Source organism: Macaca fascicularis, chromosome 5 (genome assembly GCF_037993035.2).
Source record: "Macaca fascicularis isolate 582-1 chromosome 5, T2T-MFA8v1.1".
NCBI classification, from domain to species: Eukaryota; Metazoa; Chordata; class Mammalia; order Primates; family Cercopithecidae; genus Macaca; species Macaca fascicularis.
This window is the reverse complement of record NC_088379.1, coordinates 107,922,969-108,067,147: the sequence shown is the minus strand read 5'-3', so window position 1 is coordinate 108,067,147 and position 144,179 is coordinate 107,922,969. Positions and strand designations below refer to the sequence as shown.

The 144,179-nt window shown below is 38.4% G+C and overlaps 1 protein-coding gene across 9 annotated transcripts; it reads left to right on the top strand.

The window, feature by feature from the left end:
- The first annotated feature begins 37,168 nt into the window (after window positions 1–37,168).
- Window positions 37,169–122,870, top strand: SLC39A8 (solute carrier family 39 member 8). 9 transcript variants are annotated; one of them, XR_012434976.1, is made up of 10 exons: window positions 37,169–37,307; window positions 37,730–38,201; window positions 67,366–67,528; window positions 75,878–76,047; window positions 78,361–78,483; window positions 78,970–79,134; window positions 98,606–98,630; window positions 116,150–116,357; window positions 116,574–116,758; window positions 121,347–122,870. XR_012434976.1 is itself a non-coding variant. In XM_005555550.3 (9 exons), the coding sequence occupies exons 2-9, from the start codon at window positions 37,983–37,985 to the stop codon at window positions 121,494–121,496; spliced, it is 1,383 nt and encodes a 460-aa protein (XP_005555607.1). In that variant the 5' UTR covers window positions 37,169–37,307; window positions 37,730–37,982; the 3' UTR covers window positions 121,497–122,870. The 9 variants fall into 9 exon arrangements, 8 of the variants coding, with proteins under 8 accessions (XP_005555607.1, XP_073896316.1, XP_073896320.1 ...); XM_005555550.3 differs by lacking the exon at window positions 98,606–98,630; XM_074040215.1 differs by lacking the exon at window positions 98,606–98,630 and having other exon boundaries at window positions 37,169–37,489.
- The last annotated feature ends 21,309 nt before the right edge of the window (window positions 122,871–144,179 follow it).

Here is a 144,179-nt window from a genome sequence, read left to right as displayed (position 1 = left end):
ATACCTGCTCCAGTGCCTGAGGAGATGCCCAAGGCACAGCTCAAAGTCTCTATTTCTAGTCTCTAGTGAGAGTTTGATAGGAAGAATTTGGACTTATCCTTCCTTGGCCTGAAACTGATAGGAAGAGAGGGATGTGTGTGACTCCCCTCCCCATGTTCAGGGACTTTGCCATCAAAGCCTTGCATTATTCCAGGAGTCCCCACTTGCCTTAGTCTGATGGAAAGAGAATTTAGCTAGATGGAGGAATCAGGAATTCCTCCTGAATACTGTGTGCCAAGGAAACCTTTTTGGTTTCCAGTAATCATAAAATAACCCACAACTGCCAGATGGGTCTGACTCCTGGCCCTTAACATAAATGTCCCCTCATTCTTTACTCTCTTTCAGATATAAAGGTAAATGCTGTCTAAGCTGCAGTAACCTTGGGATACTGTGGGCCTGGGGCAGAGATGAGCATCTGTAGAAGAGGCAGTGGACCACAGTACTGAATCTGGAAGTCCTGAGCCTTTTCTTGTTGAGGAGTAGTGAGTACCTAGTTGGGATTTCTGGTGAGTAACACCACTTGGCTCCTCTGACAGAACTCCATCATCATGTCATTGATTTCTCAGTGAACCATACTCTAAAGGTATTGAGGGAATCTGGTCTGTGAACATACACTCATAGTTCTGTCTTGTAGGAACAGGTATAAGAATTTCAAGGAAATAAACATATCAAATGATCACTGTGGAAGACTAATTCGCTGTCTACATTGAGTTAGCATTTGCACATTTCACATGACTCCACACCCATGATAAATGATGAAGAACAACAATAGGAAGCATGCAACCAGCCAACTGCTCTGAGGGCCCCAGAAGGGCTGATTTTGGGAAACTGACTCTCCATCCTTCGGAAAACAAGGCTGAAGTGTCCTCACTTTTTCAGCACAGTCCTTTCCATGCAAACTGTCATTAGGCAGAACACTGGGTCATAGACCTGTGATTCCCAGCCAGTGTGGTATAGGTGTCAGATGATGTGTTCATAAGAACATGGTAAAATGAGAAAAATCACAAAATGGAGTGAATTTGTAAATAGGGCCAAGATTATTACATTTAAAGAAATTTTCCTTATTTTAAGATTATACTCGGGGATGTGGCAAGATGACCAAATAGGAACAGCGCTAGTCTGCAACTCCTAGCGAGACCAACACAGAAGGTGGGTGATTTCTTCATTTCCAGCTGAGGTACCCAGTTCATCTCATTGGGACTGGCTAGGCAGTGGGTGCAGCCCAAGGAGGGCAAGCAGAAGCAGGGTGTGGCATCACCTCACCCAAGAAGTGCAAGGAGCTGGGGACCTTCCTCCCACAGCCAAGGGAGGCCATGAGGGACTGTACTATCCAGCCTGGATACTAAGCTTTTCCCATGGTTTTTGCAATCCGCAGATCAGGAGATTCCTTGTGTGCCTACACCACCTGGGTTTCTTCTTTCTTTCTTTTTTCTTTCTTTCTTTTTCTTTCTTTCTTTCTTTCTTTCTTTCTTTCTTTCTTTCTTTCTTTCTTTCTTTCTTTCTTTCTTTCTTTCTTCATTTCTTTCTTTCTTTCTTTCTTATTATTATTATACTTTAAGTTCTAGGGTACATGTGCATAACGTGCAGGTTTGTTACATATGTATACTTGTGCCATGTTGCTGTGCTGCACCCATCAACTCGTCAGCACCCATCAACTCGTCATTTACATCAGGTATAACTCCCAATGCAATCCCTCCCCTCTCCCCCTCCCCCCTCCCCATGATAGGCCCTGGTGTGTGATGTCCCTCTTCCCGAGTCCAAGTGATCTCATTGTTCAGTTCCCACCTATGAGTGAGAACATGTGGTGTTTGGTTTTCTGTTCTTGTGATAGTTTGCTGAGAATGATGGTTTCCAGCTGCATCCATGTCCCTACAAAGGACACAAACTCATCCTTTTTTATGGCTGCATAGTATTCCATGGTGTATATGTGCCACATTTTCTTAATCCAGTCTGTCGCTGATGGACATTTGGGTTGATTCCAAGTCTTTGCTATTGTGAATAGTGCCGCAATAAACATACGTGTGCATGTGTCTTTATAGCAGCATGATTTATAATCCTTTGGGTATATACCCAGTAATGGGATGGCTGGGTCATATGGTACATCTAGTTCTAGATCCTTGAGGAATCGCCATACTGTTTTCCATTAATGGTTGAACTAGTTTACAATCCCACCAACAGTGTAAAAGTGTTCCTATTTCTCCACATCCTCTCCAGCACCTGTTGTTTCCTGACTTTTTAATGATCGCCATTCTAACTGGTGTGAGATGGTATCTCATTGTGGTTTTGATTTGCATTTCTCTGATGGCCAGTGATGCTGAGCATTTTTTCATGTGTCTGTTGGCTGTATGAATGTCTTCTTTTGAGAAGTGTCTGTTCATATCCTTTGCCCACTTTTTGATGGGGTTGTTTGTTTTTTTCTTGTAAATTTGTTTGAGTTCTTTGTAGGTTCTGGATATTAGCCCTTTGTCAGATGAGTAGATTGCAAAACTTTTCTCCCATTCTGTAGGTTGCCTGTTCACTCTGTTGGTAGTTTCTTTTGCTGTGCAGAAGCTTTTTAGTTTAATGAGATCCCATTTGTCAATTTTGGCTTTTGCTGCCGTTGCTTTTGGTGTTTTAGACATGAAGTCTTTGCCCATGCCTATGTCCTGAATGGTACTATCTAAGTTTTCCTCTAGGGTTTTTATGGTATTAGGTCTAACATTTAAGTCTCTAATCCATCTTGAATTAATTTTCGTATAAGGAGTAAGGAAAGGATCCAGTTTCAGCTTTCTACTTATGGCTAGCCAATTTTCCCAGCACCATTTATTAAATAGGGAATCCTTTCCCCATTTCTTGTTTCTCTCAGGTTTGTCAAAGATCAGATGGCTGTAGATGTGTGGTATTATTTCTGAGGACTCTGTTCTGTTCCATTGGTCTATATCTCTGTTTTGGTACCAGTACCATGCTGTTTTGGTACTATACTACAAGGCTGAAGTATAGTATAGTTTGAAGTCAGGTAGCGTGATGCCTCCAGCTTTGTTCTTTTGACTTAGGATTGTCTTGGAGATGCGGGCTCTTTTTTGGTTCCATATGAACTTTAAAGCAGTTTTTTCCAATTCTGTGAAGAAACTCATTGGTAGCTTGATGGGGATGGCATTGAATCTATAAATTACCTTGGGCAGTATGGCCATTTTCACGATATTGATTCTTCCTATCCATGAGCATGGTATGTTCTTCCATTTGTTTGTGTCCTCTTTTATTTCACTGAGCAGTGGTTTGTAGTTCTCCTTGAAGAGGTCCTTTACATCCCTTGTAAGTTGGATTCCTAGGTATTTTATTCTCTTTGAAGCAATTGTGAATGGAAGTTCATTCATGATTTGGCTCTCTGTTTGTCTGTTACTGGTGTATAAGAATGCTTGTGATTTTTGCACATTAATTTTGTATCCTGAGACTTTGCTGAAGTTGCTTATCAGCTTAAGGAGATTTTGGGCTGAGACAATGGGGTTTTCTAAATATACAATCATGTCATCTGCAAAGAGGGACAATTTGACTTCTTCTTTTCCTAACTGAATACCCTTGATTTCTTTCTCTTGCCTGATTGCCCTAGCCAGAACTTCCAACACTATGTTGAATAGGAGTGGTGAGAGAGGGCATCCCTGTCTTGTGCCAGTTTTCAAAGGGAATTTTTCCAGTTTTTGCCCATTCAGTATGATATTGGCTGTGGGTTTGTCATAAATAGCTCTTATTATTTTGAGGTACGTTCCATCAATACCAAATTTATTGAGCGTTTTTAGCATGAAGGGTTGTTGAATTTTGTCAAAAGCCTTTTCTGCATCTATTGAGATAATCCTGTGGTTCTTGTCTTTGGTTCTGTTTATATGCTGGATTATGTTTATTGATTTGCGAATGTTGAACCAGCCTTGCATCAGGGCCCTGGATTTCAATTACAAAACTGGGCGACTGTTTGGGCAGACACTGATCTAACTGCAGGAGTTTTTTTCACGCCCAAGTGGTGCCTGGAACCCCAGCAAGACAGAACTGTTCACTCTCCTGGAAAGGAAGCTGAAGCCAGGGAGCCAAGTGGTCTAGCTTAGTGGGTCCCACTCTCACAGAGCCCAGAAAGCTAAGAAGCACTGGCTTGAAATTCTCACTGCAAGCACAGCAGTCTGAAGTCGATCTAGGACAATCAAGCTTGGTGGGGGGAGGGTTGTCTCCCATTACTGAAGCTTAAGTAGGCAGTTTTTCCCTGACAGTGCTAAGGAGGCCAGGAGGTTTGGACTGGGCGGAATTCACCACAACACGGCAAAGCGACTACGGCCAGACTCCCTCTCTAGATTCTTCCTCACAGGGCAGAGCATCTCTGAAAGAAAGGCAGCAGCCCCAGTCAGGGGCTTATAGATAAAACTCCCATTTCCTTGGGACAGAGCACCTTGGGGAAGGGGTGGCTGTGGACACAGCTTCAGCGTACTTAAAGGTTCTTGCTTGCCAGCTCCGAAGAGAGCAGTGGATCCTGATAAGGAAAGGTCTCCTAGCACAGTGCTCGAGCTCTGCTGAGGGACAGAGTGCTTCCTTAAGTGGGTCCCTGATCCCCTGTGCCTCCTGACTGGGAGATACCTCCCAACAGGGGTTGACAGACACCTCATACAGGAGAGCTCTGACTGGCATTAGGCCAGTGACCCTCTGGGATAAACTTTCTAAAGGGAGGAGCAGGCAGCAATCTTTGCTATTCTGTAGCCTCCGCTGGTGATACCCAGCAAACGGGGTCTGGAGTGGACTGCCAACAAACTGCAGCAGACCTGCAGAAGAGGGGCCTGACTGTTAGAAGAAAAACTAACAAACAGAAAGCAACAACATTAACATCAACAAAAAGGACCCCCACACAAAACCACATCCAAAAATCATCAGCCTCAAAGATCAAAGGTAGATAAATACAAGAAGATGAGGAAAAGCTAATGCAAAAATGCTGAAAATTCCCAAAATCAAAATGCCTCTTCTCCATCAAATGATTGCAACTCCTCTCCAGCAAGAGCACAAAACTGGACGGAGAAGGTGATTGATGAATTGACAGAAGTAGGCTTCAGAAGGTGGGTAAAAGCAAACTCCTCTGAGCTAAAGGAGCATGTTCTAACCCAATGCAAGGAAGCTAAGAGCCTGGATAATAGGTTACAGGAAAACCAGTTTAGAGAAGAACATAAATGACCTGATGGAGCTGAAAAACACAGCAAGAACACTTCAAGAACTTCATGAAGCATACACAAGTATCACTAGCCAAATTGATCAAGTGGAAGAAAGGATATCAGAGATCGTAGATCAACTTAGTGAAATGAGGGGTAAAGACAAGATTAGAGAAAAAAGAATGAAAAGGAACAAACAAAGTCTCCAAGAAATATGGGACTACTGAAAAGACGAAACCTATGTTTGCTAGGTGTACCTGAAAGTGACGGGGAGAATGGAACCAATTTGGAAAACACACTTCAGGATATTATCCGGAAGTTCCCCCACCTAGCAAGGCAGGCCAACATTCAAATTCAAGAAATACAGGGAACACCACAAAGATACTCCTCGGAAGAGCAACCCCAAGACACATAATCTTCAGATTCTCTAGGTTGAAATGAAAGAAAAGATGTTAAAGGCAGTCAGAGATAAAGGTCAGGTTACCTAAAAAGGGAAGCCCATCAGACTAACAGTGGATCTCTCTGCAGAAAGCCTACAAGCCAGAAGAGAGTGGGGGCCAATATTCAACATTCTTAAAGAAAAGAATTTTCAACCCAGAATTTCATATCCAGCCAAACAAAGCTTCATAAGCAAAGGAAAAATAAAATATTTTATAGACAAGCAAATGCTGAGGGATTTTGTCACCACCAGGCCTGCATTACAAGAGCTCCTGAAGGAAGCAGTAAATATGGAAAGGAAAAACAGGTACCAGCCACTTCAAAAACACACCAAAATATAAAGACCAATGACACTATGAAGAAACTACTTCAACTAATGTGAAAAATAATCAGCTAGTATCATGATGACAGGATCAAATTCACACATAACAACATTAACCATAAATGTAAAGGGCCCGCCCCCAATTAGAAGATACAGACTGGAAATTGGATAAAGAGTCAATACCCATCATTTTGCTATATTCAGGAGACCCATCTCACATGCAAAGACACACATAGGCTCAAAATAAAGGGATGGAGAAATATATACCAAGCAAATGGAAAGAAAAAAATAAAAAAGCAGGGGTTGCAATCCTAGTCTCTGATAAAACAATCTTTAAAGTAACAAAAAAGACAAAGAAGGGCATTAAATAATGGTAAAGGGATCAATGCAACAAGAAGAGCTAACTATCCTAAATATATATGCACCCAATACAGGAGTGCCCAGATTCATTATACAAGTTCTTAAAGACCTACAAAGAGACTTGGGCTCCCACACAATAATAGTAGGAGACATTAACATCACATTATCAATATTAGACAGATCAATGAGACAGAAAATTAACAAGGATATTGAACTCAGCTCTGGACCAAGCAGACATCTACAGAACTCTCCACCTCAGATCAACAGAATATACATTTTTCTCGGCATCACATAGCACTTATTCTAAAATCGACCACATAATTGGAAGTAAAATACTCCTCAGCAAATGCAAAAGAAAGCAAACTGGCCAGGCACAGTGGCTCACACCTGTAATCCCAGCACTTGGGGAGGCTGAGGAGGGCAGATCATGAGGTCAGGAGTTTCAGACGAGCCTGGCCAACATGGTGAAACCCCACCTCTACTAAAAACACAAAAATTAGCCAGGCATGGTGATGCATGCCTGTAATCCCAGCTACTCGGGAGGCTGAGGCAGAAGAATTGTTTGGACTCAGGAGGCAGGGTTTGCAGTGAGCCCAGATCTCACTATTGCACTCCAGCCTGAGCAAAGCAGCAAGACTCCATCTAAAAAAAAAAGGGCCGGGTGCCCTGGCTCAAGTCTGTAATCCCAGCACTTTGGGAGGCCGAGACGGGCAGATCACGAGGTCACAAGATCAAGACCATCCTGGCTAACATGGTGAAACCCCGTCTCTACTAAAAAATACAAAAAAAAAAAAAAAAAACTAGCCGGGCGACGTGGTGGGCGCCTGTAGTCCCAGCTACTCGGGAGGCTGAGGCAGGAGAATGGCGTGAACCCGGGAGGCGGAGCTTGCAGTGAGCTGAGATCCAGCCACTGCACTCCAGCCTGGGCGACACAGCGAGACTCCGTCTCAAAAAAAAAAAAAAAGAAGAAAAGAAAAGAAACGAAAGAATGGAAATCATACCAAACAGTCTATCAGAGCACAGTGCAATCAAATTAGAACTCAGGATTATGAAAGTCACTCAAAATCACGCAACTACACGGAAACTGAACAACCTGCTCCTGAATGAGTACTGGATAAATAATGAAATTAAGGCAGAAATAAAGAAGTTATTTGAAACCGATGAAAACAAAGAGACAATGTGCCAGAATCTCTGGGACACAGCTAAAGCAGTGTTAAGAGGGAAATTTAGAGCACTAAATGCCCACATCCAAAAGCTAGAAAGATCTGAAATCGACACCCGAACATCAAAATGAAAAGAACTAGAGAAGCAAGAGCAAACAAATTAAAAACTAGCAGAAGACAAGAAATAACTAAGATCAGAGCAGAACTGAAGGAGATAGAGACATGAAAAACCCTTCAAAAAATCAATGAACTGTTTTTTTTTGAAAGATTTACAAAATAGACCGTTAGATAGACTAATAAAGAGAAAAATCAAATAGACACAATAAAAAAATGATGAAGAAGATATCACCACTAATCCCATAGAAGTACAAACTACATCAGAGAATACTATAAACACCTCTATGTAAATAACCTAGAAAATCTAGAAGAAATGAATGAATTCCTGGACACATATATCCCCTCAAGACCAAACCAGGAAGAAGTTAAATCCCTGAATAGACCAATAACAATTGAGGCAGTAATTGAGGCAGTTACTCAATTACTGAAATTGAGGCAGTAATTAATAGCCTGCCAACCAAACACAGCCCATGACCAGATGGATTTAAAGCCCAATGCTACCAGAGGTACAAAGAGGAGCTGGTGCCATTACTTCTGAAACTATTCCAAATAATAGAGAAAGAGGGACTCCTCCGAGTCATCCTGATACCAAAACCTGGCAGGGACACAACAAAAAAAGAAAAATTCAAGTCAACATCCCTGATGAACATTGATGCAAAAATCCTCAATAAAATACTGGCAAACTGAATCCAGCAGCACATCAAAAAGCTTGTCCACCATGATCAAGTGGGCTTCATCCCCGGGATGCAATGCTGGGTCAACATACACAAATCAATAAACGTAATCCATTATATAAACAGAACCAATGACAAAAACCGCATGATTACCTTAATAGATGCAGAAAAGGCCTTTGATAAAATTCATCATCCCTTCATGCTAAAAACTCTCAATAAACTGAGTATTGATGGAACATATCTAAAAATAATAAGAGCTATCTATGACAAACCCATAGCCCATATTATACTGAATTGGCAAAAGCTGGAAGCATTCCCTTTGAAAACTGGCACAAGACAAGGATGGCCTCTCTCACCACTCCTATTTAACATAGTATTGGAAGTTCTGGCCAGTGCAATCAGGCAAGAGAAAGAAATAAAGGTATTCAAATAAGAAGAGAGGAAGTCAAACCATCTCTGTTTGCAGATGACATGACTGTATATTTTAGAAAACCCCATTGTTGGCTGGGCATGGTGGTTCAAACCTGTAATCCTAGCACTTTGGGAGGCCGAGGCAGGTGGTTCACCTGAGGTCGGGAGTTCAAGACCACCCTGAACAACATGGAGAAACCCCATCTCTACTAAAAGTACAAAATTAGCCAGGCATCGTGGCGCTTGCCTGTAATCCCAGCTACTTGGGGGGCTGAGGCAGAAGAATTGCTTGAACCCAGGAGACAGAGGTTGCGGTAAGCCAAGATTGCACCATTGCACTCCAGCCTGGGCAATAAGAGCAAAACTCTGTCTCAAAAACAAACAAACAAACAAACAAACAAACAAACAAAAAAACCTATTGTCTCAACCCCAAAGCTCCTTGTCTCAGCCCCAAAACTCCTAAACTGATAAGCAACTTCAGCAAAGTCTCAGGATATAAAATCAATGTGCAAAAATCACAAGCATTCCTATACACCAATAATAGACAAACAGACAGCCAAATCATGAGTGGACTCCCATTCACAATCACTATAACGAGAATAAAATACCTAGGAATACAAATTACAAGGGATTTGAAGGACCTCTTCAAGGAGAATGACAAACCACTGCTCAAGGGAATAAGAGAGGACACAAACAAATGGAAAAAAATTTCATGCTCTTGGAAAGGAAAAATCAATATAGTGAAAATGGCCATACCGCTCAAAGTAATTTATAGATTCACTGCTATTCCCATCAAGCTACCATTGACTTTCTTTGCAGAATTTGAAAAACTACTTTAAATTTCATATGGAACCAAAGGAGCCTATATAACCAAGACAATCCTAAGCAAAAATAGCAAAGCTGGAGGCGTCATGCTACCTGACTTCAAACTATACTACAAGACTACAGTAACCAAAAAAATATGGTATGGGAACAAAAACAGACATATAGACCAATGGAACAGAACAGATACCTCAGAAATAACAGCACATGTTTACAATCATCTGATCTTCAACAAACTTGACAAAAACAAGCAATGGAGAAATGATTCCCTATTTAATAAATGGTGCTGGGAAAACTGGCTAGCCATATGCAGAAAACTAAGACTGGATCCCTTCCTTACACCTTATACAAAAATTAACTCAAGATGGATTAAATACTTAAACCTAAAACCACAAAAACCCTAGAAGAAAACCTAGGTAATACCATTCAAAACATAGGCATGGGCAAAGACTTCATGACTAAAACACCAAAAACAATGGCAACAAAAGCCAAAATTGACAAATGGGGTCTAATTAAACTAAAGAGCTTCTGCACAGCAAAAGAAGCTATCATCAGAGTGAACAGGCAACCCACAGAATGGGAGAAAATTTTTGCAATCTATTCATCTGACAAAGGGTTAATGTCCAGAATCTACAAGGAACTTAAACAAATTTACAAGAAAAATCAAACAACCCCATCAAAAAGTGTTTGAAGGATATGAACAGACCCTTCTCAGAAGACATTTATGTAGCCAACAAATATATGAAAAAAGCTCATCATCACTGGTCATTAGAGAAATGCAAATCAAAACCACAATGAGATACCATCTTATACCAGTTAGAATGGCAATCACTAAAAAGTCGGGAAACAACAGATGCTGGCAAGGCTCTGGAGACATAGGGACAATTTTACACTGTTGGTGGGAGTGTGAACTAGTTCAGCCATTGTGGAAGACAGTGTGGGGATTCCTCAAAGATCTAGAACCAGAAATACCATTTGATTTAGCAATTCCATTACTGCGTCTATACCCAAAGGATTATAAATCATTCTGCTTTGAAGGCACATGCACACATATGTTTATTGCAGCACTATTTACAATAGCAAAGACTTGGAACCAACCCCAATGCCCATCAATGATAGACTGGATAAGGAAAATGTGGCACACATACACCATGGAATATTATGCAGCTATAAAAAATGATGAGTTCCTGTCTTTGCAGGAACATGGATGTAGCTGGAAACCATCAGTCTCAACAAACTAATACAGGAACAGAAAACCAAACACAGCATATTCTCACTCATAAGTAAGAGTTGAACAATGAGAACACATCGACACAGGGAGGGGAACATCACACAGTGGGGCCTGTCAGGGGGTGGGGTGCAAGGGGAGGGAGACAAATACCTAATGCATGCAGGGCTTAAAACCTAAATGATGGATTAATAGGTGAAGCAAACCACCATGGCACATGTATACCTATGTAACAAACCTGCATATTCTGCACATGCATCCCAGAACTTAAAGTAAAATAATAAAATAAAATAAAATAAAATGCACCTACTATAGAATTGAGCTATTCCACTCCTAGGTAATTATCCAAAAAAACCAAAACCAAAACCAAAAAACAAGAAAACAAAAAAGAAAGCATGCATCCATACAAAGACTTGTATATGAATGTTAATAACCATTTCATTTATAACAATCAAAAATAGAAAACAACCTAAATGGTCTCTTTTGCTGATGCCCAGATAAACAAATTGTTGGATATCCAAACAATGGGATACTATTAAACAATAAAAACAGTGAACTTCTGATACATATGACAAAAATGAATTGTATAATAATTACGATAAATTTAAAAATACATAAAGAATTAAAAAAATCATACTCTTAATTTTTATGTGATAAGATGTCCTTCCCCTTTATGGAATACTGTGAAGAGAGATGATTTTTTATGGAATATTGTCTGGTTATCTGTGTGTGTGTGTGTGTGTGTGTGTGCAGATACACATGTGTATGTTTAGTGTGCTTACTTGGCAAAGAAAGAGTGGAAAACTCTTTGTGTTCTCCCCTTAACCTTTTTAGGAAAATTTTATTGTCTCTAAAGTTCCAAGATCTGGGAATCTCTGTTTCATTCACTATCACTCATAATCCTAAAAGACGTAGTCCCAAATGTTGAAATCCTGAAAGCTCAAAATCCCTAAAAATCACCAATATCTAAATTGCTAATAACTAAAATCCTGAAAATTACAGCCCTGAAAGATTAAATTCCAAATGTTTAAATTCTGAAAGCTGAATTCTAAGGAAGGAATTAGTGTGTTTTTGATTTTATGCAAGATAGATGCATTATGCTCGTTGCATCATGTTAGGTAGAACTAATACCTCATTACTGTCGTTATTTGGAAATTAAGTATGGTTTAAGGAGATGCATATCGGTGCCGTGTTTTGTGGATTTAATTTTAGGAGTTAACTTGAATGGATTAAGGGATACCTAGAAACCTGATAGGGCATTATTTTGGGTGTGTGTGTGAACGTGCTTCTGGAGAAGATGAGTGTTTGAGTCTGAGTGGACTAGGTGGGGAAATCCTTCCCTCTGTGCTAGTGGACAGCCTCTAATCGGCAGGGAGCACAGAGTGAACAAATATAGAAGGGGAATTGGTCTCTCTCTGAGAGCTGAGACACTTTTCTTTTTGTTTTTTTGAGACAGAGTCTCACTCTGTCCCTCAGGGTGGAGTGGAGTGGTGCAATCTTGGCTCACTGCAACCTCCGCCTCCCAGGTTCAAGCGACTCTCTGTGCCTCAGCCTCCTAAGTAGCTGGAATTACAGGCATGAGCCACCACGCCGGCTAATTTTTGTATTTTTTAGTAGAGTCAGGGTTTCACCATGTTGGCCAGGCTGGTCTTGAACTCCTGACCTCAAGTGATCCTTCTGTCTTGGCCTCTCAAAGTGCTGGGATTACAGCTGTGAGCCACCGTGCCTGACCTGGGACAGTCTTTTCTTCTGCCTTGAACATCAGAACTCCAGGCTTGCTGACCTTTGGACTCCAGAGCTTACATCAGTGGTCCCCCAGTTTCTGAGACTTTTAGCTTCAGACAAAGTTATAACATTGGCTTTCCTGGTTCTGAGGCCTTCTGAGTTGGACTAAGCCACATTACTCACATTCCATCGTCTCCAGCTTACAGACTGTTGGACTTCTCAGCCACCATAATTGCATGAGCCAGTTCCACTATTAGATTCCCTGTCATGTATCTATACACATATCTTATTGGTTCTGTTTCTCTGGCGAACCCTAACACAGATGTGATACTGGGAAAGCCAAATATTATTCCTTCTTACTGTATTTCTTGAAACACAAAGGAAGAGATCTGTGAAAGTATCCCCACGCAAAAAGGCTGTGATAAATTAAGTGTACAAAGCTACTTAACTATGAAAGATATAAGTTTGAAAACTAATTATTATTGGTGCTGTGAAAGTAGAAAACTGTTTAATTGCAATGGCCAAGCAATAACCAGATTTTCAAATGGACAGCATATACTTACAAAATTTACAGGTTACAACCACTCTCTAAATACAAGTGCAGCAAGTATTTCGATCCTAGAAGAGAAAACACAGAAGAAATCTCTTCTGCCAAATTATTCAATCACATATGACTTCTGCCACTTCCACATGGTGTCAATTTACTATGCTACGTATCTTATCTTTGCATCATTTCCAATACTGGAGGTATAAGTTGTGTAAAAACGTTTAGAGAGTGCTAATTTATTTTATGCATTTTTTTTTTTTTTTTTGCAAATTTGACTCCACAAAAGTGCTTTGGCACAAGGTTCTTTCCGTGTAAGCATTGTGTATGTACATAAAAACGTTGAAACTTCCTCAGTAAATGAAGAGATGTCCCTTTTGTACATCTGCATTTGTGAAAGATAAAATTCTCAAACTCTCAACTCTTTGGGTGACTGCATATGTGGTGGTGACCCATCGTGGTCTTTGCTTGATCTTATTAAAATAATTAGGTTAGGTGGTGGCTCACGCCTGTAATCCCAGCACTTTAGGAGGCTGAGGCGAGTGGATCACCTGATGTCAGGAATTTGAGACCAACCTGATCAACATGGTGAAACCCCATCTCTACTAAAAATACAAAAATTAGCTGGGTGTGGGTGGCGTGCGCCTATAATCCCAGCTATTCAGGAGGCTGAGGCACGAGAATTGCTTGAACCCAGGAAACAGAGGTTGCAGTGAGCCGAGATCATGCCGCTCACTGCACTCCAGCTTGGGCAACAGAGTGAGACTCTGTCTCAAAAAAAAAAAAAAAAAAAAAAAAGAATTAGGTTGTCTGACATGGTATTTCAGATGACCGCAGTTATAAAGCTGGGAGCTCACAACTACCAACCATAGTTACCTGGGTTTATACATTTTGCTTTTGACATATTTGTTTTTTAAAAAATGAACTTTTATTTTATGTTCAGAGGTACATGTGCAGATTTGTTATATAGACAAACATATGTCATGGGGGTTTATTTTACAGATTATTTTGTCACCCAGGTACTAAGCCTAGTACCCAATAGTTATTTTTTCTGATCCTGTCCCTCCTCCCACCCTGGCCCCACTCTCAACTAGGCCCAGTGTCTGTTGTTCCCCTTTTTGTGTCTATGTGTTCTTATCATTTAGCTCCCACTTATAAGTGAGAACATGTGGCATTTGTTTCTGTTTCTGCATTGGTTTGCTAAGAATAATGGTCTCCAGCTCCATCTACGTTCTGGCAAAAATAAGAGCTTGTTCTTTTAATGGCTGCATAGTATTCTATGGTATATTTTATATTTTTTATATTTTTATAATATACCATAGTATTCTATGTATTATTCATAGTATTCTATGGTATATTATATATTTATATATTATATGGTATATGGTATATTACCATATTTTCTTTATCCAGTCTACCATTGATGGGCATTTAGGTTGATTCTATATCTTCACGATTGTGAATAGTGTGGCAATGAACATTCGAGTGCATGTGTCTTTATGGCAGAATGATTTATATTCCTTTGGATATATACCCAGTAATGGGATTGTTGGGTTGAATGGTAGTTCTGTTTTTAGGTCTTTGAGGAATCACCACACTGCTTTCTACGATGGTTGAACTAATTTACACTCTCATTAACAGTGTATAAGCATTCCCTTTTCTCTGCAACCTTGCCAGCATCTTTTATTTTTTGACTGTTTAATAATAATCATTCTGACTGGTATGAGATGGTATCTCATTGTGGTTTTGGTTTGCATTTCTTTAATGATCATGATATTGAGCATTTTTTATTTTTTATGCTTGTTGGCCTCATGTATGCCTTCTTTTGAAAAGTATCTATTCATGTCCTTTGCCCACTTTTTTATAGGGATGTTTGTTTTCTTTCTTGAAAATCTATTTAAGTTTCTTTAGATGCTGGATATTAGGCCTTTGTCAGATGCATAATTTGCAAATATTTTCTCCCACTTTGTATGTTTTGTTTCTGTATGTTTGCTTACTCTGTCGATACTTTATTTTGCTGTACAGAAGCTCTTAAGTTTGATTAGATCCCATTTCTCAATTTTTGCTTTTGTTGCGATTGCTTTTGGCATCTTTGTCATGAAATCTTTGCAGTTCCTATGTCCAGAATGGTATCGCCTAGGTTGTCTTCCAGGGTTTTTATAGCTTTGGGTTTTACATTCAAGTCTTTAATGCATCTTGAGTTGATTTTTGTATATGATGTAAAAAAGGGGTGCAATTTCATTCTTCTGCATATGGCTAGCCAGCTATTCCAGCACCATTTATTGAATAGGGAGTCTTTTCCCCATTGCTTGTTTTTGTCAGCTTTGTCAAAGATCAGATGGCTGTAGGTGTGCAGGTTTATTTCTGTGTTCTCTATTCTGTTTCATTGGTTTGCGTGTCTGTTTTTGTACCAGTACCTTGCTGTTTTGGTTACTGTGGCCCTGTAGTATAGTTTGAATTTGGGAAATGTGATGCTTGCTGGTTTGTTCTTTTTGCTTGGGATTGCCTTGGCTATTAGGGCTCTTTTTCGGTTCCATATGAATTTTAAAATAGTGTTTTTCTAGTTCTGTGAAGAATGTCGTTGGTAGTTTGATAGGTATTGCACTGAATCCGTAAATTGCTTTTGGCAGTATGGTCATTTTAATGATATTGATTCTTCCTATCTATGAGAATGGAATGTTTTTCCATTTGTTTGTGTCATCTCTGATTTCTTTGAGTAGTGTTTGTAATTCTCATTGTAGAGATCTTTCACCTCCCTAGTTAATGATATTCCTAGGTATTTTGTTCTTTTTGTGGCAATTGTGAATGGAATTACATTCCTGATTTGGTTCTTGACTTGGCTGTTGTTAATGTATAGGAATGCTAGTGATTTTTGTATGTTCATTTTGTATCCTGAAACTTTGCTGAAATTGTGAATCAATTAAAGGGCTTTTGGGCGGAGACTATGGGGTTTCTAGATATAGAAACATGTCATCTGCAAACAGGGATAGTTTGACTTCCTTTCTTTCTATTTGGATGCCTTTTATTTCTTTCTCTTGCTTGGGCTTCCAATACTATGTTGAATAGAAGTGGTGAGAGGGCATCCTTATCTTGTGCTGGATTTCAAAGGGGAATGCTTTCAACTTTTCCCCAAGACATATTTCTTTATGAATACAGTCTGTCTGTTTTATTTATTTATTTATTTATTTTTTGAGATGGAATCTCGCTGTGTCGCCCAGGCTGGAGTGTAGGGGTGCCATCTCCGCTCACTGCAACCTCTGCCTCCTGGCTTCAAGCGATTCTCCTACCTCAGCCTCCTGAGTAGCTGGGATTACAGGCGCCCAGCACCACGCCCAGCTAATTTTTGTATTTTTGGTAGAGACAGAGTTTCACCATGTTGATCAGGCTGGTCTCGAACCCTAACCTCAGGTGATCCACCTGCCTCGGCCTCCCAAAGTGTTGGGATTACAGGCGTGAGCCACTGCGCCTGGCCAGTTTGTCTGCTTATAACTGCCACACTTGTGCAACTATTGTTAGTATACCTGAGTTTTATTTTTGCAAAAATATGTCATTATCATTGCCTATTTTATTGCAAAAGTGGCCTATGAAGTGTTCAGCCATGTTTTTATGTTTCTCAAGTAAGTTTCCTTTTAAAAATGTAGGCTGGGTGCGGTGACTCATGCCTGTAATCACAACACTTTGGGAGGCCAAGGCAAGTGGATCACTTGAGGTCAGGAGTTTCAGACCTGTCTGGCCAACATAGCGAAACTACGTATCTACTAAAAATACAAAAAATTAGCCGGGCATGGTAGTGTGCGCCTGTAATTCTGGGAGTTTGATGCACAAGAATCACTTGTACCAGGAGGCAGAAGTTTCAGTGAACCAAGATTGAGCCACTGCACTCCAGCCTGAGTGACAAAGTGACTCTATCTCAAATAATAGAAAATAATAAAAATAAAAAATAAAAATGTAAACAAATGTCTTTTAAATAATTTTTTAAATTTCTTTTTTTCCAGAGTTTTATTTTTGGAATTTTGACTTTTCAGGATTGTGATTTTTGAGATTTTAAGGATTTTGATCTTTTGGGATTTCAACATTTGGGATTACGGCCTTCAGGATTGTGTCTTTTGGGATTATGGTCCAAACCTGTATTATCCGTGGGTTGAATTGTATAACACTGGAAGGTCAAAGAGAGAGAGAGTTCATCTTAGCCTATTGCTTAAGAAAATAATAAATTCTATTTTAGAGCAGTTTTAGGTTGACAGAAAAATGAGCAGAGAGATGCCATAAACCTCCTTGTATCCCTCTACAAGTTCCTCTTAATAACATTTTGCATTAGTGTGATATATTTGTGGCAATCGATGAACCAACATTGATACATTATTATTAACTAAAGTCCACTGTTTACATTAAGCTTCACTCTTGGTGCTGTATATCAGGGTTTGATAATATATAATATACATCCATCACTACGGTGTATACTGAATAGTATTACTGTCCTAAAATGCTCTGTGTTTTACCTATTAAGCCTTTTGGCAACCGCTGATCGTTTGATTGTTGCCATAGTTTTGCTTTCCCTGGAAGGTCACATGGTTGGAATCATACAGTATGTAGCCCTTGCAGATCGACTTCTTTCATTTATCAATATGCACTTAAATTCCTCCATGTCTTTTTGTGACTCAATAGTTTATTTCTTTTTATCTCTGAATAATATTCCATTGTATTGCTATACCACCATTTATTTTTATTTTCACCTACTGAAGGAGATCTTGGTTGCCTCCATGTTTTGCCAATGATGAATAAAGTGGCATCTTACCCTGTGTTTTTGCATTTAAAGATACATGATGTAGTATTAATTTGCTACCTATAATGTATTCATTATGAAATTTTAGAAAGCACAGGAAATATTTTTAAAAATACTATTGGTAATCTCATCCCAAAGATAACACTAGTAGCTGTTATGTATATCTATGTTTTCTTTTCTCTTTTTAAATCAATATTTATGCCTGAAAGTTTATTTATGTCTCTATATGCCTCCATTAATTGTTCTTATAAGCTCGAGGATTATACTCTATAGTTTTGTATCCTTGCTTTTTTTTCCCACTTAATATTATGTGTACATCATGGAAGATGGGGTATTCACTCCCTCAAGCATTTATCCTTTGTGTTGCAAATAATCTAATTACACTCTTCTAGTTATTTTTAAATGTACAACTAAATTGTTATTGACGGTAGTCACCCTGTTGTGCTGTCAGATACTAGGACTTATTCATTCATTTTAACTACTTTTTGTACCCATTAACGATCCCCTCCCCGTCTCCTCTTCCCCCCTTGGCAACCTGTTTTGTTCATCGATAATCCCTCAGTACACAGAAGAGTGTCTAGAGGGCACCCCAAAAATATTTGTTGAATAAGTGAAGGAATTGTATTTTTGAAATTTGCATGATCTCATTAGCTATTCCTTAGAATCAAACCAGAACTTACTTGTAGTAAAAGTTATTGCCTGTTAAATTGAGGATCAAAATAATCATGCTGTCTCACAGTGTTTTAAAGGAACTGATTTCTATAGTGGCTTTCTCATATAGTTAGTGATGACAATGTTTTTACCAGCTCATCTTTAGCAGGTTGTGCAACTTGAGGTTTTTCATTGATGGGGTAATATTGTTCCTGCCCTTCCCCTTCTCTTGAGAATAAGAACACACTGTTGCTAAGAGGCTGGTAAGGATTAAGCATTCTCTTGAGCAAAATAACACTGGTTTATGCTGGAAATAACTTTAACTTGGTAGTAACAATGCGCTGCTGACAGGGTCCCAGCTAGAACATGCATTCCTCACCATCTTGAGGCTTCCTGGATGAGAACCACTCACTGAGAGCAGTTTGTAAGATTCATCAAGGCTGTGCCTTGTCCTCCATATATTTCCTGTAGATTTACCTGGGAAACCAACCTCTTCACTTCAGCTGACCTGAAATCCCCACAGGTCCGCTCAAATGCTGGTATTTGTTTGCGTCCAAAGCGGAAGTACAGGGAGTATCAGTGATAACATACTGTTTACATGAGTGATAGCTGGGAAGAGAAGTTCACCAGGAAATCCTGGTGAGACTCCTACATTCACCAAGGGGTGTGGCAATGGGCAGACTCAGGAGTCTTCAGATTTCAGAGCAAGGACCTGCAATATAGGCAGGAAGAGGACAAAGGGTGCTGTCAGGGTGAGCAATTATGGAGTCAAAGCCTGGAACAGATGTTATGTACTTCTCAGTCTCAGTGAAGGCTAGCCCTGTTCAACATCTTACAGTTCTATTGGGTGAGTTGATAAATTAAAGCCATCTCCATAAAATGCCATTCCAGACTAACATATGGGATTGACTTAATTTTTCCATTTAAAAATGCCTGCTTTATATTATAAGCTTTAAAATTGCTTTCTAAGTAATGGATTTAAAAAAATCTGAGTAGGCATGTATCCATGGTTATAGCAATGATGATAGCAAAGATTTCTGAAGATAGAGTTTTTGTCCTAGATTTTTATAGGGTTTCTATTTATCAACCTTGCTTCTGCTTTCCTTCAGCTCTTTCTATATGATTTGAAAATTTGTTTACCAGTTTTTTGTTGTTAAAAAATTTAACATTATTTAACATTTTTATTTTACTCATCAATTCATTTATTTTATCAGTTATTTATTGAATACCTAAAATATGTGGAGTATTTTAGACACAATGGGAAATAGAAAACTTCAAAAACTCTAATTGAATAGATGACATAAACAAATCTAAACAGGTAATTAAAATACAGTGTAATGTTTTAAGAACACATAGGAGGGGCACCTAACCAAAAATTAACATTAGAAGATTTTCAAGAGTAAATGCAGTCTAAACTAGAAGCACTAAAAAGCTGGAAGTGTAGATGAGGAGTGAAGAAGAGCATTTCAAGAGAAGGAGGCAGCATGTGCAAAGTTCCTGAGGTGACAGACCACATGGCTGGTCAGAGACCTGAGAATAGCTCATTGTGACTAGTGTATCAGGTGAGAAGTAGGAATGGTGAGAGATGTGACTGTGGAGGAAAACTAGGTCTTTATTAGGACATAACTCAAAAATCATATTACAGAACTCAAAGACAATGGGAAATAATTGAAGGCTATTATGACTGAGTTGGATTAGACAGTCCATTTAGAAAGCACACATTGACTTCCCCATGGAGAATAACTTGGGAAGGGACAATTTGCAAGTCAGGGAGACAGAAGATGACAAATTATCCAGGTAAGAGTTGATGGCAGCCTATCCTAGGATAAAGGCAGTGGGCTTAAAGAGAGTAGATCAATTTGAAAGCCATAGTAGAATTACCATGATTTGATAATTGATGGCCAGAGAGGGTATACAAAGGAGAAAGATAAGGGAATGACATTGACTGTCTTAGTGTGGTTTCTCCTAAAAGCAAGTCTGTGTCAATAACTGGGATGCAGGAGGTTTATTTTAGAGATTATCCCAAGAAATAAGAGTGAGAGAATGAGGAGGGAGTGTTAGAGAAGGAGAAAAGGAAGAAAGCCAGTAAAGGGTGCACTATTGAACTATTTATTGCTGTAAAACCCTGGGGCACATATCGTAGGAATTCCCTGAGAAACCATGTTGAAAGCTTTTCAGAAGTGACCCTTTGAGAGACTGGAGACTGAGCCTTTCTTCTCTGACTCTCATTTCTCTTTGGTTTAAGGTTGCCTCCAGGGATGTTAACTCCTCTATGCTTGAAAGCTGCTGAGCAGGTTATTAGAATTCTAAAGAAAACCTGAGGTAAAAAATATGAGAGAATGACTTGAAGTGAAACTACAATTAGAGGTGGGCTAAGAGGATATGATGTTGGGCACAAGTAGGGTCTACTACAGTGACCATGTTTCTGGCACAGGTAACTGGATGAGCCAGCATATGTTGAATTCCTGAAATATTTTTGAGACATCCATGTGGTAAGAACCAGTAGGTAGAGGGATACAGTCTGGCATTCAGAGCTGGCACCACAGTAATGAATTTAGAAGCCACAGTCTAACCGGAGGGAGTGTATTAGTTTTCTAGGGCAGCCCTAACAAAATACCACAGGCTGGATGGCTTAAAAAACAGAAACATATTGCCTTCCAGTTCTGGAGCCTGCTGACAGGATTGATTTCTTCTCAGGTCTCTCTCCCTGGCTTGTGGATGGCCGTGTTCTCCCTGTGTCTTTACATAGTCTTTCCTCTGTGTCTGTGTCTTAATTTCCCCTTTTCACAAGAATGCCAATCATACTGTATTAGGGCCCACCCATGTGACTTCATTTTACCTTAATTACCTCTTCAAAGGCCTTATCTCCAAATAGAGTCACATTCTGAGGTACTGGGGGTTAGGAATTCAGCATATCAATTTTTTTTTTGTGGGGCAGGGCGGGGGGGGGGGGGGGTGGGACACAACCAAGCCCATAACAGGTAGTAATCGGCACAAAGGGAGTAGATAAGGTGTTCAAGAAGCATGTGTAGAATGAGGGAAAGAACAAGGTTTGAAGGGATACCAACATTTAAAATGACTAGCATTTAACACTAACAAAACAATACAAAAAATGGAAGGAAAACTGGAAAGTATGGCTTCCTGGAAGCCAAGGGCAGGACTGTTTGAAGAAGGATGGAGTAGTCAGCCAATGTCCAGTGCTCCTGAGAGGCCCAGTAGAGGAAGACATATGAGATTGCTGAGCTTATGGGTTGGTGTTTGAAAAGAAGGTGAAAACTTGGGCTGGGAGAAGGAGCATCCTCAGGACACCACCAAGTAGGTGTACAGGTTTGGGTGCTGCTGAGAAGAAGACAGAGGTGGGTAAGGAAAGGTCTAAAGAGGCAGGAAAGAGAGCAGCTGACTGGCGGAGCAGCTGACTGGCTTGTGGCAGTCGAAGAGAAAACTGTCCACAGCTCAGACACAGAATTCATCTTAGATGAGTGTAGAGACACCACTTCCATGTAACTAGGGTGGAAGGAGGAGATGATGTGAAAAATGATTGGAGAGTAATAGGGGATGGTTATACGAGCAGAGCTTTGAGGGAGAGAGAAGTTCTTTTGAATTAAACTAAAGTTTGAAGTAAGATGTGATACAAGAGCATACAAATGTACATTTAAATGATTTCTATGCTGTGAAGTCCAATATCACTTCATCATTGAAATTTCTCAAATCTTTCTTCATGAAAGCGGTATTGTTAAGGCATCCTCTTAAAAAAGATGAGTTCAGTGGAAATATGAACATAAAGTATTAATAAAATTATTGTTATTATGTACACACATAGATTACAAAAATGCTGTTGTTATATTAACTCATGTCCAAAAGGTAGCTTGAATAAAACATATAGTGCTCTTCTTCTATGGAGGCCTTGATAGAAAGTATAGTAATTTAAGAAACTGTAACATTTCATCCCTGATATCTTCAGTTAGCACAGTATCTTTAATATGCTGCTCTATCTTGCTATTAAACTACTGTTTACTACTGATAAACAAGGCAATGAGAAAATGGAAAAGGCAAATTTATGTGGATATAAGTGGTGATTACTGTAAATTATCACATCATAGACTAATGTGATCATAGCCCCCTTCAAATTAGATATTGCGTTTTATGAATACATTTAACAGTGCTCCTTAATTTTCTCTTTTTACTCAGTTCATTGTGCTAAATTTCTGCTGGCCCACAGAATAAGAACTGAGCAAGAAATCTTCATTTATTGCATATATTTGCATAATATCTGATTTCATATTCCTTATCTGTAAATTGCCCTAATATCCAGGAGGAAGTTATTTTTTCTCATTTGATATAACTAAGATAATAATTGTACATGTCAATGAAATTATAAGGTGGTGTTGTTGCTGGGGGATTTTAGTGAAAATTAAACTGATTTGATAGTTCAAAGTTCTTATCCCAGTTTGCATTTTATCATTTATCCACTTAGATATCACAGAAAGGCCCTTTGGTCTTAAGTCTCTTCATTTCCAAATCTGTCAGATAAACGTTAAACATCTCTTTTTCCTAATACATAGGATGAATGTGAAGATTAGTGTCTGCTAATAGCTGTAGAAGGTGTAATATAAAGACATCATAATTTACCTTGGGATAAAATATAAGTGATAATGTATGCTTGCACAGCATATAAACTTTATATTAGTAGTAACTTCCAAATTCTTGAAAAATTATAACAAAATCCTTGCAAAATTTTACCGTCCATAAACAAAGAGTGTTTATATCCAAATGGAAATTTTCTGTACTTAATGTAATTAAAAATCTGAAAGCAAATGTATTGCATCAATTTTCTTTGAAGATATATGAAGTACCAGGGCCTGGAGTGTGGTTAAAAAATACATCTATCCCCTGTCTTTTTGGAACTTACAGAGTCTAGTAAGTGAAACAGAAAATAGCTACATTAAAAATAAACATATAATATTACATGTTATAAAGAAAAATAAAGTACAATAAATTACTTTGACAAAACTATCTTCTGGGGAGTGGAGAGTGGGATGAGGGATCGTGACCAGAATAAGTGCATTTGAGAATGGGAGGAGAAGTAAAGACAGCAATTGTAGGTAACTCAAGAAATTTGGCATCAAAAGCAAGCAAAACAATAAGGCAATAGCTTAAGAGAGATATAGGGTCAAGGAAACTTTTAAGAGATAAGAGATAATGTTTTCTGCTCATGGGAATGATTTAGTACAGAGTGGGAAACTGATGACCTTTTCGTCTCCTAGGGCTGCCATAACAAAGTGCCACAAACTGGATGGCTTTACTGTCTCGCACACAGTTTTGGAGGTTAAAAGTCTGAAATACAGTTGTTGGCAAGGGCCATGCTCCCCTGAAACCTCTAGGGTAATCTTTACACGCCTTTTGCTAGCTTCTGGTCGTTGCTGGCAATCTTTGGCATTTCTTGGCTTGCAGTTGCATAATCCAATCTCTGTCTTTGTCATCACATGACATTCTCCCTGTGTGTCCCTCTGTCTTCACAGGGCTACATTCTTAAAAGGACATCAGTCATATCAGATTAAGGGCCCACCCTGTTGATTAAGATGATCTCATCTTAACTAATTCCATCTGCAACAACCCTATTTTCAAACAAGGTTACATTCTGAGTTACTGAAGGTTAGGACTTCAGCATATCTTCCTTTTGGGGACACAATTCAACCCATAACAAATAGAGTGGTAGCTTGACAGAGATGTAGGGTGGGAGGAACTTTTAAGAGAAAAGAGACAATATTTTCTGTTCATGGGAATGATCTAGTCCAGAGCCGATGATATAGTAGGAGAAAGAAGGTTAGAATTGTGGAGACAAATAACTTGAGTAGGAAAAAGGATGAGATCCATCGGAAGGCTGGTCTTGTAAGAAAGCGTGGAAAAATCATTTGCTGTAACAGAAAAGAAGGCAGAGTTTAAGAATTCAGATAAGGTTGGGTTGTAGATATTGTGATGGCAAAAGTTTCTCTTTTCAGTGCTTATATATTTTTTACTAAAGAAGAAATAAATATCCTCCCTTCCCTCCCTCCCTTCTTTCCTTCTTTCCTTCCTTCCTTCCTTCCTCCCTCCCTCCCTTTCTTTTTTCTTTCTTTCTTTCTTTCTTTCTTTCTTTCTTTCTTTCTTTCTTTCTTTCTTTCTTTCTTTCTTTCTTTCTTTCTTTCTTCTCTTCCTTCTCTTCCTTCCTTCCTTCTCTTCCTTCTCTTCCTTCCCTTCCTTCCTTCCTTCCTTCCTTCCTTCCTTCCTTCCTTCCTTCCTTCCTTTCTTTCTTTCTTTCTTTCTTTCTTTCTTTCTTTCTTTCTTTCTTTCTTTCTTTCTTTCTTTCTTTCTTTCTTTCTTTCTTTCTTTCCTCCCTCCCTCCCTCCCTTTCTTTTCTTTTCTTTTCTTTTCTCTTTTCTTCTTTCTTTCTTTCTTTCTTTCTTTCTTTCTTTCTTTCTTTCTTTCTTCCTTCCTTCCTTCCTTCCTTCCTTCCTTCCTTACTTCCTTCCTTCCTTCCTTCCCTCCCTCCCTCCCTCCCTCCCTCCCTCCCTCCCTCCCTTCCTTCCTTCTCTTTCATCTCTCTCCTTTATCTTTTTTTCTTTTTTTGTGATAAAATCTCTCTATTGCTGAAGTTGCAGTGTAGTGATACAATCTCAGCTCACTGCAGCCTTAACTTCTTGGGTTCAAGCCATCCTCCCCACTCAGCCTCCTCAGTAACTGGGATTACAGACATGTGCTACCATGCCTTGCTAATTTTTTAAAAACACTTTTTGTGGAGATGATGTCTCACTATGTTGTTCATGCTAGTCTAGAACTCCTGGCTCAAGCAATCCTCCAGCCTTGTTCTCTCAAAGTGTTGGGATTATAGGCGTGAGCCACTGTATCTGGCCACAAATGTTTTTGATATGAAATTCAGACCAATGTCATAATCATCATTAGTATTCTTTTAGGGCATTGTGGTATATACTGGAAAAGGAAAGAAGTATATGAAAGCACAGCACCATGCTTGAGATACACATACACATACTTTTATACATTTTGCATTTACTGAGCCTCTGCTATGTGGCTTTATGCTAGACACTTTATATATACTATCTACTTTAATCCTCACAACATTTCCGAATGGCATTCCCAGGCAAAAAAGTCCCTCTTTTTCCATATATACTTATACTATCTAAATATTAAAGAAGTTCATGTCATAGGCCAGAGGCTAATAGCACACAGTCACGTGAACAGGTCCTTTGAAGGTTGTTATGTAGTCAGTACAAAGTTGAGAATCATAGAGTTTTATAACTTTTTAAAAAGAAATATTTAGGATACAGATTAAAGACCAATTAAAAAATAAAAAAGCCAGTATTTTAACAATTTTAAAATAATTGAAGGTAAAAATACACTGTGACCAAGCACACGTAGGTTCTTCATAACAAACTTCACGGGCTGATCAAACACTGCAGTCTCTTTGTACTTTAACCTGGGCTCTTGGCAAGAAGCCCGGTCAGTAGGCATTTTTTTTGTTTGTTTGTTTCTCAAATGTAGATCAGCTTATTAATAGATAATGGTCTTGATCATCTCTATCAATATTTATATCAAAAGAAGATTATAAATTTGAAATACGTATTGCTTATGATTTTTAATTCTGATCTTTGTTTTAAATGAATTGACATTTAAAAACAAATTTGTTTGTCTGTATTTTGTCTATCTTTGATTTAAATTCACTCTTAATATTTAAGAATATATAGAATATATATATTCTTTGCGTATGCAAAGTGTTCTTGTCTGGTTAAGGCAATAAATTAATTTTCCACATATTCACATACCAGAATTGAAACATCAGATAACAAGTCAGGCAAAGGTTATACAAGGAAATGAATATCTGTAAGAAAATGATGGCCTTTAGCTGATGACATGTTAATCTGAATGGCATAGTGAAAATACTGTTATCTTCAAAATAGGCTTCAATCAGATCTGCCCCACAGACCTAATTGCTCCAGAGTGATTATGTCATCATAATAACTGTGGATTAGAGAGGGTAATTATAGATATTATTTTTGTTGATGGTATTGTTTTTATAGTCATAAACATTGAATTCTACAGCGTCAACAGGGACATAGATGAGTAAAAAAAAAAAATACCAGTGATAAACATTCTCTATTTATCTTAAAACCCAGGCATCTCTGAACTAACTCTGCAAACAGGTTTGATATGCTTTGGTCTGTGATGACGTCCATTCTTCAGTTCTATACCTATCACACAGGCCAGGTGTAGTGTTTGCAGACAGTAATGCTAAACATCCTGCTTCCTTTTCTAGTCCCATTTTTCTAATCTTACTTTCCAGCATTGGCTAAGATGGAGGACTTACAGGCTTCTCTTAAGATAAAAGAGCAGAAAGGACATTTGAGCTTATCGGCTTTGACTTTCTGTCCTACTCTCTGAATGGCAAATTTATTTCGGTTCCATGTTTGTTCCAAGATTTTTCTGAGTATTTTTAAAACATTCAAATCCCAGAATCAGAAAATGATGAACAGAACAGGCAGCGACCTAAAAGACATAATTTTGCATTTTAAAGATTGAAAACTTTGACATAACATTGGTAAAAGTTTTCTTTGTATTAAATCTCAGTAGTCTAAGTAGGAAGAAACAACTTGGAGAAGTTGCATTTTATTCCTATTTTAGATACTCATATGAAATATTTTTGGTGATTTTATCTTAGATTAAATATTTAAAGTTTATTTAGACACTTAGTAATATTTTAGATTAAAACTCTCTAACTTATTTACTATCCCTATGAAATATTTTAGACGAAAATTCTGTAATGTGGTAGCTATTTATTAGGTCACCTATTATATCTTACTCATTTGGATTTTAAGGTTTTAGTCTAAATTTTCCCTTTACATGTGGGAGGGTGCAGTTGCAGTTGGCAAGTTTTATGGAGCATAATAATTCTGGCCTTGGGGAATTTCTTTTCCTGCTAAATATAGGGTTTGCTTACTTAGTTCTTGTTTCTACAGCAGTAGGATTACAGTTTAAATATATAATAAGTCCTCAAGGTAGTTTGAAAATAAAAGTTTGAAAATTACAGTTTGAACATGTGATTACACCTTTAATAATAAAACAAATTGGGAAATGTCAAAGGAAAGAAGAACTTAATATGTGAAACATATTGTCAAACTCATCCTGTTATAGAATATCTCTTCTACCCTCCTTATTTCTTTCTTTCCCCCTCAGATTCACAAATGATAAATAATAAAATATTGAAAACGAATCCATATGAACTCCCTATTTTGCTGGAATTAACTCCATCATAGCAATTTATTCTTCTTTTAGATAAGAGAAATGTAGGCGATTAGGCAAAAGGGACTTCGGAACAAAGCAAAGCACCTACTTATTCCTGTTTGTTGTTAACCTTAAAAAGACTCATGTGCTTTTGTCTAAGTAAAGTTTTACACTTCTTTGAACATAAAAAAATTGTTTCAAATCTAAATTAGTTCCAAAACTGCAGTGGAAAGTATATTTTTTCATTTTTAGAAAGATAATAAGCATGTTTTGGTTAACTTGAATTAATGACTGGATTGTAGGGTTCACAGAAGACATACAAGGTCCATATGTTGCCCACAGACTTTGAGAAATACACATTTACCAAAGAAGGCAAAGTGTAGTGTTTGCAGACTTTATAAGCCAGCAACAATTAGGGCCTGGAACATAAAAATCATTGGACATTAGTAAATCTGTCATTTTTTCCATGGCCCTAGACTTTGTGTCTTGTGAATGTTTCTTCTATCTCAAATACAAATTAAACATTTCTTTATGGTTCTTAGGATATTGGAACATACTATTTTTGGACTGTAAGTTTCCTGTGTATTTAAACCATTATCTTTTCCTGTAACATCTGTCCTTAGTTTTAGTTTATTTTTGTGTAAATCATACTTTATTTCAAGTGCATTGATCCTCATTAAGTCTTTACTACAAGAATGGCTTATATATAAATGTAAAACCACAGGTACCAAATATTGGTTTGTCATTTGTTTGTGCCCCCCCAAATTTTTTCTCTTCCTGAAGTGTACCAACCAAAAGTATTAGAACAGGAAATAGAACCGGAAAACATTAAAACAGTTCATGGTAAAATGAAAATTTCCACCCAGGTTAAAAAAAAAAAAAAAAAAAAAGAGAGCAGTGTTGTCTGCAGTGGGTTCCCTGGAGCTGCAGAGAACTAATTTTCCATTCTAGAGAAGATGTGCTACCTAGCTTGTTTGATGTTGTTATGTGTGTACAGACAAACAAGTAGTGTCACAATGCTGTAAATCATGCTCAAAATGACTTCTCAACCTGGTTTGGCCAGTTTGAAATTTTAGGTTTCCTTGAATATATAACTTATAAAATGCTTTAATTTATGTCATCTTAACTAATTCTTGTAATAACCTCCTGAGATACACAGAATTGTTAAGGGACTCAAACTATGAATACTACAAAACTGTTCACATTGTTTCAGTTAGAATCAGAACTCAAATCTTCATTCTTATTTCATTGCTCTTTCCACAATACTGTGCTGCCATGAAACCTTGGGTTGGGATAGTTGATGCTCATTCCTTAGGGAACATAAACCTCTTTCAAACAGGGCTTTTTGATTTAACCACAAGTTACAGATGAGTACCTAATAATAGAGAGAGTAAACACATCATTTCACAAAGGTGTTCTGCAGCAAGAATGTGATGTGAATAAATATCTGGAAAAGACGGAAACTAATCAAGAAAATTCTTGTATAGATTTAAGCTCCTAGTAGTGCATATACTGAAGAGAGGACACTTTCTCTGTTTGTTTTTTAAATTTCCAGTAGTCTCACTTAAATTCTTAAGTTAAAGGTACTTTGCAAATTACATAAACCAGGGATATCATTAACAAAAATAAAAAATAAAAAATGCAAATAGAGCTTGATCAGTTATCATTTTTTGTTCTTAATTTTTAATATTTTAGCATGCATAAAGTTACTGGGGTTAGGAGATTTGAAGGAAAAGAAGGCAAGAGAAGAAAGGGAAGAGAAGAGGCTGTAGGTTCCTGGTACTAAGGGGTTGAGAACCCAGGGGAGAAGAGTTCCTTGTCATAATTTCATTTCATAAGTTTGTCTAAGGCTAGGCTTTGTACTAAGCTCTTATCTTGAAAGGAAAGTTTTTAATTGTTCTCACATGATTACATTTCCCAGCAGCTCAATTTCAGTCAGGCTTTTGGACTCTGATCCTTAAGAGTTGGGAGAGTGGAGATATGGGAAGTACTCTCATGGAGAATTATTCATGCCTGCTGTTCAGCTTACCCCATGCTGCATCAAAGACGTGGCATTATTGAGAATTCAGAGTGAAAGGAGTTGGATGCTTTTCAGGGCTTTGTAAAACATTTATTTTAAATAAATCTCTGCTTTTTGGTTAGCTTTCAGTAGTAAAGAAGCATGCCAGCCACACAGCATGGGGTCTTCCTGTCTGCTGCTCAGGACTCTCTTCTCACCAGGTATAGGGAGACAATCTACTGAGCCTTACTCTCCCTGTCCCCATTTAGAGTTTACTCAAACTTCTTCCATCATCTACATTTTGATAACTTTTTACTCCTTTAAGTAAAACATGCCTTTTGAAAAAATGTTAAGTACTGGCCAGGTGTGGTGGCTCACACCTGTAATCCTAACACTTTGGGAGGCTGAGGCGGGTGGATCACCTGAGGTCAGGAGTTCAAGACCAGCCTGGCCAACATGATGAAACCCCATCTCTACTAAAACCACAAAAATTAGCTGGGCATGGTGGCACATGCCTGTAGTCCAAGCTACTTGGGAGGCTGAGGCAGGAGGATTGCTTGAACCTGGGAGGCGGAGGTTGCAGTGAGCCAAGATCGTGCCCACTGCACTCCAATCTGGGTGGCAGAATGAGACTCTGTCTCAAAAAAAAAAAAAAAAAAAAAAAAAAGAGGATATAAAGGAAAACAACACATTTTTCCCCACAGAGAAACGTATTGTTCTTCCCCCTTTGAATCACCTGTCCTCAGACCTACTTCTTAAAAGGAAAACATCGTAAACAGCTTGGCACATATTCCTCAGACCTTTGTTAATGTACACACAAACACGCATGCGCACAGTTGTTTACATTGTTTTAAAACGTGTTCTGCCTCAAATTTTTTTCATTAATTTACTCAGTATATTTCCATGTTAGTATATGTAAATTTTCCCAACACTCCAATAATAATTTTAAAATTTACAGAATTATAAAGCACAGAAACCATGCTGAGCTAATGCTGGATGAGCTCAAGTGAAACAGCAGCGTAAATGGTGGGGACACTGGTTCAGGAGAAAAGAATGAAAGGAAAGGGATAAAGAAGAAGAGCTAGGAAGAACATAGGTTAGTATAATTTCCAATTTCACTTACTCAATGACATTAAAGTCGTAAGGGTGTTATTCTTGAAACATTGACTGGTGTTTATTTTGTGGTGGTGAAATGGAAAAGGACAAGTTTGGGCTTTTGTTTCAGTCTAAATGTGTTACTTGGCCATACTGCTTAACTCTCCTGAGCATTCCTTTCCTGATCCCCTAAATGACAAGATTAGACTTGGTGTAATTTATGGATCTTTCCATTTCTGATTAACGCTTTAATTTCCTGGAAAAAAAACTAAGAGTTTTGTAAGGTATAAAGTAGTCTTTGTTCTGAGATATTCTTAGTTGTTCTTGTCCATTTCCCATTGGCCTTTTGCTGGGCTTATTACATGGGTCATGTTACCTACCATTCCAGCATATATGAACACCTGCATTCAGCTTTACAGTTGATAAAGGGATTTCACACACTTTATCACATCTGATTTTCACAATTATTCAGTGTGGTAAATTTAGCAGGTGTTATTTTAATCCCCATTTTAGAGATGAGGAATTAAGAGGGGCCTTGGAGAAATCTAATTCCTACCTATACTGTCTCTGGTATGGATGGCTGAATAGACATAGATGGTCCAGATATAATAATTATCTAGCTCTTATTTGAGCATTTTAGGTATGGCTTATTGGTAATAATGAGAAATAAATATTGATACTGATAATACAGGATAAAGGAGGTTTAAATTCACTGAAGAGATTTTGTTGTTGTTGTTGCCTCAGATGATCATAAGGAATCTTTGAGGATATCATTAGACAAAGACTTGGAACTTTGAGACTTTTCCTGATTCTGCCAGATGCTGCCTTTATATTCCAGATTCTCCAATTCCAAGAACCCCCTTGCAGTTCTCTTTATTCTCTCAGGTCTCTCAGGGCATTTTATTTTGCATTTTCTCATCTTGGAATGTTCTTCCTTATTTTTTATTTTTTATTTTTTGTCTTTCTGTTAAACTTCTACTTATTCTTAAAGCTCAGGGTTTACCCACTCTGGAAACTATTTGCTCACTTCATCTGCAGACACTGGTGCTCCTATCTCTCTCCACCGCAACATTTAAAGTCTTCATTACAGCAACCATCTTTCACCTTCCTCCAACCTGTACCTACAAGCTACTTAAGAGTAAAATAAGGAGTATCTTTTCATTCTTATATTCCAGACACAATGGACTGTGATGCAAATGCTAAAAATATGTATTAGTGAGTAAATTAATTTCACTGAAAATTACACTTTTTGTAAAATTTTAGATTTAATTTTAACGTAATTTGTTGCAGGAACTTTCTCCTTTCCTCATCAGTATTCAATGTTTAAATTTTAAAATTAGGAGGTACATATAGGGAAGTGGTCAGCACGGTAAAAATACTTGTATTCATTCTGATCCATTTTAGAGTAAGCTGCTAATCTCATGTTATCCTGGAATAATTTAACATGCATTTTTGGACCATTCCCTTGCTTTCAGGCACAAGGTGATATTCCAGGTTCATCCTGTTCTTTGTCTGCTTCTGGAATCAGCCCTTTTTCTAAGGGGCTCTGGTTCCGTTTAGTAGAGAATAGTAATATTTAGAAGCCAAGCTCAGTGCCCTAGTTATGCTCTTTGCTATTAGTGGCATTGTTCTCAGACCCGGTCAGTGGACAGAGCTGGTAATTATTTACATATATATATATATATATATATATATAGTGTGGAAACACATGCAACACGTAGCAAACCATGAATTGATACTGATCTCTCCAATTCCTACATAAGACCAGAGGGTTCGTTCATTCTAGTTTTCTCCCTCTCCATATTTGCAACTCCCTACTGTGATAACGAGAAAACTGGCTATTATAATCTAATATATTTACTTATTTAATGAATCCCCTTATGTATAACTAATGTATTTCTGCTGCATCCTCTTCCCCACTGATTCCTTCCTTATCCTCTTTCGGTTCTGACACACCATGCCAGGCTGCCATCCTCACTGCACAGACTCTGACACCTCATGCTACTGCTCTTCAGGGTCACCTTCCTCCCCCTTGCCCATCTCTGACATTCTCTTATGACCACTGTCAGGCCTGGCTGCCTTCGTCACCTTCTCAGGCTCTGACTCTCCACACTGGCTGACTCTTTCTCTCTCCCCTAGATCCATGGATGCTTCCTAGCTGTGCTCAGTCTTTGGCACCCAACACCTGGCCACTACTTTGGTGGACACCCTGCTCTTCCAGCTTGGGCTCTGACAGATCATGCTTGGAAGGATACTCTGCTGATCATACTTGGTCTGACAGTCAGTGCTTGTGCGCACGCATACACCCTTATCCCATTAGTGATGCAGCTCTGATTTCCCATGTCTCTTCCCAAATCTGGACACCTTCAGGACCCTACTTGGGCTCTTACTGTCTACGCTACATTCTCTCCTACTTAGATATACTTTTTTTCTTGTTCAAGCTCCAACACCCCTCTTTGGGTCCCTATGGCTCCCCTTCACACAGACACTATTGTGCTACACTCCACCTAATGACTTCCAGGCTGGATGGTAAGTAAGAGAAGGGAAGAAGAAGAAGAGAAAGGGGTGAGCCATCTTTTAGATTCCCTCATTAGTCCTTCCACAGAGAAAATGCATGCACGAAAATGTTTAGAAGAGGCCAGTTTACTTCATATTTGCAATAGTCACAAAAGATCTGAACTGAGAAAAAACTGAAACCATTAGAGAAAGTTAGATTTGAAGTTAACTGTCCTTTCACTTGGGGAAGTGAAGTCTTATTTCTTTTTTAGGTATTTCATGTTTTGTTCTGACAAGCGACTTCCAAATTAGACACTTAGAAATAATAAGGCTAGTATGGAGACTTGATATTCTTCTGTCCCAAGTATCTTGTTTTACAGACGAGGGAATTCATCCTGGTGAGGTCAAATGACTTTCCCAGGTTTCCCAAGTGCCTGAGTCAGAAACGTGACGTTTTTCAACACGCTGGCCAGTGTTCTTGGCATGCTACCCTCATTATCATTTAAAAGTATTCGATCTTTAAGGCAAATTTCTAAGTAAAATATATTTTATATATTATACATTATATTTTAAATTGTAAGTATTTTTCTTTTGTAATAATAGTACTTATAGAATGCCATATTTTGGGCCCTAAAATTTATCTGGCTGGGTGCAGTGGCACAGGCCTATAATCCCAGCTATTGAGGAGGCTGAGGTGGGAGGATCACTCGAGGCCAGGAATTCTGGGATGTAGTGGGCTGTGCCAATCACTAAGTTTGGCATCAATATGATGCCCTTCAGGAGTAGGGTGGTGGTGAGTGGGGACCACCAGGTTGCTTGAGGAGGTGTGAACTGGCTCAGGTCTGAATGGAGTAGGTCAAAACTCTGTGGTAATTAGTAGTTGGATTGTGCCTGTGAATAGCCACTGCATCGCAGCTTGCGCAACATAGTGAGATCCTGCCTCTTAAAAAATAAATAAATAAATAAATAAATAAATAAATAAGTAAATGAAACATTATCTGGTTATTAGTTGATTTGAAATGCTTGGGACCAGAAATGTTTCAAATTTGGATTATTTAAGATTTTTGAATATTTGCATATATATAATGAAATATTTTGGGGATGGGACCCAAGTCTAAACACAAAATTCATTTATGTTTCATATACACCCTATAAACATAGGCTGAAGGCAATTCTACATAATATTTCCAATAATTTTGTGCACCTGTCAAATGAGGTCAGGTGTAGAATTTTCCACTGGTGTTATTTCAGCACTCAAAAAGTTTCATATTTTGCAGTATTTTGGATTTGGAATTTTTGAATTAGAGATGCCTAACCTGTAGTTTTTTTGGTGATTATAGTTTATTAGTCTGGATGATCTAGAAATTAGCCTTACCTATTTGGTAGTTAGTAACTTGAAATTTTCTGAATACTTTCTCTTAATTGCATTATGTTAACTGGGCTTAGTAAAGTTGGCATGCAGGTTGGTCATTTATTTTACTGTTTCTTATTTTGTGGAGTTGATGGGCTGCCATAATGTATGTGCATAGACATGAATGACTGATAAATAGATAAATTATATATTCTAAAAATCCACAATGTAAGATTTGTATTTGTATTTTTATTATTTTCTTTTTTGAGGCAGAGTCTCACTCTGTCACCCAAGCTGGAGTGCAGTGTCCTGATCTTGGCTCACTGCAACCTCTGCCTCCTAGATTCAAGCCATTTTCATGCCTCAGCCTCCTGAGTAGCAGGGATTACATGTGCGCACCACCATGCCTGGCTAATTTTTGTACTTTTAGTAGACACAGAGTTTTTCCATGTTGGCCAGGTTGGTCTGAACTCCTGATCTCAAGTGATCCACCCACCTTATTCTCCCAAAGTGCTGAGATTACAGGCCACAGTGCCCAGCCAAGATTTGTGTTTTTAAAAACCTTTTATATTTGTTAAAATCCAACACTTTATGAACAAATTTAGTTTTAGAAAAGCTGGAAATAAACAACTTGCTGGGTATAGATTAGCCATTTAGAGTATTCATTAATTTCCAAAAATCATTTTGCATCATGGAGGTCCAAAGGAAAAATAGGTAACAAACTATATTTTAAAATCCAATAAAAGGCTTGAAGAGTCCCATGAGCTGAGTGATTTAAGAGCACAACTTACTCTTAATATCAACAAGTGATATTAACTTACTTCTGGCCCTTAGGTGAAATATTTGCCCTTTGAGCATCAACATAATTCTGTATATTATTATTAACAAATGCATAGATTTTATAATTGGAAAGAGCAGAGTGTTAAGATCATTTAGTTAATCTTCCTTCAGGCATGCATCCTTCTAGCACATATTATAGGTGGTCACCCAGGATCTGTTGATTTGAATCACTTTTGATCATGGAGAAATCGCTATCTCCCAAGGCAGCCATGCCTTATAATTCTGCAGAAACCTTCCTCTGGGTGACTTTGCCCCATGACTGCTGCCTTCTGTCCCCTGGAGTTAGATGTAATATAGTTAAACCTTCTTCCATATGACAGCCCTTCCGCGTCATCTGCCTAGATCCTTAGCCTCTGGGAATGTTCTCTACCTGTCTCTTTCTTCTGCAGTTATGTCTTTAGGTTCCTCTTGTAAGATTAAGATTTCTTTTCCCTTTCCCCATCTTCTCCCCCTTGTCTAGACTTAATGTCTCTTTAAAATGTGCTATTTTAGAAGGCTGTGCATTCTCCTGATGAAAGGCAAGAACAGCACCTTGAATTCTTTTTATTGTCCTTAGTCACGTGAATGCAAAATATCTGAGACAGGTCTCAGTCGATTTAGAAAGTTTATTTTGGCAAGGTTAAGGACATGCCCCTGACACAGCCTCAGAAAGTCCTGAGACATGTGCCCAAGGTGGATGGGGGGACAGTTTGCTTTTATATATTTTAGAGAGACATGAGACATCAATCAATATGTGTAAGATGTACATTGGTTCAGTTCAGTAACTGGAAGTGGGGGCTTCCATGTTAGAAGTATAATAGACAAGAGACAAAAGGTTACATTCTTTTGAAGCCACGATCAGCCTTCCACTGAATACACAGTTTAGTCTGGCCCAGTGAATCTGCATTTTTTGCATAAACAATGGAGAAGAGAAAGCAATCAGATATTCATTTGTCTCAGATGAGCCTCAGAGGGATGAGTTTGAATAGAATGGGAGGCAGGTTTGCCCTAAGCTGTTCCCTGCTTAATGTTTCCCTTTAGCTTGGTGATTTTGGAGTCTCAAGATTTATTTTCCTTTCACAGCCATCTAACAGTGAAGCATGGTTTCACTTTACACTTGAACCGCTATATCCACCAGATACAACCTTTGCCTCAAACACCACACTCACTTTACACAAACCTGTTGACATCACACCTAAGTCAGCTTTTCTTGAGCCTCCATATGAACAAATAAACATGCCTCTGATCTGCGGATATCCCGCCAGGAAGTGCCGGCTTGGGTAGTGCTGGCTCAGCTAGCCCGCCACCGCTACCGTTGGATTTCCTCTTTCTCCTCTGATTTTAAGAAGTGAGACAAAAAAAGCAATTCCTGTTAATCATGTAGACAATGCAAGGGTCTCCAGGTTCCATTTCAGGAAGCTGGTTTCATCAAGGTCACGAAAAGGTGCATGCGTATCTGAGACCAGAGAGCAGTTAGGGACCCCGACACGGAGGTGGCATCAGGTAACCCTTAGGGATGAGGGTAGGGAAGAGGGCCCGGCTGATGCTGGGAATGAGCAGCGCAGGCGGAGGGAAGGCCGGCGGTCCTGCGCCCCGGCGTGGACGCGTGCGGGACTTCAGGCTGGAGAAATGGGTCACCACGTGCTATGGAGGCGGGGACATGGCCCTCCTCCCCTTATTTGTAAAGAGCGCCGGAGCGGATCGCGGAGTTTCACTGCGGACCTGTCAGAGATACAGAGGTTGTGGGGGCGGGAGACAGAAAGAGAGAGATCCAGAGACCGAGTCTCACGTTGACACGCAGACAGAAAGACGCAGAGACAAACAGAAACAAACAGATAGGAGAGGTGAGAGGCCTGATTAACTTGCCAAGCCCAGAGAAGAGATCCGGGGAGAGGGAGGGTCCCGTTTAGACACACAATCCCCAGGATTCCGGAAGAGCCCCTTTCTGCAGTTCCTTGGGGACTGCACGTCTCACCTCTTCTAAGTTTGCGGCGGAGAGAATAAAGCAGAAAGACAGGAAGAGGAGGTAGAGTTCTACAGTTAGTGTGGTTTTAGTTTTTCCTAAGAAGTGGCGTGGTTTGGGGCTTTATATCCGGGAGGAGCATATGTACGCAAATACTGGGGCGTTTGCAAACCCGGATCCGGGGCGTCTGGCCCCATGCCCGGCCGGGCTTTTGAGGGCTACTGCCACGCAGCGTTTCTGGAGCCGGCCGGCTGGTGCCCTGGTGGCCTTTATCTCTGTCCCCCTTTGTCCTCTTTATCTCAGGCTCTCCAGGAGGCCGGGGGGCCCACTCCGCCTATCGCTCCCCGCGGCTACGCTGCCACTTCAATGCCCCGCAGGTCGCGAGCTGCTGTTCTTTCGAAGGCGTCGGAGAACCAGAGGCGTCCCGCGCCACCTCTGACTCGGAGCAGCGCCGAGCACTGACGCTCGCGCCCTTGGGCACGGACGCCAGTGCGCCCGCGCGCGTCCCTCTGCGCGGCAGCCAGTCGCGGGCCCTCAAGGGGAAGCCCAGGCCAGGATGACCCCGGGCCGGGCGGTGGCCGGGCTCCTGCTGCTGGCGGCCGCCGGCCTTGGAGGAGTGGCGGAGGGACCAGGGCTCGCCTTCAGCGAGGATGTGCTGAGCGTGTTCGGCGCGAATCTGAGTCTGTCGGCGGCGCAGCTCCAGCACTTGCTGGAGCAGATGGGAGCCGCCTCCCGCGTGGGCGTCCCGGAGCCTGGCCAGCTGCACTTCAACCAGGTAAGGCCGCCAGGCCCGGGCAGCCCTCTGTACTGTGGGTGTCCCTAGACTTCACTTTGTATATGAGCCGTTTTTATTTGGGAAAAGGGCAGGAGAAAGAATCTTGTTTTATTTCTGAAGTAGAAGGCGGTATCTGGTGACACTTTTCACTAGACGAGGCTAAAGGATTAAAAGGTTAATATTGTTAAGGGATTTGGCAGCCAGAGACTGCAGTTTTACGCCCGATGAACTGAGAGGTCAGACTCTTGTGATTATAAGGTTTTATTGAAAAGTTTATGCAGTAGTTGAGGGTGTGACGCCACCTTAACATGCTTTTTAGATAGGAATGAGTTACTTAAATCTTCCCAGAAAGATAACGGCTCACACACTTCCTACAAGGTCAGCAAGGAAGAAGATTATCACATGCCACCCTGGTTAACAGTTGCCCGGTGGGTAACCAGTGCCATTTGAAAACGAGATATAATGTAGTTCTGGCTCCTGTGTACATTACATGAGGCATTCAGGGCTGAAACAGGGGCGGCCTTGAGACCAAGCTTCTAATTTGGTCATCCAGATGGTGGTAGACTAGGCTTATATTGTTAGTTCCTTGTCATATGTCAGGTCTAATATTTGATTCTAGTATTTATCCAAAATGATTAAAAAAAAATTCTTCAGTATATAAACAGGGTACTACTAGGCATTTGGTAATACCTTGGCTTTGAGAACAGCTTGGAACTACCTAGGAGCAATTAAACATCATACCTGTTTGTAAACATAAAATCAAATTATCCTAATTATTTCTATAATAAATACTCTGTGATTGGGTAATTCTTAAAATTGTGAAGTAGACAAAGTGTAGTTTCTGCATCCTTCCGAAACTGCTCTCTGTCTTTTAAAACTCAGTTAATTCAGTGCTTTGACTTGTTTTCCTTTACTCCTGTCCCACTGACAATTGCTACTGGAGAGCAGAATATAGTATTTTCCACATTGTTTGTCATTTTTGGACGATGTTAGTTTGTTACAAAAAGTTTTTGGAGTCCAAGATGTTTGGGAAATGCTGCATACTATGCTCTTGGAAATTTGGCGTTTCCTAATGAACATGACTTTAGATTACAGTTAGGGAAACTGTAATCAAATAAATTCCATGTTAATAACATTATAGGTAGATTGGTATTCTTTTTGTTAGAAATATCTTACCACAATTAAAGTATATGGGCCTTAAGGAAATGTAGAACTTTCTGACGCCATGACGTATCAGAGGTGGTCTCTCTTTGACCTAGAAGGGCTTTGTGGTCCCCTTATGCATGTTCTTTAGTAAATTGTCTATAGTTCCAGTTCTGAGCATGCTGTTATATCTGGGGTAATATCTGAGAAATGATGTGTTGGAAAAATGGAAATGCCCACAAATTATGCTAATATTTAAGAAAATAAAGTATTTGCTGTCTAGTTGCATTCTTTTCTTATCAAATACGGGGAACAGCTGAGCTGACTCCAGTATTTCCAGGTAGGTATGGTCATGCGCTTGGAAAGAAACTTAGAGGACTGACTTGAAGCTGCGTATCTGTAGCCCACACATTGTTTTGACTTGCATGACCTCCTTATCTTGCAGTGTCTGGAGGTGTTGATGAATTTTAAAGGGGCAAAAGACCTCCCCGCACCACATTCACAAAGACATTGGAAAACATGCCTAAATTATTTAGGAAAATTGGTTAAATGTACCAGTAATATGATTCTCTGTTTATTAGCAGGTAGGATGTCTCAATAGGTAAAATTATATGTATCTTGCCACCTTTTTTTCTCATTCTTATGTTTGCATATTTAACTGCCCTCATTATGGCCTCTGTGGGCAACAAAAAGAGACAGGAAGAAGCTCATAGTTACCTTGGAAAGAAAAGGAAGCCAAGGAAAATTTGCCACTTAATCAGCCTAACAAACATCTCTTTGATGTTCTCTCTTTTTCTTTCCTTTTCTTTTTTTTTTTTTGAGACTGAGTTTCACTCTTGTTGCCCAGGCTGGAGTGCAATGGCACGATCTCGGTTCACCGCAACCTCCGCCTCTCGGGTTCAAGCAATTCTGCTGCCTCAGCCTCCCGAGTAGCTGGGATTACAGGCGTGTGCCATCACACCCAGCTAATTTTGTATTTTTAGTAGAGATGGGGTTTCTCCCTGTTGGTGAGTCTGGTCTCAAACTTCTGACCTCAGGTGATCCGCCAGCCTCGGCCTCCCAAAGTGCAGGGATTATAGTCATGAGCCACGGTGCCCTGCCTGATGTTCTAAAAAGTCCTAGTGAAAACAATAATCATTGGTTAAACGATGACAAATGAAATACCAATCCAAAAGAATCCATCGATTTGCTGGTAGTTGACGGACTTGAGCCCACGGCATTTGTGTATGCTCCAGTGTGAAACCACCCAATTCTGGAGTAAAATTTTAGAGTCATTAATGCTTACATACCCTAAAGAATACAACTTCAGTTTCCTCATAGGGTGGAATAAACAATGCACATGTTTATTGTGAGACACTGGTTTTTGACTTTGAAAAAGGCTAATAAAATTTGTTTTAAGGTCCAGGAATTTACTGAATCTTCTACAAGACTTAGTTTTCAAATAACTGTTCTTTTGGTTGAGGGCTGTGATATTTATTAGGTCAGCTTTTCTCAGGTGATAGACTAATGAACTCTGGAGATTTGTTAGACAATTTTGGAAGGTTTTCTAAATATTTTTCTTCTGTATCCTTAAGTAAGTACTATTAAATTAGCTTGTTGCTTTGGGATATCAAAGAGGCCTGAGTTCAAACTGTAGACAGTAGAACAATTGAGCCAATAGTTTTGCTTCTTATAGCTACTGACAGTGCAAAGAGTTAGATAGAAACAGTAACCCAAACAACAAAGAGGAGGGAGCCCTTTTAGCCAAATGGGTCTCTGGAGCCCTCATTTCTGGATAAAGGTCTGATCTATTGAGGGGAGTTCCGAGCATACACAGGGAAGCCCCAAATATCTGGATACTCCTGGGTTATTAATCTAGGACATTTAAGAATGGCCTCAGTGCTGCCTTTTGTTTGTTCAGGTGTTCCTTTCTCATTCTTCGAATGTTCCTTTCCCTCATTTCCTCTTTCAATTACTGTATTTTCAAGTTCTTATGTGTAGATAGTGGTTAAACAGCCTGATAGAAGGAAGATCCTATTTTCTGAATTATCACACTGAGCTGCTGGAAATGCCTCCATTCAGAGAGTTTCTTCTTCTGATACATAATTTTTGATATATATCTTGCAGCCCATCTCCTGCATTGCACATAGTTTTTTTCTTCTCACATTTCTACCATCACCTGGTTGCCAGGTTCTATTTTTAACCTTTTTCAATTTTCAATATTGAGTCTTCTCAAAGCAACACTCTTTCTTTCGAAAAACTTCCATGAACTGTCTCTTAGCTGGTAAACTCTAAATCTTGAGCCTAGCATTTATGGCCTGATCGTCCTGTGTCATCCTACTGCTCCAGACCTAGCACCCACTAAACTAAACTACTCACTGCTCTATGGATTCCCATAAGCTTTCGCTTAACCACTTCTGAGCTCATTATCTTCCTTGGACCCTTCCTGCCTTTGGCTGAAATGTTCTTCGTTTCCTTAAATTGCTCTGTGAAAATCTACTTTCTTAAGCCCAGTTAAACTGCACCATAAAACCTTTCTGGGGTATCACAGCCAGCACTGATTTACTGATTTCTGTATTTTCTGAATTCCTGAAATATTTTTTACCATGCTAATGTCACTTAACTATTCATGTGTTCTACAGACATTTTAAATGTCTGCTGCACTCTAATTTGAGTGGTTATTTTAAAATACAAATCTGATCATATCATTCATCCTGTAAAACAATTCAGTGCCTTTTAGATAAACTTCAAACACTTATAGTGGCTTTAAAGTCCTTTTCTGATTTGGTCCCTGAGTGTTTCTTAAACCTTATCCTTTGTCACAGTTCTAATTTTAATGGACCATTTACAGTGCCTGGTTCTCTAGAAATACCTGATTATGCTCTGGTATCAGTTTAGACATTACTTCTTCTGAGTAGCCTTTCTTGATCTTCTCAAGAGTGTAGTCGAAGTCCCTTCAATGAAATCCTGTATTTCTTGGTGCTTGTGCAATTATAACATATTATATATTGCAATTATATTATAACAGGTAAATTATTTTATATGTATTGCAGTTTTCTGCTTATGTGGCTATAACCCCTGCTGCCTCCCTCTACCCTCCAAAAGATTTTTAACAAGTTGAAGGGCATGGTCTGACTCCTCTCTCTAGGGACTAGTGTAGTGCCTGGTTTATAATATGTATTCATTAGAATTTTTTTGAATAGATGGGTGAAGATTGTTTAAGATGAGGTCGATAATTTGAGTGCTTACATGACTTTACAGTCTATTGGAGGACATATGACATATGCACATATAATTATAATGTGTGATACAGTGATACGTCTGATTAAGGAACAACCCATTTATGCCTAAGGTTGCAGTTTTTTGAATTTTTGCAATCAGACCTTGGCAATGACCTTCAGCAGAAGGATATAAATAACTTCCACTAGGAATAAATGTGTTTAAAAACCAAAGTGGGATAAGACCTTTGTTTTCAGAAAATTAATCTGATGTGAGAGTGTGGAATGTATTGGAGTGGGTCAAGGTGGGAGCTAAGGAGCCATCCATCCACAGTGGATTTCGTGAGATGTAAGGACCACTTGAATCTGGAGAAAGTCAGAACGTAATATAAAGGCTCTGCCTGCAGAGACTTCTAGAAGAGCAGGCATGGCTGAAGAGTATGCAAAAGGCCCCAAAGATAAGCCTTTTCTATTTCAATATTTTGCCTGTAATGGTTATTTATTTAAGTATTGTTAGATCTCTTCCTTCATTATCTTCTGGCCCTGTGATGCCAGAGAGGGAGAACGAATAACTCTGGGCTCATATTAATGGTGGCCAGGCTAGTGGTATGTAGCAAAAAGGAGTGTATGTATGTGTGTGGATACTGCAAACATGTTGTTTGCATTGCCTGTTGTCATCTACTGCAGTTTTTCCTGGGGTAGGGGTAATGATGGGTTAGATGAGGGTGTTTCTGGGAAGCACTGACTGTGGACAGAAGAGATAAAGAACATTAGTTCTTCTTCTTCTTTTTTTTTTTTTTCCTCTTTATGGGCTGAGAAATGGTGGGGGTAAACCTTCTAGGAATGCCTTCTAACCTGCTTGTTCAGGTGAGAAACTGGAAAGGCAGGACAGAGGGTGAGGTTACCTGGGTCTGTTGTCAAGAATCCTCCAAGACAATGGCCCCATTCTGATCTATTAGATCACTCTCACATAAGGTGATTGTGTACAGTATGTTGATTGTATTTCAAGGCTTTGGGAAAATGAGGGACATTCGTAATTCATTTGACTGTGATGTCAAGAGCTTAGTTTGCCTTGATGCCAGGTGTGATTGGGATCCATTAGGAAAATGCTTTTCATTCCTTTCATATCTAACTCCCAAAATCACATCTTTACCCACTATTCTAGGAGTCATATGAACCCTTTTATATGTAATATAATAATTATAGCTAGGATTTATTGATCTTTTACTATGTGACATTACTTCCTTAACCAATTTATTTGTATTATCACATTTCATACTCATACCAACTCTATGATAAAGGTCCCATTATTATCTTCATTTTATACGTAAGAAAAATGTGGCACAGAGAGGTTAAGTAACTGGACCAACGTCATGAAGTAAGTAGTAAAACCTCAGGCAATCTTACACACTATGCTATAGTGCATTTTTTGAATTACAATCTAGAAAACCATACTTTCTCTAGCTAGAGCAACCGTGACCTTAGATTTTGAACTACGGACAGAAGTTACTAGTCATCCACTGCCTATCTGGCTACATTGCTTAGTCACATTAAGGAAATGGTACTAGAGCTGCGGAGGCTAGGATGATGATGACTTTTATCCTCAGAGACCTTATAATTAAGAAATAAGATGGAGGCCGGGCGCAGTGGCTCTCACCTGTAATTCCAGCACTTTGGGAGGCTGAGGCGGGCAGATCACGAGGTCAGGAGATCCAGACCATCTTGGTTAATACGGTAAAACCTCATCTGTACTAAAAATACAAAAAATTAGCTGGTCGTGGTGGCGGGCACCTGCAGTCCCAGCTACTGTGGAGGCTGAGGCAGGGGAGAATGGCGTGAACCCGGGAGGCGGAGCTTGCAGTGAGCCAAGATCGTGCCACTGCACTACAACCTGGGCGACAGAGCGAGACTCCGTCTCAAAAAAAAAAAAAAAAGAGAGAAGAAATAAGATGGAAACTGTGAAAAGTGACTATGGAAGGCAAATCTGCAGTAATCACGAAAGCAGACATTGTAAAACATATCACAAGGCCATATATGATTGTCACATGGGTACTAGAAAACCTACTAGTTTAGAAAGGTGAGGGATTTTGGGGGGTTGGAAATCCCTCATGGAAAAGTTACGACTCAGTCAATTCAGCTTATCTCGTTTGGGTTTTAAAAAGTTTATTGATTGAACTCTTGCTTATACCAAATGTGATGAATTTTCATGTGAATTACATGAATTCTTTTTTAGAGGATGAAATTTTCTTTTACTCTTTCATATACAATGAATTTTTTTAAGGGACTATAAGCGACAATAGTACTTTCTTCTATGGATAGACTTCAGGCATGTCTAGTATGAAACCTTTCAGTCCATTTGTCACTTTTATGCTAGTTTTCTGCCAATGAATCCACTGTCTCTTCTGGCAGTTTAGAATGGAAATCTTCCCTTATGATGCCTCTGAAGCAATTGCATTCTTAACTGCACAACACTGGAGCAAGTGGTTTGTGCATAGGTGTTAGGGAATGAGTTGAAGCAAGGAGGGAAGAGTAGGTGAGCCGAGCCGAGTACTTCAACAGAATCACTGACTCCTTATATAGGTAAGACAGTGCTGCTAGGAGGCAGTTTGAGCTTTCTCACACAGTTATCAGGTGAACTTTCCTGAATTGGGATAGGTCTTTGTTTCTCTCTAGGGATGTTCTCTAGAGATGTTCTCTCATCTGGGTGAGAGATTTGCAGCTGTTATGCTTTCCATGGTTTATTCTTATCTTGGGTGATATTGAGGGGCAGGGACTTAGTTTTCTGCTTCCTAGTCATAAAAACCCATTACTTTTCAACCATAATAATCGTTTAAAGGTGTTTTCTTTGAATTTAACATACTTTTAGTTTTTTTGTTTTTTGTTTTTTGTTTTTTTTTTTTAGAAAAGTGAATTTCTTTTGGTGGTAGTAGGGATTGGGGGAGAAAAATAGGAATATAAATAGAAGTGGAAAATAAGGCCTGAAGTTGAGAAGGATCAGTGATCCTCAGGAAAAGGAAAGCAACCTCTAATGAAAGTGGTTTAATGTGGCTGGTAATGGGTTTGCAAGTTATTTGTATTCCAAGTGGTGTTTCCTTAAGGGATGTACACATTACTAAGTGCAAACAGCTAGTATTAGGGTCATTTACAATGCAATTTATTTTTAAAAAAGAATGTTTACTCTAGACTACCTAAAAAACTATGTAATTTTCAGAATTTTCCCATTTCCAACTTTATAAAACAGTAGATTCCTGTTTGCAGTCAAAACTAATTAATTTATTCTCACACTATTCCAATTGTCTGTTTCAGTAGTCTTGAGATTTATTTTATAAAGAAATGGAACTTTCATCCAATTACCTTTGTGTTGATAGGATTTGGGAGCATTGAAAACATTCAGAATGGAGCCTTGTTTCATTTGGCTTCCGTCTCTTTCTAAGATACTCTGTTGTTTTTCTTGGCCTGAAGTTTAAGGAGAATAAAAACAAAAATCTGTGAGTCTAGATTAAAGGTGAACCTGAAATGTAGCATTATGCCCTCCAAGGTCAAATATTTAACACCTTGACTTTTTTTTTTTCTTTAAATAACTAATTGAATAGCTAGAGAAAAAAAATCAAGTGAGCATTGATAATGCCTCTAAGTCTTTAGTTTTTTGAACCTAATTAAAAATAATCCTTAATTGTAACCAGTTTATTTGGTGAGCTTCTTAGACCTCTAACTATCTTAGAGAATACAGCATAATGGTTTACAACTTGGCTTCTGGAGTCAGGCAAGCCTGGGCTGAAATTCTAATTCTCTTGTTTACCACCTGGGAAATCACAGGCAAGTGACTTAACCTCTTTTTGTAATCCTTAGGTTTTACATCTGTCAATTGAGAAAAAAAGAGCCTTACTCATAGGACAGCTTTTTGGACTAGAAAATAAGAACAATATTAACATTTATTGAGCATTTAATGTATTTCGGGCAGTTATATATTTAGTATATGTGCCAACTCAATAAAGATATAAGACATTTTTAATTACCTGCATTGCTTCCAATAATACGTCATACAAAAGACAGTTTATGTAAAATACTTAGTATTGGGACTGGCTCAAATTATGTCCTCAATACATAGTTATTATCATCATAATACTATGTTACTCGATATAGCTACATTATCCTTAACAAAATTGTCTTCCATTGAAGATCTGAACACCCAAGGGTCTGTCAACTTAAAGAAGAAAGCATAGCCATAAAAAGACAGTAAGAATTAATGAAATAAAAAGATCAGTGAGAAATAAGTCAGTCCAGTGCCTTTGATTTCAGTCTTGGTTTCCATGGTGACTCACCTTCAGAAAGACTTTTACAGTTTACCTCCACTTCACTTTCACCAAGCACTGGCAGTAAATCCTTGAAAATGTAAACCTTAGGTGTAGAGACTACTAAAATAATTTGAGTACTTCAATATGCATTGAAATTATTACCTCCCCTCTAGGGGACTTCTGGTGCTACATTTAGGAGTTGGCTCTATTTTACTATTTTTGCCGCAGATGGGCATCACCACTGAAATGTGAATGCTTGGGGAACCATATAATACTTCCAGAAATGGATAGAATTGTGGTTTTAAATTGAGATCTACTTCTAAATCTATATGGACCTCTATATGGATTTTGCAAGCCAAAGAATCCAGGACCCTCTGCGTTTAGCTGAACCCTGTTGATTAGAAAGCAGATAAGAGAATGAGACCATTTTGTTCTAACAGGAAGGAGTGAGAGATGTATCTCTTCAGGGGCAGGGAAACAGAAAGTTAGCTCAAACTTCAGTGAACAGTAAAATCAGTAGACTGATTCTGAGCTTGGCAAAAGATCCTACTTTATATAAATATTCATCGTATGTTCTATAAAACACACAGCCCCTTATGTTAAGAGATGCATGCTATGATGGTCCCAGGTAATAGAGTTTGAAATATTAAATCATAATGCTCTACAGTTTTCTTCAGGAGCAGAGTTCCCCAGAACATGAGTATATTATTTGGTTACTTCACCTACACATATTAGCAGGAACAGCTAGACACTGGCTCTGTCTCTAGTCCTGGGATGAACACTGTTTAAGTAAATGTTGTGGGCAGGGCCTTTACCGTGACAGAGGAAACAGGTCCTGTCCTAGTAAGAATATTTACTAACAATTATGGAGCACTTCTTGTGTTCCTTGTGTTCCAGGCATCCTGCTCAGTTCTTCCTTGGACACCATTCTGTTAATCCTCCTGATCCCATGGAGTAAACACTCTTGTTATTCCCTTGAGGAAATTTAACTTTAGTTAGGTTAAGTAACTCAAGTCAGATGACTCATATTGGCAGAGCACATATTCCATTCCAGGGTGACTGGATTCCCTAACTGATGCACTTTCCACTGTTGCCTCTTATGCTGAAGAGTATCATCCCACAGAAGGACTTATTTTCCAAAGAGCCAAGTGCCTCTTGTGTCATCCAAGTGTCTGGATGTCAAGCTGGAACTAATGCCATTTTCTTGAAGCCACTGGGAACCGTACACTCATTTATTTGAAGCAGGAATATGTTCTCTGCTCATGTTCCCCTCTTGTTTGAGTAAAAAGAGGGGAAAAAAGTTTTTTCTTCCCCTTGTTAAAGTTGTACTTGCAATAGTCAGGGCTGGCCCTAAAACTCATTATTACTTCCTCTACAAAGTAGTTTTTAATCTTGCAAAGTTATTTCCTGACAATTAACATTTGATACTCAAAACAGTATTGTGAGAAAATTGGGACATATCCGTTCCCCCAGAAATTGAGATACGAGTAAGTCATTTGGTAAAAGTTAGACAAAGTGCCCAAATTTTTCTGGGAGACCAGACATTCCAATTTTGAATCCTCAGTTCTTTTCCCTTGGGCTAATTTTAATCAGATGCTGTATTAGCAAGGCCATTGTGCTCTGACTCACCTGAATATTCCATGGTCTTTGTGCTTCGTTTTCTGTGGATAACTGGACCATAGAAAGGTACGAATGCCTATTCTGTTTTCTCACCTCTCAGTCACTATTCAAACCATTGGTTCTGGCTTTTTTCCGCTCACCCCCCACCCCCACTTCCCTGAAATTTATACCAAGTCACGTGGAACCACCTTATTGTTAGGTTCAGTGGGTGCTTCTCAGGCCTCACTGCTCTGATAATTTTGTTGGTGTTGATCACATCCTACTTGAAACACATTCTTTTCTTGCTTGCAGCTGTTTGTGCCATGTTTTTCTTACTTCTCTGGCTGCTGCTTTTGAGTTTTGATTTTCTTTGCTCACTCTTTAAATATTGGTGCTCCTCAGGTTTCCATCTTGAGCCTGTTTTCTTTTGATGTCACACAGTGTTTCTGTATATCTTCAATGACTCATATGGCTGTGATTATCTATCTGTAGATGCTTTCTACATGAGTTGGCTTACTTCGGATTTCTCTCTTGAGATTCAGCCTTGCGCACTCAGCTGACAATTGATGTCTAACTCTTTTCTTTTCCCCAACTCAACAGGTCTAAACCTGTCTCAAACAGAACTCATCAACTCCATCCCTTTCTCCATCAAAATCTTTTGGTATTCCTGTTTTGCCCATCTTAGTGATAGGTATTACTATCTGCTCACTGAACTAAACTGAGGAACTGGATGTTAACATTGACTCCTCAGTTTTTCTTTCCCCTTCCCATATCAAATGCACATAAGCCTTGTCATAATAACTTGCAGATATCTCTTAGTTAATCTCTTGAAGCTCCAACATCCTTTTTGTGTAATGGGGAAAATTGTACCTACCTTATGGGGTTGTAGTGGAGATGAAATAAGATATGTCTAGCCACTCTGTCTTTTGCCTGGCATGCTGTAAGTGTTCAATACAGATACACTCGGTTACTGCTGCCGCCCTCTGCATGCAGTCTTGCCTTACATCTCTCTTTTCTCTACATTTCTGCCAGTCTTGAATATGTGTATACTTTTTGTTAGACTTCAAGTTCTGGGATACATGTGCAGAACGTGCAAGTTTGTTACATAGGTATACGTGTGCCATGGTGGTTTGCTGCACCCATCAACCTGTCATCTACAGTAGGTATTTCTCCTAATGCTATCCCTCCCTTAGCCCCCCACCCCCTGACAGGCCCCAGTGTGTGAGGTTCCCCTCCCTGTGTCCATGTGTTCTCATTGTTCAATTTCCGCTTATGAGTGAGAACATGTGGTGTTTGGTTTTCTGTTCCTGTGTTAGTTTGCTGAGGATGATGGTTTCCAGCTTCATCCACGTCTCTAAAAAGGACATGAACTCATCCTTTTTTATGGCTGCATAGTATTCCATGGTACGTATGTGCCACATTTTCTTTATCCAGTCTATCATTGATGAGCATTTGGGTTGGTTCCAAGTCTTTGCTATTGTGAAAGTGCTGCAATAAACATACGTGTGCATGTGTCTTTATAAAAGAATGATTTATAATCCTTTGGGTATATACCCAGTAATGGGATTGCAAGCCATCAATTGGTATTTCTGGTTCTGGATCCTTGAGGAATTGCCACACTGTCTTTCACAATGGTTGAACTAATTTATACTCCCACCAACAGCATAAAAGCTTTCCTATTTCTCCACATCCTCTCCAGCATCTGTTCTTTCCTGACTTTTTACTGATCGCCATTCTGACTGGTGTGAGATGGTATCTCATTGTGGTTTTGGTTTGCATTTCTCTAATGATCAGTGGATGATGAGTTTTTTTTCATATGTTTGTTGGCCACATAAATGTATTCTTTTGAAAAGTATCTGTTCATATACCTTGCCCAGTTTTTGATGGGGTTGTTTTTTTTCTTGTAAATTTGTTTAAGTTCCTTATAGATTCTAGATATTAGCCCTTTGTCAGATGGATAGATTACAAAAGTTTACACCCTTTCTGTGGGTTGCCTATTCACTTTGATGATAGCTTCTATTGCTGCGCAGAAGCTCTTTAGTTTAATTAGACCCCATTTGTCAATTTTGGCTTTTGTTGACATTGCTTTTGGTGTTTTAGTCATGAAGTCCTTGCCCATGCCTATGTCCTGAATGGTATTGCCTAGGTTTTCTTCTAGGATTTTTATGGTTTTAGGTGTTATGTTTAAATTTTCAATCCATCTTGAGTTAATTTTTGTGTAAGGTGTAAGGAAGGAGTCCAGTTTCAGTTTTCTACATATGGCTAGTCTGTTTTCGTAACACCATTTATTAAATAGGAAATTCTTTCCCCATTGCTTGTTTTTGTGAGGTTTGTCAAAGATCACATGGTCGTAGATGTGTGGCGTTATTTCTGAGGCCTCTGTTCTGTTCCATTGGTCTATATATCTGTTGTGGTACCAGTACTATGCTGTTTTTGTTACTATAGCCTTGTAATATAGTTTGAAGTCAGGTAGCGTGATGCCTCCAGCCTTGTTCTTTTTGCTTAGGCTTGTCTTGGCTATATGGGCTCTTCTTTGGTTCCATATGAAGTTTAAAGTAGTTTTTTCCAATTATGTGAAGAAAGTAAATGGCAGCTTGATGGGGATAGCATTTAATCTATAAATTACTTTGGGCAGTATGGCCATTTTCGCAACATTGATTCTTCCTATCCATGAGCATGGAATGTTTTTCCATTTGTTTGTGTCCTTTCTTATTTCCTTGAGCAGTGGTTTGTTGTTCTCCTTGAAGAGGTCCTTCACATCCGTTGTAAGCTGTATTCCTAAGTGTTTTATTCTCTTGGTAGCAATTGTGAATGGGAGTTCACTCATGATTTGACTCTCGTCTGTTATTGGTGTATAGAAATGCTTGTGATTTTAGCACATTGATTTTGTGTCCTGAGACTTTGTTAAAGTTGCTTATCAGCTTAAGGAGATTTTGGGCTGAGATGATGGGGTTTTCTAAATATACAATCATGTCATCTGCAAACAGAGACAATCTGACTTCCTCTTTTCCTATTTGAATACCCTTTATTTCTTTCTCTTGCCTGATTGCCCTAGCCAGAACTTCCAACACTATGTTGAATAGGAGTAGTGAGAGACAGCATCCTTGTCTTGTGCTGGTTTTCAAAGGGAATGCTTCCAGCCTTTGCCCATTCAGTATGATATTGGCTGTGGGCTTGTCATAAATAGTTGTTGTTATTTTGAGATACATCCCATCAATACGTAGTTTGTTGAGCATTTTCTTTTAGTATGAAGTGGTGTTGAATTTTATCAAAAGCCTTTTCTGCATCTATTGAGATAATTATGTGGTTTTTGTCTTTGGTTCTGTTTATATGCTGGATTACGTTTATTGATTTGCCTATGTTGAACCAGCCTTGCATCCCAGGGATGAAGCCCACTTGATCATGGTGGATAAGCTTTTTGATGTGCTGCTGGATTAGGTTTGGCAGTATTTTATTGAGGATTTTTGCATCAATGTTCATCAGGGATATTGGTCTAAAATTCTCTTTTTTTGTTGTGTCTCTGTCATGCTTTGGTATCAGGATGATGTTGGCCTCATAAAATGAGTTAGGGAGGATTCCTTCTTTCTCTGTGGATTGGAATAGTTTCAGAAGGAATGGTACCAGCTCCTCCTTGTACCTCCGGTAGAATTCAGCTGTGAATCCATCTGGTCCTGGACTTTTTTTGGTTGGTAGGCTATTAATTACTACCTCCATTTCAGAACTTGCTATTGGTCTATTCAGGGATTCAGCTTCTTCCTGGTTTAGTCTTGGGAGGGTGTATGTGTCCAGGAATTTAACCATTTCTTCTAGATTTTCAAGTTTATTTGCCTTGAGGTGTTTATAGTATTCTCTGATGGTAGTTTGTATTTCCGTGGGATAAGTAGTAATCTCCCCTTTACCATTTTTTATGTGTCTATTTGATTCTTCTCTCTTTTCTTCTTTATTAGTCTAGCTAAGCTTTTCAAAAAAACCAGCTCCTGGATTCAATTATTTTTGAAGGGTTTTTTGTGCCTCTATCTCCTTCAGTTCCGCTCTGATCTTAGTTATTTCTTGCCTTCTGCTAGCTTTTGAATTTGTTTGCTCTTGCTTCTCTAGTTCTTTTAATTGTGATATTAGGGTGTTGATTTTAGATCTTTCCTGCTTTCTCCTGTGGGCATTTAGTGCTATAAATTTCCCTCTAAATACTGCTTTAGCTGTGTCCCAGAGATTCTGGTGCATGTGTCTTTGTTCTCAAAGAAATTACTTATTTCTGCATTAATTTCATTATTACTCAATGGTCATTCAGGAGGAGGTCGTTCAGTTTCCATGTAGTTGTGTGGTTTTGAGTGAGTTTCTTAATCCTGAGCTCTAATTTGATTGCACTGTGGTCTGAGAGACTATTTGTTATGATTCCCATTCTTTTGCATTTGCCGAGGAGTGTTTTACTTCCAATTATGTGGTCAATTTTAGAATAAGTGCCATGTGGTGCTGAGAAGAATGTATATTCTGTTGATTTGGGGGTGGAGAGTTCTGTAGATGTCTATTAAGTCAGCTTGGTCCAGTGCTGAGTTCACAGAGTTGAATCTTTTTTTTGAGACAGATTCTCACTCTCTCCCCCAGGCTGGATTGCACGATCTTAGCTCACTGCAACCTCTGTCCTCCAGGTTCAAGCAATTCTCCTGTCTCAGCTTCCCAAATAGCTGGGACTACAGGCACCCACCACCATGCCTGGCTAATTTTTGTATTTTTAGTACAGACAGGGTTTTACCATATTGGTCAGGCTGGTCTTGAACTTTTGACCTTAGGTGATCCGCCTGCCTTGGCCTCCCAAAGTGCTGAGATTACAGGCATGAGCCACTGTGCCCAGCCAACTTGAATCTTTAATATGCAAATCTGAGCATGTCACTATCCTCACATGACTTCCCATTATTGTTAAAATAAACTTTAAACTATTTGCCTGGTATTTGCAGCCCTGAAGCATGTGCCCCCACTCCCATATTTCTCCAGCCTTATTTCTACTTTTTATTTCACATTTCACCTTCAATGCTGCTTTCTCCAGGAAGCCTTTAACAGTCTAATTGCTTCAGAGTTGGTTAATACCTCTGTCTTCTCCAAATTCATGGAGCTTACCTCCGCACTTACCAGGCCATGCTGCAGTTATGTCTTTTTTTTTTTTTTTTTTTTTTTTTTTTTTTTTTAGAGGTGGAGTCTCTTTCTGTCACCCAAGATCCGCTTCCCAGGTTCACGCTATTCTCCTACCTCAGCCTCCTGAGTAGCTGGGACTACAGGCGCTCACCACTACCCCCGGCTAAGTTTTTTGTATTTTTTTAGTAGAGACAGGGTTTCACTGTGTTAGCCAGGATGGTCTCGATCTCCTGACCTCGTGATCTGCCCACCTTGGCCTCCCAAAGTGCTGGGATTATAGGTGTGAGCCACTGCGCCCAGCCCCTGCAGTTATATATGTCTTAATATGGACCCTGCAATGGACTGTATGGTCCATGAGACAAAGGACTGGGTTTACCTGGAAAGCGTCCGCTATGCCCATAACTAGCATAATGTCTAACATTTAGGCGATATTCAAGAAATATTTGTTGAATGAATGAAATGCTTGATAAATAACTTCAACCTTTTTAACTGATACATTTTTAATGATTAATTTTAAACCAATATAACCTAAATTAATATTCCTTTCCCTCCTCAGCATCCTTTAAAAGGACACATGAACTCTCTATTCTGCTGGTTTAAGCAGATCTAGACATCAACCTAGATGCATCATTTAATTTAATTTAAGGTAAACTAGCAATTCAGTTTTTTGTTGCTGACAATGAATTAAAAAAAAAAATTAACAGAGAGATAAGGCCTGAGAAGCACCCATTGTATTTAGTTCCAGTGACCTTGTGTAGAATACTTTTAAGGAAGTGGTGGGAATAGAAGCCAGACCACAATGGGTTGAGGAATGACTGAGAAGTGAGGAAATGGAATAGGTATTCATACATTTCCATGGGTCCAATTGCACACATAAAAAACATAAAAGTAATAGTACATTAAAATTTAACCCATGGGTCACCTAAATAGAAGGAAATAAAGTTTTTATTACTTTTAGTTTATGAACTTTCCAGGAATTTTTTTCTTCTCATTTAGCCTGGGATTTTCTCTGTAGCCCATTACTATATTCTTTAGGGTGACTTAGAAACACTGATGTCAGGATTAGTTTATTTGTAGCATCAGGGCCACATTGAGCTGATTCTAGGAAAGTTTCATAGAATGAGAAGAAAAACTGATGGCTGGAATATTTGCCTCCTCACAGGTCCTGGAAGATGATTCCCAGGTTATTGATTTGTTTTTCTCAGAATTGTATTCAAACACAGTGTGCTAGTTTGAAATCTCCTTTCATTCACTTCCTTTCCTTAATCTACAAAATTAACAATTGTTTATAAATTGAGTGTCTTACGTGTCCAAGGACTTATTAGCAGTTGAAGAAGATATAAAAGGGAAGAAGTCCATCCTCTGTAGATTTTTATGATCTTATTGAAGAAATATCCATTTCATGAGAAGATAATAATACATGGAAGCACACATTAAGTGCTATACAAATAGATAACAGGGATGTCTGGAGTCTGAAGAGAAGGGCTGGGTATAGCAGTATTAGGCAGAGAAGATGAATTCCAAATGGGCCTTGCAGGACAGACAAGAGTTGGGTAGTTTGAGAGGAGGTGTATTGTATTCTAGGCAGGGTTCATGGGAGATGCAAAGTCACAGTGAAGTTAAAATATAAGGCTGATTATAACTGTTTGGTTAGAATAGCGTGTTCATGTATCCTTTTACAGCGTGCTGAAGGGGGAAAGGAATATTAGAGACAGGCAAGTGAGATTCTTAAGTGTTAGGACTTTAGACTCTTGGCATAAATGTGTAAAATTTTTTTGAGACAGTGTCTCACTCTGTCACCTACATTGGATTGCAGTGGCACGATCATGACTTGCTGCAGCCTTGACCTCCTGGGCTCAAGCAGTCCTTGTGCTCAGCCTTTTGAGTAGCTGGAACCACTGGTGTGCACCATGATGCATGGCTAATTTAAAATTTTTTTTTTGTTGTTGTTGTTCAGGCTGGTTTTGAACTCCTGGGCTCAAGTGATCCTCCTGCTTTGGTCTCCCAAAGTGCTAGGATTACAAGTGTGAGCCATCGTGCCAGGCCAGAAATATGTAATTTTGAAGGTTTTTGTTTTCATTTTTGTTTTTTTGGTATGTGTGTGTGCAGCCGGGGGCAATTTGGGCAGAAGAAGGACATGCTGATGGGTGATGCATCAGTAGCAACAACCTTGTGGAGTTGTAGGATAACCAGGATGAGAAGGGTATGGGATATGATTAGGTTAGAAGTGCCTAGCTCCTCAGTGAAGTGGTATATAAGGGTTCTGTTGGTGTGTCTTTCTTATCTGCTAGATTCTCAAACGTTTTGGTCTCAGGATCCCCCCCTTGTACTCTTAAAAATTATTGATAATACCAAAGAGCCTTAGTGTATGTGATTTATATCTATTAATACTTACCATTATAGAAATTGTTAAGAAAACTTGAAAATATTTAATTTATTAAACATAAAAATAAACCCATTCCATGCTAATTTTTTTTTCTTTTTTTGAGATGGAGTCTTGCTCCGTCACCCAAGCTGGAGTGCAGTGGCGCAATCTCGGCTCACTGCAAACTCCGCCTCCCAGGTTCACGCCATTCTCCTGCCTCAGCCTCCTGAGTAGCTGGGACTACAGGTGCCTGCCACCATGCCCGGCTAATTTTTTGTATTTTTAGTAGAGATGGGGTTTCACCGTGTTAGCCAGGATGGTCTTGATCTGCTGACCTCGTGATCCACCCACCTCGGCCTCTCAAAGTGCTGGGATTACAGGCGTGAGCCACCACACCCGGCCCCATGCTAATATTTTTAAATGAAAAATAACTATATTTTCCATGACCAAAAAATTAGTAAGAAGAATGGCATTGTTTTACATTTCTGTAAATCTCTTCAAAATCCAGCTTAAAAGAAAAAAGTTTGAATCTCATATATGCTGCCCCATTCTACCAGTTATGACATACCTCCTGTAGTGTTCACACATAAAAGAATTACAGTGAAAAAGGAAAATGCAGTCTTCACACTATTTTCAGAGAAACTTTGACCTTGCATTTTCTCTGACAGGGTCTTGGCAACCTCCAGGGGTCCCTGGACCATGCTTGGAGAACCACCACGCTAAAGAAGTGTCATATACTAGGGCCTGTGATGGACACAGCTGGTCCTTGTATGTGGAAGTGAGATGGCTTTGAAAGGCGCACTCGTTTCTCGTGGCATCTCCCCAGCCCTGAGGTGAAGAAGCAGCATGCTCTCCACACTTTATCCCCAGAGGGACTGAGTGGGAGACCCTTGGTGCACAGCAAGGAAACAAAAGCTTTGATCTTGGCAATATGCGATAATGCCCATGGGATTCCCTGGCAGATGATGGGAAGTAGGGTGGCCTCTGCCCCCTGAAGACATGTCAGGAGTGGGAAGCCAAGGATCTAGACTGGGTGTCTGTGCTCTGACAACACACCAGGCTTTCAGGGCTCTAAAAGAACACCTTCTCTTTTCAAGAGAAGATCTTGAAAAGCTGATTATGGAATTGGGTAGGGCTGGGAAACTTGTCCGTCACTATGACAAAGACAGACAATGTTGTAAACGTCTTTTAAAAAGATTGTTGTAGCTTTCAACATTCTTTTTCTTTAGTAAAATCTTTAAAGAATTCCAGCCTGCCTGGTGTTTAGGGGAACCTGGAAAAAGAGATTTTAAACAAACAAATCATGACTTAATTTTATTTTTCTTAAAAGAAACTGAAATACAAGTACATTGTTAAAAACTTTGGCAGATATAAAGAAGCAGAAAGGGAAAAAATAAAACCACGCATAATTTTTCCACCCAGAAATAAACACTGTTAACGTTTTGGAGCACAGATTTATCCTTATTTATAGTATCATTCTCTATATATTGTTTCATATCTTTTTATCCCTAGCAGTGTATCATAAAACAAGGCATCTTTCTCCTTTAAATTATATATTCAGGAAAAGCGCTCTTCATCTTCTCTTCAAAAAGAGTTTTGAGTGTGAATGTAGGTGTGTGTGTATGTATGTGTATACATGTGAGTGTGTGTGTATATGAGTGTGAGTGTGTGTGTATGTGAGAGAGTGTGTGTGTTGTGGGTGGCATCAGTGCCAGAGTGGCTTCAGTAAGAAGTGTAAGAAAACCTGAGGAAAAATGGAAAAATTAATCTTGGGGAAACAGAGTTGGGGTCACTTGACTGGCCATACCTTAAACCTAGAGATTATTTTTATAGAGTGTTCTTGGCTCAAACCTTAGAAAACTGTATTTTATCTTTTTGTTTTTTTGTTTTTTTTTTTGAGACGGAGTCTCGCTCTGTCGCCCAGGCTGGAGTGCAGTGGCCGGATCTCAGCTCACTGCAAGCTCCGCCTCCTGGGTTCACGCCATTCTCCTGCCTCAGCCTCCCGAGTAGCTGGGACTACAGGCGCCCGCCACCTCGCCCGGCTAGTTTTTTGTATTTCTTTTAGTAGAGACGGGGTTTCACTGTGTTAGCCAGGATGGTCTCGATCTCCTGACCTCGTGATCCGCCCATCTCGGCCTCCCAAAGTGCTGGGATTACAGGCTTGAGCCACCGCGCCCGGCCATCCTGTATTTTATCTTGATAAAATAATAATGAGTAAACTTTGAAGAGGACTTTAAAGAAGGAAAAACTTCAAGAGAAGATGGAGAGAGTGATTCAGCATGTGTGTATATGTGTATATATATGCGTGTGTGTGTGTGTGTGTATGTATATGTCTATATATATGCATATATCAGGGAGATTTGGAAGTGAAACTTGAGTGCCTTGTAATTGAGGCAGTTCCATTATTGCAGGAAGAACCAATCTGGAAGCAATTTCCTCAGTCATTCCTGCTTTGAATGTTCCTGCCATGAGTGTGGAACTTGTAAGTCACCAATTCCATTGTTCAGTGAGCCCTAAAAGGATAAATTAATGGGACTGTTCACTTGTTTCAAGGGTCAGAAGTGGCCTCCCAATTGTTAAACTCAAACTACCGTTTTAAATTTAGGTATTTCAATTGCTCTCTTGGGATCTTTGGCCAGTTGCCATATTCGAAACACTTTTAGATATCCCAATGATTATTTAATAGGAAAGAAACCTCTGGAATCCTGGAATTCATATCTACCTTAGTATTTATTAAGACAATTACTAATATTACTATGTGCCTGGCATGTAGTAGTGCTCAGTTAATATGTGTTGAATGTATGAATGAGTAAATAAATGAATGAAGCTCTCACTTGTCTTCATAGCATTTTTGGAGCCAACTGCAAAAATGGTTTAAATTCATAGCTGCAAACTAAACAAAATTATGAAAAAGCAAAAGAAATGAAGTGCAGAAAGTGAAGTATACCTAAAATTCTCACCCTGGTGAGAACAGTTGGCTGATATTTGAACTGTAGGATTTTTTTTTTTTTTTCTTGAGATGGAGTCTTGGTCTTTCGCCAGGCTGGAGTGTAGTGGCACAATCTCAGCTCACTGCAACCTCTGCCTCCTGGGTTCAAGCAATTCTCCTGCCTCAGCCTTCCGAGTAGCTGGGATTACAGGTGTGCGCCACCACACTCAGGTAATTTTTGTATTTTTAGTAGAGACAGGGTTTCACCATGTTGGCCAGGATGGTCTTGATCTCTTGACCTCGCGATGTGCCCGCCTTGGCCTCCCAACCTGCTGGGATTACAGGTGTGAGACACTGCGCCTGGCCGGCTTTTTAAAAATTTGTATAAATGTAAGGAGTACAAGGGCAGTTTTGTTACATGAATATATTGGGTAGTGGTGAAATCTGGGTTTTTAGTGTAGCTGTCAGCTGAATAATATACACTGTGTCCATTAAGTAATTTCTTATTGTAGGGTTGTTTTTGAAGTCTGTCTCTGAGTGGGATCCTAAATATGGTTTAATAGTTAATTTAATTGTGTGTTTCAACTCACTGTTGGGGCAACAAAGTACATTCTCTGCCAGGGTCTCAATGATTCTTTCATTGAATCCTTGTCAGTGTTCGACTTAAGACATAGCAGCCAGAATACTGGCTTATAAGTCAAAAGGCATGAGAAGACATATATCTGAATTTTGTCTTTAACACTTATATGTTGTTTAATCTTGTACTGTTAGAAATGTACTTTTCTAGACGGGATTTCTTCATCCAAATTTAATGTAAAATCTATTTGAGTGGTTGATTAAAGAGGTTATATGTGTTAAGCGTATATTATGGTTTGGTATTACTGTAGTCCTTATATGCTTCCCAGAACTCTTATGATAAGTATTGTTTATAAAATTTATTCACCAACTAATTGCATACTCATTTGCATTGCTATCTCTCCATTAATTTTTTTTGTGTGTCATGTCTTATTTCCCCAAGAATCAGATGCATCAAAATAACAAACTTAGCGCATGTATCTCCTCTTCTAGGAAGCCTTCCCTGACCTCATTCCTTTAAGCACATAATATGTCGTGCATATTTTTATTTGCTTATCTGTTTTATATGTATCTCCTTTATTTATTTATTTATTTATTTATTTATTTATTTATTTTTTGAGACAGAGTCTCACTCTGTTGTCCAGACTGGAGTGCAGTGACATGATCTCAGCTCACTGCAAGCTCCGCCTCCCAGATTCAAGGGATTCTCATGCCTCAGCCTCCCTGAGTAGCTGGGATTGCAGGCACCCACCACCATGCCCGGCTAATTTTTTTATTTTTAGTAGAGACGGAATTTCACCATATTGGCCAGGCTGGTCTCGAACTCCTGATCTTGTGATCCGCCCTGCTCGGCCTCCCAAAGTGCTGGGATTACAGGTTTGAGCCACCACGTCCGGCCTATATGTATCTCCTTTCTATGCTGAATGATGAGATTGTTGAAGATGGAAACCATGTCTTATTCTCAACACCTACTAGAATACCTGACTCAGACAAGGTGTGAGCAACCTGTTCAGTTAATGAATAAATGAATGAGAATGAAGGAGAAGTGGAATAGGCTTCTATAAGAGCAGAACAGATGAAGATTTTAGGTGGATTCTTATTAAACCTCTTGTTGCATCTCTTTAAAGAACAGGAGATCGCCATTTACTTGGGGTGGGAGAAGGATGATGGCTTTCATCACAGCTGCATACATGGCAAATTTCAGAAAGTACCTGTAGTTCTTACTGTTTAACAACAGCTGTAGCAATCACTGGCAAGGGCAGCGTAGAGGTGGCTAAAATGAAGGAAGCTGGACAGAGCTCTTTCAGACTTGGGTTCTAACCCCAGTTCTGCTGCTGGCTCCCTTTGGGGCTTTCTAATGGTATTTAAAGTGGATTGTCATTGAGTCTAAATGCATTACAATAATCTGTCTCTCCCTGCCTTTACCTCCACAGAGAGAATAAAACTACACCTAGCACTGTCCTTACTGGGAATGTGAGCTACTCAGCCTCCCATGGAATCTCAATCTATTGCAAAACAAAATCTGAAACCGTTTCTGGGGTGGCTTTTGAACGGGATGATATTTCATTTTTGGTGTGGTGTGAAGGCCTTGGTATAATGGTACAGGATCAGATGGTCTTACTGTATTGTATTATTTAATGGGTGCCACTTGATAAGACAACCAAGTAGAGAAAACAGCCTGTGTGTGGAGAACAGGAAGAAGTGGGGAAGCTTTAAAGAGTGGAAAGGCTTATCTTTTTGTTCTCCTATAGGTTATGATGTAGCATTCATTCACTAGCTTTTAAAAGTGACTTTTAAATAATTAATTTATGTATCCATCAGCACTCTTTTATTTCTAAGAATAAAGAATAAAGAAATAAAGGATAAAGAAAAAAATATCAACTTTAATTAGCTTAAGCCGAAAGGGAATTCATTGGCCCACATAACTTAAGAGTCAGGGTGCATATCAGCTTTAGGTACAGCTGTATCCAGGGTGTTGTGATGGTATTGAAAATCTGTCTTTCTCCACTTCTTAGTTAGTCTTCCTTCACATGGCGGCAGAAATGGCTTAAGATGACCCAGACTCACAGCAGGACTAGTGGAGAAAGAGTTTTTCAGTAGCACAGGTGAGTATAGGATCCAGGTAATCCTATGCTTACCAAAATCACATGGAAGGGAGTTCCCATGGCAGTAAGGAGGTCTGTTACCAGATGGGACAAAAACCCAAGGGTTACATGTCTTTCATCATTCCAGGAAGGCAAAAACCACAGACAGCTATCAAATTTGACTGGCCTGGGTTGTTTCTTATGTTCTGAGCTTAATTCACTAGGGCTTGTACACTGGCTCCTTTTCTTGCTTTTGCACAAATTGTTTGTATTCACAAGCCTTTGTTCTTCTTTCTATATGCTGATTCTCCTGATCAGCTCTGCTACTCCCACTCAGCTATGATCTCTTTGCAGAAGCAGCCACATCCTTATCTCTAGGCTGTACTTTTCTCAGAGAAAGCTCACCAATCATTTGCATTGGGGTTCCAGGAGCATTGCAACTTGAAATGTCTAAAACCAAAGTTGCCACCATCCTGCCAAATGGGCTTCTCTTCCTAGGTTCCCTAATCACAGTGTTGCAGAACTTTGTTCCTTAGTTCAGCTTAAACTGGGTTCTTGTCACACGACCTGAAAAAATTAGGCACATAGACACATTGAAGGGTGAGGAGAGTGGAATTTATTGGGCAAAAAGGAAAAAAGGAAAAAACAACCTCTCAGCAAAGTGAGAGGAGTTCCTGCTAACAGGCCGCCATCTCACAGATTGGTTCCAGGTCACAAACACAGGAACTGAAGAGGGCAGGCTCCTCCCCCTTGCACACACGGGAACTTCCCACGGCTCCACCCTGTTCTCCCTCCCTGCAGGCGGATAGAGATTCTCCAAGGACCATCCCTTTTATCTGCCTCCTGCATCTATCAACAGCAGTGGCAGCATCCTCTTTATACTCTTCCAGCATTCTGTTGTCAACGTTGTTTTTGGCTATTTCCTCTGCATATCATTTCTCCCTCTTGTGGACTCTCAGAGTTCTTTATTATTATGTGGTTTTTTTTGTGAATTTATAATTTCCTCTCTGGTTCTATAGACCTTCATGTATCTGATTTATTTCTGCCACAGTTATTTAAGTTTGCTAATCGAAGGCAATTTTACTTATTTATCTTTGTACTATTTCCTTCCTGGTTGTCATCCTCCAGCTTTCCCCACTTTCTATTACTCCCGTCAATATTATACCTAGACTTTTATGGTTTGATAAATATTTGTAGAATAAAGGAAGGAGTTAATGCAATCTGTAGTATAACTACATGGCTATTATACTTGATAGTGTTAAAAAACCAGAGCCTAACAGCAGTTGAAGTGGTAAAAACAGGTTTTATTCAGGAAACATTGCAATAGGGGTATGTTAGAGTTCTCCAACAAAACAAAACCAGCAGGAGGTGTGTGTGTGTGTGTGTGTGTGTGTGTGTATATATATAAATATACATAAATATATATTATATAAAAATATAATATATAAATTATATAATACATAAAAATTATATTATATATATATCTATATATTAGAGTGAGAGAGAGATTATGAGGAATTGGCTCATGTGATTGTGGAGGCTGAGAAGTCCCAGGATCTGCTGTCTGCAGGTTGCAGATTGGGAAAGCCAATGCATAATTTAGTCTGAATCTGAAAGCCCGAGAACCAGAGGAGCCAGTGGTGTAAACTCTAGAGGGAGTTTTGGAGAAAACGAAATAAAATGACCCAGTTCAAGCAATCGGGAAGGAAAAAAGGGACAAATTCCCTCTTCTGCCTCTTGTTCTGTTCAGACCTTCAATGGATTGGACTCACATTGGGGAGGGCAGTCTACTTCACAGAGTCCACTGATTCCAATGCTAACCTCCTCTGGAACCACCCTCGCAGACACCTCAGAAATAATGTTTAACAGCATAGAAATAATGTTTAGTTTGGGAACACAGTGGCCAAATTGACACAAAATTAATGATCACAAGGGGAAAAGAGACCTCAGTACAGAACTTGGCTCAACTCCAAATACAACACGGACAAGTGGGGATTTACAGTCAAGGAGGAGGAGGGGTAGGAGTGGGGAGGTGGTCAGTGAATGGAAAATTACTAAGAGGAAACGTTAAGGGTAGGGGGGATTTTGGTTAAACAGACCTAACAGGATTCTTGCTGAAGACAGGACCAGGGTGATCAGATATGGAGGGTGGGGAAACTCTCTTTAAACTGATTAGAAGGTTTCTTGCTAATACTGGGTGATACAGGTCCTGTAAGGATGGATACTAGGGTCGAGGCCTGGGCTCAGAGGAGCCTGTATGCAGTTTAGCCAAGGAGAGAATCTGTCAGTATTGAAGCTTTCAGATCTTGCCACTCTTCCGCATTTATTATAACCAAATTTCAATTGTGTATAATGCTAAGGAAGGAACTTGCCCTAATTCCTTGAGCTTCCTTCATCCCCTCCCTGAACCAGCCCCCCACTTTCCCATAAGGACATGTTTAGGAAAGAGGCAGAAAAACTTCTGACTTATAAAAACTGGTGAGGAAGAAGGAAGAGCAGAAGCAGAAGCCAAAATGCACAGAACTGTTTGCTGAAACGGTTTTGAGCATGCTAGGCTGTCTCTTTTGAAGTATATACCTGGCCTCTACCTCTAATGCTACCTTACTTTGATGTTTCACATATATAAGGCCCATTTGAGGTCACCCTAATGTGGCAAGAGACCAGTGAATAGGAGCTTAACTTCAAACTTAGAAAGAGTCTTTATGTCTTTATGAAAAACGTCAATCGGATGAACAAGAGGACATCTGAAACCTTAAAAGGCCACAGCAAACATCAGGGCAGCATGCTTGAGAACAGCAGTGTCATAAATACAAACATGAAAAGAAGTAGAGCTGTCATAAATACGAAGGAGCTGGTGAAAGCACATGGAGTTTTATCAAGGCACATAGCATTCCGTACAATCACCCTGAATTGTTTTCTGAGGAGCCCTGGATGATCCTACCCTTTCCGTAATGTGTTTGTTCATTGTTTTGGAGGTGGAAGGGTGTGCTTGTGAGGGTGTTTGGGCCTCCTTGTCCATGGTATAACCGGTTGGTTTTGTTGCCCTCACTCTTCAGGCGCTGGACTCTCATCCTGTTTGTTCCCGCTCTGGGAGGCACCACCCTTTCTAAGACAACGGCTTTCTTTTGTTTCGGGTTCAACTTTGTTAAGTCAAAGTATAATAAATATCAAGATTGTTTGAAGCCAAAAATAGGCCACTGTCCAAAATTGTGTTCATTCCACTTGCTGGTAGATAGCTATTTTAAATAAGTCAGGCTTGCCATTAATTCAGTTCTGCTGCACTGTTAGCATTCTGTTCTCATTCTCTTATCATGAGGTGAGGCTTTGAGTTTTATCATCTCTACATCTCTGTGTTCTTCGTGGTGATTGGACAGTTGCCACTCTCCACGACTACCGCGACTATCCCTGACCACCTGTCCGGCTAAAATTCCACACAAATGCTGCACAGCTAAGCTATCTGATGGTATTAATTATATATTTATTTGAATGCACTATTTTTTTTTCTAATTGTAGATAGGAGGGTGTCTTTAATGATGTACAGTGGGCAATTCGGACATCCTTAAGGTTGGTGGCATTCAAGCTCGTGACTGCCATTCACAATAAGAAATACATTTTACATCATGATCCAGTATACATGTGCATGTTATATATGATGTGTAACTGAAGCTAAAGTTTGGTTAAGCAATACTTACCCTATTATGTGTGATATAGTTTATAGTCTCTATTCTTTTGCATTTTACTTCATTAAAAAATGCTGACTGTGCCTTAGCAAGTGGACGTCCTTATTCAGGAATGGGTTACAATTTGAGTCTGAAAAAGAACTGCTTAACAGTCATCAGGTGTTAGGGAGTCTTACAATGCTAATTCCGAAAAGTCTTTGGAGATTATCTAGAGGCATCTTCCCTTTTTCCTCCTATTTTACAGTTGGAGGAATTTAAAGTCCAAGTAGGGTAAGTCTTCCTTGCAGGGGAACAGTGGTGCTCTCTGTGTGCTATCATGTGCTATCATGCCTATTTTTTCCTGGAAACACACAGTGTCCAGTTCAACCACAAGGGTTGTGTACTTTTTGAGTCTAGTGATTATGCTTCTGGATGCCTTCATGGTGATGAATAAGCTGTGCACACTTTCCCTTCCCCAGTTGAATCTTGAGGTATTTTCTCCCTCCATTAGTTTATTATACATCATTCTGAGTTAAAGGGAAGACTGTTAACAGGGCATTGGGTGTGGTGTATCCTCTTCTATGGATGGCACGCAGCTATCATTAATCATAAACTCAAAAGAGTGGGTTGAATAAGGAACAATTTTAGGTACATACTTAGACATTAAAAAAATCTAAATGTGCATTTTCTATAAGGTAGTTGTAATCTTAGCTTTGGAAAACTGCATAGATCTTGGTGTATTTGATGTTTTTTACATTTTTCGTTTATAAACAGTAGTAATCTCCTTGTATCAAAATACGACATTTTAAATTTCATTGTTTCTGTCGTAAAGGGAATTACAGCATCCTATGGTCAAACAGTTAACATCAACTTTTGAGTTATTGATACCATTCATAGTGTAGTAGTCAGCTCAGGCTGCCATGACAAAGTACCATAGCCTAGGTGGGTTAAGCAACAGAAATTTATTTTCTCACAGTTCTGGGGACTTGAAGTCCAAGACCAAGGTGCCAGAATGGTTGCTGTCTGTGAGGGCTTTCTCCTTGGGTCGCAGAGAGCATTTTCTCGCTTCCTCATATAGCAGAGAAAGAGCAAGTGAGCAGGCTCTTTGATGTCTCTTTTTATAAGTGCACTAATCCTACTGGACCAGGGCCCCCCAACTTCATGAACTCATCTAAACTTGGTTACCTCTCAAAGGCCCCATCTCCAAATACCATCACACTGGGGATTAGGGCTTCAACATGTGAACCTGGGGAGACATAATTCAGATCATAGTACATGGCTAAGGTCTTAGTGGGGTTTAAGCATTGGCGGAAGCATGCAAATAACTTGCCTAAATTACATTTATTAAAGACAGACTCTTCCATTTGAGTGAATGGATGTTTTTCACACTATAATTCTTATGACATTCATTAGCATTTATTTTATATTTTTCTTAATAGTGCAAGTACTGCATATGGAAGAGAGCTTACAGTTAAAATGTGAGAACAACATTATACCTTTAAAAAGTTATTTTTGCAGTTTTTTTCCTAATGCAGATTCTAGTCCTCGTTAATAGTTAATGAATTTCTAAACAGCCCAGCACTATTTTCAAAACTTAATCTAATATAGAAAAGCTACCCACCATCACTGAGAATAATGCATATTTTAACAAAAAACACTTTGTGCTAAAGACATATTTTAAAACAACTTTTTATATTTATATTTATTACAGTGTAGAGAAGAGAGGAATTTCTTAGCATGAAACTGTAGGGAGCCAGGTGTTTGTCTACAAGAAAGGTCATAGAGACTCATGCCAGTAGCACACAGAAAATATCCATTCAAACTGAAGAAAAGTAAACTAAGAGGGGGTACTGACAACATAAAATTGTTTTAGAGCCCTTTGTTTGAATGGTGTTGGTGCACCCCTATTTAAGTCCTTGGTATGCCCAAACCAATTTTTATCTTTTTTCTGCTGTAGGAAGGCTGTTGATTAAGAAGGGATTTTTTTTTCTTCCATTTTTCTTGTTTCTACGTTTAAAGTGGCGTGGGCTGTTTTACAACTTTAGGGGCCTTTCAATTTCTGTGGTGGGCTTTTGTATAAAGAGTGCTGTGCATCTAGATGAAATAGTGTGTGTCTCTTTATAGCATTTTTGCTTATGTGCTTTTACACATTATTAACACTTTTTTTTTCTTTGTTTGTTTTTTCTATTTCAGTGTTTAACCGCTGAAGAGATCTTTTCCCTTCATGGCTTTTCAAATGCTACCCAAATAACCAGCTCCAAATTCTCTGTCATCTGTCCAGCAGTCTTACAGCAATTGAACTTTCACCCTTGTGAGGATCGGCCCAAGCACAAAACAAGACCAAGTCATTCAGAAGGTATATTGAAAGCATTTTTTCTCTTTTATTTGAAAAGTCTATAAAACCATTATGAAATGAAGTTAATATGCCTCTCTTTCTGCTTTATTGCTTTTAATTAATCTACACAGAGCCTCTTAGAATAATACTTATATTCTGAAAGTATTTAGAATAAGAGAATTATAACTTATTTAAGCTTTGTAAGTTATGCTCGTCTCTTTGTTGAATCAAAATTGTATTTAGTACACTTAAAAACTATAAAATCCAGTTCTTGATTTTAAACAATATATATTTTATGCTGTGCATATTGGATTGCATTTTATTTGACTTATAATTGATCATTTCATTTCCATTATCTTTTGCTTACCATATTATTTTAAAACTTGTCAGTTTATCTGCAGTTACCGATGAAGAGATAAGAGAACTAGCATATTTCTAGATTAAATCTTCAGGGACCAAATTATTAGTTTTAATTTTCATAGGTGAAAGAAAATACCAGAGGCTATTTTAAGTGACTATACTGGTATTGCCATGAATATGGTACTTTAAAGGTATGATCTGCTGCAAAGAAATTTTAAACCATAATAAAATATGTGTATGCTTAATATACAGCTCACATACTTGAATGTGTAGAAGAGTAACTTTCACCAATGAGATAAACCAATTGTTCAGGGAGTCTTTTTGACAATTATGTTGGAATTTAAAATTTTTTTTCATTTGTTCATTAAGCAAATATTTATTGAACAACATAACAAGCATTGTTCTGTGCACTAAGGAGTCAATAGTAAACAAGAAGAAAAATTATGTCTTATTAGGGCTTACAGTGTAGTGGAGAAGAGAGATAAACATTTAAACAAACAAGCAAATAAACAACATAGTTTCAGAGTGAAAGGTGCTATGAAGAAAATAAAATATTAGTAGGTGAGGGATAGAAAGTGATGGTGGATGAGTATCATCTTAAATAGATCAAGGAAGCCCTCTCTGATGGGGTATCATCTGAGCAGAAGGAGAGGGCCACAGCAAGGTCTTCTCTAGGGGAAGAGCATTCTTGATTGAGGGCACAGCCAACATAGCTTGGCAATGAGCTTGGCATGAGTGAGGAGCAGCAAGAGGGTCCTGTGTGACTGGAGCCTAGTGAGTTGGCAGGGAAGGTAGAAGGAGATACGTCCTGGCAGGAGATGGAGGCCAGATGAGGAAGCCTTGTGGGAGGTGGTAAATTGACTGGGTTTTATTCCGAATGTAGGGTGAAGTCATTGTACCATTCTAAACAGGGGAGTGCTGTGATCTCATTCAAGTCTGTAAAAGGGCATTCCACCTGCCTACAATCTGAAGAACAGATTGTAATGGGGCCAGAGTAGAAGCAGGGTGATTGGTCAGGAAGCGACTGCCAGGAGCTGATGCTCAGGATGATGGGGACTTGGACTAAGGTGGGGGAAGTAGAAGTGGGGAGAAGCAGTAGATTTGGGATGAGTCCTGGAGATCATGCTAAATGGTTTGCCCTACATTGATTGTGGGAGAGGGAACAATGAGTCAAGGCTTGAGCCAGAGAAACAGGAGAGATCGTTATACCATTTCCCAGGATGGAGAAGACTGGGAGGAGCCATTTATTGTAGAGGAAGGGAGTGGTAAGGATGAAGAGTATAATTTTTGGTGTGGTTGCTTTGAGACATTGACATACACAGGTAGACAGAGAGGTCCAGTAGACAAAGACACACAGACATTTGGAGAGGAGATTGCTTTCAGAGGAGAGGTCAAGACCGGGGATTTGCCTGTCTAGAGATGACATTTAAAGACACTGGGGCTAGGCACGGTGACTCATCCCTGTAATACCAGCACTTTGGGAGGCCAAGGTGGAGGATTGCTTGAGGCCAGGAGTTCAAGACCAGCCTGGGAAACATAGTGAGACCTCATCACAACAAAAATTAAAAGAATTAGCTGGCACGGTGGCATGCATCTGTAGGCCTAGCTACTTGGGAGGCTGAGGCAGGAGGATCACTTGAACACAGGAGGTCAAGGCTGCAGTGGACTATGATTACCCCACTGTACTCCAGCCTGCGTGGCAGAGGGAGACCTCATCTCAAAAAAATAAAAACAAAGATGCTGTTCTGAGTGAGCTCATCTGACATGAGTATAGATAGAAAAAAAGGGAAGACTTAACAAAGAAAGTGCCTGTTTTCATTTCCGGATTCCTTTGTGTATATACACTTCAATCTCCCTCTATATGAATAAAAGAGATAACAACAATGACAAAAATAACAATGATAGCCAATTCTTTTGCAGTACTTACTATATGACAGGCACTCTTTGAAGTACTTTACACATTAACATATTAATCACATGCAACTATATGATGTAGGCACTACTATTCCCATTTTACAGCCAAGAAAACAAAGGTACAGGGAGTTTAAAGTCATTTGCTCAAAGTTACACAACTTGCATGTGGTAGAGCCAGATTCAACTGAGGTTGTCTTGGCTTCAGAACCCATGTTCTCATTGATATTCTGTATTTATATATACAAAGTATAGAAATCATCAAGTATCATTTATCAATATAATTCACAATTTTGTGAATAACAGTAATTTCAATTTTGAAATATTAGTAATTTTGAATTGCTAATTGTTCAAGCAAATATTTTTGCTAGAGTATATTTATATTTCTACAAGCCTGTTTAATACAATTTGCACTTTACTTTCAAAAGTAAATTCAGCAAATGTTTTAGGATACTACCCTTGATTAATAGTATTGCACAGTAAAAGCACAGACTCTGAAGCCAGTTTACCTGGGCTCAAATCCCAGCTCTGTAATTTTCCAACTATGTTGAGAACATGACTTTAACCTTTTCCTGCCTCAACTTCCTCATCTAAAATAGTACCTTTCTTATGGGCTTGCTGTAAAGATTAAATGACTTAGTATTTGTAAAGTACTTCAAACATTATTCAATACATAGGTGCCGTAGTGGGCCTGTTAGTTAGGTCTGTTATTAACTACATCTAACATGTGCATAACTCTAGGTACAGGACATGAGGTTTCAGAAAAAGCAAATACTCTACTCTGTTCAGGTTAGTTACTTATATTCAAAAGTAATTTTTTAACCCCAGTTGCTATGTGCAAGTTAATTACTCATATTCAAAAGTAATTTTTAAACCCCGGTTCTGTTTCAGGAACCAGGAGTTGAGAACTGGAAAGTCAGAAGCAGGATGTGAGAAGTAGAATTCTAGGGCCAACACTACAAAGTTATAAAATAGAAAAGTCAACAATTCTGAGTTATGAGATCATAAAGGCACCAAATATTCAGACAACCCAATAAAAAGAGAAATGCCTCTTAGGGTGCATATTGTGTTAGGAATTGAAATGAGGCTGGAGTGGAGTGGGATAGGGTGGGAGAAGATATGGAAATGTTTCTCAAGGAATTTAGGTAATCTAGTAGAGTGCTTGTTACTACTCATCTAAGATGTTTAACTTGGCAGTCTATTGCTATTTTGATGTGATATCTTGATTGTTTTATTTTAGTGCAACTGTATGATTATTTAATATCTCTATGGGTCAGTTACTTTAATAGTACCTTTATAGAATTGTTGGGAGTATCAAATGAGTTAATATATGTAAGTGCCTAGAACAATGCCCGGCACAGAGGAATAAGAATGTCTTTGTTCTTATACATGTGTTCATAGATTCACCACATTCCCTGGCCCCTGTGTAATCCTATTGTTTTTCTCACTGAGAAACACATTTTAAAATAATTAAATGCACTGGATTTTTCATATAACTTTTCACTTAATGAAGAGTCAAGTCTTAGCCTATCCAAAGCAATAAAAAATCAACATAAAAGCAATCAAAATGATACAAGAATTTGAATACATTTATGTTGACATTTCAGTGGGCAGATAAAATAATATAATTTCTCAGAGGCCTCACATTTTATCTTTGAAATGTATTTCATGTGCTTTATAAAATGATATTGATGAGTACAGTAAACTGATAAGTTAAATTCTCTAGGAGAGAAATTAATTGCATTTTAGTAATAATTTAATGATCTGAAATTGCTTCATTTTTTGATGAAGTTACAGAATAGTATTTAATTCAAATAGTAGACAAAATAAAGAATATTACTTGAAGCATCCTTGAAAGTCATATTGTCCAACTCTGTAATACAACCAGTGATATAAGTCTAAGTTCCAGGGAGGTTAAGCGGCTTCTTGTAGGTGTAGTACCTAAGGTGAGATGAGAACTCCTGATTCTTAGTTTGTTATTCTTTTCACTGAATAACAGTGAATTAAATGAACTAACATTTATATCATGGTCTACTTACTAATTTTTTAAAACAATAATAATCAACATTTATTAAAAGCTTGCTATATTCCAGGGACAGCATTAACTGGTTTTATTTTATTCTTGTGAAAACTCTATGAAATATGAGCTATTTTAATCTGCATTTTAAATAGGAGAAAACTGAGCCTTAGGGAAGTCAAAGAACCAAACTATGATGCCAGTGAGGGGATGAGCTGAGATTTGAACACAAATCCTCTAGCTCCAGAGTTCACACTGTTAAACACCATTCTATACAGTTTCTCAGTTGAATGGGGCCAGGCAAAATTGAAGCCTGGGCAGTATGCAGATCTGCAAAATGGGGATCATAATAGAACCATATTTCCTTTCTAGTAAAACTGGAAAAATAATAGTACTTATCTCATAGGGTTGTTGTGAGAATGAAATGAGTTAATATAGGTAAAGTTCTTAGAAGAATCTTACACAGTGGACATTCAATAAATGTAAACTATCATGACTATATTTCTTTGAAATCTATTAAAAATCTTTCGGGGTTCACTTATTAGGAGACTGGTCCCTCTCTGAAACATATCATTTGAGAAAGTCCCATGTATATATGGAGATGTCCAAGGAATAGATTCATACCAATGTATTCTTTTGGTGCTTCAGTTAAGTGGAAAGTGCTTCGGTTGAGTGGAAACTCCAGACATAATTTTTCTGAATAATGTTCTAACAATACAAGAAGGGGAAGCTATGCAGTGTGCCCAGAATGTGATGAATTACACTCCCACCATCCCCCAAGTTGTGCTCATAAATGTGCAAGGGCAAAGAAAGTTAGAAAGGTGGATAAGCAGATGGATTGGTATGTCTTTTTGACAGAGTTCTGCTGCACTTTGAAATGGGAAATTTGTTAATTCATTCAGCAAGGAATGTGTGCTTTTTCCTGGACGATTTTCTAGGCACTGAGGATGAATAAAACATAGCCCTTCTCATTGAGAATCACACAGTTTATATGACGTAGGCAAACGTATCAGTAATAAAATTACTGTAGCACACAAGAAGTGGTGAGCGAACCAATTAGTTTCAAACAAAGAGTAAAGGGAATCCTGATCAGCCAGGAAGTACTATCTGGAGAGCAGGGAAGCTTCATAGAGGAGACCTTTGCATTGGCTTGGAAAGCCACGTGTGAGTTTCTTAGGCAAGGAAGATAGGAAAGTGTTTTCAGACAGAGAACCACAGTGTAAAGGTAAAGTTCGGTTGGGAAAACATGGTGTTTGGGTAAAGGCCATGTTGAGAAGAGGCTAAATAACACTGGAGAGGCTGTGTGAGGGTCAGTTTATGAGGGGCAATTTCATATGGGGGCATGAGATGATCATTTCTGTGATTTAGTATAAGTCTGTAGGCCATGTCAGTTAGTAGAAGGGGCACCAGATAGATAACTGCCACGTTATATAAGATGAGGGAGTGAGAGGTGATGAGGGTCTGACTTCAAGGCCACTGGCAATGAGGAAGGAGAAGCTGGAGGTGAGAGATACCTGAAGCAGAATTGGTAGGGTTTGATCACCAGTTGTCTACGGAATTAACTGGTGGAAAAATTGAAATTGATCCTACTGTTCCTGTTATTTATGTAGGTAGTGAACGAGGGTAACGGAGCAGGTGTTTGCAGGGAAGCTGATGAGTTTAACATGTGCATGTGGCTTTGCTTCTATTGGCACTTAACAATTTCTTTGCCTTTTAATTTTAGTTTTCAACATTATATCTTGTCTACGCAGTGAAATTATAAATATTTGTTGAATGGATGAATGCATGTAGGCTAGTGATGGACAGAAGTATGTTTGTGTTAAGAGAAATTCCATGTAGATATACCATGAAAAAAGGTGTGGAATTGAGAACTCTCTCCAAGTGGAATGTCTGTGGAGACTAGTAGTATTGTTTAAGGTGATAAGGTAATAAATGGGAATGAAGTGGGCTGTTAGATGAAGTTGTAGGGCATGGCCAGGACCTGAAACTGATAGGAAAGTGTCTGGAGAAGATGCAGTCATCATGGTCAGTGCTGTGATGATTCTTGGAGTTATATAGTACCATTTATAATCTCACCTTTTCATTTGGTACTTAGCACAGGTGACTTTGTATCACACTGTGTGTGTGTTTGCACGTGTGTGTGTTTGTGTATGGTGGCAGGAACCATGGTTTGGTCCACATCATCTAGGCTGAATGAACATTTACTAAGTTTGTTTATTTGTACATAGAAATTCTAGACTAACAATAATTATAGTGAAAGCCTGGCGCGGTGGCTCACACCTGTAATCCCAGCACTTTGGGAGGCTGAGGCAGGCAGATCACGAGGTCAGGAGATCGAGACCATCCTGGCTAACACGGCGAAACCCTGTCTCTACTAAAAATATAAAAAGTTAGCCGGGAGTGGTGGCGGGCGCCTGTAGTCCCAGCTGCTCCAGAGGCTGAGGCAGGAGAATGGCGTGAACCTAGGAGGTGGAGGTTGCAGTGAGCCGAGACAACGCCACTGCACTCCAGCCTGGGTGACAGAGTGAGACTCCCTCTCAAAAATAATAATAATAATAATAATAATTATAGTGAACAATCTTGTGTTAATGAAGTACATATAATTCAGGATAACATTTTTACAGTTTTGTTGAGTCCTTTGGCCTTTCTAAAAATGAGATTACCTCTAAAGGAATAATAAAGCATATTGCTAAAAAATGTGGGCCTGGGAGCCAGACTGTCCTGGTTCAAAATTCAGCTTTCTATCTGTGTGACTCGGGCAGCTTACTTCAACTCCATATGCTTTGGTTTCCCTAACTGTATGAAGGCGGTAGCAATATTTCTCTTACAGGGTTTTGTGAGGTTCAAATAAGTTGGCCCATGTTGATCACTTAGCACAGGGCCTGGCACATGGCAAATGCTCCCTGAGCTGTAGGTGTTACTAGTGTTCTCCACCGACAGTGCCATGGAGAGAAGTGGCCCACCATTTAAACATGCTTTCTGGATGTTTTAAAGAAGTGGCTACGCAGAGGCAGCTTTCTCCTCTGTCGCATTGTACTTTGTGTACAGTGTGTGGGGCCAGAGGCAAAGCCACATGTTGCACCAGCCCTGAGGCCAGGTTGTATCTCAGCCTGCACCCACACATAGGTGACTGTCCTTGGTATGTTTCACTTGTGTTCCCATTTTTTCCTTAAACCAGCCCCTCTAGGATAGAGAGAGGGAAATTGAGGCCCAAAGGCAACAGGTCACACACGCCATTAGCTATAGAGCTTAGGATAGTATTCGTTCATTTCATTCTAAGCAACACTTATTGTGTGCCTACTGGGTGCCAGGCCCTGGGTCTCGAGAGATGAAAGATGCACCACGTTCTTCTGTCACCGGCATCTCTTCTGTATGGAACATTTTTGCCTAATCTGTGTCTCGCAGGGTGAGTTATGTAATGCAGCCGCTCCCTCCTGTCCCCATGTGCTCACTTCCTGAGTGCTTATTGCATCAAGCTGACTTTAGTTCCCAGGAGGCCCCAGCTGGGGAGCTGAGGTGCTGCTGGGGCCACCTTCTCTGAGGAGGTGCTGTGCTCAGGAGTCTGAAGACAAATGATTGTGACAAGCTCAGTGTTAGCAGCTATGGTCACCTTGAAGCTAGCCCACTGTGACCCATCTCCATCTCTGCCCTCCACCCATCATCCCATACCTTTGTCCTGAGGCTCACACTGCCTCTGTTTTTTTTTTTTTTCCCCCCCAAAGTGCTGTTTTAATCTATTCCTTGAGCCATAGATGAAACTAGGTGGCTTGGAGCCTGTGGACCTCAGATTGTTTGTCACTGTTCTAGATGTTCTCCGAGTTCCCTGTAAGCTGTAAAACTCATTAATACCATAAAGATGATTTAGGGCTGATTAAAATGTAAACTGTATTACTATTAATGCTTGCTATGCCATAATTTATATTCTCAGTTTTCTGTATACTTTTCGTTGAGTAGATTTTGTTCTTTTAAAGACGACATGTGTCTTAAGCTTTTAAAGACACTTTTAAGCTTAATGTACAGGAAAACTTCATTTGGTTCCTTGCTCTGATTAATTTCTACTCTCTTTTCCCTCTGACCCACAGTTTGGGGATATGGATTCCTGTCAGTGACAATTATTAATTTGGCTTCTCTCCTCGGATTGATTTTGACTCCACTGATAAAGAAATCTTATTTCCCAAAGATTTTGACCTTTTTTGTGGGGCTGGCTATTGGGACTCTTTTTTCAAATGCAATTTTCCAACTTATTCCAGAGGTAAGGATGTTGGCTATTTGTTTCAGTGAATAATTGTTTCTTTTGAATGTTTTAGCACTTTGTATGTTTTTAGCCTCCATAATTCTTACAGCGTTTTATGGTCGGGTTTATAGTGTCTTGGATAAGAGAAAGCTGAATCACAGCAATTGTAAAGGCTTGTCCCAAGCTACAGTGGATGTCAGTGTCAGAGACAAAATTAATATTCTAGGAGGCCAGCCACTAGGACGTGCTCAGACAGCTCTGGGACACCTCAGAAGGCCTTAAAACTTTATTCTGCCTTGCACTTGGCAAATTTAATTTTTTCACACACAGTTTCATTATTTATTTATTTGTTTTTCTAAAGAGGGTGCAATGTCAAATATACTGCGAATGTCAGATGTAAATTTGTAATTTATTTAAGATATACCACTAAATTCTCTCATATATTTACTACAGCTATAAGCGACTAGAGAATAAATGAGAGCACGGTCAACAAACCTTTTCATTTTTTCCAATTGTGGAAAACATATCAATTGAGGACTAATAAATAAATAGCAACTTATTTTTTTCCTTTGATAAAATGTGTTATTGATCTGATCTTGACTATAGTGCACACTATTCAATTTATTTCAAATCTGCATTGTGCCCATATAAGGAAGAGAAATGGAGGGAGGAAAATAAATGAAAGGAAAAGAGAGGCAATGTTGAAGAGGAAGGAAAGGAGAAAGAGACTTTCATAGAAGGGATCCACAAACGGGAATTAGAGAAATATATGCATACATGGACTATATCTGCCACCCACAACGCACACACAGAGGGAGAGACAAACTCCATACAGAGAGAAACTATTAATAGTATTTTAGGGAGTATCACCCTCATCTCATTATTTTTAGAAAATTATGACTAAAGCTTCCTTTAATTTTCAAGCTATACGTGAAAGTGGGGATATAACTTTTTAGGGTTATAGATTTATTATCATTATTTGATCTAGAACCTAAGAGAATATCTATTTCAAAGCTTCAATTGCAGAGATGAAAAATATTAAAATTCAGGGTGATTAAATAATTTGAGTATAGCCTTACAGTCAGCTAGTAACAAAGCTAGGATGACAATACAGATTTTCTGATTTAAAAGAGTATTATATACATAATATATTTAATATGATATAATATATGTGTTTATTATCTCATCTGCTTTATGGGTCAAATTAAATTAAACTAATACTGTATGTGGACTAGAGACTCTACATTTATGATGTTAAGGTTTTCTATTTTATTGAAATTTAACAATATAAATAATCTGTAATAATATCTTGAATTTCCATAGAGTTTTTTATAGCAAAATGATTTTCCTTTTCTTATTTAACTTTATTTTCATAATGTCAATGTTATGTAAATGGAACAGGCCTTTTTTTTTTTTTGCCATTTTTGCATTGTATAAACAGGCACAAAGAAGTTACTCAAATGAAGATGCGGCCATGATGTCTCCCCAGAGGCAAACAGGGGACAAGAACCCAGACATCTTCTATTCTGCTTCAGAGGGGAGACTTACAATGTGTGGAATGGTGTGAAGCTGTGGCTTTTCACCCATTAGTCTCTCCTCTGATTCTGTTTATTTGAAGTTTATGTGTCTTGTCTGTTAGGAACACCTTGACTCTTTATAACTTCAAACTCTAACTCCAGTTCTTTGTCCTTTAGACAAAGAATTATTCCATTCTTATTGCTGTGTGTGTGTATGAGAGAGAGAGAGAGAGGTGGCAATTTTAAATATTCTTTTTGCTTTTATTCTTGGGCCTAGCTCTTGATTTATTTGCCTTTTTAGGATTTATCACAGTTTTGTAGGCATAAGAGGATTTCTCTTGGGAAAACAGTAATCCAAGTGGCCTGCCATATTTATTTTAAAAGTTTGACTCTGGATATCATGGACTAACACATTACTTTTAGAGACAGTAGGTAATCAATATCTCATTTATCTTCATTATCTAGACCTAATATTGTGTTCTAAGGATGGGAATCAGTGCTGCTGCTTTACTGCTAAAAGTTTAGTCTTTCAAGGCAAATATTGCTGTAGGTGTTATAGCTGGGAAACTGTAAGGTTCTCTGGTGGCTTTATTTAATGAGACTTCTGGTTGTAAGATTTTTGTGCCATTTCATACAGTTTTGTCATTCAAATTTCAAAGTTTTCATTTTGTAATTTTTGGCAGCTAAGTTTCCAATATTACTTGGATGTGAAGAGAGACTTAGAACTTTGGTGAGGATTGTATACTGGTATTATTTTCCAGAAATCAAGTTAAATTTCTTGGTTTTACTTGAATTGCCCTTTTTTCTCCCTTAGGCATTTGGATTTGATCCCAAAGTCGACAGTTATGTTGAGAAGGCAGTTGCTGTGTTTGGTGGATTTTACCTACTTTTCTTTTTTGAAAGAATGCTTAAGATGTTATTAAAGACATATGGTCAGGTAAATGGACTTTATTTAAAACATATGACATTTTACCCCCTAAAGTTACTTTATATAGGCAAATAAAGACAGGATTTTTATTCTTAGAATTATGAGAATGGTTCAGTTATTAGGCTTGTGAGTTTGAGAACGAAGAGTCAATATATTGACAAGCGTAAGATAAATACTTGATTCATGTTGTAAAATTTGAAACAAGTACCAGCAATTTAATACTGAATAACGGATGTGCCTAATTTGTATTCTATTCATGTTCATCAAAATAAGAATGTGTACGTGTTCTAGCATGAACAAACAGTAACAACAGAATCTAATAAATGAAAATACATGTAAAAAAGAGAAATTTTATATATCTAAAAAGATTTCTTTACATATAGAATAGACATACAATTTTCCTCTTATAAATAAAAAGCAGTAAACTCTATTTCCCTGTCTGTATGAATCATCTTTTTTCTTCTTATAATCTCTTTGGTTTTTGTTCCCATATAGAATGGTCATACCCACTTTGGAAATGATAACTTTGGTCCTCAAGAAAAAACTCATCAACCTAAAGCATTACCTGCCATCAATGGTGTGACGTGCTATGCAAATCCTGCTGTCACAGAAGCTAATGGACATATCCATTTTGATAATGTCAGTGTGGTATCTCTACAGGTATATGTTGATTCCATTTTTTCTTGATTATACTACATTCTTTATACTGTGTAAACACGAATGTGTATGAAGCTAAGTCAGTATTTTGTACCTTTATGTATGTCAGACTTATTCTTATATATGTGGGATAACTGGAATGTAAGTCTGCATTGTTTTTCCACCTTCCCTCTAAATGTTTACTCTAAACAAGTGAGTTAAGAAAGAAATTGTGGATCACTGGTCTGGGCTTCATTATTCTCTAAGATTATATACTATATGAGAGTCTCTCAATTGCATTTATACAATATTACATAGCAAAATTAATTCAGGGCATTTATTTTACAATTGTTTGAAGATCCAGAATCAAATAATGCTTTGACTGATTTTGAAACTGCAAGAAGAAATTATTAAAATTGTTTTTATTAATTGTCTGACATACAATGTATATTTATATCCACATTTTCTAAATAATATTAATAGGCACAGGCCAGGTGCGATGTCTCACGCCTGTAATCCCAGCACTTTGGGAGGCCGAGGCGGGTGCATCACAAGGTCAAGAGATCGAGACCATCCTGGCTAACACGATGAAACCCCGTCTCTACTAAAAATACAAAAAATTAGCCAGGTGTGGTGGCAGACGCCTGTATTCCCAGCTACTCGGGAGGCTGAGGCAGGAGAATGGCGTGAACCCGGGAGGCAGAGCTGGCAGTGAGCCGAGATTGCGCCACTGCACTCTAACCTGGGCGACAGAGCAAGACTCCGTCTCAAAAAAAAAAAAAAAAAAAAAATAATAATAATAATAATAGGCACAATTTCTTGAGTGACTATCATATACCAGCTAATATGCTCAGCACTTAATTATTTGATCTCATTTACTTTTTATAACAACTACTCAGTGTAGGGATTATTTCTTATGTATTAGAACTGTATTGGTTTCAAGTGATAGAAATCAAATTATATACGCGCAAAGGAGAACTTACTGGAAAGATATTAGATGACTAATGGAACAGCCAAGCTACAGGAAAAACAAGAACCTAGGAACCATTGGAACCACTAGGACTCTCCCTCCTTCTCTTTCCTGCCTCTTAGTATCATTCTTTTCTTTTACCGTAGGCTATCTTTTCCATAAGTGGTATACATAGTCACTAGCAATTCCTGAGATTTGTCTTAAAATTTCAGCTACTAGAAGGAAATTGACCTGACTCTTTCAGTCCTAAATCCAAAATCTCTGGCAAGTGTCTTCCTGGTCCAGCTTGAATTAGATGATCACTTCTAGACTAATCTAAGTGCTTAGAGGGTTGGGCCCCTTTAATGATATCAAGGGAGTGTGGATGGAGTAGAGGAGTGGTTATCAAAAAGGGATGCTGAGAAGATAGTATCACTGGTGTCTACAACAATTCTCATTTGACAGATGAAGAAAGTGGAGCTTTAAATGTTAAATAACCCCCCCCAGGTTTACTCAGCTAGTGAATGGCAGATCCACAAGCTATATAGTTAAACATGATGTAAAAGTGAATAGTTAAAAACAAAATAAAAAGGAAAGCCAGGTAAGGGGGGAAAAAGCAAAAAAAAAAAAAAAAAGAGCAATCTGGAAGAGATTATTATGGCAAATACCTGAGTTTCCTTCTGGAAAGAAAACATGATTGGTCATATGCTTCTCTCCACCTGATTAAGGAAAATTTCAAGTGTATTTGAAGAGCCAGTTCTGTGTTAGCACTATAGTAGCTAAGGGGAAATTATTTTTTGCAGTATGATGAATGATGCTTTCAGCCAAGAGTTTGCAAAGAATCTGGAAATGTTCGAATATATAATTTCTTACAATAATACTTGCAGCTAACATTCATTAAATGCTCAAGGACTATGCCTAGAACGTTAGATGAATTACTTCATTTGTTCTTCCTAATAACCTAGGGGGCAAGTGCTATTGTAATTAGGAGAGTATGACTTAGAGAGGTTAAATAGCAAACCCAAAGATGCTCAGTTCCTAATGGCAAAGCTTGGATTAGTACTGAGGCTGCCTTATACAGAAGCCTGTGTTCTTATATACTTTGCTGGAGTGGCTTCCTTACGTTGCTACTCTACTGTAAGCAAGATGACAACATCAACTCTTAAATATTTATTTTTTTGTAAAGGGGAAAAATAATTTGGCCAAGGATATTGCTTTCTGAGGATATATAATTTAATGCGAGGCACAGCAGAAAGAGCCTAAAGAATAGTAGTTAAAACCCTTCCTTATGTCATGCGTCTAAATTCTAGTTGCCTTATGCAAGCTTTTGACAAATACTAGATTATAGTGAGATTGTGGTTGAACTCTGACAAGTCATTCAAGAGGTGCCAGTCAGCTATATTGCTAATTTAAACACTGATTAATAATTATTTAGATACCAGATGGCAGAGGGATAATCTGCCATGAAATTTGGAGCCTAACTTGAATTCTTGCTCTGATGGAAGATTTTCCTGTATCTTTCCAGGGTTAACAAGATAATTTTAGGCAGGGCTACACTTCTACAGAGAAGGAGCTTTGAACCTGGTCCAACCTTGAACACATTCTCCTTTGGGATCCCCAAGTCCTGTAACACAAAGCACGGAAGAGATACAGTTTGAGATTTAAAATATTTAAAGGGCTGATAACCTCCTTGACCATACTAGAAATTCAGTGTGACTTCTCCTGATTTCAGGAAAGTTCCTTCTAATGAACCTACTACGATAAACTAGCTGCTAAATATGCCTTGAGTATCAGAATGAGCTGATAGGAATATTTATATTTAGAAAGGAGGATGGTTATCAAAGCCTTCAGTTTTTGTAAGAGGCTAATTTTTAAAAAAATAATAATTAACAAATAAGTTTAACTTCTCAAAAGTTACATTTTAGTTAAACCTTTAAGGCTCCTGATTTAGGATTAACTATGAGCAGAGGACATGTTTGCAGTAAATCTAAGCACCATGACAGAGATGAGGCCCTCGACATGATCCTGTTTTACATAATTTAGAAACACAATCAGAAGGCTGTTTTTACTCCACTTATGACAGGAGGGCTTTCATTTACTTATTCAATAAACATTTATTGAGTTTCTGTTCATTGTCCTAGGCACTGGAAATTCAGAAGCAAATTCTCGAGGAGATTACAGTTTATTCAGTGGAAACATAAAATATAGAAATGGGCAAAACAAGAAACTATCGTATAGTAATAACCGACTTTGATGAAACTAAAGCATGGTGATGTGAGAGTGATGTGTGGGAGCTTCTTTTGGTTGACTGGTCAGAAAAGGCCCCTCAAGATGTCAGCAGAGAATTGTATAATGAGAAAGAACCAGTCATGCAAATATCGGGGAAGAAAATGTGCTAAAGACTTTGAGAATAATCAAACAGATCACACACAAGGGACCCGGAAGCTGAATGGTAGTGGACTTCCCCACATCAATGCTGGAGAGCAGTGGCACAATTCCTTCAATATTCTGAATGAAAACAACTGTGGAATTGTAAACCTAGGTAAACTACCTATCTAGCGAGAGGGAAAAATGGAATTAAGATTCTGGAAATACACTTCCAGGAATAAGAAGGCAGCTGAAGAAAGAAGAGAAGGTGCGTGCCAGGGTGGCAGCCCCGCACAGGCCTTGAGATAATAGTTTTCATGCTAATTTCTTATGGGGACTATTTTCTCACTGTTTTAGTTGAAGGTATAGTCTCAAATAAATAGACATTTAAACCAATTGAGCAACAGACTGCAATTTTCAGTTTTGTTTACATTGCACAAAAAATCAAAAGAAATGAAATTTAAGAAATAAGTAGGTCTGGATATTGCTTTAAGAGAGTAAGTATTACAATATAAGTGATAGTGATTTTAATAATAAAATTAAAATACTTTCTAATATTTTATATTTTAAAAATAATCTAACCTAAGTGACCCCATTAAAAGGATTGAACATGATAATATAACTCAGGGTTCAATTTGAGTTACAAGTGTGGATTTAAGAATTTTGTTGACAATCCCAGTTGTCACTGCTTCAACAAAGTTTTTCCAAATTGAAAATAATAAGGAACTCTCTAAAAATTACAGTGAGTTAGGTGGTCTAATTGGCGTTACTATCAATAGAGTGCAAATTAGGTGAAAATCTAGATTATAAAAGCATCATTTTTGATCTTGCTGAAATGTAGGAAGAACAAAGACATGTTATAGAATACTTAAACTGTATGACTTAGGAATGTCTTTGTTATTCATCCGAGCAATTCTGGCTCATCACAGAATACTCAGCTAAACCATAATATATAAATTTAGAAGTCTCTGGTGTTTTATCTATGTTTAGCCATATAAAAATCATAGTTTTACACGTTTTTATTTTGTTTTCATGGAAGCATATTTATCACAGTGAAATAATAGAAGATATTAACATTTAACAGTTACCTTGATTATAACTTTTAAATATTTAGACTAAATGATTTGAGAGTTCCTTAATACCTTTGCTCCAGGCCTAGTAAGTGTGAGGCACAACAGTCCATGTGGCATGTGTGTGTGCACGTGCATGCGTTTTGGGGAAAAATGTGGGTCATAGAGGGGTAACAAGGAAGATGTAGGGAAAAAGAGGGGTGCGCGAGATGCTGTTTCCCCATGTGATTCAGTTATTGTTACTAGGTAATGTGTCACATGTCACCTTGTGACATGCTTTGTTTTTTTCTCTTCGACTTTCCTGCGTAGCCAAGTGTGGAGTCATTTCAGTATCTGTGCAGCCGGGTGGGGCTCCCCAGCCCAGACACAGCCTTGGTGTTTGCTGGATGTTGATTGCTGAGGAATGTTTGGGACTTTGGGGAGGGTGTCAGCACTTCAAGGCCACTAGAGGGCCCCTGGAGCTCGTTCCTCCAGCAATCTGTCACCAGTCTCTCTTTTTATGAAATTTTCTGTACTTTCATTTAAGAATAGATACTACTAAATATAAAGTGATTTTTAGAAGTTGATTATTGTGAATTTTATGTGTAAAGTTGAGGTGCAATGAAACAGAATTTAGCTGCAAAGTGTGGAGATGCTAGGGAGATTTTCTTTGTTGATGACTGATACGAAGTGACACTCTACGAATAGGATAACATTTTTGAGATGGTTGGGCCTCCATGAGAGTTTAAATACACACAATTCATTCAACAAGTATTTTTCCAGTACTTAACCTATACTTGGTACTATTCTAAGTGCTGGCACAAAGGCGACAGTGGAGAGGAGATGAGGACCCAGAGCAGTTTTCAAGAAGTAACAGATGAGGTGAGACAGCAGAGTTCACAGATTCCAAACTTTCCACCTTTCCATAACATAACTGAAATATTACACATTTAGCACAGAAAAATGGAAAGCACTCTCTTTGTTTTTAAGGTATGAAGTACAAAAAAACTGACTGGCAGCTCTGTATGTACATATATGTATGGGGCTTGTCTACCGGTCTTTTGGGTGGTGTCTTTTTCTACATTCTTGCCTGGCGTTGGGAAGAATGGTAGAATATTACTGACTACCTTATGTTCTAGGGTACATGTGCACAATGTGCATGTTTGTTACATATGTATACATGTGCCATGTTGGTGTGCTGCACACATTAACTCATCATTTACATTAGGTATATCTCCTAATGCTATCCCTCCCCCCTCCCCCCACCCCACAATAGGCCCCGGTGTGTGATGTTCCCCTTCCTGTGTCCAAGTGTTTTCATTGTTCAATTCCCACCTATGAGTGAGAACATGCAGTGCTTGGTTTTCTGTTCTTGCAATAGTTTGCTGAGAATGATGGTTTCCAGCTGCATCCATGTCTGTACAAAGGACACGAACTCATAAAAAAAAAAAAAAAGAGTCCTTAAACAAAAACAAAAACAAAACAAAACAAAAATAATATTACTGGCTACCACTTGGGAAGTGGAGTTGCAGGAGAAGGGGACGGGGGCACTAAGAATATTTGACGTAACACCCCTTTCTTTAGTACTGTACTTCACAACAGTCTTCAGTTTGCTCTGTGTCCTTGAATTGAAGGTCTCTGTGGTTCACTTTCCCCAGGGGTAGATCTCCAGTCATCATTTGGGGTGGCTGCCTTGCCACATTGGCTTGGGAGGAAGGACTTGGGGTTCTACTTGTTCCCTAAATAGACTTGCAGCCACTTCTCTTATGTTTAGTTCCAGTCTTTGCCCTCTGCCTTCAGAAGCACTTGGCGCCTCTAATCCCTGAACTTTTTTGAGGTTCTGGGACCTGCATCACTTTGCTTCTTGTTGACTTTCTTCCTCTGTGAACTCAATTAGAACTTGCCTTCCTCTTTCCATCTGCCAAAATACAAATCTCAGTGCTGTCATGTTGTCTCTCTTTCTTCCTGTCCTTGCGGCTTTATGTCTTCTTTATTCCTTTATAAGGACGTAGTTTCAGGAGGGCATTTCAGGAGGGACTAGAGATAAATACATATATCTGGTCCACCCTATTTCACTAAAAGCCCATTTACTATTTTAAATCATATAGTTCTTGAACATCGCAAGATTTAAAAACAAATTAGTTAATTTCCCCTATAATAATAATTAAAATAGAAAACTATACAAATAATAAAATGACATAACAAATGATATCCACTGATCTTGATTGACTGGTACTTACATAAAAACAGTAACTAGAGGCAGATGATGTAGCCAATCATGAGGTGAAATTCTGGGTTGCCTTTGCTATTAGTGGAATTTCTCACTCACTGTGTTTATCTCAGGGCATCCCTGAGACAGTTCATTTTATCTGGCTTCACTCTATGTGTTGCTAAGGTCATGAAAATTGGTACCTGAATCCACTGAGTTTAGCCTACATTTCATTGATATGAAGTATACTTTTATTCATGAAAAACTGCTCTAAAGTTTTTTTTTTTAATTACTCCACGAAATTCTTATATCTCATTCTTCTTTAACAAGGAGACTGAGATGATTATTTGGAATCTGTGACCTCTGCTGTCTTGCCTCATTACTTCCGTTACTTCTTTAAAAAACTACTCTGGGTCCTCATCTTCTCTCCACTGTTCCGCTGTCCCCTTTGTGCCAGAACTGGTGTCCTTTCTCCTTTTTAAGGCCAGTTCCTCTAAATATTATCATCTTTCCCATGGCCTCTTCCAGTTTTGTTTCATTTTGTTGTTTTAGAACAGGGTCTCACTCCATAACCCAGGCTGGAGTGCAGGGCTTAATCAGAGCTCACTGAAATCTCAAACTCCTTAGCCTCAAGGGATCCTCCCACCTCAGCCTCCGAAGTAGTGGAAACTGCAGGCACATGTCACCATGCCTGGCTAACTAAATTTTACTTTTTTTTGTAAAAATGGGGTCTTGCTATGTTGCCCAGGCTGATCGTGAACTCCTGATCTCAAGTGATCCTCCTGCTTTAGCCTCCCAAAGTATTGGGATTATAGGTGTGAGCCCCCATACCTGGCCTGTTTTCGTTTATCTTTCCTGAATCTCTCCTTTTCCTTTGTCTACAAACATGTTCCATCTTTTCTACCTCATGGTATTATTTTTTTCCTCAATCTGCTACTCCCCAAGTTTTCTCAAACCTTCTTTCCCACAACTGTCCAACTTTCCTAAAGACTGGCTAATTCTGAAATAAGACTATACATGTTAGGCAGGTTCTTAAGTGCTTTACATATATTAACTCATTTAGTCCTCACAGTAACAACCCTGTGAGGCAAGTACAATTGTTACTTCCATCTTGCAGATTTGGAAACTGATGTACAGAGAATGTAAGGAACTTACCCAAGGTCACACAGGTACCACATTAGGATTGAAGTGCAGGAATCCTGTTTCCTGGTCTGTGTGGTTAACTGTTACCTTATACTATGCTGCCTGTTGTTTCCATTTGTTAGCCAGCCTTTATATGCTCCTCCTCTTCCTCATCATCTCCTCACATGCTTAATCATGTACAGTTTCTAAAGTCACTCCCTATTCTCTGAACTTTCTTTTTAGAATAATGTAAGTGGTTGTTCTAGGCAGCATGCTATAATCCTCTTTTTAAAATTAAATTATTCATTTTTTTTTCGAGACACGGTCATTGTAACCTCAGACTCCTGGGCTGAAGCAATGCTCCCACTCAGGCTTCAGAGTAATTACGGCTACAGGTGTGGGCCACAAGCTATGTTCCTAATCCTCATTCACTGTTTCTTCCTGAGCCATTCCTACAGTTTAACACATAAGTGAGTACCTACTATGGGCTAAATGCTAGAAATATAAAGGCAGGTTTTTCACTGGAACCCCTCCCCTCCCTGTTGAAATTACTTATGTCTTGGTGACATGATACCATCCTTGCTCTGTCACCATTTTAGCTGCTGTAATACTTTCCTGGTGCTTCTTCTGAGTCTCCTTTTCTTGCAGGGCAGTTGGACGTGGAAGAGAAACATAGGCTTTGGAATTACACAGGCCATTGTTTGCATCTTAGCATTAAAATATGTTGTGTAATTTGGGAAAAAATAATTAACACCTTTGAGCCTTTGCTCATCTGTTAGATGAGGAGCAAAGATTCTTAATTTACTGAATTTTTGTGAAAATGAATTAATTTCTTATGGGTCAACTATGCAACATTGTGTCTGATACATTGTACACTTGTGATAAATACACATCTCCCTCCCTCTTCCATTTACCATTTTTGTCTGTTCTTAGTTTTTATCATAGTCATCTTATCAAGTCGTATCACTTCATCTTTTGCACCTATGGGAATAGCTTCTAAATCTATATGCTTAATTATGTAAAGATCATCACTTAAAAGATGGCTTCTTGTGTTAAACCATAAAGGTGTTTGAATCTATTTGTATATGTTCCCTCTAGGTTAGGGTAACAAAATGAGAAGATAAAATGTATAGAATTCCATGCATTCTCATTTCTCTTATCTACCTTAAAATTTGAGTAGATTTTCTAGAAAGTAAAGCTGGACTTTAAAAGCTCATAGGTAATTTAGTAATAAAGATAACCTTCTGAATATAAATGCCCACAAGCCTGCCTTTGACCTGTCCAATAAATTAAGAGAATTTGGAACATTTACTCTCTCTTAATGGAGGAGAACCTTAAAGTCCAATATAATTTGCTATTCAAATGACGATTTATCAAGCTTTGCACCACAGATTCTCTGTTAGAGCCTTGAAATACCAGCTAGAGCCACTTGCCAAGGAAGGAAAACAGTACGTTAAGAACTACTTGCTTTTCCAGATAAAAGCACGTCCAAGTTATGTAAATTTGACAAAAGCATTTTATTTGATAGCTAATGTCAGGAGGGATCTAGGGTTATCTGTTGTGGTTCCTTATATTAGCTAATCATTTGGCCAGCTAGTATATTCCATTCTTGTGGAGGCTGGAGCATCAACATTTACACAGAAAGTTATTAAAAAATAAAACAAACATTGGGCCAGGCACTGTTGGCTCATGCCTGTAATCCCAGCACGTCGGGAGGCCAAGGCAGGTGGATCACTTGAGTTCAGGAGTTGAAGACCAGAGTCCAGGAGTTGAAGACCAGCCTGGGCAACAGCGAGACCCTGTCTTAAACAAACAAAATGTTGATGTTGCCAACTCTTAGGTCAGCTAGTATAATCAAATAAGATTAGGTATGAATGTGCTTTTAAAGGTACCCAAATCTGTACTATTTACTCTATTTGGAGAACAGACAGTTACTTATGGGTGTCAGTCATGGACTACTTTGATATCCATATGAAAAGATAACATTCTCATTAATTGCATGATAAACATTTAAATAGTCAGCATTTTTGTGGAGTTTATAATTTTAATCCTTTGGAATGTGTTTTCAGATCCATGCAAACATAATTCCAATGTTATAAAGTTTTGACTTCTAGAAATAATCTGTAGACTTTTAGGTTTTTCTTTTCCCTCTGTGTATAGTTTTTCTCATATATATATTATATATATACACTTACATATATGCACATATATAAATTTGTATATTATATATTAATATGTATTATATACATATATTATTATCTAATAAATAGATGTATAAAAATGGGTCATAGAGTATGCACACATTTAATTTTGCTGAATAACAACAAAATGCTCTCCAGCCTCTTATGTTTGTTTACCCTCTCATGAACAGCAAAAAATAATTCCTGTTTTCTCTTTGTCTTTAGCAATACTTGGAAATTTCAGACTTAAAAAGATTATTGTCAATTTAAGAAGTTTGAAGTGGTATCTTTTTCTGATTCGTCTTTCTGATTATAGTGCAGTTGAGCATCTTTTCATATGTGTTTTGGTCATAAGTTCACTTTTATGTTTCCTATTCATCTGTTTTGCACATTTTTAGTTGAGTATTTTTCCTTAATGATTTGTGTTAAAGAAAAAACTATTCTGACACTTCTTAAAACAGTAAGGAAGAGTTTATTCAAGACTGTTGCATTAAGGGTTGCCTCTATGGCAATAGCAGGGAAAGATTGGGTTCAACTCTAAATGAAGACAAGATAAAGGTGGGCATTTAGAGCCAATAAACAGAGAGAGGGGAAGAATGCATGGAATATTATTATTAAGAGAAAATATCAAGGGTAGGGGGATTCTTACTAAGCCGACTTAACAGAATTCTTGCTGAAGGCAGGCGAGGGTGATTATATATCACTTGGGGGATGGTGGGGAATGAAGAATTTTTAAAAAATAATTATTTGATTTTTCCCTGAATCAGAGGGCATGAAGAATTTGATCAGATATGAAGGGTGATCATATATAAAGGATGAGGGGATTCTTGCTCGACTGACTTGGCAGGATTCTTGCTATGACTGAACTCTGCAAAAATGGACACAGAAGTCCAAGATGGAGGTCTAGTTGAGAAGAGACCTCAGAAGAGCCTAACTGAAATTTGGTCAAAGAAAGAGTCTGTCACTTGTAGGAATTTTACATATATGCTAGATGTTAATTTTCCTTGATTAAATGATTTACAAATATATTCTCCAAATCTATTGTTTCTCTTTTCACTTTGCTTATAATATACATTGTTTTCCAAAAGTTTTAATTTTAATGCAGTCAAATATATCAGTACTTTTCTTCAAGCTGACTGCTCTGAGTGTTATTTAAGAAATATTCCCTAAAAAAACATAAAAGTTTCCTTCCATATTTCTTTCAAAAATTTTGTTTAATTTATTTTTGTATATGAGGATCCAGTTTTTTCCTGTATAGATAAACAATTATCCTCGCTGCTTTGCTGAACAGATCATTTTATTCCTGCCATGTATCAAGTTTGTATGTATTAAATTATCTGTATTTTGGCTTTCTAGTCTCTTTTACTTGTCTATTTGAAAAAAAAAAAAGACAACAAACCTCTGACCTACTACCACCCTGCCATAATTGTTATAGTTTTTATTCAGCTATAAAGACAAGGTCTGCTCCTCACCTTGTTTTTTCACTAAAAGTTGTCTTTGTTCTTCCATATCAATATGATTGTAGAGATTTTCATTGACATTGCATTGAATTTAGAGATTAACTGGGCTGCAGTTTACATTTTTATGATATTTAAGATTTTTTGGTTTGATAATTTACTGTATTAGAAATATTTTAAAAATATTCTGTTAGATTTCTTCCTAATTACTTTGTAGCTCCGTAGGTATCACAAATGATATCTTTTTTCCTACTGTTTTCTTTTTTTCTTTTCTTTTTTTTTTTTGAGACGGAGTGTCGCTCCGTCGCCCAGGCTGGGGTGCAGTGGCGTGAACTCAGCTCACTGCAAGCTCCGCCTCCTTGGTTCACACCATTCTCCTGCCTCAGCCTCCCAAGTAGAGTAGGGGGGACTACAGGCCCCCGCCATCACACCCGGTTAATTGTTCTTGTATTTTTTAGTAGAGACAGGGTTTCACCGTGTTAGCCAGGATGATCTGGATCTCCTGCCCTTATGATCCACCCGCCTCGGCCTCCCAGAGTGCTGGGATTACAGGCATGAGCCACCGCTATGTAAGAGTACACTGATTTTAGTATACTGGTTTTCTATCCTGCAGTAGTGCTGAATTCTGCCAGTATTGTTTTGTTTGTTTATTCTTTTGGACTTTCTGCATAGATATTGAAGAGCAAAGAAGCCCTTTTTAATGTTTTTTCTAATTGTTTTAACTCTTATTTTTCTTGTCTTATTTTATTGGCAAGAGCTCATAGGACAGTGTTGAGTAGAAGTAGTGATAATTGGTATTTTGTCTTGTTTCCAACTTTAATAGGAATGCTTCTAAGCTCAGTAGGTTTGCTTTCTTTAGTTTTCTTTTTCTTTTAAATAGCCTTACTTAGATTAAGAAACATTTTTCTCAGTGTTGAATTTCATTGCAACATTTTTCTTTTTCTATATTGCAGCTAAATATAGGTAATCTGTACTTGGCTGATTTTTCTTTTAGAATTAGGGAGGCTTAAAGCAGAGTGAAAAATTAAATGAATGATTATATTTTCTCACAAAATTTGTTTCATTTTTGAATTACACATTATTCATTAGGTGTTAATTAGTAACATGAAAATTAGAGCAACTTATCTTTTTCAAAAGTACTTGAGTCAGGTAGATTTGAGTTTAAATCTGACTCATAACTAATTGGGTTACTTCAACTTCTAAAACTCACTTTCTTCATCTGAAAACTGGCAATAATATCTACAAGGCAGGATTATTATGAGGATTGAATGAAATATTATTAAAGTTGTGACTAAGAGTAGGTATGCGTTAAATCCTAAATCTTATTATTTCTGTGTCTACCATACAACCACACATCACCATCACGCTCCTGATAAGTGAGGGTGATGGGTATTAAGTAAGAGAAACAGCATCTAACATTATGTGTAGATGCAAAGCCACAGAGTCCTCTATTTCGATGACAGAATATTGAGCAGCTGTTGAAAGAGTAGGAGACTTGGTTCAAAGTTGTGGCATCACATGCCGAGTTTATAAGCACTTATCAACTGGAAGGAAGAAAGCATTTTATGCAGTGGGGTTTCTTGAAGGCATAATGGGGATCATTTCAAAGATTCAAAAATAGATGGATTACTTCATGTAAGAGCAATCTGTAGCCAAGAGTGATATTTATGAAGGCTTCCAGACTAGACTAAGAGAACAGGGCCTCCATGGCAGTTTGCAGATAGCAAAATCAAACAGCAAGTTTGAGCAAAGGCTGTAAAGGCAGTTGGATTGAATTCTTAGAAGTTAGTTAATTAAATCCACAAGTAATAATTGCATATATTTATAGGGTATAATGTTATGTTTTAATATGTGTATACATTGTAGAAAGATTAAACTAACATATTCATCACTTCACCAATTTTTCATTTGTTTTGTGGTGAAAACATGTAAAGTCTACTTTTTAAAAAGCAGTTTTGAACTATACATTATGCTATCATTAACTATGGTCACTATGTTGTGTAATAAAGCTCTAAATCTTATTTTTCCTTTCTAAGTGTAACTTTGTCCCTTTTGACCAACATCTGTCCTCCTCCCAGTCCCCAAGCCTCTGGTATCAAACATTCTACTTTGTTTTTAGGAGCTCAACTTTTTTAGATTCCACATGAAGATGAAATCATGCAGTATTTATTTCTGTGCCTGGCTTAGTGTCTTCCCAGGTTTTAAAATAGCAACCTTTAAAAAGAAGGAAATAACAGGATTTCCTTCTTTTTAAAGGCTGCGTAGTATTCTCTTGTATGTCATTACCACATTTTCTTTGTCCATTTATCTGTTGATGGATTGAATTTTGATGGTTTGCCTCTTCCTGAGAACACACTTCCTAGTGTCAGATTCATTAGACGAGAGCTTGATAGACAAAGTCCCATGTGCTAGGCAATACCGTCCTTAGGGGCATAACAAAGAAAAAACAGAAGAAACAGAAGAAAATGACCAGAGGCCAGAGTGGAATGGAGTGGTGGTGTATTTTTAGCTGTGAATACAGTATACTGGACCTTCTTTGAGAAGATGTGTCTTTGTTGCATTGCCCTGGCTCAGACAAATGAATGAGAATAATAGATCATCTTCCATAGTATGTTTATCTGAAGATAGAGAACTGGTATGGGGTAGGGAGAGAACATTTTAGAATAATTTTCAAGAAAGAGAAGGTTGGGAGTATCTGCCATGGACAGCAGAAACTCTGTGGGTAAGGTGAGAGGTCCAAAGTGTATTTAGGAAGTGTTGCTGTGTGGTGTGTGTGTGTGTGTGCTGAATAACTCCTTCCTTGGTTTAAAAAGCCTTTGGCAAAGAATGTAAAAATTTTCAGTGCTTCTAAAGTTACAAGTAGCTACTCTGGGGAACATTATTGTGCTGCAAGGAGCTGAAAGAAGAGGAGAGACTGGATCTGGGAAAGAGATATAGGAAAAGACTAGAAAAGTAAACCATTTCAAGTAGTTTGTCATTGAAGTGAAAAAAAAAAATGAGGGATAGCAGCAGTTCAGTGGAATGTCAGGATTTGGGATTTTGTTAATCTGAAGGAGATTTAAGACAGGGAGGAAAGGCCAGGTGGACAGGGAGAGGGTGAAGATTCGAAAGAGAATGGAAGTCATGGTAGGGATATCTTATGGAGTGTATTTCTAGAGAAGAAATGAAAACAGAGTACAAGTGGAGTTGTTCACAGTGAAAAGGAGAAGCACTCTTATTCTAAGATGGGATGGAAGGTGGAGAAAGTGTTTGTGGGTAAATTATGTGTTAGATGTTCTCAATTTCAGGCAGGTGGGAAGTAGGAATGAAGGACTGTGGGGTTGGGGAAAAGTGGGAAAGGCTTTTAATAGGCTGTCTCTCAGTGTGGTTCACATTGACTAGCGATGATAATACATGGCTGAGTAGAAAGTCAGAATCCTCAGCCCTGAGCCAGTGTCTTCACTTTCAGGGGCCAACTGTTGACTTTTACCTCCTTCATACCTACAAACTAAACGATGTACTACACAGCTGTGAGATACAGAGTGGTGGCCCATCTAGTTAGAATCACACACTGTTGTAGACAAGGAGAACAGTATGCCTTGAAACTTTGGAGTGCCCCGGGAGCCAGGTGATCACATGAAATTAGTCTGCTTCCTCGTATGAAGTTCCAGAAACATCATTGTGTTCTTTACCTCCTGGAAGGCTGTCCCTGCTCAGATTTTCTCTGAATCATAGTCAGCGTCAAAATCAGGTGAATTTGGTTCCAGACCACTGCAATAAAGCAAATATCACAATAAAGCAGGTCACATGATTTCTGGTTTCCCAGTGAATATAAAAGATATGTTTTCACTACACTATAGTCTATTAAGTGTGCACTGGCATTATGTCTAAAAAATGACATTGATATCTTAATTTAAAAATACCTTATTGCTAAAAAGTGCTACTGATCATCTGAGCCTTCAGCAAGTTCTAATCTTTTTGTAAGTGGAGGGTTGTGCCTCTGATGTTGATGGCCGCTGACCAGGGTGGTGGTTGCTGAAGGTTGGAGTGGCTGTGGAAGTGTTTTAAAACAATGAAGTTTGCAACATCGATTGCTTCTTTCATGAAAGACTTCTCTGTACATGCGATACTGTTTGACAGCATTTTACCCACAGTAGAACTTCTTTCCACATTGGATGCGATCCTCTGAACCTCTACCACTGCTTTGTCAACTACATTTATGAAGTATTCTAAATCCTTTTTGTCATTTCAATGTTGTTCACAGCATCTATACCAGCAGTAGATTCTGTTTCAAGAAACCACTTTGTTTGCTCATTCATAAGAAGCAACTGCTCATTTATTCAGGTTTGATCATGAGATTGCAGTAATTCAGTTCCATCTTCAAGCTTCACTTCTCATTGTAATTCTCTTGCTATTTCCACTACACCTGCTGTGACTTCCTTTACTGAATTCTTGAACACCTCAAAGTTATCCATGAAGGTTGGAATCAACTTTTTCCCAACTCCTGTAAATGTGGATATTTTGACCTCCTCCCCTGAATTGTAAATGTTCTTAATGGCATCTAGAATGATGGATCCTTTCTAGAAGATATTCAACTTCCTTTACTGAGATTCATTATAGGAATCACTACTATGGCAGCTACAGTCTTGCACAATGTATTTCTTAAATAATATGACTTGTGAGTCAAAACTACTCCCTGACCCATGGACTTCAGGATGGATGTAGTGTTGGCAGGCATGAAAACGACATTCATCTTCTTGTACATCTCCGTAAGAGCTCTTAGGTGACTAGATGCACTGTTAATGAGCAGTAATATTTTGAAAGGAATGTCTTTTATTTTTCTGAGCCATAGGTCCCAACAGTGGACTGAAAATATTCAGTAAACCATGCTGTAAACAGATATGTTGCCATCCAGGCTGTGTTCTTCCATTTCTAGAGCACAGACAGAGTAAATTTAGCATAATTATTAAGGGCCCTCGGAGTTTTGGAATGGTAAATGATGATTGGTCTCAGCTTAAAGTTACCAGCTGCGTTAGCCCCAAACAAGAGAGTCAGCCTGTCCTTTGAAGCTTTAAAACTAGGCATTGACTTCTTCTCTCTAACTATGAAAGCCCTGGATGGCATCTTCTTCCAACAGAAGGCTGTTTTATCTACATTGAAAATTTGGTGTTTAGTGTAGCCACCTTCATCAATGATTTTAGTTAGATCTTCTGGATAACTTCTCCATCAGCACTTGCTGCTTCACTTGGCACTTTTATGTCATAGAGATGGCTTCTTTTCTTAAACCTAATGAACCAATTCTGCTACCTTCCAACCTTTCTTCTTCAGCTTTCTCCCGTCTCAGCCTTCATAGAATTGAAAAGAGGGGCTTGCTCCTACTTTAGGGTATGTTATGGCTGACTTGATCGTCTATCCAAACCACTTAATTTTTACTGATATCAGAAATAACGCTGTTTTGCTTTCTTATCATTTGTGTGTTCATTGGAGTAGCACTTTTAATTTCCTTCAGGAGGTTCTCCTTTGCATGCACAACTTGGCTATTTGGCACACAAAACCTAGCTTTTGGCCTGTCTTGGCTTTTTGACATGTTTCCCTCGCTAAGTTTAATCATTTCTAGCTTTTGATTTTAAGTGAGAGACATGCAATTCCTCCTTTCACCTGATCACATACAGGCCATTTTAGGATTATTACTTAGCATAATTTCAATACTCTTGTGTCTCAGGGAATAGAGAGGCCCTACAGAAGGGAGGAAGATGGGGGAATGTCTGGTCACTGGAGCAGTCAGAACGCATACAACATTAATTGGTTAAATCTGCCATCTTATGTGGGCACAGTCATGGTGTCCCAAAACAATGACAATAGTAACATCAAAATCACTGATTACAGATCACCATAATAGATATAATAATAATGAAAAAGTTTGAAATATTGTGAGAATTACCAAAGTGTGGCACAGAGACATGAAATGAGCACATGCTGATAGAAAAATGGTGCTGATAGACTTGCTTAATGCAGGGTTGCAACAAACCTTCAGTTGTAAAAATCACAATATCTGGAAGCACAATAAAGTGAAGCACAGGAAAAAGATGTATGCCTGTACCTGTCACTCCTAAATAACTAATAGAAATAATAATGGTGGTAGTTGGCGGTGTGATGCTGGTGGTACCTGTCATGTGCAAGTAATACACCAATACTTTGCAAATAGTATTCATATGCAACATTCATTTAGGTATAATTATCTCAATTTTATAGATAGGGAAGCTGAATTTCAGGGAGGTTTAACATTAGAGTAACGGTTTGAACTTAGATTTATTACACTCAGAGTTCTTTTAAAAAAGCAAAATTTCTTCCCGATTTGTATGCTTCTCATCAATTAAAATGACTATTTTAAATAAAATCTAAGTATACATTTTTGTGAAAAAATTATTATTTCACTAGAACTTTTTGAGCATGTAAAACTAGAACTTACTGACATGTAAAAAATAGTTATTGTGTAGTGTGATGAGTACTAGAGTAGAGGCATATACAAGTTACTGTGCTGAGAGAGATGTTGTGTGTGTTGGGGTGGGATGTGATGCAAGTGGAGTGGCACATATTGGGGATGGAACGTGATGAAAGCGAAATGGTCAAGGATGCTCTTCTGAGAAAATGATGCTTGTATCCATCTTGACCTTACATCCATCCTGACAGATATGTAAGACTTTACTGGGATAATATGCTTGGGCAGAACGGCAACTTAAGTGCAGAGGGTGCTTCCAGTCATTGTTTTTAAACATTTGTCATTTTCTAATTTTGAAAAATGCAAGAAAGTGGCTATAGAACAATGGCTTTTAATCATTCCCTTAGACAACTGCTTGATGAAGCTCATTACCTTTTGCAACAGACCTACCAAATTTTGCATACAATTTAAAGGGGTTCATGAACTTGCTGATGCTCCTCTATGACCTGCCAGCCAACAATCTCTGATATAGAGAAATACTTGAACAAGGAACATAAATGCCTACGGGTAAGAGCAGAGGGCACTGGGGTAGCTTTTTAGCTATTATTCTGTTAAATTCCTACAACAGCACTGTGAAATTGGTATTAAGTCAACTTACAGCTGAATAAATTAAGATCCAGTTAAATACAATGACTCCCTCAAGTTCACACAGATAATAAACAGCAAAACTATGCTGAGATCCCCTTCTGGGGTCTTGCATTCCAAGCTCATGTTTGCTCCATATACATAATACCAACTTCTTAATGAGAATATGGCTCTAATAAGTTATGATTTCTAACAATTAACTTACAAATGAACTTTTGTAAAACAACTCGTAGTGAGTTGAGGATTGCCCGCATAGCGAAACTTTTGTTAGTTTTGATTACCAGTCTGTCATAGCTGATAAGTTATGATTTGTTCTATTTTGCTATGGGCTTGGCTGTAGAGTATTTTGGCAGCATCTATAAAAATTTCTTTTGAAATAATTTTTTTTTTGGCAAGATTGCACCTAAAGCTTCTAAATTATCTAGAGAAATTCCAAGTTGTTATTATGTGTTTGATATATTGTGTTAGTCTTATCCATACACTGTGGCAGGTTTTCTTAAGAACCTCAACAAAGGATCTCGCCTTTGATCCTGGAAAGCTCAGTTTGTTAGTGTTAAGTTCTGGAAAGCTTAACACTTAAAAGTGCATCTATCTAAACATGTTCTATAATAAATTGCTTTCACTAATCAAGCAGGACTTACCCCTGTTTAGAAGAATTAGTGAGGTTTTAGTCAATTAGGCTTGATGTCAAGTTAATTTTGCCTCCATTAGTGTAATGAAGAATTGCTATGTTGTTCTGTCATGCATGCTGATTGATAAAAAAAAGTTAATAATGAATGCCAATACATTTTTTCTCTTGAAAAATGAACAAATAATATATGAGGTTCAAGTAAATTATTCTGCTCATCAGAAAGAATTGCGTATTCTACTGTGTGGAAAACCCAGTGGCAAGCCAGGGGAAGCAATGGAATATTTAAATACTTACTCTATTGCTGGTCAGTCTTTAACATCAGCTTTTTAAAAGATTGCCTTATAAAGGATATCCATTTCATAATTGTTGGATGACTAAAATAGACCACTTTGTTTTCTTTGGCTTCTGCTATTTGCTTATTTAAAAAATTTATATTGTGCTCTATTCTTTGCATGCTGCATTCTGCAGTTTGGGAATACTGAATCAAGACCTGGTGAGTAACTTTTACTCAGTGGATTGCATGATGGAAGATTTGCCAAACCATGAGGTGTTTTATTGTAATAAATGAAATCCATCTCCCTTGAAGAAGCACTTGCAGAGGCAGAATTTATTCTACATTTTATTATTCCATTTTATTTATTATATGTATTCAAAATAAGAATTCTAAATTAAAAAGATACCAAAGCTAAAGCATCCTGTAAATGAAGTGTGGTCTTGCCAAACTGCTTTCTGAGGTCATTACTATATTATATAGTAATTAGCAGACTGGCTCATGCACACACACACACATGCACACACACACACCCTCACCTATAATATTTATTTGTCTCTACAATCATATCTATTCAGTTTTGTGTCTGAGGTAAATTTCCAGATAACAAATTTCACTTTTATAACTATTAATACTTCACTTATAATCTTAGTGAATAAAAGAGAATTGAAGGTATTTGAAGAACAATTTAAGTGCTCACTCTTAATAAAAGTATTAAGTGTTAGAGTTAGGGCATTGATTGGGTGATGAAATTTGATTCTACTATATGTCTGCTTCTTAGATAGAGAATTTCAGTCCTGTTCTAAGGCTCTCAATTCAATTAAGTTAATAACTCCTCATTTATTTAAATTAAGTGGTGACATTCTCCTGCCTTTAACTTTGCTCTCCATGCTAATTATTGGCTCAATTTATTTAGAAATATTATTATAGAAGTTTTGAATTCTAATAAATAGAAGGGAGAGACCAATATGTGAGCCTAATTCTTTTTCAAAGTGGTTAAGGTATTATTACTTTTTATTTGTTATCAGGTGTCAGAACATTAAAAGTAAAAACAAAAAAACCAGACTTTATTTTACTGAATCTCTTTCTACTTAGGAATATCAAAGTGCTTAATGAACATGACTTTACTGAACCTTTATACCAACTTAGTGAAAGTGGATAAAAGTCAGAAACATTTAATAGCAGAGGAAACACCAGTAGAGATTACATTTGAAGGTTCCAGAAGACATTCAGGCCTCTGGCCTTATGCTTTCTAGTGTATCCTCCTTTATTACTAGGTTACAAAGTATATATTGGAAAAAATAAGTGAGGGATCAGCCATCATTAATAGTTTCCTGGGTTGCAAACACACACCCAAATCTAGAGATTGTTTCCATTTAGAAAGTAGAATCTCAAAAATTCTTTTTTGGACAAACACTACTTTTGCAAAAATAGTCTGTATTTTTTCTGTAATTTTTATAGTGTTTGTGACTTTGATCAAAATCCCAGAATCATGTAACTTTTATATTAAAACAATAATGGCAATCTTAAACTGGGCCTCTTTGATATATCAGGCTACTTTTAAGACAACATTTTATATTCTGAATGATATCCTGGTCCATACACTAAATCAGTGATGCCATATTAAAGTGTAGGAAGATGGTATTCCGTCATTCATTCCATCATTTATTTTCTTCTCATGTATTCAGTGATCACCTGTCAAGTGCCAAGCTCTGCTCTACATCCTGGAAATGCCATGACAAACTAGATAGAAAATGTTCCTGTGCTCTGGCATTCCAGTTCATTCTAGTGGGACACACAGCCCAACATCATAGAATTACAAAAGCCATGCTGGCATTTATAAGTATGAGGTACCTAATGTGTACATGTGGACATAGAATATGGAATGATAGACAATGGAGATTCAGAAGGGTGAGCAGGAGGGAAGAGGGTGCGTGATAAGATATTACTTAATGGGTACAATGTACTTTATTTGGGTGATGGATATCCTGACATCACCACTACTCAATCTATACATGTAACAAAATTACACTTGTACCCCATACATTTATACACATAAAATACAAAAATAAATTTTAAAATGTCCTGTGGGGAATTAAAATGTGATAGGATGATGTCTGGGTCACTATATTAGTTAAGTTAAAGTTAAAATCTGTTAAGTTAGTTAGTTAAGTTAAAATCTGAATTGTAAGAAGGAACCATCCATGTGAATATCAGAGAGAATAATGTTATGGCTGAGGAAACAGCAGTGAGAAGTCTCTAGGGGAGGAAACAGTTCAGCTGGTTTTAGGAACAGAAAGATGAACAGAGTAGGTAGGCACAGTGGATGCTTGTATAAAATGACATTGGAAAACATTCTGGATAGAAATTCTTCTTCAAAGTAAGCATTCTTGTGTTCTAACACTTTAACAGTGTTCATAATGCAAGCCATTGGCTCCAAAATTACATTTTATTAAGTGTGATAAACTAAGAACAGGCCAGTCAGGAAAACAACTGTCTTTTGCAATCAATTTTTGCAATCTGTAAACAATAGATTATACATAGTGGATTTGAAAGCTCTAGGATGGTGCTTTTTTCCTCCTCAACGATTGGAAGTATTATTTTAAGTGTGTGTGAAGTGTTAGCAATCCTCAGAACACCTCAGCACATTAATTAGTTCAGTGTCTTCTCAAAACCAGAGTTACCTGAATCCTGGAGGTACTCCACCTTCCAGGATGGAGACTGGCAAACAGCAATAAAATAATTTCTTTCTTTATAGCAACAAAGAAAGTAGCAACAAGCTACTTAAATCAGAAATTCCTCATCTGAAAAACTCAATTCTCTTGAGCAGTCTCTTGGCCTCTTATTGCATAGGCTTAGGAGTCAAATAGTCTGGGCACAAATCCTGACTTTCCCATTTTCTAGCTGTGTTGTTTTGGGCAAGTCCTTTCTTCCAGTGTCCTCATTTACTTCTTCTGTAATCGGGATGATGCACTCATCACAGGCAAACAGTGTCTTGCAAACAATAAATCTTCAACAGGTTATCTGCTTTCATTGCTAATATTCTTACTTTTATGCCCTCCCTTCCCAAATGATCTTCTGAAAAAATGTGTAAGTTCACAAAGTTAGATGCAAGATGGTTGCCAATAAAAATCTTCTGCTTTGAGGGCCGGGCGCCGTGGCTCACGCCTGTAATCCCAGCACTTTGGGAGGCCGAGGCAGGCAGATCGCGAGGTCAAGAGATCAAGACTATCCTGGCTAACATGGTGAAACCCTGTCTCTACTAAAAATACAAAAAATTAGCCAGGCGTGGTGGCGGGTGCCTGTAGTCCCAGCTACTTGGGAGGCTGAGGCAAGAGAATCGCTTGAACCCGGAGGCAGAAATTGCAGTGAGCCGAGATTGCACCACTGCATTCCAGCCTGGAGGACAGAGCAAGACTCCTGTCTCAAAAAAAAAAAAAAAAAAAATTCTTCTGCCTTGATCACTAGAATAGAGGGGGAAGCCTCTGAGGTCCATTGACTGAAATGTATTTTGATATTTCATTTCTCTACATAATTCAGCACCCCCCACCATTTAATTAAAAATAATATTTATTGAGCACCCATTAAATGCTAAATTCTTGGCTAAAAAGAAAAAACGAACTTGTCCTGCCAGGAGATTTTGATCCAGTTCTTCAACTTTCAGTAGCTAAGAATTGGCAAACAAACAACAAAAGCATCTCTGCACTGAATTTTATGTTATAGTGATGAATCAATTTGGAATTGATTAGTGAACTTTTTTTATGCACACCCTTTCCATGTTGTTCTTAAATGTCCATGTGTTTGCTCTTTGGAAAGATTGGAATACATGCTTCATGGGACAATGATTTGTGAACATGTCATGAGAGAAGATGTACTTTTACTATTACTACACCTTTATTTAGTCAGTCAACAAACACTCACTGAGTGCCTTCAGTGCTACATTCCGGGTGAACAGGAACAAACAACACAGAAAATAAAATTACTTATATATCCTAGGGATCACAGGCTTAGCTTCTTTGGCATGGAGGCTCAAATCCTGTTTCTAAACATTTCTAGAGGTATGACTTTGGTTAATTTACCTAACCTTTCTATACCTCAGTTTCCTCATTTGTAAAATGGGGATCATATCTATATCGGGTTGTGAAGATTGAATGATGGTATATGTAAAATGCGTAGCACAGTACCAGAAGAATAGTGAGTGAGAATGTGGCAGGAGGCTCTGTTATTAGTATGAATATTATTATCACTACTGCTCTGTGCTCCAGTAGTGTATTCTGTATATTTCATGCCGAATTCTTCTTTTCTTAAATGGGTCAGCACATCTTTAGAGTGGCACAGTGACAGCTTTCAGAGGGAATGTGGTCCCAGTACTTTTATCCTGTGTGGCTCCTACTTCTCCAGCTCCATGTACAGAGTAGAGACAGCTTCTGTTGTCCTGAACTATTGAAATACAAACCAGGGTGCCAGTTGCCCCTTGCAGGTAATAGCTTTATATTTGTCTCTCTGTTGGCACCTTGCCTATTCCTTATCACCCCTACTTGGTCCTAAGTACCCGTTCTGTTGTGGTTGCCGTTACCACTGGCTCTAATCTCTCATCTCATCTGTTTCTTTGCCTCTTGCCACTTTCCCTAAGCTCCTTGACAGTGTGTTTTTAGATCTTCTCTGCCACAGAAGTCAGTCTCTCTTTTTTTGCAGGTGAGTCACATGGAGTATATTGAGTGGGATCTTGAATATTTCAGTTCTTGACGTAATTCATGTCAAATGTTAAGACATGACAGGCAGCTGCTGCATGGGGTTGGTTTCTCCACGACACCCCATCCTATTCCTGTTTTCTCATATGAATTATTCTGAAAGCCTTGATGCTGATCAGTGTACATATTCCTTATTTTGGAAACACTACTTTTAAGGATCCTAGCAACTGATTTCTCCAACTTACATTGAAACTTAAGAAATTTCCTGGTGCCTCCTGAATCCCTTTAAGATGTTGCAGTAAGAATGAGAGTTGTGTAGGCTGAGAGGTACATTTTATGGGCTTTTTATAAGAAACGATATCCTGTGTCCTGAATGTACCAGTGCATTAATGCCATCCTCATCTGTAGCAACAGTAAGCAGCCTTTTAGAGTGGTATAAATAGTCCATTAAGATAACCGTAAATATTTAACTATTATTTACTTTAGATTCCATTTGCAAAATAGTAGCAGATTTCTTGAAAACCTCTCAGGTTTCTCCTAAATTGTTCTTTTCAAGGCAGTAAAAATGCTATGGTCGCAAACTGAAAATAACTGATTATTAATTAAACTACTAAAGACCAGAACAACTTTACTCACATTCCACAGAAGGATTGGAGAGACAGGAAACAACTTGCAAGGTTTCTAGAAATTGTCATTTTCTTGTTAATGGTTATTTTAATTAGCAAAGAGAGTTTTGGAAATAGTTTTGAGCTTTGCCTGAAACCGAATGACTGGAAGGTAAGTGCATTTGAATTATATTTGGTTACATGCATTAAAGATGAATAATTTTTCCTTTCTCATGTGAAACTTCATTTTGGTTGTAGTTAGCTGACTTTTCAGGGTGAGGAGAAGGACCAAGTAATCACCAGCTATAAAATACAAACATTGAAATCATTGGAAAACCTAGTAATAAAAGCAACGCCTATCAAAACTTTATATTTTTAGAATGCATTTAACTCTTTTTAGTATATTCATGTCTATGTAATCCTTTTTGTTACTTTTTTCATGAAAACTTATTTAATAGTATTGTGTTGTTGAATGAGCATTAGACTTTGGATTAGTCAAATCCTTTCCAGAGAGAGATGGCCCACTCAAATAAGGATAAATAATAGAGGAGAGACAATTTATAAAACTCTGATCAGGGTGTAGGTGAATCACAGGGCAGTAACCTGAGGCTATTAACAGTGGAGCTGTCAACAACCTATGTCCAAAGGGAAAAGGGAAGAAAGAAGGTTCTCTAGAACTGGAAAGGAGCTAGTTTTGTATAGAAAGCTACTGTAAGTGGAACAGTGATCTTTAGTTGTGGACATAGCCAGCCTAAGTTACCTAACCTTCAAGGAGGGAGCCAGGGGAATAAATATCCCGATCCCCACTCCTCCTTCCCTCCAATTTTGTTAGAGCTCACTGTCTGGAACCTGCTGAGCACCTGGACATGAGGGCCTTTGATAGAGTGCATATAGGCTTTATGGGGAAAGAAGGGCGGAAAGTGGATCTGGAGGGAGAAATGAAAGATATATTGAATACTCTACCCCTTTTTCTCTCTATCAACCTCCAATCTTGTCCTCCATGTGGTTAACAAATGCATGTTCCTAACATAGGGGATGCACAAAATCCCATCAACTACCATATCATTCCCGTGATGTCTTTTACTAATTCTGCAACCTGACTAAAATATTAGTCCCCAGCAACACTCTTCACATAAAATATTGGGAGAAGAAGATGCAATTAAGGAACATTAATTATAGCTGCAGCTCACTTCTGGAGCTGGTCATGAGGCCTAAACTGCTCATTATAGGGTCCCCCATTGACAATACCTTCTGTATTTACCACACTGTCTGACATCACCTTGACTGGATGAGTCATTTTCCAGTTAGGGCAATTGAAATCTTCATTTCTGTAAGATCTGAGTGCTTGGTAGTCTTGTTTTTATTGGGGGATTGTTGCTATTTTCCCTTGACCAGGACTATCGGGGAGGAGAGGCATCCCACTGAATTCCCTGAGTTCTAAGCACTATCCTTGTCTTCATTCTGTAGCAGAAAATCAATTCCCTCGGATCATTAGGTGTGATAACCCTAGCTAGTTATAGTGACTTCCTCATCTCTGTTAGTTCAGGGGCATAAAGAACTTTAAATTGCCAGGAGTTAGTCTCTACTTCCAATGAATCAGAAAATGACCATGTTTCCTGGTATAAGAATTACTGCCTTGGACAGTAGGTCCATCAAACTCATCAAGTCCAAGGTTTTGGGGACAGGAGACAAGAATTCTTTTTTTTTTTTTTTTTTCATACTTTAAGTTTTGGGATACATGTGCAGAACGTGTAGGTTCGTTACATAGGTATACATGTGCCATGGTGATTTGCTGCATCCATCAACCCATCATCTACAATAGGTATTTCTCCTAATGCTATCCCTTCCCTTGCCCCCACCCCCCGAACAGGCACCGGTGTGTGGTGTTTCCCTCCCTGTGCCCGTAAGTTCTCATTGTTCAGCTCCCACTTACAACTGAGAAGATGCAGTGTTTGGCTTTCTGTTCCTGTGTTAGTTTGCTAAGAATGATGGTTTCCAACTTGATCCATGTCCCTGCAAAGGACATGAACTCATCCTTTTTATGATTGTATAGTATTCCATGGTGTATACATGCCACATTTTCTTTATCCATTCTATCATTGATGGGTATTTGGATTGGTTCCAAGTCTTTGCTATTCTAAATAGTGCTACAGTAAGCATACATGTGCATGTGTCTTTATAGTAGAATGATTTATAATCCTTTGTGTATATACCCAGTAATAGGATTGCTGGGTCAAGTGGTATTTCTGGTTCTAGATCCTTGAGGAATCGCCACACTGTCTTCCACAATGGTTGAACTAATTTACACTCCCACTAACAGTGTAAAAGCGTTCCTATTTCTCCACATCCTCTCCAGCATCTGTTGTTTCCTGACTTTTAATGATTGCCATTCTAACTGGCATGAGATGGTATCTTATTGTGGTTTTGATTTGCATTTCGCTAATGATCAGTGGATGATGAGCTTTTTTAAATATGTTTCTTGGCCACATAAATGTCTTCTTTTAAAAAGTGTCTGTTCATATCCTTCACCGACTTTTTGATGGGGCTGTTTTTTTTCTTGTACATTTGTTTAAGTTCCATGTAGATTCTGGATATTAGCCCTTTGTCAGATGGATAGATTGCAAAAATTTTCTCCCATTCTGTAGGTTGTCTGTTCACTCTGATGGTAGTTTCTTTTGCTGTGCAGAAGTTCTTTAGTTTAATTAGATCCCATTTGTCAGTTTTGGCTTTTGTTGCCACTGCTTTTGGTGTTTTAGTCATGAAGTCTTTGCCCATGCCTATGTCCTGAATGGTATTGCCTAGGTTTTCTTCTAGGGTTTCTAGGGTGTTGGGTCTTACATTTAAATCTTCAATCCATCTTGAGTTAATTTTTGTATAAAGTATAAGGAAGGGGTCCAGTTTCAGTTTTCTGCTTATGGCTACCCAGTTTTCCCAAAACCATTTATTAAATAGGGAATTCTTTCCCCATTGCTTGTTTTTGTCAGGTTTGTCGAAGATCAGATGGCTGTAGATGTGTGGTGTTATTTCTGAGGCCTCTGTTCTATTCTATTGGTCTGTATATCTGTTTTGGTACCAGTACTATGCTGTCTCGGTTACTGTAGCTTTGTAGGATAGTTTGAAGTCAGGTAGCGTGATGCCTCCAGCTTTGTTCTTTTTGCTTAGGATTGTCTTGGCTATACAGGCTCTTTTTTGGTTCCGTAAAAAATTCAAAGTAGTTTTTTTCTAATTCTTTGAAGAAAGTCAATGGTAGCTTGATGGAACTAGCATTGAGTCTACAAATTTGAACTGTATGGCCATTTTCATGATATTGATATTGATTCTTTTTATCCATGAGCATGGAATGTTTTTCCATTTGTTTGTGTCCTCTCTTATTTCCTTGAGCAGTGGTTTGTAGTTCTCCTTGAAGAGGTCCTTCACATCACTTGTAAGTTGTATTCCCAGGTATTTTATTCTCTTTGCAGCAATTGTGAATGGAAGTTTGCTCATAATTTGGCTTTCTGTTTGTCTGTTATTGGTGTATAGGAATGCTTGTGATTTTAGCACATTGATTTTATATCTTGAGACTTTGCTGAAGTTGCTTAGCAGCTTAAGGAGTTTTGGGGCTGAGATAATGGGGTTTTTGAAATATATAATCATGTCTTCTGCAAACCAGCCTTGCATCCCAGGGATGAAGCCAACTTCATCATAGTGGGTAAGCTTGTTAATGTGCTACTGGATTTGGTTTGCTGGTATTTTTTTCAGTATTTTTATATCAATGTTCATCAGGGATATTAGTCTGAAATTTTCTTTTTTTGTTTTGTCTCTACCAGGTTTTGGTATCAGGATGATGCTGGCCTCATAAAATGAGCTAGGGAAGAGTCCCTCTTTTCCTATTGTTTGGAATAGTTTCAGAAGGAATGGTACCAGCTACTGTTTGTACGTCTGGTAGAATTTGACTGTGAATCTCTCTAGTCCTGGGCTTTTTTTGGTTGTTAGGCTATTAATTACTGCCTCAATTTCAGGACTTGTTATTGGCCTTTTCAGGGTTTCGACTTCTTCCTGGTTTAGTCTTGGGAGAGTTTGTGTCCAGGAATTTATCCATTTCTTCTAGATTTTCTAGTTTATTTGTGTAAGGGTGTTTAGAGTATTCTCTGATGGTAGTTTGTATTCCTGTGGGATCAGTGGTGATCCCACTTTACCATTTTTTATTGTGTCTATTTGATTCTTCTCTCTTTTCTTCTTTATTATTCTGGCTAGCAGTCTATCTATTTTGCTAATCTTTTCAAAAAACCAGCTCCTGGATTCATTGATTTTTTGAAGGGTTTTTCATGTGTCTATCTCCTTCAGTTCTGCTCTGATCTTAGTTATTTCTTGTCTTCAGCTAGCTTTTGAATTTGTTTGCTTTTGCTTCTCTAGTTCTTTTAATTGTGATATTAGGGTATCAATTTTAGATCTTTTCTGCTTTCTCCTGTGGACATTTAATGCTATAAATTTCCCTCTAAACACTGCGTTAGCTGTGTCCCAGAGATTCTCGTACATTGTGTCTTTGTTCTCATTGGTTTCAAAGAACTTATTTCTTTCTGCCTTAATTTCGTTATTTACCCAGTAGTCATTCAGGAGCAGGTTGTTCCATTTCTTTGTAGTTGTGTGGTTTTGAGTGAGTTTCTTAATCCTGAGTTCTAATTTGATTGCCTTATGGTCTGAGAGACTGTTTGTTATGATTTCTGTTCTTCTGCATTTGCTGAAGAGTGTTTTACTTCCAATTATGTCACAGGTCTATTTTAGAATAAGTGCTATGTGGTGCTGAGAAGAATGTATATTCTGTTGATTTGGAGTGGAGAGTTCTGTAGATGTCTATTAGGTCAGCTTGGTCCAGAGCTGAGTTCAAGTCCTTAATATCCTTGTTAATTTTCTGTTTTATTCATCTCTCTAATATTGAAAGTGGGGTGGTAAATTCTCCCACTATTATTGTGTGGGAGTCTAAGTCTCTTTGTAGGTCTCTAAGAACTTGCTTTATGAGTCTGCGTGCTCCTGTACTGGGTGCATATATATTTAGGATAGTTAGCTCTTCTTGTTGCATTGATCCCTTTACCATTATGTAATGCCCTTTTTGCCTTTTTTGATCTTTGTTGTTTTAAAGACTGTTTTATCAGAGACTAGGATGCAATCCCTGCTTTTTTGTTTCTTTTTTTTTGCTTTCCATTTGCTTGGTAAATATTCCTCCATCCCTTTATTTTGAGCCTATGTGTGTCTTACATAAGATGGGTCTCCTGAATACAGCACACTGATTGGTCTTGACTTGTTATCCAATTTGCCAGTCTGTGCCTTGTAATTGGGGCATTTAACCCATTAACATATAAGCTTAATATTGTTATATGAGAATTTGATCCTGTCATTATGGTGCTAGCTGGTTATTTCACCCATTAGTTGATGCAGTTTCTTCATAGTGTCAATGGTCTTTACATTTTGGTTTGTTTTTGCCATGGCTGGTACTGGTTGTTCCTTTCCATATTTAGTGCTTCCTTCAGGAGCTCTTGTAAGGCAGGCTGGGTAGTGACAAAATCCCTCAGCATTTGATTGTTTGTGGTGACAAAATCCCTCAGCATTTGATTGTCTGTAAAGGATTTTATTTATCTTTCACTTATCAAGCTTAGTTTGGCTGGATATGAAATTGTGGGTTGAAAATTCTTTTCTTTAAGAATGTTGAATATTGGCCCCTACTTTCTTCTGGCTTGTCGTGTTTCTGTAGAGAGATCCGCTGTTAGTCTGATGGGCTTCCCTTTTTAGGTAACCTGACCTTTCTCTCTGGCTGCCCTTAACATTTTTTCCTGCATTCCAACCTTGGTGAATCTGACCAAAACTTGGTGAATATGTGTCTTGGAGTTGCTCTTCTTTAGGAGTATCTTAGTGGTGTTCTCTGTATTTCCTGAATTTGAATGTTGGCCTGTCTTGCTAGGTTGGGGAAGTTCTCCTGGATAATATCCTGAAGTGTGTTTTCCAGCTTGATTCCATTCTCCCCATCACTTTCAGGTACATAAATCAAATGTAGGTTTGGTATTTTCACATAGTCCCATATTTCTTGGATTCTTTGTTTGCTCCTTTTCATTCTTTTTTCTCTAATCTTGTCTTCATGCTTTATTTTATTAAGTTGATCTTCAATCTCTGATATACTTCTGCTTTATCAATTTGGCTATTGATACTTGTGTATGCTTCACAAAGTTCTTGTTCTGTGTTTTTTGACTTTATCAGGTCATTTATATTCTTCTCTAAACTGGTTATTCTAGTTAGCAATTCCTCTAATTTGTTTTCAAGGTTCTTAGGTTCCTTGCATTGGGTTACAACATGCTCCTTTAGCTCAGAGGAGTTTGTTATTACCCACCTTCTAAAGCCTACTTCTGTCAGTTCGTCAAATTCATTCTCTGTCCAGTTTTGTTCCCTTGATGTTGAGGAGTTGTGATCCTTTGGAGAAGAGGCATTCTGGTTTTTGGATTTTTTAGCCTTTTTTATGCGAGTTTTCCCTCCTTTTGGTGGCTTTATCTACCTTTGGTCTTTGCTGTTGGTGACCTTCGGATGGAGTTTTTGAGTAGTCATCCTTTTTGTTGATGTTGATGCTACTGGTTTCTGTTTGTTGGTTTGTAACAGTCAGGTCCCTCTTCTGCAGGTCTGCTGGAGTTTCCTGGGGATACACTCTATACCCTGTTTGCCTGGGTATCACCAGCATTGGCTGCAGAACAGCAAATATTTCTCTCTGCTCCTTCCTCTGGAAGCTTTGCCCAGAGGGGCACCCATCAGATGCCAGCCGGAGCTCTTCTGTATGAGGTGTCTGTCGAGCCCTGTTGGGAGGTGTCTCCCAGTTAGGAGGCACAGGGGTCAGGGACCCAGTTGAGGTGGCAGTCTGTCCCTTAGCAGAGCTTGAGCACTATGCTGGGAGATCTGCTGCTCTTTTCAGAGCTGGCAGGCAGTAACATTTAAGTCTGCTGAAGCTGTGCCCAGAGCCACCCCTTCCCCTGGGTTCACTGACCCAGGGAGATGGGAGTTTTATCCATAAGCTTCTCACTGGGGCAGCTGCCTTTCTTTCAGAGATGCCCTGCCCAGGGAGGAGGAATCTAGAGAGACATTCTGGCTACAGCGGCTTTGTGAAGCTGTGGTGGGCTCTGCCCTGTTTCAACTTCCTGGTGGCTTTGTTTACACTGTGAGGGGAAAACAACCTACTCAAGCCTCAGTAATGGCGGATGTCCCTCCTCGCACCAAGCTCGAGCATTCCAGGTTGACTTCAGACTGCTGTGCTGGCAGCGAGAATTTCAAGCCAGTGGATCTTAGCCTTCTGGGCTCCATGGAGGTGGGATTTGCTGAGCAAGACCACTTGACTCCCTGGCTTCAGCCCCCTTTCCAGAGGAGTTAATGATTCTGTCTTGCTGGTGTTCCAGGCACCACTGGGGTATGTAAAAAAACTCCCACAGCTCACTTGGTGTCTGCCCAAACAGCCACCCAGTTTTGTGGTTGAAACCCGGGGCCCTTGTATAGGCAACCTAGGGAATCTCTTGGTCTGTGGGTTGCAAAGACCTTGGGAAAAGCAGAGTATCTGGGCTGGAGAGCACTGTGCCTCATGGCATGGTTCCTCACGGCTTCCCTTGGCTCCAGGAGGGAGGTCCCTGGCTCTTTGCACTTCCTGGGTCATCACTCTGCTTCTGCTCACCCTCCGAGGGCTGCACCCACTGACTAACCAGTCCCAAAGAGATGAACTGGGTACCTCAGTTGGAAATACAGAAATCACCTGCCTTCTGCGTTGGTCTCACTAGGAGCTGCAGACTGGAGCAGCTCCTATTCGGCCATCTTGCCTGTCAGTAAAAATTCTTTAAGTAGTGTATTAGGCATAAAAATAAGATAGATTTATTTATTTATCTGTTTATTTAGAGACAAGGTCTATGTCTGTCGCCCAGCTGGAGTGCAGTGGCATAATCATAGCTCACTGTAACTCTCCCACCTCAGCCTTTCGAGTATCTGGGAACATAAGCTCATGCCACCATACCTGGGTAATTTTTTTTTTCTTTTTTTCTTTTTTAAAAAAATGGAGTCTCGCTGTGTCACCCAGGCTGGAGTGCAGTGGTGATATCTCGGCTCACTGCAAGCTCTGCCTCCCGGGTTCACACCATTCTCCTGCCTCAGTCCCCCGAGTAGTCAGGACTACAGGTGCCCACCACCACGCCCAGCTAATTTTTTGTATTTTTAGTAGAGATGGGGTTTCACCGTGTTAGCCGGGATGGTCTCGATCTCCTGACCTCGTGATCCACCTGCCTCAGCCTCCCAAAGTGCTGGGATTACCTGGGTAATTTTTAATATATTTTTCGTAGAGACGAGGTCTAGCTATGTTGCTTAGGCTGGTCTCGAACACCTAGCCTCAAGCATTCCTCCCCCTTGGCATCCCAAAGTGCTGGGATTACTGGCGGGAGCCACTGAGCCTGACCTAGACCCCTTTTACTCTCACCTCTTGGTTCTTGGATTTGTGCATTCTCTACAGAGAGATGACACCATATGCTTGGCTGCCGAACCTATGGACAGAACTCCAACCTCTCAGGGTGTTATCTTTTGGCTTGCACCCTGGCTGAGGCTTCATCAGGACATCTCATCATTCTGTCAAACGGGTTGCTACTAGAGGGTGCAGGTGATGTGATCCATGAATTATATGGATTGAGCCCATTGTCTCACTTCCTTTGCTAAAAAATGGTTAGGAGATAGTTTTCACAGGAAACTTTGGCTATATATATCAACTTTGGTGTGCTATAAGTCCATGAATGATGGTGCTTGCAGAGGCACTGAAGGCAGGGAAGACATATATTGTATATGTCTATCTTTGTGAGTCCAAGAGCATCCCCTTATAATGGGAGGAATCCAATGGAATCATTCTGCTACCACATACAGCCATCTGGTCCTCTTGCCCTGTTGGGCAGTGATGTCTTTCTGGGGGCTCAGCATCAGCCTTGGCTTTTGAAGGTTGGGACTTCTTTAGTGCTGGAAAGCCAGATTCCCCTTGGTAGGGGAAGAGAATGCTGAACCTATATATAGCCTCCCTCAGCACCACTCTGGCACTTTATATGTGGGCCCATTAAGCAAACATTTGGATGGCTGAGGAAGGATACTGAGTGACAATCAGATCTTCTTGTTCACTTTATTATTGAAACTATCCTCTGTGATAGCCTTTTATGAGATTCAGTAGAATAGAATTAGATTCGCATTCTGCACTTATTAAAAGAGGCTCATCCATATATTCTTCACCTCCTCCTTTGTGTCCTTCTTGTCTATGTCCTTATCTTTCTCCTCCTTTTATTCCTCTTCCTGCTCCTCTTACTCATGCTTGCTCACTTCCTTCTCCTTCTTCTCTCTGTTTTCTTTTTCCTCCTTCTCCACATGCCTCCACCTTGTCCTCCTCCTAATCATCCTTCTCTTTGTCCTCTTCCTCATCCTCCTTCTCATCCTCCTTGTACTTGTCTTCCTCATGCTCCTCCTCATTCTTCTCCCTTTCCTTGTCCTCCCTATTCCCCCAGACCTCCTCCTCCTCTACAACTTTCTCCTCCTTCCTTAAACTGTTCTGCAAGTAAACCCATTTGTTTTCTCCATTTTAATTTCTAAGTACTTTTTTTTTTAATTTTGTTTTTTCCCCTCCAATTTATGTTGGGATTCAACATAGTCTCCCTCTATTTTTATAACTTTGGTGTATGATATTCTTTCTCCCCCATTCTGATAATACTACACATTGCTTTGACTTTCATCCCCATTAATAACTAAGTGAAAGGTGTTACGAGTCTTGCTGAAGATTACACGGTAATTCTTCTCAGAGCCAAGCTTGAACTCAGTTCCAGATTCCAGACTTAGGGTCTTTTCACTAGGTTGAGTTGCCTCATCATGGCTGAGGGTAGAAATAGCCTCATATTTAGAGTAAAACTCAGACAAGAAAGCAAGGAAGTGAACAACAATAACAACAGAAAACAAAAATTTAAAAAGGAAAGAGAGAGATAGGCATAGTCACTAACTTAACTACAGGAACTTGAATTTAGTTTTCTCTCTGCTCAGTGATTTAATTCTAGGTGAATTAGAAAAGAAGTTTCTGTGAATGTTTGCCTACTTTGGTTTGTTCCAAAACTATTAAAAACGTATAACTCTTACCCTGCTCAACAGTATCATTTGGGACCAAAACTCATCGAGCTAATATGAGGCATAATAAATAGAGTCAGTAATATCTGTACTTAGAGGTAAGAGAATCATTCCTGATATATTAATTTAATTTCTTCTGTAAAATTAAGGGTGTTTGTATACAGATTCTGTATGTGATATCAGGTAGTCAAGACTTGGTTTTGTAGTCTTCTTCTGAAATCATCACAATAAGGAAATTTTAAACATGTAATTAGATAAATTAGATTGGAAGATGAAAACAACTGCTTTAATTCAAAATAATTTCATTAAGTATATCACGGCAGTAAGTTTTACAAAGCCCAGGTCACTTCCTCTGTGGCATTCCCTACGACCACCTTTGTTTCTATTTCAGCTTTAATTGCTTCCCGCTCTGGGGCATTTTTTATGCAAACCACCTGATCCACCTGTGCTAAATTATGATTGTTCATTGTGTTGTTCATTTAAGATATAGCTATACAGTAAAAAAAATCCACATTTTAAGAAAAGATAGAATTATTTTTATGCAGATAAACTTTGTTTCTTAAAATAAACAAGATTCGATACTTATTCAATGTTGCGTCAGTTGTTCAGGAGAATTTTCTGAAAGGTGGGGAAGTCTCCTTGGAATTACCGTCAGATCCTATTACAGAGAAGAATCCCCCTCCCGATATGTTTGTAGTAGTAAAGCACTGTTGCCAAAAATGCCCACTTACTCTTTTTTTTGTATCCCTGGGTAAGTTTACCAACCTTTTCGCGCTTTAATTTCCTCAACTATAAAATGATGGTAACAGTTGTACTTTCCTCATAGAATTGTTCTAGATGAATTCGGTATTTGAAGTGCTTAGAACAGTGCCTAGCACATTAGAAATGCTATATGCCTTTGCTGTTTCTATTTCTACTACAACCACATTGGTGATGACAATGATGACGAATCCTATTACCAACAGTTTCCCATTCATTTCATATTAATTAAAAAAATATTTGCTCCAAATGCTTTTATCTGTGCCTACAAACAAAAATCCAAAGGTGCAGATTTGCCACTAATGAAACAGTAAAGAGATGTATTGCAAGATTTAAGGTTGATTCTGAAAGTGTTGGTCCCCAAAGTGTTCGGAGTAGTGAAGTGACATTGGAGTAAATGTAAAACCTCTCAGATGGTTGCTCTGAAGTAAGCCCTCTCTGTTGGATATATATTGCAATTTTTTAAAATGTATCTGTATATCTTATGACTTATTTCTCCAACGTAAATACACCTCTTAAAGACAGAAGCTGTGTTTTCCATTTCCATGTATTTCCCATAGCATTCAACAGAGTGTTCTACAGATTTCAGATGTTCAATAAATATAATGATTAGCTGCTTAGGCAGAGGTGAGAGGAGGAGAATTAGGAATAAAATGTTCTCCAGTTAATTGCAAACTGCTTTCATACTTAAAAATGAATTTGCATTTTATCTTTTTCTACAACTTCTGGAAAGTGTTTTAGTTGGCATTTGTCTGTACAATTTGATTCGATTTTGTACAATTTTGTAAATTTCCTGGAAATCTAAATTCCTACAAAGAGTCCATCATAGGGTTTTCTATTTTTATTATTGTTTCTACATGAAAAGAAGTGTTAGTGTAAAGGCTAGCCTGTTCCATCTACACTTCATGCAATTTGTTAAGAAAATAATTAAGCTTTGGAGCTTGTAGGAACCATGTTGTTACAACCTAAACCCTCCACATGGTACCTGGAACACAATGGAAACTCAATAAGTTGTTGATAAATAAACAAATCATTTAGTACAATGTCTTCATTTTACAGTTGAAGGAACTCTGTGATAACTTGCTCACTGTCACATGGTGGCATAGGAGGGATTAGAACAAATGTTCCTAATATCATCATGCTCTAGTTGTGGATTTCATATTTAAATTGTAACATGAAAAAGACTTTAAGTTTAGTCTTTGAATAACTTCCTTCATTTTAAATCTTGTGTATCAATAAATTTCTTAGGTTAATATCTGCTGCATTTTAGAAAGGCAGTAGAAAGAAGTTTATATAAGTCAAAAGGATTGTTTTAAAGGGAAAGTAAAGGAAAATGTCTGTTAGTGGCTTATTCAAGGTGTGTCAGTTGATTAATTTCCTTTCTCTCGACCATAAGTCTTATTTTCTCTGTTATGTATTATTAGGGTTTCCTAGTTACTCTAAAAGACTTTCTGTTGGAACAATTTGTTTTTTTCAAGACATAACCCATCTCCAACTTGTCTGTATTTCTAAGACTTTCAAGAAATGTTGGTTATCATTTTAATTGGTTTTCTGCTAGGATGGAAAAAAAGAGCCAAGTTCATGTACCTGTTTGAAGGGGCCCAAACTGTCAGAAATAGGGACGATTGCCTGGATGATAACGCTCTGCGATGCCCTCCACAATTTCATCGATGGCCTGGCGATTGGGGCTTCCTGCACCTTGTCTCTCCTTCAGGGACTCAGTACTTCCATAGCAATCCTATGTGAGGAATTTCCCCACGAGTTAGGTAAGGAGCTCTGCTTATATTGTAAAAGTCTGCTTACTTCTTGATTTCAGTGGAATGAGACTTTTCAGGTGACATGCTCTTAAAAGCCTTCTGATGCACTAAAATGAAGACCTTGTTGGACATTGATGATTATCTTTGATCTCATCCAGAAATTAAAAAGAAAAACAAAAACAAAAACAACTCAACTATTCACTTGATATTTTCTTCTTCTTCTAGGAGACTTTGTGATCCTACTCAATGCAGGGATGAGCACTCGACAAGCCTTGCTATTCAACTTCCTTTCTGCATGTTCCTGCTATGTTGGGCTAGCTTTTGGCATTTTGGTGGGCAACAATTTCGCTCCAAATATTATATTTGCACTTGCTGGAGGCATGTTCCTCTATATTTCTCTGGCAGATATGGTAAGAAGCTTAAAATTTGTATTTTGTTTTAATTTAAAATTTGGAAATGAGTATCTGGATTATGAGTTAACTATGGCTGGCCTTCTGCTTTCCGCAGTGCGGAAGGCCTTTCTGTTGTAATTCAAAACATTCCCATTTCAACAGATCATTCTACTTGAGTAGTTTACACTAATAGTAATTTGAAACTGATCCTCATTGGTTCTTTAAAACATAATCATATTGTTTGAAGGTGAAATGATTTGTTTTTGTTGAAGTAGAGATATTTTCCTCTATCTCTATTCCCCTTGTGGCTGGCACATCTTGTCTTATAGTATGTCCCTATAGGACTTTTTCTCCCTCTTTTGTGTCTGTGTCACATTTGGAAGAGGAATAACTTATCAGAGTAAATAGCATTTTGTTATTTCAAAGTTCTAAACAGTGACAGCTTTTTGGGTTAAACTAAAACTGGTACACTAAAATTGGTAAAATTTTGACAATATTTATTTGACATAGTATATATTTATATCTGTTCAGTGTCTGTGTCTTTGCATCTGTGTGTGTGTGTGTGCTCAAAAGAGTGTGCATGGCTGGGTGTGGTGGCTCATGCCTGTAATCCCAGCACTTTGGGAGGCCAAGGTGGGCGGATCACAAGGTCAAGAGATCGAGACCATCCTGGCCAACGTGGTGAAACCCTGTCTCTAATAAAACTACAAAAGTTAGCCGGGCGTGGTGGCATGTGCCTGTAGTCCCAGCTACTCAGGAGTCTGAGGCAGGAGAATCGCTTGAACCCGGGAGGTAGAGGTTGCTGTGAACCGAAATCGTGCCACTGTACTCCAGCCTGACAACAGAACAAGACTCCATCTCAAAAAAAAAAAAAAAAAAAAAGTGTGCATGTGTGTGTAAGAGAGAGAATATCCTGTGCATTTTCAAATAAATCATGGACATCTTTCTAGAAAATGATAATATGGTAGTGTATGAAAATCAAGGACTATTTCTTTTGTATTTGGAACTGGATATATTACATACATAATTTAATAATTTAATTTTTTTCATCTGCATTCTTACCTCCAAATTATATTTGTCTAGCTCTGTTCATTGTTCTCTGCAGACCCTCAGAAGAGCAAGGATTTAATCTCTTAGAACCAATGCTACATTTATAACTTTTTACATTTATAACTTTTTTCACAAATTAATGTCTCATACTGTCTTATATTCATTTTACTTTCTGATATAAGAACAGAATCTTATTAGAGTTGCTCAGTTTAAAGAAATAATACTAAGAAATAATACTCATCCTGGAGTGAGCAAAATAGGCACAGTTCAAGGAGCTTTTCCATTCGTGGGGCTTTTCCTCTAGAAAGAGGGAATCCTGAAATTAAACAACAACAACAAGAAATCATACAGATGACTAAATAATTACAAATAATAAAAAATGCTATGAAATAAGAAAGTAGAATATATGATGAGAGATGATAATAAAGGAATCTAGAATAAACTAGGATTGGCTAGCAGAAGTGTTTTAGCAAGATATAAGGTAAAAAGTGAAGGATTTAGTCCACTGAAAAATTAGAGAAATACAAGTTCTGGTAGAGGTGATGGTAGGTGTGAAGATTTTGCTGGGTAAACTTGAGGTCGTGAAAGAATGGGATAGGTGAAGCATAGAGAACGGGTAATGGAAAAGGAGAAAGAGAACATAAAATGAGGTAAATTCCATCCCACTGATTGATTCAGTTGGGGAAAAATACTGCTTCAGTACTTTTACTCTTGGTGATGCCTGAAAGAACTAGATACTCCTATTAAGCTATCTGTTCTAAAACCTTTGAACATCCAAAGTAAATGACATCATATCGCCCCTCCCAGCATTCTATTACAGGAGCACCTCGTTTTATTGCACATTGCTTTCTTGCACATTGAAAGCTGTGGGCAACCCTGCCTCAAGCGAGTCTGTCAGTGCCATTTTTCGAATAGCATGTGCTTATTTCCTGTCTCTGTCACATTTTGTTAATTTTTGAAATATTTCAAACCTTTTCATTATTATTATGATATCTGTTTTAGCGATTTGTGATCAATGATCTATGATGTTACTATTATGTTTTAGGGTGCCATGAACCACATTCGTATAGAATGGTGAACTTAAGTGACAAATGTTGTGTGTGTTCTGCCTGCTCCCTAATCAGCCATTCTCCCATCTCCCTCTCCTTGGGCCTCCCTATTCCCTGACACACAACAATGTTGAAATTACACCAATTAATAATCCTACAGTGGCCTCTAAGTGTTGAAGTGAAAGGAAGAGCTGCACATCTATCATATTAAATCACAGGCCAAAATGATTAAGCTTAGTGAGGAGGGCATGTTGAAACCCAAGGCAGGCCAAAAGCTAGACTTTGTGTGCCAAATAGCCCGGTTGTGACTGCGAAGAAAGGATTGATGAAGGAAATTTAAAATGCTACTGCAGCGAACACACAAATAATAAGAAAGCAAAACAGCCTATTGCTGACATGAATCAAATTTAAATGGTATGGATAGAAGATCAAAGCAGCTACAATGTTCCCATAAGCAATAGCCTATTTCAGAGCAAGGAATAATTCTCTTCAGCTCTATGACGGCTTACAGAAGTAAAGAAACTGCGGAAGAAAAACTGGACGTTAGCAGAGGTGTGTTCATTAGGTTTAAGAAAGAAGCCATCTCTGTGACATAAAAGTGCCAGGTGAAGCCGCAAGTGCTGACGGGAAGCTGCAGAAAGTTACCCAGAAGATCAGGCCGGGCGCGGTGGCTCAAGCCTGTAATCCCAGCACTTTGGGAGGCCGAGACGGGCGGATCACGAGGTCAGGAGATCGAGACCATCCTGGCTAACACGGTGAAACCCCGTCTCTACTAAAAAAATACAAAAAAAAAAACTAGCCGGGCGAGGTGGCGGGCGCCTGTAGTCCCAGCTACTCGGGAGGCTGAGGCAGGAGAATGGCGTAAACCCGGGAGGCGGAGTTTGCAGTGAGCTGAGATCCGGCCACTGCACTCCAGCCCCTGGGACAGAGCAAGACTCCATCTCAAAAAAAAAAAAAGAAAGTTATCCAGAAGATCTAAGATCACTGATGAAGGTGGCTACTCTAAACTAATAGATTTTCAGTGTAGCTGAAACAGCCTTCTGTTAGAAGAACATGCCATCCAGGACTTTCCACACTAGAGAGAAGTCAATGACTGGTTTCAAATCTTCAAAGGACAGGCTGACTGTCTTACTAGGGACTAATGCAGCTGGTAACTTTAAGTTGAGGCCAATGATCATTTGCCACTCCCCAAATCCTAGGGGCCTTAGGAATGATGCTGAATCTACTCTGTGCTCTAGAAATGGAACAACACAGCCTGGATGATAACACATCTATTTACAGCATGGTTTAGTAAATATTTTAAACCCACTGTTAGGACCTACTGCTCAGAAAAATAAAATAAATTCCTTTCAAAACATTACTGCTCATGGACAGTGCATCAAGTCACCTAAGAGCTCTTACGGAGATGTACAAGAAGATGAATGTTGTTGTTGTGCTTGCTAACACAGCATCTATTCCGCAGTCCATGGATCAGTCCGTGGAGTAGTTTGGGCCTACAAATCGTATTTTTTCAGAATAATCTGTAAGTCTATAGTTGCTGTAGATAGTGATTCCTCTGATGAATCTGGACAAAGTAAGTTGAAAACTTTCTAGAAAGGACTCATCATTCTAGATGATATTAAGAACATTTGTGATTTGTGGGAGGAGTCAAAATATCCACATTAACAGAAATTGGAAAGAAGCTGATTTCAACACTCATGGATGACGTTGAGGTGTTCAGGGAAGGAAGCAACTGCAGAGGTAGTGGAAATGGCAAGATAACTAGAATGAGAAGTGGAGCCTGAAGATGGGACTGAATTGCTGCAATCTCATGATTAAACTAGAATGAATGAGGGGTTGCTTCTTATGGAGGAACAAACAGTGATTTCTTGAGACAGAATCTATTCCTGGTGAACATTGCTGAAATGACATCAAAGGACTTAGAATATTCTACAAACAGAGTTTATAAAACAGGGACAGAGTTTGAGAGGATTGCCTCCAATTTGGAAATAAGTTCTACTGTGGGTAAAATGCAGTCAAACAGCATTGCACACTACAGAGAAATCTTTCATGAAAGAAATAATAAATTGATGTTGCAAATGTCATTGTTGCCTTATTTTAAGACATTTTCACAGCCAGTCCCATCTTCAGCAACCACTACTCTAATCAGTCAGCAGCCATCAAGATGGAGTCGAGACTCCACCAGGAAAAAGATTACAACTTACCGAAAGCTCGAATGATTGGTAGCATTTTTTAGCAATAAGGTATTTTTAAAAATTCTGGTATATACATTGCCTTTTTAGATATTATGCTATTGCACACTTAATAGTCTACAGTATAATGCAAATATATCTATTGTATGCACTGGGAAACCCGAGAATTCATGTAACTCACTTTATTGAGATGTTTGCTTTATCACACTGTTCTGGAAGCAGACCCACACTATCTCCGAGGTATGCCTCTAAGTGACTGTTTTGTGGTTTGCCACAAGATGGCAACAATTATCTAACAATATATCTGTCTTCTAGTTTCCAGAGATGAATGATATGCTGAGAGAAAAGGTAACTGGAAGAAAAACCGATTTCACCTTCTTCATGATTCAGAATGCTGGAATGTTAACTGGATTCACAGCCATTCTGCTCATTACCTTGTATGCAGGAGAAATCGAATTGGAGTAATAGAAAATGGAAGATGGTGTTGTTAATAAAGGCATTTAATAGATAAAAACATCTCCAAAAGGGATTTTGAAGCTGATCCTATTTAGTTAAAAAGATAATTTTGCTTTCAACTGTAGGTCAAGAAAACTAATTATTGGTGTCAGTCTGTGAAATAGTCCATTCTTTGTTGTTAAAAATGCTTCAGAAGGTTTTCAGTGTCAGTCGGAGATGCCTGGTATATAGGAATCTTTGGGAAATACCTATTTTTCAGTATTTCATGCATACTGGATATCACCATGAAGCAAGAGACATGCATTCTATAATCATGTAGACACTCAGACTCGGGAAAATACAAGTTACCTCTTGAAAGCCTTTAAAACTCTATGGTAGGATCAAAGGTTCAAGTGGTTTCAGAGAGGTTTTATTTCAATTAATTTGTTCTAGTGCTTTCAAGAGCAAGTACATCAAAATGTAGAAGGTAAAATGTATGCAACACTAATATAAATGATTCCAAGTCTTTAAAGAGCCAAAGAAAAAAAGATTTCTCACAGCTTTTTGTTCTGTTTTGTATTTCAATTAGGAACTTACAGGATTATTTTGAAAACCGTTCTAAAATAATAGGAGTTAGGAAATTAATAAAGTTTTGCTAGCCCTGCTAAGTTCAGGCTTAGAGACTTATCGCTAAGTGTAAACTTCACCAGATTCACGAAAAGCTGGATAGCTTTTTTTCTGACTTATGTTGTGGTTGCACCCCTCACAAATGGCAGAACAGTATGTAAAGCTGGTAACACCTCAGTTTCAGTGCACCATGTGTTTGCTTTGTGAAGGTGAAGAATATGTTGGTTTAGAGAAAGAAATTGGATGTAATTTTATGCAATTTACTTTTAAAGACGAACATAATTAGTTAGCAGAGAATATTTTAATAAATGCAAAACAACAGCTGGACTGCTGTACATCAAGGACTGATTAACTGGAAAACATATGTTCCTTATGTGTGATCGAGAGCTGTTCAGAAAAGACTTCTTTGTGTTCAGCCTACACTTTTCCATATGGCATACCTTGAAAAAAATTAGCACACCATGGTTATTTTTCTACCTTTTATAAAAGATAGAGCCTGTTTACTCATTTAGAAGATAGAGAAAATTGGTCTAAAATTGAACATCTTAGATTCACACTCCCAAGTCACTTAAGGAAAGATGATTTGATGGTGAGGAAAATGATGGACAAAGCCCAACAATGATCTCAGGAATTACATTTTCCAACAGACCAAAAAATGTTTTCACGTAGCAGCAATGCGGATTTGGTGAATATTTAATATATATTTTAGTATATATTTCACTTTATGAACTCCAATTAAAAATTGTTTGACCAAATAGTAAACACCTTTTGAAACCATGCATTGTGTCATTTGTTATTTAATATGGGTCCTGTTGAGTGACTACCATGTATCTGGTATTATGGGGGAAAGATATAAATAGGAAATCAGTGATGTGCTCAAACTGCAAATCTAACCCTGCCATGGCTTATTTCTATACCAGTTGCTTAGCATGGCCAACCCGAGAGTCCACTATTTTAATAATCCCTGAATAGTAGTATGATGATTTCTCCTTGCTTAGTAGGGCCCTACCTAGTAGACTGTTTCTGATTTACCACATCTAAAAGGGTTTCTTTAATGAGGTGCTTAAAGTTTTAAAAAGTGAACTAGTTGAGAAGAGCCAAAACAGCACCACGAGTTTACCAGACAGTTAACATAGGTGTATCAACAGCTGATTACTGATGGCCTGTGCCAGGGGAACATTAACTGCCAGTCTGTCCTCCATACTCTGGTTGGCATCATCTTCCTTTAGGTCTCACTTTGGAGACCAGACTTCTGTGTTCATTTAAGGTCCATTACAGTAAAGAGGTTCTTAACCCTATAATAAATAAGATTCTCCAACACTGATGTTACTACAGCTTCTTTCTCACTGATACTTTGCCTTCCATACAACTGTGGGTGGCAACGTCTGTGTTGGATTGCTTTTCCTTAGCTTCCTTTCTGTGCCGGGTATGCACAAGGCATTCTCTCATGGCCATTTCTCTTCCATACTGGAAATTTCCAATTCTGGATGTTCCCAGAATCAGTGAGTTAATGAGTAAGATTTCAGGCAAGCTAAGGCAGCCGGATAAACTGAAGACTTCAAATACCTGTTTCATTAATTCTAAGACATGCATTTCCCCAAATGGTATGCTGTAATCACCGACAGCTGGGTGGCATTGTGAAGGTAGTTATACGTGCCTGAATATGAAAATCATCTGTTGCAATATGGTAATGCTAAGAAAATGCCAGTAGCACTGTGTTTAGGATTCGATGGTGTATGATAACAGGGGATTATCTATGTTAGGTTTACTTTCCTTCTTATAAAAGCATGGAAGGAGCAGTGCAGGACTGGCATGGCAGTTCCATGGTGGTTGGGAACCCAGACTCCTTTGATCTGTCAGCTCTGCCATCTTTAGCTTGTGACTCCCACCTTCAAGATTGCTTCATGCTCTAAGATGGTTGCTAGAGATTCAGCCTTAAGGTCTAAATTCTACATAGCCAGAAGGAGTAATGGGTAGAAAGGCAAAAAGTTCACACCCAGCTCTTTATCCCTCTTTAAGGAGCCTCCAACAATCTCCACTTGTATTCAATTACCAGTATTAATCACATGGCCATACCAATCTTCAGGAGAAGCTGAGAAACATTGCTTTCAGCTGGATACATTACCAGCAATAAAATCAGAATTCTCTTACTGAAAAGAAGCCCTGAATGGATGTCGGCTGTCTCAGGTACAGACAGGCTTGTATCAGTTTAATTCAGAAACTTATGACTCCAGATTGTTCTTCTGCAGCCAGTTTACGAAACTGCTTTTTTGTAGGGATTCTCATGACTTGCTTCAGATCACTCCCTTGTCACTTTAACTATTTTAATTCTACTGGTCCGTCTGAGCAGTTTTGCCTAATAACCAGTATTATTCTTTACACACTTGTACTACTTGTCTTTATAGTTTCTCTGTCTTAACCTCTTGCGAGTAGTATTTATTTACCTTGAAGAAATCCTATGTTTTTCACAGGATGATCTAAATTCTAAGGAAACGGAAACAAAACTCTTTTTCTATGGACTTTGATCTTTCTGTTTAAAACTCTTCTGATTACTGAAGCCATATCCAGAACTATGAAACTAAGTACTATTAGCACATACTGGCAAAAATAAATGTAAAAAGCCACTTATTTCTCCCCCTGCCCCATGTGGGTTATTATAGCTAGTCAGTACAAGAAAAGTTGGATCTGAATAGTTTATCATCTGATTCTTGTAGATAATTAAATGGGCTACTGGTGACATCAAATCTCAACTTCATTTACTTTGGATATATACGGTAAGAATACCAAGGAACAATTTTAATGGGTAGGGCTTGCATGTTTTAAAGTTTATACAATGGCTTAATTCCTTCTGCAGTGACTGTGCATGTTATCCCCACAATAGTATAGACCAACTAGTAGTAAAACCCCAGTGAGGCAACACGTGGATAATTTATTGCCATGCTTATCGTCACCAGCAGGATGTTTGCTTAGGGGTCATAGGAAAGAAAAATAAAGATGAAAAGTTATGGAAATCTTGGAAGAATTCAAAAAGGAAATTCTTCCTTCTCTCAAAAAGCTGAGGAAGTTTATAAAACTTGTATCAGTCTGTATTTTGTGGCAAGCTCCATTAGCAGACGTCACAGACACTGCGGATGGTGTCTGACTTCCAGGAAATAAGAGAGGCTCAGAGGAGGGCTGCAAAGTGCCTTTGCAGGTGAAGTGAGGAGAGTTGTTGCTACCTCAGCTTGACCTTCAGTCCTAGAGTTTGTTGGGACAAAGGGTAGTTGGATATTCCCTTGGTCTAGTGTGAGCCGAGTGGTGTATAATTTATCAATAGCTGGCACTTCTGTAAATAGATATAATTGAAAGAAATTACTAGAAAAATTAAATACAATTAAAAATAAAGATATAGGCCAGGTGTGGTGGCTCGTGCTTGTAATCTCAGCACTTTGGGAGGCTGAGGTGGGCAGATCACGAGGTCAGGAGTTTGAGACCAGCCTGGCCAACACAGTGAAACCCCCTCTCTACTTAAAAAAAAAAGAAAAAGAAAAAATTAGCTGGGGGTGGTGGCAGTCACCTGTAATCCCAGTTACTCAGGAGGCTGAGGCAGAAGAACTGAACTCAGGAGGCAGAGGTTGCAGTGAGCCAAGATCATGTCTCCGCACTTTAGCATGGGTAACAGAACAAGACTCCATCTCGGGAAAAAAAAAAAAAGACATAGAAAATCCAACCCTATTTTTATTATTAGATAAACCTCATTTTTTATTAGACACAATTATTCTATGGAATTGCTGTTGAAGTTTATAAATGCTTATTCTCAATTTCTGTACCTAGTTCATCTAAAAAACAGTTGCTGGGTCAGCATCTGCCTGTGGATTCCTCTCCTTTGGTTTTGGTGCCCGCTATCTCTCTGTCCCTTTGGCCTAGGGGTAGTAACAGCTCTGCTGTCTTCAGCCCTGCATTCATGTAGCATCACTTGTGGTTTCCCTGTACCCCACTTGCATGTTTGTAACTAGTCCCTTTGTAAATTATTGGACCTGCCTCACCTTATCCTCATTTGAGCATGGCGGTTGTTTGTTTCCCTTGTGGCTGTGATTGATCAGCAGTAAATGTCTTATTCTGGAAGAGGAGGTGACTGTGTGAATTTGGCAGGAGAAAGAATACACTACAAGTAGGTAGATGGGAGTTAAGTTGCTACTCACTGAAAGCAAGGAGAAAATTTATGGGGATGAAAGATGATAAGAAGTCATTATCATTAAATGTTTTAGGGTAACAAGATGGAATTGGGTTAGATTAATTTGTACGAATAACTATGCATACAGAGAAAAATATCTAGGATATTTTGAGAGACTAGTTATAAGTGGACTTATCACATTTCTGGCAGATAAGAATCTTTTGACTAGATAAAAGACTGTAACCAACTGTCCGACAACACGTCCTTAAGCATCAATTGTCACGTATTTTTAAATAAAGACATAGATTTCTAGATGGGGAAGAATGAATACATTTTTATGATTGTTTATTGAACTGTTTATGCTCTATGGGAATCTTTCTCATGTAGATGTATCTATAGGTCACATTCCCTCACTTAAAGCATACTATGAAGTGTTACGTGGAATATCTGAGTGAGAACACCGGGACGGCTGCTTGTGACCATATTGCTGAGACGTTCCATTCATTCACAGCGATGCTTATATATAGACAATGTTTTTTCCTTGGGAGTCATTATATGTGCTAACTTTAATGGTGTTACTCTAATAATTATGTACGAGCTTGTTAATGAACTGGGAAACATTGATTTTAGAAGCCTTAGAAACTGGAGGAAGGTGCTTCATGTGGATCTTTCTACTTTTTGTATCTTTTGTGTCTCCATGAAAAAATCTTTTAATTTGTGAAAAGTAAGCCTCAGAAATCATGTCTAAGCATTTTGTAGAAGGATGCATGTGAGAAAAAGCACCTGCACTGTCATAGCGATCCTTTGGTGTTTTAAGATGAAAAAGTTCAAAGCATTTTAGAATAGTCATAAAGATGACATTGTATAAGTTAGGAGCTGGTTGTCCTGTTACTTTGTGGTGACAAAACTGGTGAAAGTGGTATTATGTTTGGATATGTTTGGAGCAATGCACTTCTGTTGATAGTGCCTGCCTACCTTGATTTCTGCACTTCTCCATGTAAAAGCTTCACTCTTTCTTTTAGAAACTGGTTTCTCCCAACCGCTACTGAAGATTGTCAACCAATGCACTTAACCTCACCAGTTAGCCACAAGCTGGGCAAGTCACCCAGTCTGGGTCAATTGTAATCTTTACACAGAAACTTCTAAGGATGTGGAGAGCCAAAGCTCTTGCCTCTTGTATTTGACACCAGAGCTGCTGGTGGTCATGTTCCTGGCACAAGGGGAAACCTGGGAAAATGAGATGGATGCTGAGAAAAGAGTAGAAGCTATGGGGACTGGATGGAGAGAGTTGTTGTGTTGTCCTTGGTTCCAGTTCCTGACATCCTTAATACTTTTCAGTTATTTTTCTTTAGTTCCTTCAATTTTGTAAGTTACCCAAGTTATTCTAATATCTTAGTAAGTCCTTTTGGCTTTAGTTAATTTGATTTGGGTTTCTGTTTCTTGCAATAAAATTTTTCTAATTAATACAGCAGTTAAATATTGAGATATTTATTTCAAACAAAATTCCCAGCTCTTGAATTTAGCACAGTTCCTCAGCACTTTCTGGAACTCCACTATCAATGTCGGGAGTCAACTTCCTAGGCAAAGTATAGTAAAATCTCTATTATGTTCCAGTAGTGGGGAGTAAAAGTCTTTCAAAACTCGTGGATAATTTCTATTTATTTTTATTTCACTTTGGAAGACATAGAAACATTGTACATATTTTACATTTTTTCATTTAGCACAATTAATACATCAAAAGTGAAGGTTGTTCCTCAGTGATAACTATGACAGGGTAACTAACATTTGATGCCACTGAAAAGTTTTGGAGCCAAAAGGGGCCACAATCTATAACCTAAACAACCTTGAGTTCAGAACAGATAATGGTGTTGAAATAATATTCTATGTATAGAACCATATGATTTCTAACAGCCGGAGCAGGATAACTGAGGGAATAACTTACATACCTTGACAAGCCATGCAAAATCAGACTTTATAGATAACTCCAAGGAAGATGTTTAATGTAGGATATGAATCTAGGCCACACTTCATACATCATGTGTTCACAGAAAAATGCAGTCTCTTAGCAACCATCACCTGGTTGTCAAGTTATTACTTGATTTTTATAGACATCTGGCTTTTTGAGGCACATGCCTCACTGATATTTAAGCATAATATCTAGGTTAGTGTTGAAATAATTATATTTCACTTTCTTCCAAATAATACTTAAAAATTAACTGTTCAAACTTTGCCTCTTTTTTGAAATTGTGATAAACCATTGTAGGGAACTATGGTAGAGAATAAGGAAAAAAATTCTGAGCTTGTTCTTCTGTGAATGAATGAATGAATGAATTCATTTGTTCAATAAAACACATATTCAATGTCCACTGATGCTAGGCCTGGAGATATAAAAATAAATCAGAGCTCATCTCTGCTCTCAAAGGTATCCTGGCATGTGGAAAACCAATAATACCACAAATCAGAGTGTTATGTTAGAGAACACGGACGGTCAACTCAACAGTAATTGTGCACAACTGGGAGAATTCTCCTTGGGTTGGAAGAGGAGTCAGTGAAAAATACTTCACAGAGGAGGGGGCATTTGACTATTTGACTTAGGTTTAATGAATAACGTCTAATTCATTTCTCATCAGACCTCTTCTCTCCTCTTGGTTCCAGGAGCCTTATCCTGTGACTTAACTTGAGCTGGAACTCTTTTGCAATTAATGATACCAAAAGAGAACTGTAGAGTGTAAATATGTGTTGGGGGTAAGGTGTTCCAGATAGTTGTGATTAATAACATTACTACAGGGAGAAAGGAAATGCAAACAATCAAATTAATACTAACTGAAGAAAGGCAGGCTACTCAGAGGTATGCACACTAAAGCCACAATTTTTGTTATATATGTATGTATGTATACATAACATATACATATGGGAAAATATTTTCTAGTACATTAGTAGGGGATAACTCTATGGGATTATGAATCATTTTAAATTGGTTCTTTTTAAAATGTTAATGTTGTCTCAATTTTTTTCAATAAACACATGCTTACCAGTAAATTAGAAGAGAAATTAGAAGAAGTCTTGGTGGGATTTTTGAATTATTCAAAATACATTGTTTTTAATGCTTTCCAATTTTCTTCAATGAACATGTGTTCTAAAAAAAGCTAATAGATGTGATTAGGAAAAAGGAGAAAAGCTAACAACTTAAGAGGACTGAAAGATTACGGTAACATGGTAACTCACACACTTAAAACTTTACTATGTTCCTTCTCTTTGTCAGGCAAAATAGTAATTGCATTATCTGGAATATTTCACCTCCACATCTCTGCAATACCAGTGCTTTCAATAGTGATTGGTTAGAGGTAGGCATATGACATAGTTATGACCACTGAGACATGATGCTGTGTGTGCTGTGAAGTATCTCAAAAGGAGTAAGGAAGATACAGCCTCTTCTTTCTAGGGACTTTGTTTGTAGTGTGACACCTGGAGCATTTTGCTACTGTTTTGTTTTGAATTGTGTCCCCCACCCCCGAAAAAAGATATGTTTGAGTTCTAATCCCCAGGATCTCAGAATGTGACCTTATTTGGAAATAGAGTCATTGCAAATGTAATTCGTTAAGATGAACTCATACTGGAGTAGAGCGGGTTCCTAATCTAGTATGACTGGTATCCTTACTAAAAAGAGAAATTTGAATACTGGCTACACCATGTAAAGATTAAGGCAGAGATCGTGGTGATGCATCTACAATGTCAACAATTGCCAGCAAACCATCAGAATCTGGGAGAGAGGTATGGAATGGACTCTGTCTCACAGCCCTAAGAAGGAACCAATTCTGTGCATGCCTGAATCTTGAACTTCCAGCCTCCACAACTGTGAGACGATACATTTTTGTTATTTAAGCTACACAGTTGTGGCACTTTATTACTGCAGTCCTAGCAGACTAATACAGCTACCTTGAGAGGAAATAGCATGGGGATGAAGGTGATATGCTGAAGAAGCACAGCAGAAAGTGGAAAGATGGTCCATGAGGACCTCCTTAGCCATTGAATTGACAAGCCTCTTCCCTGGAGTCCCTCTTCCCCGGGATTTTTTTTTGGTATGTGTAATAACCACTTTTCCTAATGGTGCAAACCATTTTGAGTTGCCCTTTGGCTACTAGTAATTAAAGCAAACTAACCCAGTCAGCCCTCCCCAGTGTTCCTTTTTACAATCTAAATTCTGATGTCCAACTCCTCCCTGGGCCACTCACTGTCCCCATCTGTCTATAGATCTAAAGAAGAAAAAGAAGAATAAATCCTTTTTTTTCCCAAGAGATCTCTCTGCTTTTGTGAAAAACAGAAAGGATGGCATTATCTAACTTTTCTCATCATTAGAAGTCAAGCCCGGCCGTGATGTTATGACATTTTGATGGCCACATTTTATGAGAAAAGCCCAAACAGACAGACCTGTCTGTAAATTCTTTCATTCTTTGCATTCCTTCCTTGACTGTGCCTTAGAGGGTGTTTGATTATTGCAGGGTAGATGGAAAAGAAGCAAGTTCTGGCCTATGCTCTAGTTCCTCACTTTCTGGAGTTATCTTTTGGGCCTGGAGTCCCTTGGAGTGAGGAAAGGAAGCCATTTTTACACTCTACTGTGGTAGCAGTAAACTTCATACTCTTAGGAGGCTGCGTGCCATCTTCAAGAGGAAGAGAATGAAGAGGTTAAGAATTATGCCATCGAAATGTGCTGCTCTGGCATATTGACTATTTTGAATTAAAGATATTTAAAAAATATCAGACATGAGGAGGTCACTCTGATCTTAATTCTGTGTCTTAACGGCAGGAGATGGAATTCTTACGTGAGAGATGGCCTCCCTGTCACAGAAGGAATACCATTCTCCTTATCAAGGATGAGAAATTAAAGCCGAGAGAATTCTGTATAGACTTTGTTCAAGTAATTCTTATATTTTAAGCCTCCCCACAAAATTGAGCTGCCTTTTCAAAAATGTACTGTCCTTTGTGCAACCAGTGTGGAAGCGATTGACTCTCACTGCTTCCTTGGATCTTCTTTTCCCTATATGGGCTCTTATGTCCTATAAAACATGTATTAAATAAATTTGTATGCTTTTCTCCTGTTAACCCGTCTTATATCAATTTAATTCTTGGGCCCAGGTAGGACCCTAAGAGGATGGAGGTTGAGTTTTGCCACCTCTGCAAGGGAAAAGAGAGATGCCCAGACCACCAGGGCAAATCTTTGATTTCCCAGGCTTCGAAATGGGCACTGTGTCTGAACCTGGCCCTCTGAAACTTCCTCTTCCTGGACATCCCAGCTGCTGATGTAAGTGGCCCCTGCACTGGCTCAGGGCTGGGACATTAAGGAATTTCTCTTTTGTTGACATAACAGTAGGATGGCTATAGCTAACAACAATATATTATTTAGTTTCAAATAACTAGAAGGAGGATATGAATATTCCCAACACAAAGAAATGACAGCTATTTGAGATGATGGATATGCTAATAACCTTAATCTGATTCCTATACATTATATGCATTACATATGCATACCTTGTATGTATAATATCACTATGTACCCCATAAATATGTGCAATTATGTGTCAAATAAATTTAAACGAAGATTCCTATGGTTTTATCATTTTCATGTGGCTTCCCTATGTCTTTTAAGCTGCTAAAGTAACTCACACTTCCACAGAGGATCTGGATTTGGGGGAAGAGAATAATTATTTATACTCACATGAACTCTTCAGCCCCTGATCACCAGGCAGAACTCCCAACTGGTATCCTGCCTCCATTTGTGTTGCAAGTCATGGGTTTGAGGGATCTCCTGAAAAAGCTTTGGAGTTTTTACCCAGGAATGCTGGTCTGGATTCTCATCTTATTTACTCATTCATTTAAGAAATGGTGATGGATTGGCCAGGCACGGTGGCTCACGCCTAATCCCAGCACTTTGGGAGGCCGAGGCTGGCAGATCACGAGGTCAGGAGATCAAAACCATCCTGGCTAACACGGTGAAACCCTGTCTCTACTAAAAATACAAAAAAAAAAAAAAAAAAAAGTAGCAAGTAGATGAGTGTGGTGGTGGGCGCCTTGTAGTCCCTGTTACTCGCGAGACTGAGACAGGAGAATGACGTGAATCCGGGAAGCGGAGCTTGCAGTGAGCTGTGATAGCACTACTGCACTCCAGCCTGGGTAACAGAGCAAGATTCCATCTCAAAAAAAAAAAAAAAAAAATAGAAATGTTGATGGATTGATATTCAGAGAAAGGTATTTTTGAAGCTGGTGTTTTTCTCCTGATGAATGAAGAATGGGAAATGACTTCCTTGAATGCTGTGGTTATCAAAGTTGAAATTAATGATTGTGAAGTATCCTTACAAAACTTGTGAGAGTAAAAAGCTTTCTTAAAAGGGTGCAAAGAAACTACATTATTCTTCAGCCTAGTTATAACATATAGAACTTGCTACTTACAGATGAGTATAAAAATAGGTAATATTGATCAAAGAACATTTTATTAAATATAACACATGGTTTTTGGTGCTGACTTATTGTCAATCAATAAGTATTAGCCACTAAGTGCTTCTATTTAAATTATAAGTTATATTATTTATGTCATTTACCACTTATACTGTCACTTACTAAGTAAGTATTACTTCTGTTAAAAGTAATTTTCCAGGCTGGTTACAATGACTCATGCCTGTAATCCCAGCACTTTGGGAGGCAGAGGTGGGAGGAGCACTTGAGGCCAGGAGTTCAAAGAAGCTTGGGCAACATAGCAAGGGCCTGTCTCTACAAAAAATTTTTAAAAAAATTGGCTGAGTGTGGTGGTGCTCATCTGTAGTCTCAGCTACTCAGGAGGCTGAGATGAGAGGATGACCTGAGTCCAGGTTCTAGGCTGCAGTGAGCTATGATAGCACCACTGCACTTCGCCTGGGTGACAGAGGGAGACTCTGTCCCTAAAGAAAAAAAACTAGTTTTCTTTTTGAAATTTCTTTATGTATGTAATTATAAAAACACATTTCTGGGGCCGGGTGCAGTGGCTCACACCTGTAAGCCTAGCACTTTGGGAGGCCGAGGCGGGAGGATCAAAAGGTCAGGAGATCGAGACCGTCCTGGCTAACACGGTGAAACCCAGTCTACTAAAAATAAAAAAATTAGCCAGGCGTGGTTGCAGGCGCCTGTAGTCCCAACTATTCGGGAGGCTGAGGCTGAAGAATGGCCTGAACCTGGGAGGCGGAGCTTGCAGTGAGTTGAAATTATGCCACTGCACTCCAGCCTGGCCGACAGAGCGAGGCTTTGTCTCAAAAAAAAAAAAAAAAAAAAAATTTCTGGGATGATCATAGAAATATTTTCCTATTTAAAATTATTTTCAGTTATTAAATTTTTCAGTTATGTAAATTTATTTTCAGTTATTTAAACTTTTATATTGGATCATATATCACTCAAAACAATTCTTTACAGTTTATTTATTTATTTATTTATTTATTTGAAATTGGAGAAACAGCAGATGTGTTGAAAGGAAAAGTGTTTTGGAATCAGAGAGACGAGACATTAAATTCTACCTCTGATGACTACTTGCTGTGTGAACTGGGTCACATCTCTCTGGACCTCAGTTTCTTCATGTGTAACATAAGGATAATAATTTTTATCTCACTGAATTAAATGTGACCATGGATGAAACACCTGGTATGTAGTAAACACTCAACTTTTAAAACCTCTATATTTTCTGAATATAGGCACGTAGGAAGTGTGAATGGTTGATATTTCATGGTTATAAGGCCATAGAGCTATTATCAATTATAAACAATTTTAATTGATGCTATTTTTACAGTGCCGCCACTACCCTAGATTTGTTTCTTTTTAATGTATGTGTGTGTCTCTAGTAGGAATATTACTAATACACTTAAATGCCATTTTCACTGAAAATGTTGGTGTTTAACCACAAGTATGTAAGATCAGTAGGATTCCTGCCTGGATTCAGATGGATTCATTACATGACTTGTCATCTTGAGCTTGTCCAACAGAAAGATTTGTTTTGATTTTAGTTCTTCTTTTTTGATGACTTCCAATTTCTTTGTAGTTTGTGGTTTTAAAGCACACATTACTAATCTCCAAATGCCACAGACTTTTTTCCTTTCCTATATTGCATCTGTTGGATAAAATATGATTTAATGTTACTGTAGCAATAATAATTCTAATATTTGCATAGCACTTGGAGCTAAGCATCTCTTTATCTCTTATATAATTTCCTATTCATATTAACTCTGCATGGTACATAAGGCAAAGAAAATTGTCTTCACAATTTAGATGAGGAAACCAAGCTCCAGAGAAGCTGAGATTTGTCTGAAATTAAAAGCAGGTTCTGGAATTCGGTGTTAATATTACCTTTGCAAGATTATTTTTTACTATGTAAGAAACAGTTGGTTCTTAAGCTTGTTTGGATCCTGGAATTCTTTAAATCTCTGATGAACGTGATGGTGTCTCCCTCCATGTAACAGCAGAAATAAAAATATCTACACACATTTGTCCACTGTTCATCCTACCTTCCCAACTCAGCTAGTAAAGTGAACTTCAGTTTAGTAGTCCTGCTATGGATGACACTGCAATTCGCCTAACAAGACAACCTGGTTTTGCTGGTTTATGACGCTGTTATAGCTGTAAGTGTGAACACCCAAGGCAAACCCTTCTCTCAGCAATGTACTCTGATAATTTTCACCGCAGATCGAGTAATTCATTCAAACTGTGTTACATGAAAAATGAATAATCTACAAATGTTAACATCTTTAAGAGAAAAGAATATTGTGTTCAAAGAAGTTTAGGGAATGCTGCATATCATAGTCTCCTCATGGAGGTTCACTTTAGCATATGAAAGACTCTAGAAGTCCTGCACTGACAAAAACTGTGTAACTCTTTTTGACCCAGCTTCTCCCCATATCATCAAACTACATAGCCATATACCCCCTCCTATTTGTGGTATTCTTATTAGCATCACCTAGAATACAATTTTGGAAATGGTGACCACTTTCATTCAATCTTGTGATCCTTAACATCTGCCATTCTTCTTGGAAACTACTGACAATGTTGTGGTTGCATCACCATTTGAGACGTCTGGAACTGCTAGGTCTTTAACTGTTTCCTCTTCCTGTGTTATCACTTTCACCTAGGCCAGCTTTGAGGACTGCTGCCTTTACCTGTCTAATTGTTTAATGTATTCAGACTGATACTGATGTGAAGCTCATTCTTCTGCTTTTTGTTCTAACAACTTTTGAAGATAACAGATAGGGATCAAGGGTACCCTTTGTAGTAGTTACCTCCTTTTTCACTCTCAGCAATTTTTAATCCCACCCTCCCCCTTTTTTTTTTTCAGAGGGAGTCTTGCTCTGTCGCCCAGGCTGGAGTGCAGTGGCATGATCTCAGCTCACTGCAATCTCCACCTCCCAGATTCAAGCGATTCTCCTGTCTCAGCCTCCAGAGTAGCTGGGATTACAGGCGCGTGCCACCTCACCTGGCCAATTTTTGATTTTTTGTAGAGATGGGGTTTCACCATATTGGTCAGGCTGGTCTCAAACCCCTTTTTTCTTAAAACCGTGGTATTCACTATTCACGATTGAATAGAGATTATCCTGCTAGAATATTCCCACATTCCATCATCAGGCAGGTTTGAGAGGAAGAAGTGGCTCTGTGACCAAGAGCCAGCCCTAGGTCAAGTCCGAGGTCCACTGTGTACTGAACCAGCTTCTTGAGCATGCCAGTCCACTAAGCTTCATCTGTAAAATGTGGGTAATAATGGTGCCTACCTCATAGATGCCATTGACCTGAGGCAGTGACTACATATCATGGAATTAGAAGAGGGCTTGGTTGATAATAACTGAGTGTTATAACTATTGAAAACCAATTTGATCCTCATGACTTACTGGCCTTGCTACACAGCAAGCACCCAAATGTTAGCTATTGCTATCATCACTATTACTCTTCCAATAATTCTGTTGATTTTAATTGTCTTGAGTTACCTGATTCCAGAATAATTTTAATATAAACTGTTTCCAGAAATTTTAATTCTAGTGTCCAGAGTTTCTGTTATGGAATTGATCTATTATTTTGTTGATTTTTAATAGCATATATCCAGTACAGAACAGACTGTTTTCTTTCCTGCTGATTTGAAAGAATTTCCCTGCCAAACTGAACCTTAGGGTAGAAGAGCTGTGTGTGTGGGAATGTGTCAGGATGTATCTAAACGAGCTTCAGGAAGGGAGAAGAGGCAATTATGTTTAACCTTCTGGAAATGCACAATCATCAAGAAAGCCACAGTTAATGGAAAAACAACCGAGTCCTATTTCTATGTTTATTTCTTTTGCTCCTAACCATTTCATTACATGGCTACAGAGTCAAGGGATAGCTTCATTGTAAGTTTGCTCTGACAACCTAAATAAATGGCTCAGAAAAACAAAGGAAAGTAAGGCCTACATTTCAATTCTATGCTTATTTGTTCCTTGCAGATTTTAGTGTTCCTCCCTTACTATGGGAATACTTGTTCAACCATTTTAAATGTGAAACAGTTTGTATGAATCAAGGTTAGTTTTCTCTTGAAAGACAAAAACATTACCGATACCAATTTAGATTTATTAAAATTGCTCATTAGCCATGTTTCATCAGTTAGAACTATGACCCTTAAAAAAGGAGGTCAGTTTGATTTGAAAGCAGGTGGGTTGGGACCTATTGTGAACTCTACTGTCGACAGGCACTCGATGAAGACATGTAAAAGAAGCCCTGGCCTAAGCAATGCCCTGTTACACATTATCAAGCAGTTTTCAGACACTTTCTAAAATTGTGGGACTATTTACATGAAATCTTATTTGGAACCCAAATCTACAGCAAGAGGCAACAAAAATGGTTGAAGTGTGAAGATTTGTTGACTTTTCCTTGCTCTCATTTTTCTCCCAAGATTATCTCTGAGGAACGTGAGAACTTCAGTTTTGAAAATCACTGAGATGTGGAATAAAGGGCGATCCTTGTTGAGTTTGTTACTCTAGTATATTAGGGGAAATACTTAAAAATATTTTAAAATTTTTATATTTTTAATGAATACTTTTGAAGAGGGTTTGGCAAATTGTGTTTTTCTGTAAACAGATGTAAAATTTTAGCCTTTGTAGGTCAAGATGCAAAATTGAGAATATTATGTAGATACTTATAACAAGGGAGAAAACAAATTTTCATAACATTCTTTGATAAAATTTAAAGTATAATAACAATCATCATTGAGTTCAAGTTTTTGTACTATAGGTTAGCTAATGAGAAAAATTGAATTCGTGTTTTAAAAATAACTTATTGATTAATTGGGGTACCAATTGGTGTTTCTGATGAAATATCTTGCAAACATTCATCTGTAAAAACAATTCTTAACTTGTAAGATGTACAAAACCAGATGACAGGGGAGATTTGATGAATGGGCCATTGTTTGTGGACCCCTGCCCTAGAATAAACTTCAATTGGAAAACAACAATTAGGAGATTTCAATGATCTTTTAATGTGTTTCATTTCACAATGCCGGCAATGAAACACTTTGGCAACTTTTTTTTTTTTTTTTTTCTCTTTGACAGGGAAATTCTAATACCCAGTGTGGATAAAGTTCCTGTAAAAGAGAATCTCACAACTTCTCTGTGGGAGTCTTTTCTGGAAGGGAATTTGTCAAAATGTGTCAAGAAATCTAAAAAAAAAGTGCACATATACTTTGTTTAACCCAGTGATTTCACTTGTAGGAATTTAACCAAATGAGGATTTATATCAAAGTGTTTATGTGCAGAGTTTTTCATTCCATTGTTCCTCCCTTACTGTGGGAGGCATTGTTTATTATAGAAAAAATGTAGGCACATCCTAAATGGTCAACTATAAGGGGATCAGTAAAATACATTATTGTAAAGGCATAAAAAAGATGACAATGTAGCCATTGCCAATTACATTATGACACTTTATTTATTGTCAAGATGGTCACAGTATATTATTAACTGCTTAAAAAAAGCTACAGATGTTATGCATAGTACAATCCCTTTATTGTATTAAAAAATACATGCAAACATAGAGGAAACAAAAGACTACATGCTAAAATGTTAACAGCACTTATTTGTGAGATGTGAATATAGATCATTATTATTAGTAGCATAATGATAGGAACTATTTCTTGAGCATTTAGTAACCACAGGCACTCTGGGAAGTGCTTCACATAAATAATCTCATATAATCTTTAAATCAATGCTATGAAATAAACATTCTTATGTCTTCTAATGACAGGGACACTGAGGCTTACAGAAGTTAAACAGCTTGTCCAGTTGGCATAGTTAGAAAGGGAGGGTCTGGGTTTTGGACTCAGATGTGTCTGATTCCAGAATTTGTACTGCTGTCTTTCACACCACACTATTTCTCTTACTTTCTTCAGGCTAATTTGTATTTCTAATCTTGCTGTCAAGTATTAATGGGTGTTTCATTAAAAGTTGAAAATGAGAATATTGCGTGTAAGTATATTAAAAGCACTAAATTACCATGTAGAAGATTTAACTATTTCTTGTTCCTTTACTGCTGTTTCTAGGAACTCTCATTTGTTTACCCTTTATACTGGCCCAAGAGGCTTCCACAAAGATTTGGAAAGGTAGAAATCATTACTCAGGCTTCTGTGAAGAGTTGGGTATTCTAGTTGTCTCTAAGCCTATAATCTAGCCAAAAAAAAAAAAAAAAAAAATTGGCTTTTTCCAAGATGAGCAATCTTCCATACTTTTTTACGGTAAATTTCTTTGTTCCAAGAGACAATCTGACTCACCTTTTAGAGTCAGTGTAGGAAGTGGGAGCAGGAGCAGAAACTTCCTCACCCTTCACCACCATCCCCACCACTCCTTGCTCCTTACCACATTCCCTCAAAAGTGAATAGGGATAACATTGGTCCAGGAAGAGAGGGTTAACTTGTTCAAATTAAAACCTTATGTGCTTACATAATGATGTGTCTACCACAAATAAATTATTACCTGGACTTAAACTTCATGAGTTTTTTTTCTCTGCATGCAAGTCTACAGATGGTATAAAAATGATGACTCTTAAATTCCAACATTTTCCATTCACTGAACAAGATGAACTGCTCGCTCCTGCTAAATTGCTCTTTAAGATAATGAGGCCTGTCACCAAAGGACTGTGATCATCTTGCCACTTAGGTTTGTGTGATTACTGGGTTACAGTGCATAGTCAACATGATCAATTTTTTTCTTCTGGCCTGTTTTGTCACATCATCTGTTCCTAGTTCCTTAAAAACAAAATGAGGGTAAATTCATCTTTCTTAGGAGTTGTGAGGGCCGTAGTTTTATTTATTGAATGCAGTTTAAAGTGGTCTGTTGTGAAATGATGGCACATCACAGATAGATAAGGTCATACAAGGTGATTACTGGAGACACACGAAAAATTTTGAAATACTGGAAGATTAAAAGTGATTATAAATAAAATCAAGATATTGAATTGGAAATTTAATGGTGATTATTGGTTCTGAATCATCTTGGAGCAGGTGAAAATCATATTTTACAGTGAAGGATAATAAATAGTTATGTAGAGTAATCAGGGGTGAGGGGCTGGTGAAATCTAGTATATACTGTTATCTTTTTAGTTCCCAGTCATTCATGCTTTCATTTAGCAAATATTTATGAAGCTCCATAGCCAATGAAGATAGAGAGCTGAACAGAGCAGACCCAATTTCCATTCTCATGGAACCTAGAGTTTCCTGGTTGGATGCTGAGTATCTTGTAGTGTCATCTGACTTGGCAATTTTCATAAAGTATGATGATGTATGAGTCTCCCACCCCTTAACTACATAGACAGATTATGGTAGCATAAAAATGAAAGAGAGAGGGTAGTATAAAGGGTTGACTTTTTTGACTATACAAAACTTAGATTGATTGATATTTTAAAAATACCCCAGTATCACTGATTCAGACCAAAGGGAGAATACTGCTCTCATAATTCATACCAAAGGGAGAATACTGCTCTTTTCACAATATCTTTAGGGTTTTCATTCTCAAGAGGTGACGTCAAATGCTGACAATAGCAGAGCTATCCCTTCTGCCAGCTTTGCCTGAGCCCATAGATAGGGGCTTACTGCTGGATCCTCTTTGTTTAAGCAGTCAATTTTTCAAATTCAGTGTATTTGTGTAATGTAAAATAGCATTAAACAAAAAAATTAATTTTGATAAATTATGTTTTTTAAAAGAACTGAGAAAAACTTTTCTTTCCCTCTAATATAAACATTTTCTTTACCCAATCTTCAAGAATTCTGGTTTGGAATTTTAAGCGTCCCCCAGTAATTTGTCCTTGACCTTCATCTAGTTGACTGACAAAGTAATGTATGCTGTTTGTCATTTAGCAGTTCTTTAAATTATTTTCTGTATTAATAAACCGACCCAATAGTCCCGTAGGTAGTTTTGTTTTTTTTTCTTTAAAAACAACAACAACAACACACACACACAGAAATGGATACTTTTGGTCTTAAAGCTTGAAATTTACTTTGTTTATCTGAGTTTCTTCCTCAGGAAAGGACCTCTAGGTCTCCCAAAAAGTATCAAAGAACTGAAACTCATTAGATCATGGCATCCAGACAATGAAACTCCGGGTCCCTCATTCATCATGATTACTTCTTTACTCTTCCCGAGTTCCTGTTTTCCCACACATAGTTACATTTCTTCCCTGCTATATAAACTCCTAATTTTAGCCAGTCAAAAAGATGGATTTCACAGTGATCTCCCATATCTTTGGCTATAGCACCCAATTAAAGCCTTCTTCTCTGGCAATACTGGTTGTCTCAGTGACTGGCTTTCTGTGTGGTGAGCAGCAGGACCTACACCAAACCCCTGGCATTTTGATAACATTAGGAACAATTAGTATTTGGTTTTAGAACCTTTATTCTTGTAGGGGAGACAACATTTTATTTCAACCCTCTTAGTGCCACCAGCTGGGCCTGAGAATTAAACTGGCATAAGATAGATTAGCAGGGGAAAAGCATATAGATTTTTGCATGAACGTGAGAGCCCCCATAGGAAAATCAAGACTCAAAGAAGTAGCAAAGCCAAGATGCTTAAACAGGAGGATGAAGAAAGTGTGGCAGTTATGAGAAAGTAATGAAAATGCATGGAGACGCTAAGGAAGATAAGACTTATTTTTAACAAATTGTTTATGTAGATTTTTTTCTGCCTCAACTCCTCATCTCTGGTGACAAGAATGTTTCTTTTTTGCTGGTTCTAGGAGAAAAGGGGAAATCAGAGTGACTCTTTTGTGTCAGCTGTTTCTCAATTGCCTTTAGTGCAAAAGAATTCTCACGCCAAGGTGGCATATTTTGGGGTGGCATATTTTACCATGCTTCCTTTTTAAAATTCATTCATAGTCTCAGGGAAAAAAAAATGTTTTGAAGGACAAGAGGACTGCAGAAACCCCAAGAATCATATCCTAATATCCTGAGATTTGGAAAACACTATCTCATTTCTGTATTCCGTTTCCAGAGCTCTTTGAAGACTCTCCTTATGATTCACTGGGCTGCACCTAAGCCAATCCCTGGCAAAGGGGAATGGAATGACTGTGGCAAATCATGATTCATCTACAGGGTCTGGAGAGCCTCAAGCTCCCCTTTGGCCAGTGTCTTCTTGCAGAAGGATGGGCACAATTTGGTTTCTGCTGGCATAAAGGAAGAGCGAATGACTGTTGGATAGGCAAGCTATGATGTTTGCCAAAGTTGCTTTTTGCAAGTTAATGTTATCAATTTTGGTTAAAGATTTTTTTCCTCTTACATTAGTTAAGATTTTTTTCTTACCTCACAGTATTCTGATTCTTTTTCAAATTATTAATTTTCTCATAAAACTCATTGTTCTATCTTTTAAAATATTACATATTTTTAAATAAATTAAATACAATTTAAAAATATTTTATTGAAATTTAAATATTTAAATTATTAAGTATTTCAATCATATTTTAAAATATTTTAATTTTTAAAAATTTTACTTTAAGTTCTGGAATACATGTGCAGAACATGCAGGTTTGTTACATAGGTATACATATGCTATGGTGGTTTGCTGCACCTATAAACCCATCATCTAGGCTTTAAGCCCTGCATTCGTTAGGTATTTGCCCTAATGCTCTCCCTCCCCATCACCCCCACACCCTGAACAGGCCCTAGTGTGTGAGGTTCCCCTCCCTGTGTCCATGTGTTCTCACTGTTCAACTCCTACTTATGAGTGAGAACATGCAGTGTTTGGTTTTCTGTTCCTGTGTTAGTTTGCTGAGGATGATGGTTTCCAGCTTCATCCATAGCCCTTCAAAGGACATAAACTCATTCTTTGTTACGGCTGCATAGTATTCCATGGTATATATGGGCCGCACTTTCTTTCTTTATTCAGTCTATCATTGATGGGCATTTGGGTTGGTTCCAAGTCTTTGCTATTGTAAATAGTGCTGCAATAAACATACGTGTACATGTGTCTTTATAGTAAAATGATTTATAATTCTTTGGGTATATTTCCAGTATTAGGATTGCTGGGTCAAATGGCATTTCTGGTTCTAGATCCTTGAGGAATCACCACACTGTCTTCCACAATGATTGACTAATTTACACTCCCACAAACAGTGTAAAAGCGTTCCTATTTCAACACTTTTACACTGTTGGTGGGATTGTAAACTAGTTCAACCATTATGGAAAACAGTATGGCTATTCCTCAAGGATCTAGAACTAGATGTACCATATGACCCAGCCATCCCATTACTGGGTATATACCCAAAGGATTATAAATTATGCTGCTCTAAAGACACATGCACACGTATGTTTATTGCAGCACTATTCACAATAGCAAAGACTTGGAATCAACCCAAATGTCCATCAGTGACAGATTGGATTAAGAAAATGTGGCACATATACACCATGGAATACTATGCAGCCATAAAAAAGGATGAGTTTGAGTCCTTTGTAGGGACTTGGATGCAGCTGGAATCCATCATTCTTAGCAAACTATCACAAGAACAGAAAACCAAACACCGCATGTTCTCACTCATAGGTGGGAACTGAACAATGAGATCACTCGGACTCAGGAAGGGGAACATCACACACCGGGGCCTATCATGGGGAGGGGGGGAGGGGGGAGGGATTGCCATTGGGAGTTATACCTGATGTAAATGACGAGTTGATGGGTGCAGCACAGCAACATGGCACAAGTATACATATGTAACAAACCTGCACATTATGCACATGTACCCTACAACTTAAAGTATAATAATAATAAATAAATTAAAAAAAAAAAAAAAAGCGTTCCTATTTCTTAGCATCCTCTCCAGCATCTGTTGTTTCCTGACTTTTTAATAACTGCCATTCTAACTGGCATGAGATGGTATCTCATTGTGCTTTTGATTTGCGTTTCTCTAATGACCAGTGATGATGAGCTTTTTTTCATGTTTGTTGGTTGCATGAATGTCTTCTTTTGAGAATTGTCTCTTCATATCCTTCACCCACATTTTGATGGGGTCGTTTGTTTTTTTCTTGCAAATTTGTTTAAGTTTCTTGTGAATTCTGGATATTAGACCTTTGTCAGATGGATAAATTGCCAAAATTTTCTCCCATTCTGTAGGTTGCTTGTTCATTCTGATGATAGTTTCTTTTGCTTTGCAGAAGCTCTTTAGTTCTATAAACCAATAATAGACAAGCAGAGAGCCAAATCATGAGTGAGCTCCCATTCACAATTGCTACAAAGAAAATAAAATACCTAGAAATACAACTTACAAGAAATGTAAATGCTCAAGGGAATGAGAGAGGACACACACAAACAAATGGAAAAACATTCCTTGCTCATGGATAGGAAGAATCAATAGCGTGAAAATGGCCATACTGCCCAAAGTAATTTATGGATTCAATGCTCTTCCCATCAAGCTACTATTGACTTTTTTCACAGAACTAGAAAAAA

Coding starts and splice junctions, on each gene's coding strand:
- SLC39A8 (XM_005555550.3), top strand. CDS start 37,983: ATGACCCCGGGCCGGGCGGTGGCCGGGCTCCTGCTGCTGGCGGCCGCC. Junction 67,529..75,877: donor AAGACCAAGTCATTCAGAAG/GTATATTGAAAG, acceptor TCTGACCCACAG/TTTGGGGATATGGATTCCTG. Junction 116,358..116,573: donor GGAATTTCCCCACGAGTTAG/GTAAGGAGCTCT, acceptor TTCTTCTTCTAG/GAGACTTTGTGATCCTACTC.